The sequence below is a fragment of the Echeneis naucrates genome, chromosome 14 (assembly GCF_900963305.1).
Source record: "Echeneis naucrates chromosome 14, fEcheNa1.1, whole genome shotgun sequence".
NCBI lineage: Eukaryota > Metazoa > Chordata > Actinopteri > Carangiformes > Echeneidae > Echeneis > Echeneis naucrates.
The window spans coordinates 1506807-1650985 of NC_042524.1; the positions used below are offsets into that span (position 1 = coordinate 1506807).

At 43.5% G+C, this 144179-nt stretch overlaps 1 protein-coding gene, 2 long non-coding RNA genes and 1 other non-coding gene across 4 annotated transcripts; 2 read left to right on the top strand and 2 right to left on the bottom strand.

Moving 5' to 3' along the window:
• Positions 1-25570: 25570 nt before the first annotated feature.
• Positions 25571-90487, top strand: LOC115054358 (polypeptide N-acetylgalactosaminyltransferase 10-like). Its single transcript, XM_029519548.1, has 12 exons — positions 25571-25729; positions 46947-47049; positions 47672-47810; positions 52226-52392; positions 69881-70066; positions 70154-70337; positions 74903-75020; positions 80101-80208; positions 83644-83865; positions 83976-84092; positions 85645-85794; positions 86230-90487. The coding sequence occupies exons 1-12, from the start codon at positions 25571-25573 to the stop codon at positions 86392-86394; spliced, it is 1818 nt and encodes a 605-aa protein (XP_029375408.1). The 3' UTR covers positions 86395-90487.
• On the bottom strand, positions 30400-30472 carry trnak-uuu (transfer RNA lysine (anticodon UUU)). The gene has a single exon. It is a non-coding gene; the product is annotated as a tRNA-Lys (tRNA).
• Positions 90488-106918: 16431 nt separating the features above from the next.
• Positions 106919-107638, top strand: LOC115054500 (uncharacterized). The gene is made up of 3 exons (XR_003841601.1): positions 106919-107053; positions 107131-107236; positions 107499-107638. It is a non-coding gene; the product is annotated as an uncharacterized LOC115054500 (long non-coding RNA).
• Positions 107148-111346, bottom strand: LOC115054499 (uncharacterized). The gene is made up of 4 exons (XR_003841600.1): positions 111208-111346; positions 109936-110053; positions 109550-109623; positions 107148-109315 (listed from the first exon to the last, which is right to left on the bottom strand). It is a non-coding gene; the product is annotated as an uncharacterized LOC115054499 (long non-coding RNA).
• Positions 111347-144179: the final 32833 nt, after the last annotated feature.

Sequence of the window (144179 nt, forward strand, 5' to 3'; positions counted from 1 at the left end):
CCTACAATTAGGGGTCGTTAATATCAAACTAACAGATGAACTACAGGCTTCTTAACCCATAATGTCGGCCACAAAGCTCCACACACAGGTCCTCTGTTAACAATAATAAACAGACACCCTTAAGTCAAAAAGCTGACTCATGTAGTGAGTTCATGACTCTTGTTTACAAATACAGTCAGTCAGAAAATGCCGGCATTCTGCGACACCTGATAGGCAATTATTGTGTGAAATCAAATTATCTTGTTTTTTTTTTTTTTTAAATAATGGAGTCTGTGCAAAAGCCACTAATGGAAGCTGCACCGCCCACGCTGACTATTTGAAAACAGCTGCTGTGACACTCATTAGCATTCATTTCATGCAGGAAGCAGAGTGAGATAAAGAGGCAGAGGGAGATTCAGGTTCAGACAAGTTTATTGATCCCAGCAAGGGCAATTCATTTGCACCTTCCTCTGTTCAGACACTCAGAGGCAACAGATCAGCATATTTATTGGTCAGTATGAAGGAACAATCAGGAGGAAACATTTAGCTTTGGTTCACAAATAAATAAGCAATACAAGGAAATTAACAGCAGAGGGAATCATTTAAAAGGAAAACCATCAGCCTGATCGCAGAGGGAGCAGTCGTTGGTTTGTTTTGGGCCTGAGGGGCATTAAATTTGAATTCACTGGTCAGACTCGCTGAGAGTTTTTATGGCTGGTTCTCCCAAAGGAAGCACAAGTCTCTCTGCTGGACTCCAATTAAACCGGAGCAAACTTTCACAGCATCATTTAGGCTCTTTGGGCTCATCGCAGATCCATTTATCTCATTAAAAGCAGAAGGAGCCGGAGAAAAGCCTGCCGCCATCAGACAGCGAGGACACCGTGCTACTGGCCTTCAAGACCCTGGATCTGGACATTTTGTCTAGAACCTGCTAGATTCTGTCCTCCAGAAACGAAGCTGGCAAGGTTATTTAGCATGAAGCAAGTTGTTCCATCAAAATATGTTGATATCTCATTTAAAGAGAGGCTGACAGCCTCCTCTTCTTCCTGTTTCTGGGCCAGGTACTAAAAACCAAAGACATAAGACCAAGTCTGCGGACTTACTTAAGGACAAAATTGGCTTTATTTGTGCTTTTCCTGAAGTTTGCAGTTTTTCTGCCAAGTTTTTCTTCAGTTCCCACAAGATGGATTCAGCCGGAGACATAAAAGTTGGCTTCCTGTGGAATATGAACCCAGTGATGGTGGCTCTGCAGGAGGACAGGGCACGGGTTTCACTGGTTTCACTGGTTTACACTCTTGATCACAGGCCAGGATCTTTATTAAATGCTGAAGAAGGACTGCACACTGACAATGACCCGCGCATCGTTTTGTTTCATATCTAAGTAAAATAATTAGAAAAATGCAAAAGCCTTGGTCAAATGACTGTGAAGTAAAAGGCAGACGTTTCCGTGCTCAGTCCATTATTATAATTATTCCTCTCAGACCTTATTCATGCATTTAACTCTCTGCATTTTCCCAAACTGTGACCATAAAGCATAATGTGGTAGCTCGGCCTAGAGAGAAAGAAAATTGTCATTAAATGTTCAGAGTTAGTTTGCAGAATTTGTGTAATATCTGCACAACACAGTGTGTAGACACACAAGGACACAACCAACCACACGTGTGTGTTAGATAAGGCGCTCGAAGTGAAGGGCTGGTCATAATTTTGCTGGAGCCGGCGGAGCTTCTTCTGAGGTTAAAATGTCGACTACTCTGGGTGACTTCAATCTGCCGCGGTGCCGCTGGAGCTCAGGAAGCCTCGCCTCGACCCAATCTAATCTTCACTGTAATCCACAGCCCAACTGCTCTCCCAGCACCACCATCTGCACCCACCACTCCAAACGTTTGGCAGCAGAGGGGAGAGAGAGAGGAAAAAAACAGCACAGAAGTGGTCAAAGAAGCCAGATCTTGTCACTTAGTGCCCAGCGGAGCAGGCGGTCTGGAACTTTAATGGATTCGTCTCCCTTAGCACCAAATCTCAAGGTCGAGGGGCGGCAGCATGGTGGGGTTAAGACACTCAGATGGGGGTTTGTGGAGGGAGCTGAGATGGGCGCTGAAAAGTCTAACACTAATGCAACAATTAACTGGCGCACGTCTTGTCAGAGAAAATGGTGGTGGACACATTCTGACAAAATTACGGCCAGTTTGAATATATTTAACTTAATGCTATGTAGGACACACACACACAGATCAGTCAGTTGGTGGACAATGAATCTTAAGAGGAGATTGACCATCTGCCTGAAACACAACTCCTAAGTTTGTATTTGCTGGTCAATTGAATCAGTAACCTCTGCAAACGTTCCCTAAAATGTACCTAAATTCAGATTAGCCAACCACACGAACGGTGCACAGTCTCGACTTTGAGAAATATTTAACCAAAAGCGCCGACCTCTGACTTTCTCATTAGACAGAAGATAACATTTCTCTCTGCACTGCTGCCTTTAAACTACCAACTATTCAACAAGGCCCGGCCAAAAAAAGGAAATATTATGGCTTTAACCTCTAAAGTCTGCTTCACCTTCAGGGCTGTGGTCAAAGTAAGGCTCACAGATCAGGTGAACTATTAACACCAAACTCAGTCATAAAGGTTCAGAGGTCCTGTGTGAGATCGGTCCTCTCTTTGGAGGGAGCTTACAGTGACCTGAACACAGTGATATTTATGTTTGGAAAACAGCACACAGCCTTTTAAACTGATACACCTTGAAAATGTAATGGATCAGTCTCACTCATTACACCGTCTGCCGGCTCTAACTTACCAAGATACATGTTTATCTTTCAGAGGGAGAGAAGGTTATCAAGCTCGGGCTAAATTATTTTACCTGTTGCTCTGGAGCTTTATGGCGATATTCAAGGTGAGGGAAAATAGAAATTTTAATGAATAAATTCTGCACGCTGCATTATGGCAGTTTATGCACACAGATGGGTGAGGCGGGGGGTCACGGAGATAAGGATAAATCACATGGTAAGAAGACACTCAAGGTGAGGGCTGCTACTGGCCTCGTCTGAGAGGAAGTGCCCCGGCTGAAATACAGCAACACCTGAGTGAATAGATGAAACGGAGAGGGAGAGAAGGCGGTGCAGGTTGAGAATTTGGTGCCGGCGAGGCCGCAGAAATCTCCGAGGCGGGAGCAACAAATGTAATCTGGGGGAAGATGAGAGGACTGCAAAATCCCAACACAGTCGCACAACGCGACACAATGCAGCCCAGAAAGACGACAGCAAGCTCCTCGGGGACGGTCGCTGTCAGGCAGCTGAAGGTCAGCTGTACTTCAACACCCAGTTTTACACTTCGGTTAACTTCAGAGAGGAAATACTGTGCAGTCGATTCTCTGAGCCACTGACTTGAATCTTCATTTCGTTATGACAGAGAGATCTGAACATTTTAAAACTGTGACCGTAATGCACAGGAGCTGCAGTAAACTGATCAAATTTGGCCACGAGTTCTTAAACGTCGAGGCAGGACTGAGTACAATACCATAAATCTACGGCTTCAAGGGTGACTGCAGATAAACAGTTGACTTTGTAAGTAGGAACATTTATTTTTGTAGCGCCTTACAGACTTCATGCTTCACATCATCTGAAGAAATCTCAGACCTATAACAAATAAAAGACAGCAGGCATCCAGACGGACAAGCAGCTTCGAGAGCAGAGAATAGGACGGTTTGAAAAGCACCTCTGCTTTTTATAGCAGGTTGGAGTGACGGTCAGTAACTTTTGATCAGCAGACCTGAGAGCCCGATCGGTCATATAAGGGAGGAGGAGGTCAGCAATATCTTGGGGTGTCCGACCATGCAAAGGACGGATCCAGAATTTGATTAGGAGCCAGTGGAGTGAGGATAAAATTGGTGTTATGTGTGATATCTTCTTAATTCAACTTTCTCTTTGACTTCTGTGAAAGTTAAAAAGTCATAAAGAGTGTGCAGAATCCTTTTTCATCTCAGCGTTGGCCCCAGCAGACGGACCGAGGCGGCTGGAGATCTGCACTTTTAAGGTTGTGGGCAACAAATCTTTACGCTGCTCAATACTCAGGATTAATTCATTTCAGGAGCGTCTGTCTTCTTTGCATTTAACTGAAGGAAGTTCTCATCCATCTAATTATCAGCTAGTTTAAAACAATCATTTAAAAACAACAATTTAAAAGAGAACGACTAAATATCACCCACATAAAAATGAAGATAAATAGCTAAATCAGGTAATAATCTCTCAAAGGACAGCTGCTCTCTGAGCTCCGGTTTGGCCTCCACCATGTTCCCTGGCCCCTTCCTAACTTGAAACGCTCATCAGATAAGACAGAGCACCGCAGCAAACGTGTCGTTATTCCAAAACCGCAAACTAAAAGAGCAGAAAAATATCCCAAACGCTGTGACGGTGATGGCAACTCTCAGATTTCTGCTAAAGGAACAACTCCACCTGCAGAACTGATACCAAGAATTTACTTTTGTGGTTACTGAGGAATAAAATGACCCAGATTCTGCAGAACTGAATCACTGTAGATAATCTTTTTTTGTCCATATTCGGGGACACTGTGACAAAGAAACCTGTTTAGATTCTCTGAGATACCAAGAAAAAGGAATCGTATGGCGAAGACATTAAAAATAGATGCATGACTGTGGGAAGTTCAACAGGGGATATTATTGTCAGCGGTAGTACTGCAGGTTAGACAGACAATAAAAGCACCAGAGCATGAAAATGTGATATCAACAAAAGCTGCTGCCACTGTATACACACACAGACTCACAAAAAGATTGAGCATCAGGACAGTGACAGAAAAAGGCTTTGGGAATGAAGCGCCGCAGCAGAGCACTTCAGGCTGCGCAGGCAAAATGGAAATTATGCATGACAATCAGATAATGTCATAAAAAAAAAAAAATCATCTGTAGATGAAAGTTATTATATTTTACATAACCTGCACAGCGGCTCTTCACTGTCCAGACAACTGTCAGCAGCTCTTTAGTCATAATTGGTGCACAGCCGTCACATCCGTCCCCACAGATGAGATTTTTATTTTTTCTATCAAATTAAACTGAACTAGAATTCACTTCGCTTGTCTTCATCTGATCTTGATTTTTATTGTTGCTTCAGTTATAATTTTCTTCTTCTCTGTTGCTATTGATTGTTTATTTATTTATTTATTTTTTATTTGTTTTCTTTCTCCGTTGGGTTTAAAAATAAAATCAGGTGCGGCAGCACAATCGTCTTCTCGACAGCGCCGATAATGAGCTCATATATGAAACACTGCAGCTTATTCCGAAACAATTATGGTTATGTTGTCTTATGTGAGTTCAGAAGACTGTTTCAAAAACAGCAGAAACTTTTTGTTCCTCAACATTCAGAGGCGGTTAATCCCTGGAGATCTGAGCAGCTCTTCTTTTTCTTTCTACACCGTCTCTCTCGGTTCGGGTCGTGACCCTCCTGGTCTCTCAGAGACTCTCCGGCTTCCAGTTATCGCTCATGCGCTCGCTAATCTCTCCATCCAGGAGCAGCCTCTGTCCAGCTCCGTGTGGCCGGGCGTTATCAGAGCACCGACCCCGAACAGGTTCCACTCCAACTTAAATTCAGTGACAAATCAGCATGAAGGAGGGCGAGAAAACCAAACCAGAAAGATCCAGCAGGTCAGTGTGGAAAATCTGGAGAGGCTCACGTCGTCAGGGCCAATCTGGATTAACTGTGAGGGCAAACGGGCAACTGTCCAGGCAGGACTGGGCTGGTTCAGGTCTCCACGTCTTTATATAACATCAGCTAATGTGGAGCTAATCTCCCCCGCCCCGCCCCCCTTTTGTCCAAGGTGCCACTGCTCCAGGTTGTATAAACATGAAGCGTGACGTGAAGGAAAGATAGAAATGAATCGGAGAAAGAATTCTCTCACTGTAAGCTTTTAGCCTTTTCTGTCTCCGACTGTGAGACTGACAGAGTGTTTTTCCATTAAAAACAAAAAAAAAAAGGACTGATAGCCAAAATGTCAACTTTACTTTATCTTTCTTGTTTCTTTTCTCCCAAAAACTCTCATTATTTACGACAAAACGATATTTACTTGGTAGGTGTATATCTTCCTTGTCTCCTCTCTGCTCGTCCTGTGGGGGCTCTTTAGAAACGAAAGCAGCCGTTAATGACAGGAAGTCAATATTAAGACAGCTCAACAACACACGGATATGTTACAGGAGAACAGCGTTCGATTCCCAAGTGAAAGTTTGTGTTCATTGATGTTTGTCTTTTTTTATCTGTTGAGTAAGCACTTACAACCCCGTACAAGATTTTCCATAGTGTGAGCGCCTAATGCTTCCTAAGTTATGTTTGTTATAATAGCAGCCATGATGAAAAAAGTAGATGTCTGCCTCTCTAATGACAACGTGTATCCAGACGCTCCCTTGGGTCACATCACAGGGCTGTGTGGTTGTTGAGGTTGGAGTTGTGAAACTTCAACTGATCAAACTCGTCGTCTCGTCTCCTGCGACGTTCGTCTCTGCTGCATCCTGCTGAGTCTGGACAACTTCAGAAACGTATGGAGGGAAAAAGATAAACTTCCAAACCTGAGCCTCGCCATCACCGCGCTAATGGCTGCAAGCCGTCAAATCAGTTCGGTAACCGGTGCACAAAAACTCTGAGGTTAAGCTTTTATATATATTCTTCTTTAATGTCAAAGAAGAATTTGTTCTTTCTTGCACTTGAGGTTGTCTGCAGTGTGAAAATTGTCATTTTGAAACATGACATCTGTGCAAGGATGAAAAATCTGGTTTGGTTTTAATGAAGCTGCTGCTCCTGTTGACAACTTCTGAGAAAGGAAACTACTGGAATGCAATATGAAGTGAGATTTGTGTTTTTTTTGTCAGAAGTTGGGTTGAAAGTTTGGGAAGTTTCTCATTTCCTCACATTTCACAGTATTTATATAGAACCTACAGCTGCTTAACATTCAAAAACAGCATGGAAATCTCACTTAAAAGGAAATTTGAAGGAAGTTTGATCTAAATAGTGGAGATGATGCCGCCGTCGTTGGAGAAAGAATAACTGTATGTAACTTTAAAGTGCTGCAGCTGAGTGAACCGATAACTTTACACACTCCGTAAATCACTCTGAATTTTTTCCAGCGTGTCTCCAACTTGCAATGAGCTTTGACTTCGACTCCTCTCATGAATAATCTGCACTTCTGCCCTCATAAGACCTCTTACACTCAGTAGGCGTGTGCGAGACGTGGTGACAAAATCTCAATTCGTGGCGCTCTTCGAGAGAAGATCAGCATTCTGTCAGCGAGGATAAACGCAGCCGCCGAAAATGATTTTATTGCTTTAGATTTTGAAAACACTCAGGAGAAAATTACAGGTTTGTCACAGACACAACACTGCGAGCTGTTTGGAATCAATACGGTCGCACGCATTTGTGCGTTCGCACACACACATATGCACGCCTTCTCCAGACAACCCACCAGCCTCCATTCTGTAGTCAAATCCCTTCTAGTCAAGCGTCACCAGCCATTGTGTTTGAGTCCCATTGTCGCAGTTGACGAGTGATTAAACGAGTATTACAGCAGTGAAAGGGAGAGGACCCTGGTGGTGCTATTATCACACACTGCTGTGTGATAATAATGGAGGGAAATGGACAGTGTGGCTCATCCAGCCCGCTGCGTTCAGTCCTGATCAACCGCAGAGAGGGACAAAGACCAAAAAAATCTGCATTGGGACACCAAAGAGTCCCTGTTAACTGATCATGTTTGTTAGGGCTCCGGAAAGCACATAAAAATGGGCCCCGGCAGTTTTTTCTGTGAGGCTTGTTTGTGCGAGTGATTCGCCAAACTCTCCTAACTGCACACACTTCCTGGACGCGCCTTGCTTCAGCTTTATCGCCGCCATCTGCGAGCGAGCAGCCCGTGTGGTTTGATCCAAATGGCGAAATCTCATAATGTCACCCGCTGGTTTGTGAACTGCCATTTTGAAGGCTCTGGTTTGTAAGATTTCATTATTATTTTTATTATTTGGGCCTTTGCTGTCTGGATAGAGACAGTGGATGATTGTCTGCTTCATTGTGTATTTTGTGCAAAATGGGGCATCATTAAAAAAAATGTGATCACAAACTCATTTGGGAAATCATTACTGTGGTGATAAATAAACAGGAGAAGTAGGGTCATTTTCCCATACACTTTAGTATTATCTGATTCTTGCACAACCAATGAAACGGCTCGTTCATGGTCATTAAATTAAATGCCATTGGCTTTCCAGCTCTGGAGTCGGCGTAATTTTTAATCTATTCGGTTTGATCATTAAGGTCATCAACACTCCTGTTGTAAGTGAAGCGAAGCCTCGATTGGCTGCAGTTATGGGTCACCTCCTGTCCCAAAAGTTAAAGTCGAGAGCAATAAAGAGCAGTTTCACACTGCGGAGCTCCGTGTCCTTCAATGACGGACCGTGTCGAACCGGAGCGGGAAAGGTGTCGCCGCGGCGATGGACCTGCAGAGAATCATCACCTGAATCTGCAGCCGCCCTCAACTTTATGGAGCGGTTTAAAAAGGGGCCCCTCTGATCGTCTGTGCAAGTAGTTTATTATGACCCGTGGTTACTTTTTATTGGTGAGGACAGTTCCTCCCACAACCTCAACTCCATGTTTACGTCTAAAACCACTCCAGGAGGAACCACAATTTTCCTCTCAGGAGATGGTGGAGAACAAAAACCAAGCTAAAAAAAAGGGTGGGGTGGTTATAGACTTGTTATTGTTGGAAGGAAAGGAAAAATACACACAGAATATGAATTTATTCTGTGGACACAGGCTGAATAAGACCACTCTAAGGGTTTTTTTACCTGATGAACAACTTAACATTGAATATGTAAGTGCTCCTAACAGATCATTTATTACTGTGGTGATTGTTGTGTTTTTTAAATAAGAGCTGATAATATTTCTTTTCGATTATTAAAGATGTGCATTCACTGTAAAGTTGAATATGTAGCGATAGTAAAAACTCACACAACTCCCTCCAACAGTTGTCAAATTGAACTTCTGTCTGCGTTGGTTCTTCCAGTTTTCTGAGGAAGTTGCCTCTCAGGCAGCTGGATTTATTTGTAGATTCTTGAAGATGTTTCACGCCATCGAAGAAGCTTCGTCGGTGCTGACTGATTCTTCAGATCGTTTTTAAATGACTAAACCAAACAGAGCTTAGTGAAAACATTTCTATGAAATAAAAGGCAGACAAATTCACTTAAAGACAAACAAGCTTGTGTTTTGTCTTGTTTTTTTCGACATTTGAGCGTTATGACAAACGTGATCTCATATTGAGGCCGCGGCTCGGGGGCTCCAGAAAAAACCGAGGCCTTCAACACCAAAAGCTGCACTTCAATTTAGCACAGCAGAGGTTTGCATCTTTGAATGGTAATACTTTATGACTAAAGCATCCCACTTTGAAAATCTCTTCAATCCTCCTGCCTTGGCGAGTTCCATTTTCATGCCAACAATCATTTTTTGTTGTAGTGCAGGCGTCCCATTTTCAAACGGCGAGCATCTCGCTGTGAAATGAAGCTTTTCAGGGGGAGAACTCACTGTTTGCTGTGATTACTCTTGAATGCTGCTGCAGCTACTGTGTGATTAGTGCCTCCCCATCGGCAGTCTGGAGGCCGAGCTTCTCTCACCTGGGCGCCAAAATAAAGTCAAAGAGAGAGACAAGAAGAAGTGTCCTAAGCTCATTTTGTTTGTGTCAAACATTCCTGTTCCAGTTTAATATGTTTTCATGCAAATGAGAGTCATGACTGAAGATCTAAAGCAGTAAAAAAGCCGACACAGTTAGACTTTGATAGCTCGAAGAGAAACAGCAGAACTTTCACCAGGAGTCATTTCCACTTCAACACTGGTAGAAATGAGGTTATTTATTATTTTGTCTTTTAAAAGTTTTCTGTCTCTCTCTCGCTCCCTCACCTCTTTGAAGTTGAAGATCATGTATACTTTATATGCATTAATGGACAAAAGAGAAAAAGATGGAAAAAGGCCGTATTTAAAGTGAATCAGCATGAAAAGTCGGGCAGAAACTCGTGTTGACTCCTTTTATATGAGAACAACTTAAAGACGCTGCTGCAGACTCATGAACAACATCCACGCCAACACAGCGCTCAATTGGACTGGAGTACAAATGCAGCTCATAGAAGTCGTCAACATATTCAACTGTCTTCTTTGTCGGCTGCCACTTTGAAACGGGAAGCAGGAAAAGCCAGACAGTGATGTTTTTAAGGGAACCATTTGTGGTCTCTTGGCGGATGGAGGTTGTTGCTGCTTCATCCATTGTTGTGTTTATATTACAAGAGTATAAAGTATAAGTGAATAATACACACTTGTCGACCACGAAGGCTGAACCAAACTGAAACAAGGATTTTTTTTTTTTTTTTTTTGTGTTATCGCTTTGCAGGTTTATCAGTGTGGCTCCTGTTACGTAGCAACTCTGACAACACGTACGATAGTTTGTTGGAGCGTTTGAGCTGGGAAACAAATATACGAAGTTTGATAACGCTAATGTTCACTGTGTAGCAATCAGAATTATTAACAGTAAAGTGTAAACCAGCAGAATTTCATTTTTACCGTCTTGGTCGCTGACGAGGCCCGAATAAAACGGGACGTCTGCCATCATCGGCTCAAAATGAGCTCGTGACCTTCACGTCAATCTGGTCGAACCTCCAGATTGACTCTTCGATTCCAGATTAAATTTAACATTTTCCAGTGGATTTGAGTGTTTATCTCAAAATGTTTGCACCAGTTTGCAGCAGGAGCGACGTGCTCATCCCCTCCTCTTCATCTGTGCTTTCTTCGTATCCAGCCGAACTCCCCTCTCCATCTTTTTGCCCCCCACCCCCCTTTTTTTTTCTCCCATCACATCTTCCTGTCTGCGTCTGCAGCAGGCATAATTAATCGCCCACAGACTGCTGTTTACACAGCCTGATGGTTTGAACAGAAGGAAGTGTCTCTGAGGCAAAAATCGAACTGCCTGCCTCAGCAGAATCAGCAGAGACTGATAGAAGATGAGAGGGAAGAGTTTAACTCTCGGCGCGTCCTGCAGGGAGGAGGTTTTGTCGCACAATTTTTCCAATTGCAACAGACTTTTAATGTGCGTGATTCTCCATGAAAAGTGTGTGATTCATTAACCTGTTTTCATGGGAAAATATCAAATCATGTAAAGCTTGTGGAGTTTTTGGTTTTCCTACATTTTTTGGATTAATTAGGTCACTGAGCAGAAGAGGAGGAAGAGGAGGAGAGTTAGGTACAGTAGGAGGAGGAAGATGCCCACACTGGCTGGCGGGGGCTGTGGACCTGGAACCGCCCCCACATCAGATCAGAAATACCATGACAGCCACTTTAGACCTTTTGGTGTTTGTATAACAGTTTATTATTATTATTATTCAAAATGTAATTTTAAATTAAGCTGTCAGCTCAAATCCTGGACGAACCAGGATCTGTCTCCTGGGGACGAGGTTTGGACTGGAGCAGCTGGTTCGAGTTAACATTTATATTCACATTAGCTGTGAGACAACTTTGGTACAGAAAATATGCAGATATATACACACACACACGCACAAATATACAGAAACTAAATGTAAGCTGGAAGCAGATGACTCTGTGTGTGTGAGAGAAACTTCGGCTGCTCTCTGAACTCTACAGGAAGCGGAGTTCATTGTGATTTCCCTCCAGCTTTTGTTTCTCTCCCTCTCATCTTCCCATGTTCGGTACATGAAGTCGATCATGACGCCTCTGGATGTGCAGGAAGTCAGTTTGTTCGGCTCGGGGGAGAATTCAGTTCCCATGGTGTCAAAATTCTTCCATTTTTTTATTCAGTTTATGGCATCATCTTTGTATTATGACTGCAAGTTCAGTGAAAACGCTTCCATTTATATCTCAGGAGAATTGAATGCTTTGTTTAATAGTGTTACACTTAAATACAAACACACTCAAACTTCCTGACATTGACTTCTATATTGTAGCAGTAATAATTTATTACTTCATGGAATGAAGCAAATTAAAGAATTTGGCAGATTGTTGTGAGTCCATATTTTTAGTGCCTGACTCGCACGCTTTGATTTGTGGAATGCAATCTTTTTCTGATTTATGATAACTACCATTGAATTTGTGTTTTCTGCAATGTGAGTTTTCCCACATGAAGGTCTGGGTGTTTCCAAATGAATAAAGTGCTTAGAGTGAAGTTAATCTTTTATTTATACTTATTTTATTTGTATTTTTGTGTGATTAGTCCAAAAAAATTCAATGAATCATTGAACGCCTCCCAACATGAAATAATAAAAAAAATGCCATAGTTAATGAATTCAATCCTACGAGCCCTGCAGATGTTTTGCAGCTCAAAAAAAAAAAACTGAAGCAAGTGTACTCCCAAAGTTCTACATTTTATACATCGAACAATTACGACTGAATATTCGATCTGGAAATTAAAACGAGTAAAACATTCTCTTCATTACAAATATTTCTCTCCCGGGGATGTTATGATGCCAAATCAACAGCTTTGTTGAAGATTCAAGGCATTTAAACAACAACAGAAACTCGACCTCTGATCTCACTTTGGGGATTCTAATGCAGTGATTATTCATGCATGATTCTGCTCCTGCAGTTTTCTTGCCAGTCTCAATCACGGCCGGGGAATGAATGTGCGTTTATGTTCGTCCTCTCTCGCTGAATCGTCACCTCCGTGTTTTTCTGCTCCAGAAAAAAACATACTGAAGGAGGAGGTGGAAGAAACAACAGTTTGATGCAGGTTTATTGAATCTGTTGCTCTTGCTGATTGTAATTTTTTTATCAAGGAAACAACTTAAATAATGTTATCATGTCGTTTGTGACCCTCCGTGTACTATTTTAAAGAAGATGATGAAGCCGGGAAAAGAAGTGTTGGGTTAGGGTAAGTCAGGGTGTGTTCGACCTCCACGAACTTCAACTTCATGTTTGGTTTGATCAGAGAGAGTTCAGGCTGGACTCTTCAAAGCTTCCCTCGTCAGCTAAGGGAATCAAACAGGACAATAAAATCAATACATTGAGACCACGACGGCTCGCACTAATCCAGAGACTTCAGTTAAATTGTCCACTTATTGAGGAGATGATGATAATGACGAGGAAGAGGCGGCTGAGGGCTTTAACATTCTGATTATTGCAACGGTCTGCTGTCAGCCTTTCTTTTTCCTCCTGCATCAGCAGCTTCGTAGCATCTGACAAAGCCCCGGCTTTAAAGTCTGGAGTCAACCATTTGTCTCCATCGACGTGAGACTCATTGATTGTGGATCGGAGCAGCTTCGCTCCAGTGGATCCGCTTCGGCGATTCTCACGTAGGAACATCAACGTCCTGCGCTGCTTTTAGCAGCAAAGTCGATTCCTCGTCTTGTGAAGTCATCTGTTCCTGTTTACATCGTCCCTTTTTGCTCCTGCAGAAATTCAAATACTGCCGCTTCATTTAAAACAAAGAAATTTCATTAAAAACTAATTATCTCTCCAGGATCTTTGTTGATATTTTTGTTCTTATTTGAGCCTGAAGCAGTCTAGGCTCAAATTTTCCTTCAGGTGTGATAAACTGCTGTTTTACTCACAACTTCAGCTGAACCCTCCTGATTTTGTGCGTGTAAAATCATCACAGTAACAACATACAGATTTCCATCCATCTGTTATTTATATTCAACATGAAGACTGACTCACTTTCGTATTTTATTTCTTAAAAATAAGGAAACCACTGAACTAAACAAAAGGTCCACCAAAGAGTCCAGTCCTCCATGTTCCCCTTTACGGTGCCAACATGTTGGACCACCCTCGGCAACAAATACACACTGTCCCTCCACACACAGACGCACACCTCATCCTGCAGTCCTGCTCTGTCTTTACAAAAAGCAGCAACATGATGAATGTTGTTGTCACTCCTCCACAGACCTGCAGTTCTGGCAGGTGGGGAATCAATGTGGACCCCCCCAGAGACCGGCACTGCTCTTTATACGGCTGCCACAGTGCACACACAATGAGCGCCGCATGAGAATCCCAGCGACGCCTCATTCATCATTCAGTCTTTCCGTGTAAAGACTCTGAAAGGTGCTGAAGGATTTTATTTTTTTTACGAAGTGAGTTGAAGGCATCAAAGAGTTTTTACACTGATCTCATGTTACCTGATTTTTTTTCTAATGCAGTTATTGTTAAGGGTTTAGACCGAACGCATCAAAATCATTTCACACAGCCAGTTTTTATCCAACATAGGGGAAGAAAAGGCTAAATTCCCAAAATGTCAGTTTTCTCTGCTCGAACCAGGCGGTGAACTTTCAGGGAAAAGGAAGTCGTGGACTGCAGTTCCGCGAATCGCCACTTGGGGTTGGTTCCTACAAACACAGTCGATCTTCAACATGTTACCAAAAACAGACATTATCGCAGGAAGCGTCACCGCAGCACATTTTCACTCTCGTTTCTGTGGTGTTGGAGTCTTTTTCATTCAAATATCGGACGTTAATCTGCTTTTCCCTTCAGATGTTAACGCCACTCAGCAGCTTAGATCTCTGCGCTGACAACCAGCCTAACAGATCTTTGCATCACATGAGAATGTATGTTTGCCTTATTGAAGAAAAATACAAGTGCATCCTTTGAAATGTATCTTTTGTGAATGTACTATTTAATCATAGCATGGACTCTGAACTGTTCCTTTACAGTCCTTGTGTAGCGGTGAATGTTTGCACAATGCCTTTTCCCCGGCAGTCTGGTCACTTCTTTGAAGAGTTTGACTTCATTAAGGAGGATCGTAGTCCACGTCTCTGTCTGCACGTCTTCAAACGAAACAATGATTATCTCAACAGTAATGGTCTATCATATGTGATACCTGCAGTTTAGTCCCTTCTTTTCTCAATAAAAGATGGTTCTCGTTTGATGGTGCTGTTTTTATTTTCCTGCTGATTAGTGACGTGCAGTCTGGGAGTAGGCGGCAATTCTTCACTGACCAAAGACGAAGACCCAGAAGTCATCAGCATGGCAACTAGAACACACACAAATACAGGAACACAACACACTCCAGCTGAAGTCTCTTCCTTAAAGTTGCTTCACAAATTTGCACTTCTGAACGGCAAAGAGATTTAAATTTTTTTTTACTTTGAAAATCTCTAACCTCAATGCCCAGATATCCTGCAGAATCTCATCAGTAGGCTGCACACTGCACACTCGTGTTTACCAACCGATCTGCCCTGTGCTGCTGCTGCTTCTTTTTCCTTTTTTTCTTTTAACTGAGGAGACGAGGAAGGGGAAAGATCTAAAAAAAGATCTGAGATGTTCTGATAAAAGATGTTTTCTGCAGCGGGGAGCTCGCCGGCTGCTCCTGATTGTGAGGCAGTTTGGATTTTGCTGCTGTCAGTGGGCAGAGAGGCGTCGGGAACAAACACCGCAGTTACTGGTGAATTCAAACGTTTTGTCATGGGAGGCCGACTACATGATGCTTCAGTTGTTGAACACTTCTGCCGGGATGCACCAAGCTCGCCTGCAGTACGAGTATCAGAGCTCCAGTTTGGGTTTGATGAAGCTTTATCTGTATATCATCATTTGTTTATTGTTCAGAGTTAACAACTATTTTAATCACTTGAATGTTTCTTCGGGTCAATAAGACACATTGATCAACAATAAATCAAAATCATCACCTTGGGCTCTGGAAAACTGCGACAGACTTTTTTTCCTCCAATATTTTCTGACAGCTTATAGAGGAATTGATTAACTGGAAAGGAAAATTGAGAGACTAAGCAATAACGATGGAGCGATCTACAGAACGCAAACAGGAACATTTATTATTTTCAGGCATCTTGGGATCAGTTGAGCTCAATATTAAATGAAATCTTTAGTTTCCTGGAAAAACATCAAAGAATTGTCGACACCTTTGATATAAAGGAACGCTGTGTGTGTTTAGTGTGGATGGTTGACCTTTCATTGGACGGATGACAAAGACAGTTAACACAAACTGAAGAAACTTCATCTGTGAAGTAAACACATCCATATTTGCAGGGAAGGAAGAAGTGACCTATATGATCTCTAAAGTTGGAGGACTAGTTGTCAAAACTGTTCTGAATAAGTATCTGACCGGAGGTAGTTGAAAGGAACAGAGCACATCGTGAGCAGAAAGCGTAAAAGCGCCCTGAAGGAATAAAACTTTAACTTAAAGAACGTGTTCTGGTTCTTTAACTGCCTGAAAACTGAACAAAATACATAAATCTATACCCCGCTTGCTCTGTTTGCAGTTTAAATCCCAGAGGACGCACGTCCAGACGGTCCCTTAATAGGAACACGGTCCTTCTCCCGCTCTCAGATCTGGTGTGACAAGTTGAGCATTACATGACATCCCATGAGTTTCTGGGAAATGGGCCACGCTGCAGGAGCAATATCACTCCTGCTATGAAGCACATGCGGAACACTGAGGGGAAATTATGATTGGAACAACATTTAGAGAAAGTGTCTTTTAGCAACGGCAGTGTGGTAGACGATTAAAGCAATATAAAATCCACAACAAGGAGTGACAAGGGAGCGAAATTCGAAAGCTGTGGGCAGCAGAACATTCCCAGAGAAATTATTTAAAGACAATGAGTGTGTGTGGAGTGATGGAAGGGAGTGGGAGGAGGGAACAAAGGCCTTTGATCAAATGAAACAAATTAAAAAAGCACAACAGGAGACTAAGGCACAGCATAACAAAATCTACTTTACCACATTAGCACTATTTATTAGCATTAGTTTACATGTTAAATGTCTCAGAAAGTTAATTTATATCCGTTAAAATGCTGTAAATGAAATAAATTTTTCAGTATATGGACATAAATGGCTTAATTAAACTTTCACAGAACAAATACGTTCTGCTTTTTCAAATATATCAAGAAATAAATCACTGTTTTACTATTTACATTTTCCCAAACTGAATAACATCAGCCTTCACACACACTCCAGTGTCCTTTCCTTCTTTCGCTCTTTTGAGGTTTCAGACACCTGTGAGATAAAAAATACTCCACCTGTGAATTCTGCGTCCTGATCTAAAGTGAGAACAAAAGAAAAGAGCACGGTGCTAATTGACTCTCAGAGGTCGCGACCCCGACGGGATTCTATCGATCACCATGACAACTTCACAGACGACGAAGATAAGGAGTTGCCACTCCGCCCACTCGGCTCCGCTCTCTGCCGGCATGCCGAGCGGGCGTCCTTGATGTGTTTGTGTCGTTTGCATTCAGCAGGAGGGGCAAAAGGAAACATTGGCTTTAGCGCTCGCTCCGTTCCGTCGGGATACAAACATAAAATTTCATCATAATAACTGACAGTTCTTCTTTGCTCCAAAAAACTGGAAAACTTGACCTCTCCTAAGTTTTATCTGAAGTGTTGACATCTCATCTCTCAGGAACAGACTGATGATTGATCTTTCTTAAACTAAAGGTCCCATGTTATAGAAAGTCATATTTCTTTATTAACAATCTGAAAGAATGAAAGTCAGTCAGCCTTAGATACTGACCCTTAGAGTCCAGGACTTCTATTACTTTGTGATGTCACAATGACATTGTCACTTTTTCAGGCCGAGCCCTCCTGGATCATCTAATCTAACATCAATCAGAAGAGAGGCTCCGAGCTGGAACCCTCCAGTGATTCTGTGAGAGGAGAATGAAACGCTAACTCTACGAATGAAAGGAAAAGATACACTCTGTTTACTTAATTACTTTAATTTCTATCAGTTTTAATGACACTGAACTCACCAAAGTAGTTTCTGCTAACCGCCACAGTGAAGCTGGATCAGTCATGAAACACGATGTGTAGGAAATAAGAAAACCTCAGGTCCGGTTCTCTGACTGTCAGCTCCACGTGGTTTCATCCCTCAAGTGGAGACATCAGCGTTGTGTTTCTAAAAACAGACCCATGGAGACGGACCAGAGGGCATCAATAATATGTCTAGAAACTGCCTGGACGCACACGCAGCTCCAAATGATGTGCATTAAAATGTCACCGGGGAGCCGACGGGCGGACGGCTCTCACAGTGTTAAATCAGAAACAGCTCAGTCACTGACGCGGAAAAAGAACGTTGCTGCATTTGCATTCCATGTAAAGCTGTGGTGGACTGGCGACCTCTCACCCAAAGACAGCTGCGATTGGCTCCAGCATCCCCTGCGACCTGGAAAGGAATCAGCCGTAGAAGGTGAATGAATGTAAAATTAATTCGTGTTTCAGTGTTTGTTTAAGTGTTCTGTCATCCGACCTCCATACGTTCGCTGATGATGTAACATTTCTCTGTCTGGCTCCGGGGAAATCATTTCCTGTTTTGAAGCTTTGCCCTCTGGTTTCCTTTTCCATTAGGAAGCCAGCTGAAAGCCAATGCTGTTGATCATGTGTGCTGATAATGATGCACAATAGAACAGAACATTTCTGCTCACTCAGTGTCTGTTCACAGTAGTTTTTCTTTTAGCTGTCTTTCTGCCGATGATGATGATAACGTCAACAAGGACACTTTGTCACAAATGAACTAACCTCTTTTAGCTCCTCCAGTGTTTTCATCAACAGCATCACCAACTGCAGGCAGCTGCTTCCAACATGCAGACCGTCAGCTCCCCATCAGGGGCCACTGCCCGTTTCAATGACAGGTCAGTCAATTTCTTTTAATTTGACGTTTGCAGTCTGTGAAGTCTACAAAGGCCTCAGAAGGCTCCTGATTAACTTTAGAGAAAAACAGAGTGGTGATCTGAAAGCTGCTGAACGCACAACTGTTATTGAGACAATAATACAACCAGGGTTGTGCCTCTGAAGTTATTCTGATGTTCTCCTGCTATCATTTTTACAAAATAAATTTTTTGATCAATATCAGTTCAAGCTCAGGAAACAGGAAGAGCAAAATTTTCATCTTCTGACTCCAAATGTTCACCTGTTCCTTTAAACAGCCAAAGTCCTGCTTGATTCAAATTCTTCCCCTCATCTCAATAAATCAATGAAATGAGACTTTGGATGGATTCATTCTTGCGGTGATGTCGATACTGATTCCGCTAAAATCACACTCCACAAGTTTGCCAGTCTGTGAAACCCGCAGCACAATTTACGCTGAATCAAGCCGTCAACTAACAGGTAGCACAGATGCCACCGGTAAATCTGAGTTGCCACCTTGAGCAGTGACTGCTGCGCTACGTGCCAAGTCGGCCGTATGGAGCAGATGTTGCGATCTAATCAGGCGTCTTTACTGGGGCCTTTTTTATTGCATCAATATCCAGCAGATTATATGGGCTTAATGGACAGGTGGGGGGTCGAAGACACCTGAGCGAGGGCTGCAGGCGCCATTCACAAGTGTGTTTGTGTGTCTGAACTGTTGTCAGGTGTGACTTAATACTGTTGTCGTTCTTTTGAACTTTGGGATTCTTTCTTATATTTTTTATTTCTTTTGTTTTTCACGCAAACTTCTATTTTCAGTTCAGTTCGTTTTCTTCCGGGTTGTTTGTTGAGTATAATTCATCTTCAGGTGTGTGAACGGAGGCTGATAAGCAGCTGTAGGAGTCGTGAGACTGTCCTGAGCCCAAAGGTCATCACTGTAACCATGACAGCCGAGGTTCAGGTCGCTCCCGTGGGACTGAAAAGGAACGAATGAAATCTTCTTTAGCCGTTCAGGTTGGTGTCAGTTTAAGAGGCAACAGCGTGGCAATAGTCTGAATCCAAACCTAAAAACTGATTCTGTCAGACCTTCCTGACCTTTTCCTCTCTGTCACCACCTTCAGACCTTAACTGTACTGTGTTTACTGTTACTGGGATCTTCATTTCAATTTAAAAAAATGACACGAGAAATACATTTTTAAAAAGACTTGTGATTCAGCCGATGTCAATGATCTGGTGTGACAAAAATGATCTAGTTTAGGTATGAAAGTGTCTCATGGTGGAGCTCCAGATCTTCGGGCTGAAGTCAAATGTAGGTGTTTTAGAAGTTAAATAAATAGATGTTGACTATATTTTGGTCGTTGATTTTCAGTCTTTGTGTTTCTGGAGTTGTTGCTGCCTTACATCCAGGAACGTAGTTGACATGCTCGGTCCGTAGCACACTTCACATCTTACTGCGGTGCAGCTGTCGATCACGGGGCGCCCATCGATCGGTCTCACGGCGAGAGTCCTTCGCTCCTCGCCAGGGATCAAAACGAGACATATAGCACATGTTCAGTCGCTCACACCGGGCTAAACTTCCATCGGTGAGACTGACGTTTCACATGCATCAGGGTTTATAGGATCATATGGCCTTAATGGGAAGGTGAACACTGGGGGCAGCATCTGGGACACACACACTGCCGCCTTCACAGACACTGAGTACGAGCCTTCGGGGATAGCTGTGGGACCGTAATGGGATTATGAGCAGCTGCTGAGGCCTGTTAATGTCAAATGAAAACTGGAAAGCTGATTGAAGGTCGAGAACTTAATTAATTCACATTTTCAGAAAATTAATTTTTCATTTAGCTTATTTTAGAGAGCGTAAAATAATACATTGGTGGTGGTGGCGGGGTGGTTCCTTTTTAACCATTCCCATTTATATGTTTCTCCTTCTGCCAACAGGAGAATTATCTGAGCTGCCACGACACAAGCTGTGGCAGACTTCGTCCCCCAACGCACGGCGCCAACATCTGGCTGCTGCTCTTTGGAGTTTCAAACATTTGGGAAAATTTTTTTAACGAACAACAATTTATAGATTTTCCAAGCTAACAAAGTTATATGACTGTTTCTGTTTACAGTTTTCCAGAATAGAATCTAGAATCTAGAACAGGAAAAGCCTTCAGCAGCTCGTCGGGTCGTCTGGACCTGAACTGGGAAAATAATTCAGCTTCAGATTTACCTGAATTAGCAGTTAAAAACTTTGGTTTTGTCTGAGACCTTTTTAGATGAAAATGGTTTGGGTTCTCTTTTTCAGTCAAGGTCCCATTTCACTGAGAGCCACTTATGGTACTTATTGTACTGCACCGTCTAATGTCCTTACAAATGTGGGGGGTCGAAGGGTTAAACAGCAGGGACTCATGTGCTCCAATGCACAACCAAACCAGTTACCAAGACAAATACAGAGAAACTCACAGCGCGGGGGTGTTTTCCACCCTGGACGCCATTTGTCAGCTAGATCTTTACATGGAAAATTGTTCATTACTGATGTATTATGTGACTTTAAATCACTACCTCATTGCGTTCTCCTCCTCAACTCCCACTCTTGGTGTCAAATCAAACAGTGTTTTGTTGCTCTTTGACGACACTGACGCTTGTGTTCAACATGCAGACACAAAAGATCGATGCGGTGTCGAGACGTTTAGCATTAACCGAAGTCTGTTCTTTCTATCCCGGCTCAGGATGTTTAGATGGAGAAAGAGAGAGAGGAACTTCTTCCTCCCTCGTTCTCCCCGATTTTACCAGCATTAGTTGTGACAATTCAATCTGTTCGGCTTCGTCTTCCAACATGAATTATGGATGAACCTTGCAACCTCTGAATATGGTGGGGATTTACGTTGGTGGAGCAACCTCCTTTGCTTTATAACTCCTCCTGCTCGTGTCACAGGTTCAGGGTGGATTTGAAAAACATAAATAAATCAAACTAATTTGCAGAGCATCAAACCAAAGCGTCCAGTTAGCATGTCCTTGTTTCCCTCCTGGCACACTGAATTGAATGTTGTGTGCTGAAACCCATTAATGGCCTTTCTGATCAACGATTAGTCAGCAGCAGTGCACTTCAGCAGACAATGCACCGAAGGCTCGGCTCCGGTCAGGTAAATTAAGCCATTGACTTGAGGAAAGATTTTTCTTTTATAAATCCATACACCAGTTGAATGCAATTCCTAAACATTTCCAGGTGGAGACTGGGGGCGTACAGTGTCACAAAGTCACTGTTTTTAGCCCTGCCAGCTGTTGGTTTGTCTGTTTCAGTCTGGAAGCTCCAACAAGTGACAGGTAATAGACACGAAACATAGGAATCGAACGCCACTCTCCTGTGTTGTGTTGACCCATCCATCCATCCCAGCTTCCTCTAACTTTATCCTGTCATCTATAATTACACCCACCAGGTGTCGCCTAGCAACAAAACCCTTGGATTAGTTGAAAATCAAAAGGTTCATGGAGGATCGAAGAAAGCCTGTGATAAAAAGGAGACGAGGCCCATTTCGGGCTTTAAAAATGGACAAATCAATATTATCAGATCCAGGTAGATGGTGTTGTTTAGCACAGGAGTTCTGAGTTCTCTCATTTCAATTCTTGCTATGCACCTCGGTTCGTTTTGTCATTAAGCTCGAACTTTTGTTTTTCTTAAAGATGGAGCTTTGACATGAGAGCTGCAGCCATTCACCTTTTAAATATAATAAATGTTTTTTTTCAGCAGCTGCAACCAAGAAAATACGGAAAACATTTTCTTTTTTTTCAGCTGGAGAATCCTGTTCACGCCCCAAATATCTGGTGAGTACAAAGAAGCTTTTGAGTTTATTTATTGAGCTCTGCCCAAAGAAAGTGAACCAACATCGCCTGAATTGTCCAGTTCGTATCACCGTCACACAATCCCACATCACACCACACACGCCCACAAAGTGAATCTGTGTCTTAGATTTTGTGCTCCGGTTTGCCCCTCGCCACGGTCTCTGATTCTGTGATTTTCTAAAAAATGCTCCCAGACATTTTCATCCCTGCTCGATGCATTTGAAGCCTTCTATTGTGTCAGCCATGCTCCCCCTCTGTCTCGACTCACATCGATTTTTGTCAAGCACTCTTAAATCCATAACTCTGCAGGCTTCATGCAGAGACGTACTACGGAGGCAGCGGCGGTGTGGCGCTCACAGGCAGCCTTTATAATACTGATGAAACAGACGCAAGTAAAGAAAGTCAGCAGGTAGAGGCATCACTATTTAAAAATAAAAAATTAAAAGCTTCTTTTCCCTTCCTTTAAAATTTCTGTTCTTTTTCTTCGACACACCAACATTAAAATGATCCAACATGTCCCGGATGTCAATAGAAATATTGACATATTTGTCCCGTATTTTGAACTTTTCAGGTGTTTTAGTTGAAGTGTTAATATCAATAAGAAGATATATTTGGGTTTTACAGAACCAAAATCATGTCACAACTCGTCTCAGGTAACAAAAGGTCAGTGATCCAATCAGAAGAGAGAAACTCTGCCTCTTTTCTGTGACTGCTTTGTTGTGACATCACAAAGTAACTTCAGTCCTGACGGCTGGTTTTAAGGCTCAGAGTCTGAATTCAGGCTCAGTATTTCAGTATTTCTATGTAGCCTGAGACCTTTGATACTTTCACTGTATTAAAGGGAATCTATGATTTAAATTCAAGGCAAATATGGGCCCTTTAAGAGAAGATATACTTGTTTGGTATCTATATTTTTACTTTTGTTCAATGTTTCATAAACTCAGTCACTGTAATATTTTCTGCCTTGAAATTTCTTTCAGGGAGGAAGTATCAGCATGTCATGATTTTGTGAAAGAACTGTGAAACTTCAGTGTTTTTATTTTTGTTTTTGTGGTTTAAAGCTTCGAGAATGAAATCCAGCTGAACCCAAACAGAGGATCAGGGTGTAAATAGGACAGAGAGGCGGGCAGAGCGTTTATGAAACAGACAACAGCTGAGCTTCTTTTTTATTGTTTGGCCGACTCTTCAATCAATGTTCATTATCTGCAGCTGAGTAAACCTGCAGGTGATGGTTGTCATCACAATTTCCCCTTCGGCAGCTTCTTAATAAACTGTTCCCTGTTAAAAACAACAGTTGAAGGAATAAAACATGCATATATGTATTTCTTACCTGTCAAAGTAATTATGATATAGTTTTCTAAAAGAACATTGTTATACAGTCGCTCTTGTTGCTAACGATGTAGCTTTTTCATCACACTTTGTTTTCTGACCTTCAGAATTAAACTATATTTAAAAAGGAATCATAATGTTAGCAGGTTTGTTACTTCAGCCTTAAGCTAACTAATATCGGACAGCAGGCAGCGACCTGCTTATAATGGAGATGTGGCAGCTGCTTGGATTTCCATGACTTCCATCAGAAACACAAATAAGCTTTGCTTCCTCCTCCGCTGACGCCGCCTGAGCAGAGAAACCGATGAAACAGGTGAAGTCAAATTTCTATGGCTCGCGTCACCATCATTGTTCTTTTCCACAACATTGCTGACGTGGGTTTATTGTGCTGGTACGGCTTTATTCTCGGGTATGTTAAAAGAAGGTACATTCCTACTAAATATAACAAGATAACATTCATTTAGAGGTTTCCCTGCTGCATGTTTTGCATAGCACGAGCCAAGAGCAGCCTGATAAGGTGTCTAAAAGCAGAAAATGAGCTCAACGGTCTCAGCGCTGGACTGTTAAACACGTTTAACGGCGACTTTTCCACGTGACACAACTGAAAGCAGACAGGGACCACACTTACTCCCCGCTGAGTGTCAGACAGAAAACAGCCGCCGTCTGCTGTTGTGTATCGAGTGCTGCTAAAATGGTGCCGACCAATTGTTCAATAGACTCCACAAACAGATTCAGAAAGGACTCAGGCTGCAAGAGACTGAAGACAATTCACAACATGTAATGAATTCAATTCAGCTAATCCACTAATCCTTCAATTAGGAGGGTGTGTTCAAGCAAATGGGCCTTTTTAGTGCATCACCACATTCCCCAAACTGACAAATTCAAAATAAGTACCATCATATAGTGATATCAGAAGCCCTCCCAATCCCCATCTCTTGGATATTTCACCATTTATTGTGTCAGTATATATTCAGTTAATGGACACTACATGGATAAAAAGTATTACTTAAAAAGCTGAACAATGACAGCGAGGTCCCTTCAGTAAAATCAGAATTATTTTTATTGGCCAAGTATGCAAACGCAAAGGAGGAAGTAAACATGGAAAAATAAAAGTATAACATCTTATATGATAATGTTAATGTCAGCCTGCATTTATAAGACAGTGTGACTCAAAATAAAAACCGTCTTTATTATTATTTAAGATGGGCTTACTAAATGAACGGGTTGTTTTGGCCCAAGACAAAACAAAAAGAAAAAACAGAAATCAACACTAAACAATAAGAAGTGTGCGACATGCTTTGGCACTTTATTGTTATATTGAACAATGTTGTATTTATTCTACAGTTTGTCTATTCAGTAATGTATTTTTGTTGTGTGTGTGTGTGTCCTGCTGAGGTTGTAACAAGAATTTCCCAGTTTGAGACCAAAACAGTAAATCCATCTCCATCTGAACAGCGTGTGTGTTGTTTCCGAGCTGCACCTGAAGGCAGCACGAGACGTTTGCTGAACTTATTGGACATTTTATTCCTCTTTTTGTTTATTTTTTAACTAATAAATCTTTCACGCTGTTACAGCCCGGATGAAGTCCTAATAGTGATAATAATAAAAATATCATTTTAAAGTATTTAGACATAAATAACCCCCCCCTCCCTTCCAGCCCCCCCTAGCGGCGGAGGTCTCCGCGGCGGAGCCGAGCGGAGCGTCACAGCCCCGGTCACACCGAAAGTTGTCTCCGCTCTGGAGGAGCCGGCTCCAGGGCTCGTCCTCGTCCTCGTCCCCCACCAGCCGCCGTCTCCCCCCGGTGTCGTTGTCCTCCTGTCCCCCCAGCTCCAGGAGAGATGAGGCGGAAGGAGAAGAGGCTGCTGCAGGTCGCCGGGCTGCTCGTAGCGGCTCTGCTGTTCCTGCCGAACGTCGGGCTGTGGTCTCTGTACCGGGACCGGGTCTTCGACAACTCGCCCGACGAGGTGGACGCTCCGGGCGGCTTTCCTCCGGCGCAGGTGAGGCGGAGCCGGCTGTGTGTGCTTTGTGTTTATTTTCTGCGGTGTGTGTGTGACTGCTGGTCCAGAAACACTTAAATGTTGAGTTCGCTGTCTGCGCACTTCCCGGAGGTTCCGTCCAGCCTCCACGTTCCCACCGTCATGTGCGCGTGTGCACGTGCGTGTGATTTACAAGATGGACCCCGTTTTCTCCGGCAGCCTGTCGGCCGGCAGGTCGTCACCGACACGGCGGCCACGTAGGAACCAAACCGGAGCTGGGCGGCACTCCCACGCCACAATAACAGGGAGTTCAGGAAGTTGGAGGATCTGCTGCAGGGTCAAAGGTCAACCCGCCCCACCACCATCATCTTCATCAAATCCTCCCCTCTGACTCTGATTGTAGAAGTATTCAGTCCCTGAAGTGACAGAACAGAAAAAACAAAGACGCTCAGATTAAGCCTGCTGAGAAATTGGACTTGTTCACTGTTTATAAAAAGCTTTTATTTCATTTATTTTATGCTCATAAATGAACTCGTCATAACTGAACAAGCCGGATTTTTCAATGGGCTGTCAGACTGTTCTGAGCCTTTTTACATCCGGAGGTGGCGGGCCTCGACAACGAGACCATCGTCATCCTCCAGTAATAATCATCAATAGTACACGTGGACATACAGAATGAAGCTGTCTGGCTGGTGGAGGAGGAGGGGCAGCCTGTCTGACAAGTCAAGGCGCTCCCACAACTATTTTCACCGCCTGTGAAGATCCTGGAAACCTTTTCTTGTGTGTCGGTTCATACTGAGAACTGATCCAGTAGTGAAACAACAGCAACAGTGTACCACCAGATAACATTCTCTATAAAACAAGTCACCTGATTCTTGAATATCAGAAACGCTCATTAGATTTTGGATGCTGTTTGTTTCAAAGTTGTTGCCACGCCTGTTGAAGTTGCAGCCTTTTTCACGTGTTGATGGAATGAGTGCAACAGGTTGCAGCGCAGCTTCTCCTTTGGAGTTTAATTTGGAAACGGCTGCGTTTGATTTAAAGCATAAGGCGAATTTAGGATTCCTTCAACATGACAGAAGTTTATTTCTCATCTAGAGGCAACAGTTTATTTAGTCATTTATTATTGTCGACGTTTTTTTGCTTTATTATTCTCATATCTGACGTTGTATTCATATTTCCCTTGTTTCATACAAGACCAGGAAGGCGACAGCCAGTTTCTAGATGAAAAGCATATCGCATATTGTGATAAAAGGCACTCAGATAAAAATGACTTGAATTTCTGATATTGGGATAATCGTTAACTGGAACACCAAGGTTTGTCTTATCTCACACTGTATATCAGCAGACTGCAGGGCTGTTTAATGTCCAAACTTTGACTCCATGTCAGATTAAGAGTTTAGGATTATTCTTGTAAATGAATTATAATGTGAGAGTGCAGTCTATTTTTAAAGAGCGACTGTTTGCTTCTCACCAAGAGTCTGTTTATCTGTTTATTTGTCGGGGAAAACAGGAGCCTGTTTATGTGGCTTGCTTTGAGTTGTTATTGTAGAAGGTAAAAGAAAGGGGGGCGGGGGGGGATGTACAAACTGAATCAGGGTGTGCAGCTCTGTTAATGCACATGGAAATTCAGCAGGACCTCAGCAGCGCCGCAGACAATAGTAGCCCTGCTTATTCAAATGAGACAGGAGCTGCTGAATGGGGGCTTTCATGGGAAGTGTGTGTGTTTGTGTGCGCTCTGGGTGGTTGTGGTGTTTGTCCAGCACCACCAGCGAACTTTCCTAACTGGGCCAGTTGTAGGTATTCAATGAGAGGACAGTTCTGAATGCCGAATTAGACCAGAATGATACATCACTCAGATCTGGAAACAATTCGTTTCACAACCACCTCGTTGTTTGGCCCACAAATGCAGATAAATCCACATCAGAAGTCCAGGATGTTGCCCCCCCCCCTTGTCTCACCGTTATTGGCAGCTGAAGCTAATTTGCAGGGCGGATGGCGGGGCGTTGATAAAGCCGGCTTGTTCTGCTCAGATCTTCTCCCAGGATTTCTCTGTCTCTCTGCTCAAGTTTGGATTTGATATTTTCAAGTGACAAGAAATGTTACGAATGGGATTAAGGGACGTCTACAAGACTGGGAAAAATCCTGTGGCAATTTAGCAGACTGTGTGATAACAGCTGTCAACCAACCCGGAGTGGATTGATCACAGATGGGCTGATCTGGGGGAGAAAAGAAAAAAAAAAAAAAGTGGCGACAGCATTCCCTGATAATGAAGGAGCCTTTAAAGACGAACAAACAAAAGCAAAACGCCCTTTTGTGAGTCATTAACAGCCTTCAGATTGTTTTTCTAGTTGAAAAGCAGTGATGATGCAGATGAATCATTGCTAACTATTTTCTCTGCTGTCATCTCCTGAGTTGAATGGCACGAGCTGATGTTTCCCATCTGCTCTTGAACGCAGCTTGCTGAGGGTATGAGGGCTTCTCCCTGGCTGGGGGGGGGGCAGAATTTTCAGACTGGACAGTTATAAACATTTTCTTGACCCCTGTCTGCTTCTCCTGCAGTTTAATAACCGGCAGAAGAAGACAAAGTTCACAGCTGCTTCTGATACGAGTCAAATATTTGTCCAATACCAGTGAAAGTTGCTTCAGTTGAATTAGAGTTCTGAAGAACGTGTTTCTGGAAACACAGAAGTATTCAAAAGTACATTTTAACGTCAAAAGTATATTTGTGTTGCACAACCTACTGAGTGAACTCACTCGCCCGTTGAATTAAGATCCAAAGCCAGCAAATCACCATTGAATCCTAAAAAAATGCCAGTTTCATTGAGACATTTTTATTTTTTAGAAACTAAAAACTAAATAAATCTCTTTATTGGTAAAACAAAGAGTGGTTGGTCCTGATAAGTTCAGGTCTGACACCAGCGTCTTCCTCTGAGGCGTTGACCTTTGAACTAACACGACTGTACCAACGAGCGATCCTGCAGCTCTAACAAACTCCCCGCCGCGACAGTAACAGAAAGGTAATTTGCACTTCTCCCCGTCTCTTATTAAGGATGCCCGTTGAAGTGGAGGCCGCTCAGCTTCCTCCCATCTGCCCCGACAGCTCAGGTTAAGTGGAGATTAGAGGAGATGAGAGTGGCGGGTAAAAAGATATATATATATATAAAACAAAAAGCTGCAGTTTAACCTGCTGTGCTGACTGACTGACTGAACGACAGTTTTGACTGGAAGGAATCCATTTCCACACAAAAGCCTGGCAGGTTTGCACAAAAGTGTTAACACTAACTTGCGAGAACCTTCGATTTCCAATCCGGTCTCAGTCGGGCAGGCGAGTCTGGGATGACTGAGTCTGTGTCTGGGCTTTGTTTTGTCTTTGAACGTGGATGGAAGGAGCCTGGAATTTTAATTTAGCAAACGGTCAGCAGGCTTTTGTAGCTGTTGAACCTTTGCAGATAAATTTGCAACTTTTCTTTCACCTCTGAGTTTCCTTCTTCTTCTTCCTGATAAGGCCGTTCAGTGTGCTTAACGGAGAGAGAATAACAGAAATAGAAGTGAAAATAAAACAGATAAGAGCAAGATTAAAAGGTTAAGTGAAGTTTTGAGGCCAGAACGGTGCTGACAGACACATTCAACTAACACCTGAGATCCATCGGCCTCGTTTACATCGAACAGCTCACAAAAATATTTAACTGGGAGTCGTTGGCGCCTTTTAAAAGTTAGGTGGTTGCTGCGTTTTGAATAATATGTAGCTGTTAAATGGTTTTATTTGGTCGATATTATCGAGGATATGAAGGCTGTGTTGGTCTCTGACCTGTGCCGTGTTCGTCGTACAGCTGCCTGCAACCTGCGTCGTTTTCAACGTTAGCAGCCGAGATGCTTTGTCTTCTTTTCTTTTTTTTTTACAGCTACATACATTTTTTCCGTCTGCAGCTTCAGAGCTCAGTTATTTCTGCCTGACATTGTGGCCTATAAAACCTCCCTGCCAGACAGCGTGTCGTTCTGCCGCTGTAACAATCGTCTCGAGCTCACCTGCAGCAGAGCCGCCACGTTTAACAGGATTTCGAAGCAGAGCTTAACAATTCCTCAAAATGTTGTTGAAATCAAATTTTCGGCCCAGTGCGATATCTGAATTGCAATTTTCAGGATAAGTAAAGAAGAATAAACAAAGGGGTGTGGTGTCACGGAGACGCCCCAACCGAAAGATCAAAAAATACAGAATGTGCTGAAATAATCACAGCGTGGGAATCTAGACCTGACTGGTCCAGGACCTGATGAGTTTAAACCCGACCAAGGCCGACAGATGTTACATCCTGCATCCGTACTGAGGGACTTTTCCTTTAGGAGTAAACTTATATTTACTGCCAATGAATCTGAGGTTGGCTGAATTTATTTCTGAACATCAAACTGGATAGTTTAAAACTCCTGATCTGCTGTCAAAGGCAGTTGATTCTGTTTGATACGAAGCAGTTTCAGGTGGAAACCTCATGAAATATTGATCAGTATTAAGTCGCAGCATCTCAGATGTGAGGAGTTGCTGCCAGTCTGCATCCAGTAAGCCAAAAAAACTTAAATGGCACACTCGGTTTTCAGAACTTGACATAGATACTGATTTCTCCTGAAGGAAAGCTGATCTAGCAGAGGATGGTCTCGATCCATCAACCTCTGGGTTATGGGCCCAGCACGCTTCTGCTCACGCTAGACGGGATTTGAACCCACAATCCCTGGCTTAAAAGGCCAGCACCTTATCCATTAGGCCACTGGGGCACTGGAACTCAAACGCTGAATTAGTCTGTTCAATGTCTTTGTGTAGCCCTGCTGAAATCTAGAATCTAGGGCGAAAGCTGGAGAGTCATACGGGTGTCTCTTCACCGGAGGCTGCATTTATGAGCCACACACTGCAGGCCGGATAGCTGTTCATTCGTCACTGCAGGACCTTGGGCACTTTGCCTCTGACACATGTACAACACACACCCTGTGACACACTGTATGTGTCTGTAGACTGATTTTAGAGGCAGCGGAAGGTCAGCCGGCGAACGTTTCTGCTCTTATTAATGAGCCGAGCTTCGGAGTAAACAAGGACGTGTATGTGGAACATCTCAGGACAAGGAGACGTGTCTGCTGGAAAAAAAAAACAAACTACAGTGAGAAGCTGTTTTAATTAAACTTCTCTGCTTCTGAAGCTGCAGATTGAACAAACCACAGCTTGTCGCGCCGAGTGCAACTCAAGAACAAACCGGTTTTCTGAATAAATACCCCAAGTGCTGGCGTCTGATTTTGAATTCCCTGGCTGTCTGTTTGTGATGTATTCCCAACCCACAGTCACGATGCAAATCAGATATTTGTTTGACCCCTCTGCCCTCCAGGCCTCCCACAGGCTTCAAAAATGAAAACACAGAATGTTTTGTCATTTTTTTTGGAGGAAAGAATAAACATATCCTTGATGTTTTATTGTTTTACCTACTAAAAAACTTTTCTGAAGAGCACATATCAGCTGTAATTATGCTGTGGGCGTTCAGGACCCATGATTGGACCCCATGAAATCATTTAATGGAGTCATTTGGCTTGTAAATTGTTGAAAAGCTAATATTTTCTGAGCAGCATATTGTGGAGGGAAAAGGAAAAAACTGAGAATCCCTTTGCACACCAACATAATGGTGTTTATTATGCAGCCACTTCAATGTGTCATATTTTTCACTCCTACAGTGTGTTGACAGCCAAAAGACGTAATTATGGCTCTAAGAACTAAAAAAAAAAAAAAAAAAACAAACCATCTCCTCTCTCATGCTTCTCGCTGGAGCTCTGACAACAACAGGTCAGTCGGACAATCAGAGGAGAGACACCTTTAAGGTCAAAACCAGAACCTCTGACACGTTCACTGTGTTAATGTAGAATCATAAAAACACTCAGGATCTTTTACTGCGTCCTCCTTTTAGACCCAAATGGGACCAGAACGAGTCGGGTTTGACAAACAATGGTCAAAAGCAGAGTGCCTCCTCAGTCATATGGACGAAGTGTATCATCCTTGAATAAATGTTGGATGATGTATCCAGGTCGGCTGGCCTTGGTGGACCTGCTCAGTTTATGAGTCCAGACTGAGGCCTTTGACACTCTAAAAGGAACCCAGACCTTCTTTAGGGTCAAAGAAAACACCGACATAAACCTCAATACAATAAGGGAGCTTGAATTAATCAGATGACCCTTTGAATGAACAGATCAGAGTGAGCAGATGGATTCGACTTGCTGGAACAAAATTCCAGGAAATGGGCCAAACAAGACGTAGTTTTGTCGTCACCTAAGTGTCCTGGTTTTCCGATGCCTGGAGGTCCGGTCCCTGCTGGTCCTGAGCTCCCCGTCTGTTTCCTCTCTGCTGCTATTCCTGAAAGCATTAAAGTTGAATAAGAGTTTAGCCGGTGGATCTGTGAAAAATCTCTCCTTTCTGCTCTATTGACATCATGTGGGAGAGAGATGGAGTGATGTTTTAACACTAATACCAGGCGAGGGATTTAAAAAAAAAAAAAAGGTTTTTTGTGTGTTTGTGTAGAGTGCTCAGGAAACCTCGAGGCAGCACCTACAGGAAGCGCACAAACACAAAATTGAAAGTGAATGTGTTTTGGCTGTCCTCACAAAAAAATCACCTCACATTCACACACAAGGAATCTACGGCACATTTCATTATCGGGGACTCATTTCAGGCTGTGCTGAATTTCTCCATGACTGTGAACAAGCGCGGGAAATGGAGGGCCCCTCTTGCAATTAAGGAAATCACGCCAAGTCTTTGAATCCTGTGAGGTTAAGAGCAATTACAGAGGCTGAGAGAGCGGGATTAACACAGTTTAACACAGTGCATGGTAACAGGACAGTCTATTACAGCACAAACGTCTGTATTTTGTTATTTCTTCATTTTTGTGGAAGCCTCAGAGAAGGTGAACGTCGAGCCAGAAGTCTGCAGGTAACGGTTCACCTTTGGCAGACATTGAATGTTGCAGTCACGCATGACTGTTTTCTGTTTCTGTGCATTTAGAGAATGTCACTGAAGTTTCCGGCAGAGCCGCAACCATTCTCCGGCTCCGTTTTTGCTTGGTCAGTTTCAGAAATCATATACTGGTTTGCAAATTGAAGGGTCGTAACCTGAAAACAGTTTTGTTTTCCAGTCATTCAGAGATTTTGTGGAGATGGAAAGGAAGACTGCTGCTGTCTTATCGCCCACATCCATAATGTCTCAGTCTGTGGCCGAACACGCTCCTCTGTCCTCAACACTCTGCACTCCAGCAGCAGAGCTGGACGCAGCGATGTTGGGCCCCGATCTCTGCAATGCTGGCAGATGATCCAGGAGTTAGCATCAGGACAACGACCAAGGCTGGCCGGTGCATTTTAGTCTGTTCGGCTCATATGAGCACCGACTGCTGGGCTTTACAAAGCTGTGAGCTGTGGCTAGACCGGACCTGCACCTGAAAGACCTGTTGGTACCAGAGGAACACCAGAGAGGGGAGACATTAAACTACATCTGGATGGTTTCGGGTTATTAAAAGCACAAATAAATCCTCCAGGAATCAACATGCCTCATAAAAGATATTATCTTAAAGACAAATCATCCTTAGCTTTGCTTTAAAATAACTAAAGCTTAAACAATTATATGATTAATCCGTTATTCACTTGACTTGAAATTAATTGGCAATTACTTGATAATGGGTTAATCTTTCTGCCATGTTTCAGCTTCTCAGTTCGGGGGGTTGCTCTTTATTGCTCGGCCTAAACGGCATTTCAAGCATTTATCTTCGTCTCTTGAATTGTTTTCATACAATTAATAGACAAAACAATCCGTTAAGGAAGCTGATTGATTGATAACGATTCTGATTGTTGTTGTTTGTGATGCTTCCGTCCCATCCATAAACATAATAGTGAGGATGAAATATCAACATGAGAGTATTTAGAGAGAAATAAATCGGCCGGCTGCAGGAGGAAAGCTGTTAGCGTCAATACCTGATGCAGCGTCTCTGAGTTGTGGGCTAACTACTCTTCTGGACTGGGAAATAAGATTGTATCTTTAATGTGTTAAGCCTCTGGAAACGAGGGAGACGGAGGGGGTGAAAGTCATTTGCAAAGACAAGTGGAGTTACTCGCTGCAGACTTAAGTCGTTGCACTTTATCACTCAGAGCTGGGGTTGGGGGGGGGACACCTCAGGAGACAAAGCGGGGGGGGGGGTAAAAAAAAAAAAAAGATGTTTGTTCACAGGCTGACTTTGTTGGACAGCGTTTCCTCCCCAGGACGTTGACTCGCTGCTGGCTGTGCATGCAGGAGTCGCTCTGCATGCCTGTCAGGGATCTGCTGGCCCAGATCGGAGCGAGGAGCCAAATGAGGGACAGGTGCAGCCGACAGCCTGTGGATACGGAGCGAGGAGTCGGGCTTTTAATTACAACCACGTGGGTTATGGAGCCGCGTCTTCTTTCTTTTTTTGCTTTTTTATAATGTTCATATGATTAAACTAATCCCTAGACACTAATTTAAGGCCAGCACTTTGCTTACTGGTGCTGAATCTCACAAAGACTCTAAAGGTTTTATGTTCGGTATATTTAGTGTTTTTCTTCCACTGACCTTGGGTCAGATATGAACATTTCTGTTCTCTGGACTAAATCTGTGTGTGCAGTCTTTGCACTGCTTGAATAAAGGTTCTGCTTATGCATTATTCAGCATCGTACACTTCAGGCTTAATGGAGCTGGGATGCTTCCTCAGTATTAATCTGCACAGGTGTAATGATTGTGTAGGTTAATGTTACAGGCTTCAGTTTAAAAAGGGCCAAAGTCCTAATTTAACACGACATTATCTTGACACAGTGAAACTGCACTTAGGGAGTTTAGGAAGCAGCTTGTCTGGAGCTTGACCCAAAACTTGGGGATTATTATATCTCCAATTCTGCTGCTAAGATTTTGACTGTTCTTGTTCTTGTTCTGGTGCCATGCTGGTCCAGATGAGAGGACTGGTGATCTCTTTATAAGGTCCGATAAAGAAGGTGGAGGTTCTACATCCAGTCCACAGAGGAATGCTCAGGGCCGTCTTCAGGGAAAGTGTTTTAAATTGCAGCACCACATCTGGGGCAGCTGGATTGTAATTACTGATATTATTGTTGGCTGGGAAACTGCTTCCTTTTTGTTGTTGTTGTTGTTGTTGTCAGAAAGCCTGACCTGTGATGAGTTTACATTTATTAAAGGAACTGCAGCAGAGATAATTTTTCTCCTTCCAGCGCAGCACTCTGATGCCTCAGTTGTGTTTCTTTATTGTTGCCTGTACTCTCCGAGTCCGTGGCATTTAAAGTCAGTCTGCTGTGGGCTTTGTGCACACAAGATAAAAGATTTGGGTGTGTGAGTGTATGTGTGTGCATTCAAAAGATAAAGCTGTATTTTTTTCCACCTGCCATTGTCTGCCTGGCTGCGTGGCAGTAAAGATCATTGTGATAAGGCACACTGCAGTCATTTCGCCGACGTGGCACTTAAATCAGCTGAGCATCATGGGAAAAAGACTATTTGAGCTTATGAACCAGTTAACCTGAGGCGCTGCTGCTGTATGTCCTCCTCTGCCAACCGTGTCCAGTAATGATGGAGCTGCAGCTCGCCGACCTGCGGTGCGTTCACACGCTCCTCAGAAATGTCAGTGGGGGAAAAAAAAGAGAGACCTGGCTCAAGCACAAAGTCGCACACAATTACCTGACTTATCATGTTGTTGTTCTGTGTTTGGTGTAAATATCACTGATATCACAGCATCAGTCTCTGAGGAAATAAATCAAAGACGATAAAAAAAATGTTTTTTTCATGCAAATTAGCCCATCAATGTTCAGTTTGAGTTGAAGACTGACTGATTTTTATGGTTAAAAGTCAAATTGAACTCACTGTAACTTCCCTTTGTCTGCACTGCCATCAGTCTGGAACAGTCAAATTATGGCAGAAAGGCCTTACAGGTGAAATACATCCAAAAAGGTCAAAGTTCAATGCAAAGCTGTATTTGTAGTTCCTTCATCAGAGGCTGTGAGGAGAAATTCATTTTTGTGCTCAGGCATTTTACAATTAGCTATATATCATTTTAATTAGAAACCAGAGCTCGAGCTTCTGCTCTCCGTGAAAATCACTGAAAGGTGAAGTTGAGCCAGAACCCCCAGCCGGGTTGATCAATAAAGGAGATTAGTTAATGTCCAGAAACAGAGAAGCAGAGTCTGTTGGACCACTTTGAGCTGTCTATGTGAAAACATTATGATTATTGAATCAATTTTAGGTTAGGATAGATTGGGGGCAGTAAAAAAAAAACAAAAAAACAAACACATTAATGAAGCAGGATTATAGACATCGATTTCTCCATCTACTGTCAACAACAAAACAAAAGCTGAGTGCCGGAGAAGAAGCTGTGCAGTGTTCAGTATTCTTCTTCTGTTTGTGGGTTTGGTAGTTTGGGATTTTTAAAGAGAGAGAGAGGACCTGCAGCAGAGGTCTGTCGGTGGCAGCACGCTAACCACTCCTCCACCTGCGCTGCCGGGAAATGTGGATTTTCAGGGGTTGGGTTCTCATTGTGTGAGCTTCATATTCTCACAGCTGAGCTTCAGAGTTTCCTTCTTCTCTTCCCCTGTTAGCCAACTTCGGTCGAGGCGCTGCGTGAGCTTCAGAGTAAGAAGTCGGACCTGGTTCTCTTTTTTTTGCCTAAGCATCACTTCATAACAGCTGTTTGAAGACTGCTGCGCTGTCTCCGGAAGAAATTGCTGCATTTTTTGCTCTGCTAGACCGTGGCATTCCTCACTGAGCTGCAGGCAGCAACAGCAGGTGATGTCACTGTTAGCATTTATGATGCTTTGATCGTTACAAACAGACACACACACACACACACACACACACACACCCCACCCCCACAACCTATCTTCGCCTCGGATCACAGTTGAAGGAAATTTCCTCTTTTTCTCCTCGTCTTGTAAGATATTTTCATTGGAGCTGATTAGAGATGTGAAACAATCTGTGGGGGAGTGGAGAGGGAGAATGAAATCAGCTATGAATGCTGGGAGTTTCTCTGAGCTCAGTGAGCGGCTGATGTAATGTTAGTATCAGTCCACTTTAAATGTCATCGTTCCCGCTGCCGCACAGCCGCAGTCGTCTTTCAGTCTTCTGACTTTCTCTATCGTGGAAGTCCTTAAACATCCATCGGGGCATTAAATGAACTGATGAAAAACCTCTCGGATCTGCTCAGACTGGCGCCCAGATTGGCCCTCTGCTTCGGTTTCATCGTGAGCTGAAAATACTTAGCTAAATCAGACCAGAGATCTGGAGACATTTTCAGATGTGAACCTGACGAACTGGAGTGACTCGTGTTAATAGTCTGAACTGGGCCGAGATGTCGCCATCAACCAGTTCCTGATGGCACTGACAACAGTTCAAACTCATAAAACAGTCACAGCAAAAGGGAAAAATGGAAAATAAAAAAATCAAGCGATCACATTTCCATGGAGAGCAGGAAGCCCTTTTCACGTCTGGAGTCAAAGAGGCTCGTTCAGCGTTTTCAGACCTCTCCACTGCACGCAGGTCTCTGGATGTTGGAGAAGGCGGAGAAGAGCTCTCTGAATTTTGAGGTTGTGCACACAATTTTATCAATTGGTTCTTTTTCGGAGCTGTTGAACTGTTTTATTACACCGTTCCGAAGAGGCCAAGTACACACTCTGCTCTGTAAAAATGTCCTGCCCTTATTGGACAACAGAAAGTGCCACTTCAAGCTGTTCAACATTGTCTGTCCCTGAAATAAGAAAGAAGGATTAACGCTCTTTGGGAAACCTGGACCAGACTCAGTTTAGTCTGTCGTCCACGGCTGGTGACGAGCAGACGTATCAAAACAAGTCGCATTGGCTGCATATGTTGTTCAGTAGCTTGTAACAGGCAGTGGCTGATAGTTAGCACCCAACGTTAACCACGTTTTACTGCGTGGAGAGACTCCATCCAGACTCCAGTTTGGCTGCAGAAAGCAGCACTAGTTGCAGAACTTACCAAAGACATTCAAAGCATTTCACTGCAGAATTTAACCCCATAACAAGTTAAAATCTTCAGTTTCTCTTTTCATTTCTTTTTTTGCGTTGCTTTTGTCACTGGTTGTTGGTTTACATCATTATGCAGCCGTTCACTTGTACAAAATCAGGACCAGCGGCGTTTCTAACAGTCTAAACTAAACTGCAGTAGCTTGAATGGAGCCCAATTGTTTGTAATCTTTTTGTTCATTGTCTGGTTCCTTCGGACAGCAGCAGACTCCACAACAGAGTTAGAAGCCAAGGGAGGCCGCGGAGGAAATATGAATGGACGTTTTAATAGATGTGGCCTCTTTTTGTATCTTGATTTCAAATCTGATGAGTCATTCCTGCTCCCATTGTGGACTCTGTTACGGCAGTGGTGAACCGGAGCTCGCTGCCTGAAACAAGTCGATTGATTTACAACCTGTTATTCCATTATGAGGCGGCGGTTGAATGGGGGTCTCTCTAACGGTCCTCTGCCCACTTTGTCTGACATCATGCTCTCGTATTGGACTGTTGTCTTTTGAACTCCAAGCTGTCATCCTGGGGCCCTGATTGTCCCCCGACTGACAAATGTTGATAATTGCCTTCCAGTGGAGCTGTAAAAGCTCTCCCCAGCCAAGCCCATTGATTCGGTCTCCCCAACCGGCGGTGGGAAGGAGCAGCGCGCCTCGGGCTTCTCTGATTTGGCACGGAACAGCACGGCTCGGCATAGCAGGCCGAGCCAGTCGCAGGGAGCTATGTGCAGGGAAGCTAGCGGGATTAGAACCACTGAGATAACTGATTTGCGGATCATTATGTAAGCCACATCTGTCCTCCGTCCCCTCGGTGGCAGCCCAGCCTCCCACGCTAAGCTCCGCCAAACCCGGCAGCATCGTAATGAGATGAAGTCCTGAGTTCTGCTCACTGAGAGGAAGCCAGGGCCAAGGGGTGAGGAGGAGGGGGGGGGGGGGATAAACACACAACGCAGAGCTGCTAGTCGTTAGAAAATGGTGTTCGTGTAATAAAAGAAAGATCGACCAGGCAAGTGCTTTCAATCCTGCAGAGGTCTCGCAGTGAGACAAATTTCCCTCGGACTCAGAGCTGCAAGAGAAATAATTTCCTGTTCTGATCTGTCTTTTTTTTTTGGACAATTTGATCAGCCTGTCAGGAATTGGTAGAAAAGGAGTTTCATTTGTGTGACAGTTAAAAGACGAATCGATCGTTTTCTGGATTGTGTAACTGACAAATGAACATTAGTTCATCTTTTTTCTCTCTTTGGATGTGTCAGGGTTGAAAAACATTCCTGAAAAAAATCATTTTGCACTTATTATGACAGACAAGTCAGAATGACTTCATTTTTTTTCCCACTTTCACTGATGAATAGAGGATTTGTGGTCTGAAACAAACACAGCAAATATGATCAGTGTGACATTTGAATGGAAATGAGGATGAAGCTAAGTGTTGAACCTGCCCTCGGATTCTGCTGCATTTTGTGTACGTGATACGAGGTCTGTTTTAGGGGTCATGTGATGTTTGGTCTGAAAGTCTGCCATTGAACCAACGACTGCTTTACAATCTGAACTAACCAAAGAAGACACTGTTTACTGTTTGGGGACCTTTAAATGGACTCAACTTCATTTCAGTCACAATCAAATCTTTGCACTTCAAATTTTAATTATTATTATGATTTTTGCAATATTAATCAAATGTAATTGCCTTAATGGATATTTAATGCTGTACTATCCCTGTGAAGAGGACATAAAGTAACCATCTTTGCTTGTAATTAAAAAGGTATTAAATTTAATCTGGTAAATACCCTGCAGCACAAATGTGGCTCTTGACCTCTCTACAAGAGGAGAAACTTGTATTGTTACAAAACAATCTAGCTGGAAGGATTAATAGCCTCGACTCCAGGATGCTGCAGCAGGACAGATGGTTTCTATCATTCAGTCTTGACCCTGCAGACCCGGGCCTGAAGGACATTCCCCGTCCCCTATGTTATTCCAAGGACCGAGGGCGTGGACGGGATGGGAGGCTGCTCCTTCAGCGGGCAGCGTAAGTGCTCAGTGTTTAATGGCCAAAGCGCCGTATTTCCCTGCTGCCTCTCCCTCAGACATGATAAGGAGCTTATTTGAACAGCACTTTGCTCAGATGGGTTTGGAGGTGAGCCAGCTTAGGCTGTGATCATGGCAGAGGCAACACAGCTGTAAATTACCACCAGAGCCCGTTACACATCCATCACACCGTGTCTCTGGTTAAAATTCAATTTTTAACTTAAATGCCATGGAGCAGTCTCTTTTGCATAATGTCAGCTGAGATGCCTCCAGCAGCTTCACATATGCTCCGTTCCACACATCTGTCCCAGTTTCAGTTTTTGGTGCCATTACAAAAAACAAAACAACCTTTAAAGTCTCTAAATGTTAGAAATCGTCGTTTCTCCTCTTATGCCAGATGAATTGTTTGCTCTGTGTACTTAAGTCTCATATGTTGTGAGGAACTAGATTAAAATAAATGTCATGCTGCTAAACAAAGCCTCATAAATCCTGCAGAAATATTTAATGGCGCGCTCGGCTTTTGTTTGGCGGCAGATCGGCGTAGGTTTGGCAGCGTCTCGTTGTTGGTACTGATGGCAGTTGATATAAACACTGACTCACTGTTTTCCTGCAGAACAAACATCCTGCAAGGGGTGAAACTGTCCACGCAACACGAAAGTCACGAAAAATTGCATTGTTGTTTTTGTTTTAATGCGTCTGTGTGCAGCCAAGAAGTGCCTCGGAAGGCAGAGAAGCTGCCATCTGTCGTGGCCTTTGTCCAGTCCTCTGCCTGGTATCTCTGGTCGCAGGAGAGCTGTGGATAATGACTACTTTTGGGAAATGAGAGGTTTGTGTGGCAGCCCCGCCGTGCTCCTCTTCCAGGGAGGTCGCCTCAATCTCCATCCGCAAGATCCTTGACTTTGGCGGGGGGGAAAGAAGAGCGGTGGAACCGGAGCCCCAGGAAGAAGAGATTTGGGGCGGATTGAGAGTTGAATCTCCCAACTTCCTTTTCTGTAACTCGGTATATCTCCAAGGATTAAGGCAAATACGAGAGAAAACAACAGAATGAGTGCAACAATGCAGCCGCTGCCTGTAGCTCTTTTCTTGGTGTCAAATGAAGTTTTTTTTATTTCATTTTATTTTTTGCCCTTTGCCCGAGATTTTGCAGCTTCTGTTGTTTTTTGGTCTTCACATCCCCTCCGGAGCTCCGTTGTCTGAATCATCGTACCTCAGGTTGATGTTTATCTGAGAGCAAATGATGACAGTATCAGAGAAAAGGGAAGACTTGGGCAAATTACAGCTACCGCTGCTGTCAAGCATTTTCAAAACTTTGACACTAGAGATAACCATTTTCTAGTAACACGCTTTGCAAGAGGTGGTATGATTCACCTTCAGTCTCAGTCAGCAGCTTGTTGGAGCTGTAGCTGGTGGAGGTGGAGGTTGGTGGAGGTTGGCGGTGGGTACAGTGGTACACTGTGCTATTTATAGCGAGTGAGCTCCGGTAGCCCGTGTTTGTGCTGATAAGCTGGGACAGCCGGGTCAAATTGACTTGTGAATGAAGTGGCTGAGGAGAGGAGGAGGAGCAGAGGTTGAGGTAGAACAGGAAAGGTAATTGTGTCTTCGGGGGCTGAGGTAGCTCTGCCTCTGATCTTGACAGATCACGAAAGAGGAAAGGGGAAAAAAAAACAAAACGATTTCTCTCCTCACTCCGAACTCCTGTCGACTCTCAGAAGGAGAGGAAACAGAAAAGGAAAGTATTGACCTCAGGTGGTCTGATTCCTCCTCCCCCTCCCCCTCCTCCGAGAACGGATGGGACTCTGTTCTTATCAGACTTTCTGCTCTACTGGTAATATCAGCTCTTCTGCTACTTCAGCAGCGAACCCAATGAAATCGGTTGTGTATCGCAGAGTGTCAAACGGGGCTGTTTTCTAAACAGTTTTGGATCCGGAGCTGTTACTTCTGTACAGCAGTGTGAAGGCTTCATGCTGTCTCAGAATATTTCCTCCCTGCAGTGGCGAACATCACAGCTGTGAAACAGTGAATTGTGAGCTGCGTCTGGACTTCATGGGCAGGTTTTATGTTTTTGATGTGACTGACTGGACTTACTGCTCCTCTTTCTGTGCACAAGTATTTTCCAAAGATTAACCAAAGCTAATATGAGGATTCTGACTTTGACAAATCCAGCAGGCAGCTTCTGGATTTACTGTCCACCCACATCAACTCCGCAAGAAAACAGGAAAACACTGCCTGTGGAAACACAAAGAGGAACTCTATACTGAGGAAGTTCCTTTCTAACTGCAAATAAACTTGGCTGTGTTGAGCCCCCCCCATCACAGTTCCAGGAACATGGACATTAGGTTAATATGTGACTGTAAATGTTCTTTGTTGGCCCTGCGATAGACTGCTGACCCATCCAGAGTCCAGCAGATGAAGGGAAGTCTTAATAGCAAGTGAGGGAGAAAATGTCTTATTTAAATTCTTCCAATAAAAAGTTGTGCTACTTTCACCTTAGAAGCTTTTCAGTACAATGAAAGATATATAAATAAATTGGAGAGTGGATAAATGGAAATCTGTCATGGGGGGAGGTTGACCAGAGAGTGTGGGCTCCAGGTATTCATCCCTCAGGCTGCGGTCATGTGATGCATTCATCATCCTACCTGTGCAGGCGAAATAACGCCACATGCAAAAAAATAATCTCAACTTTGACAACAAGGCCTTAACAAATAAGGATCAGGGGAAGGCTGGATGTCGGATGTCAAAGAACGTCTCCCGTCTGGTAGAGAAAGCAGCATCTTCCGTGTCCGCGTTGGTGTTGCACAATGTCCGACAACAGCTGTTTAGAGCTTAAATCCGCAGCAGCACCAATCCCAGCAAACATAATCTGCTGTTGGGCAGATCAGCAGAAGACCACAGCAGCGTGGAAACGAGGCTAGGCGGCCAGTGTCCTAATCCCCACCACTGAGGTCATCAGGAGGAGAGACTGACGATGACCGGCGTCCGTAACTGTCCTCAGTGTTGAATAGTTTCTGATTGGAGCAGATTAGATCACGTAACAGTCAACAATCCCTACAGCTCGTTGTTGATTGTGAAGGGGATTTCAAACTTCTGCTTTGGGGTCAAACTTCAGCCAAATTTGATGCAACCACATAATTCCCACTTCTCCATTAAATACACTAAATCATCCATGAGCAGTTCTTATATTTAATTGCACCGGTGACACACAGATGGCTGTTAATGGACGACTTCAACACTGAAGGAATCAGGAAAATACTGCAGTTAGAATGAAGTCTCTGTCTGATGATGATGATGATGTTCTGAGGAAGTGCAGGTCACATTGAATCTACTGCCTTTCACGTCACAGTTCTCAAACCTCTGGATTGGTGTATTAAAATAAACAGCTTCTGTTTTCCCCTGCGGTCATATGAGCCTGACAGCACATTCAGGAGCCGGATGATACCGAAAGATAAAGAGAAGGCAGCTCTGTTTCCTAAAGCAGCAACATTCCTCCAATATCACACATTCAGATCCAAATTAAGAACTTCAGATGCTGTAGTTGTCTGTCGTTGAAAGCTTTGCTGAAAAGTAAACCTGCCTGCTTTGGAGTCGCTGAGTTGAGCGCAGCTTTGGAGGAGGAGCGGTCGCCTGTGACGCCGCAGAGCCGCCTCCTTCGGCGTCCTGTTTCAGGTAGATTAGGAAGACGGGAAGGTCCATGTCCTCTACAAATACACATTTGTTAACTGACACTCTCCAGTCTGTCTTTTGTGAGTCTGTGTTCACACACTGACTGACATGTGGCCTTTTGTCATCACTTAAATAGACCACTAAAAGGGCTCCATTAAATTTAATGAGGGATCAGGCTGCCAGGTGACACCAGTCACATCGCCGTTCGCTCCGCCAGCCTCCAGATTCAGAGGCCTATTTCTGTCGTTCTGGGGTCTGTCACGTAACTGAGACATATTAGCATGTCTGGATTTTGGTGTCAGCCCTCCGATGTCCTGTCACAGCGTTTGTGTGGATTGATCCCGTGGCAGCATGGCGCCTGAGCTTTGTGACGACGGAAAACATCTTCAATACAATAAATGCATTGAAAGCTTCTTTTTTATTTGAGAGAATTTTGTTACGTTCAACATATGTATCCTTAAAACAAAGGACATCTTTCAGTAAATTGGACTGAAAACGAGGAGATTTAAGACGCTGATGGACATTCAAGTCCATCTCCTCCTTCTGGCTATTTTCAAGCAAGCACAATAACAACAACGACAAAAGTTGAACAAGCAGAATGTATCGGTGGACGCACAAACAAATTACACACTGAAGGGAGCAACACCTGCAGTTTCTATAAAAGATTTATCGACCATTTATTCCTGAGTTAATAACAGCTCATAACAGCAATAATAACAATAACAACAACAAATTAAAGTGAAATTTAAATCGAAGTAAAATTAAATAAAAAGCTTTTTCTTTTTTTTGTACAAAACTGCATTAAGAAATCACATGAAATACTAAAGTTATTCTGAGAGTCACACGTTGTCCCCTTTGGTTTATTCGGGCAGAGTCCCCAGAGGATGAATCCTTAACATCATCCAAGCGGCCAGATTCAGAGTGAAATATCTCGACATTAATCAGGCGTATTGGTACAGAAATATTCAGATTTGATGGATTTCAAACGACTTTTAGCGCAGACATTCATCTCTTCACCTCATTCAGAGATCTGACCTTTCATCCGCCATTAAAATGTGTTCTCAGACTTTTCAGCTGAGTCTCAGATGGAGGACAGAACTCCAGTTAAGTGGTTATTTGGGGAGACTGTGTTTTCAGAGTGTTTTTACTCGTCTTACGCCGCTTTGAGCGCGAACACGTGATCTCGCCCTCCATCTGCTCATCAACGCTGTTCCTTCTTCCTCAGACTCATCCTCTTTTGCTGTCAGTCTCAATTACCTTCTCTCTTCTCGGCACCCGCCCACGTTCTGCTTCCACAAAACTGAACATGTGCACACATTAGCTGAAAAGTTTTCCTCTCTCCTTGTCTTGTTTTTCAAGGTCTTGTTGAGCAGCGAGGAAAGCCCCAGAGGAATATCATGGCGACGTGTGCTGAAATTTTAATCAGGAGGAAATGGGGCGGCACAATCTCGCCTCTTTTTTAGTATAAATTTGCACAGATGGACTCTTGCTGCTTGTCAGGTCGTTGTGTGACACACTGAGGGCGTCTGCCCGCGACAGGGAAACGGAAAGGAGAGAGCCGAGGAGGAAAATGAAAATACGAGCGCGGCCGAACAGTTTTTCATATCGCTGCTTTGCTGTGTCTAGGCAGAGGCCAGGAATAATAGGTTTCATATTCATCACACAAACACTCGGAGCATTCAAGGTTTTCTTTTTGTCAGGCTGATCTACAAAGTCGAGCTTCGCGTGGAGGAATTAAAGAAATGCAGAGAAACACACCGAGAATCTCAAGCAAAATCCAGCACTAGATATCTTCAATCCAGGGCCGGAAAATAACCTCCAGACTTCCATTTGACATCGACGCCATGAGGCTGAGAGTCACTGCAGGAAACCAGCGACTGTCCAAAAGGCCAAACGCTCAATCAGACAGTCGGAGATTCAAACATCACAACATTCAGCTTGTCTCAGATTCTGTCATCTGAGCCTGATCCCGATTTCTCGATGTGGGAGTGAGACTACCTCGGCTTCGAGCCCCAGTTTTTATTCATTTAGTTATGAATGCAGCTTTGATTGGGAAGTTACGACAACACAGTTGTTAAGAGGTGAAATTTAAGGCGTCATCAAATTCAGATTGATTTTAACATATTGGAGCCAATTTCATGCTCCATGTAAACTGCCACGTATGTGTTGTAATTTTTTTTTCTCCAGCTGGTGCTGTTCAGATTTGTTGTTTTTAAAGACTTTTAAAAACAGATCAGTTAAAACTGAAGAAAGCTATCAGTTTCTCAGCAGATGTTTCAGTGCTGATGTCTTTAAATATTATGTTAGCGGCGCCTCATAAATTTACAGTCAACAACACGAAGCCTTTTTTGAATTTTATTTTGTTGCTCCTGTTTTTGACATTCTGTCGCTCTCATCGTATCTACCCAACCCAAAATCTAATCCTGAAACAAATCCTCTATCTTAAAGGAACATTTTGCTCCACAATGCTTTTATTTGTCGTCATAGCTAAGAAACCTGATTTTAACTCTGAACATCTCAAATCTTAAACCTCAGCTTCAAGAATTTCCAACAACAGTATACACCTCGAGTCTGAAAAGCCAAATGTGTGTGTTTGTGTACGTACTGTACGCTGGTTTGTTATTCAGTGTCATGTTTGACTGAGGCTGAGGTCTGATTAATAATTCACAGTGTTTTATGCAGTCAGTGGCGCCGCTTGTATTTAAAGTGTTTCGCTAATTGCCTCCTCCCATCGAGCTAATTATTTCTCCATTGTGCTGTGATCCTGTAATTCACGACGCCGAGTCACTGGAAGTCGCTCGGTGTGCAGAATGACTAAGTGGGTGGGTGGAGGGGAGGGGGGAGGTCCTGCCTTTTGTATGCTGAGCTGCAGCGTTTGTGTGTGTATTAGGCCTCTGAGGGGGCTGCGCGTGGCGCCATTGATATTCTCCTCACAGGGTCGTCAAGCATGAAATAGAAGAGTACACTTTGTGTGGAAAGACTCTCACCAGAGCTCTGCTGTTGGGGGGGGGGCTGATGCTGTCTGATACTGGCAGACGTGTGTGTAGTGTTGCACACACTGGCTGAATGAGTTCTGATAATTCTGATCATTCGAAATAGTCTCTTATTAACTTTCTTATTATTGGTATTAATTGCAATCACCGGCCCGTCACATTTGATCTGTTACTGTTTGATTTTAAATGACAAACATGGACTTGTGCCGCCTTTAAAGTCGTTCTGACATTTGAAGGTTCATATTCCGTTTAATCCACCGAACTAAAACTTGTTTCTTCTTCTTCTTAGTCGTGTTTCTTACAGATCTCGTGAACTTGATCATTTTTTTTTTAATAAAAATGGCCCGTAATCTTGCAGGTTTGGCATTTATGTAAGAAAAAAGATAATGGAGTAAAGTTACAGCAAGATCAATAAATAAATAAATAAATAAATGAATGAATGAATGAATGAATGAATGAATGAATAAAGATGCAGGCAAGGCAGGAATGTGATGCAACACTGAATGTGCTGATCTGTGTCTGCAGGGAGTGAACCGGATTGGGAAGGACCCTCAGCTGGGACGAGACGGCGTTCGGAGGAAAGACTGGCACGACTATGAAGCAATCAAAAGAGACGCCTCTCGATCCGGTGGGTCCTCCGAGTCCTTTCACATGAATTCTGTGTATGCTGAAGAAAGATTTCTACGCTTATATGCACATATCCAGACACACACACACACACACAGACCATCCCGCCTCCCCTCTGGGTCTTATAGCTTGGCAGCACTGATATCATCCACAGTAATCACAGACCTATAACAGGTTTATCCCTGAAATGAGCCGATGAAGTTTTAGTTAGTTTAAGGATGGATGGCATCATAATGATGATGGAGTGTATCCACTTTTTAATAAGCCTGAATAATTTGAAGCTGGCAAAAACTTGACTCTGCATTTAGCATTTCAATCAGTTTAGGTCTGATCACTTTGTCTAAAGTTTGAATCCACTTCATTTTAAACACAAATCCAAAGTTGTGGAAAGTATTTCTATGTTCCAGGAGAAAACTTGACTTCAGTCAGTCTGATGTGATTTCTGTATTTAAGGGCTTAAATGCTTTTGTCAGTGTTGAAATTGGCCCTTAGTCTGACAGCAAAGCCCTCCTCACCAGGTCCTGGTCTGAGGACTCTTCTGAATTTTTTAATACCAAGCCAGATTATCTAATTGAGAAGGTTTTTCTGCTGTGTGTATTTGATGTTGTACACCTGTCTTCCAGGTAACGGTGAACAGGGGAAGCCGTTCCCGCTAACAGACGCTGACCGGGTGGACCAGGCCTACAGGGAGAACGGGTTCAACATCTATGTCAGCGACCGGATCTCCCTCAACCGGTCTGTCCCCGACATCCGGCATCCAAAGTGAGTGCCCTGTTTGATATTCCTCTAAGGAGGCAGAGCTGGTGTGGAGACGGCCCCGCCGGGTAATAAACCCGATTCACAGATGTCACCTTTCCCTTCACGTTTAACGTTATCAGATTTCTGTGTTGTGTTGCCAAGGAAACTTTTCTGACGCCAACATTTGTGTGTTTATAGTTTTAAATTGGACCTTTGGTGCTGGAACTTTCCTCCCCGTGCAGAATCAAAGCTCGGCTCATTTATGTGGGTGTGATCTCACTTTCACCTGACCTTTTACAGATCTCATGATCCAACCTCATTGATAAATGATAAAATAGAAACATTACACTTTTTTTTTTCTTTATTGTGTCCTTTGTCGATGCGTTTCCCAAGTCGACCGTGTTGCGATCCCCCACATCGGTCATCTTTATGTGGAGCGAAGACCGGACCAAAAACACTTTGTTGTTTGACCTCGGCCAGCTCTACCGTTTTCCAGCAAAAATCATAAATCAGCTTTGTCCGTACGGCTGTTTTTGCTTGAACGGGAGCAGGAATGGGCCACAGACAGACGATGAGTCTGCTGGTTTTCATTCCAACCAAAGGCCTCAGTGAGCTATTTTTCCCAGACTGGCACTCCATCAACCGCAGAGGAAGAATGGATCACCTGGTGAGGTCTTCTGTTGGATCGAAAATCTGCAGACTCTGCTCCTCACAGCAGATGGTTGTTTACTGGAGGAGGTCTGACCTGGGAAGTGTTTTTGTAAGACTAGTTGATGTGATATTTTCTGCTCAGCTCATCAAGAAAATTAGAATTCTGAGAACTTTCACAGCACATACATGTATGCTGTTCGCCTGCGGCGTAAATTATAGCTTGAGAGAGAGAGAGAGAGAGAGAGAGAGACAGATGTTGGATCAGAAAAAGCGCAGAATTACTTGAAGTTGAACTGGAAGTTTGTCTTAAGTGTGTGAAACTGTGAACTTGGACGTGACATGTGCACTTGACACTTTTCGTATTTCCAGTTCATGCCTGGTGAAATCCCCAGAGCAATCAAGTCAGTACACAGCAGCACAGTGTGGGCGTTTAATTAGACAACGTGTGCATTAAAGGGGCTTCACCGCCGAGATGTCAAATCATTTTAATTGCGACTATTTAAAGATCAGAAGGACTCGGGACTTGAACTTCAATTAAAAACATTGAAAAGCTCGAAATGTGGTGGTATTAGTGCTCCTCCCCCTCCCTGTGCGATGGAGGTGACAGTGGCCGGTCGGAACATCCTGCCCCAGCACCAAACCCTATTTTCAGCTTTGTTTACACTGTTATTTTCCCACGCTGGATCTGTCCCAACTCATTACAACGAGCAGCGTTTGGAACAAATGTTCCAGTTATGAACCTGCCCAGTCGATTCACAGGAGAGATGTAGCTTTACACAGACACAAGCTGATTACACACCACACAGCACCTATGTATTTATAAACCATGTTCTCAACAGCAATTATCAGTGTCATTGATGTCCCACCCTATCCCCCCGGTCTGTGCACAAGGTGTGAACAACTGATGATAGACGTGTTGCGCTGGGAGCAGCTTTTACTCGGGCAGCAACGGCACCGGGGTTATTTTCGGGGTGGGGGAGTTTCCTCACGAAGAAAGAGGAAGTGGAGAGTCTTAATTCTGCCACGCTGGTTCGTCCCGTTTGAAACACTTTCTTCGTGTATGAAACTGAAAACACAGCGAGGATTCCTGACAGCGTGCCTCTTTGACTCAGCTGTCTGTGGTAATGTTAGGGTTAGCTCACTGAGGGGTTCATCCTGTTGTGAGCGTGAATGTGCTCAGTAAGTCTGTAGTAATCTGCTCATTGGAGTTGTCTTTATTTGATGAAAGCATCGAGCAGAAGGCGAGATCAGGACGGTGACTCAGATACAACCATGGGATGAGTTACTGCTCAGTTTGTCTCAAAACCTCATTATCCTCAGAGGATAGACCGTGAATTTCAGGCCCATTCCTTTTTCTTTTTTGTTTTTTTTTTGCTTGTAGCGTGCTGAGCCTCAGGCGCTGCTCCGACTTGTTTAGAGGAGTCATTTGAGACGGTCCAGGCATGTAATCAGGATCCCTCCTGGATATCTCCCTGCAGGCACATCCAGAGAGGAGGAGGCCTCTTGGTGGAGCCGTCGAGGAACTAAAGCTGGAGGGATTACACGTCCCCTCCAGGCTGCCAGTACCTGGGGAAGGTGACAGAGAAGCTGCAAGATGTGGATGAGGGGGCGGGTATCTGACCTGTTGTTAGAAAGGAGATATAAAGATGGTCATTCGGTCCTTAAAACTACAAATGCATCTCCTCCCTGATATCATCACTTTAAAGAGCAGATGTCGTGGAGAGGATGAGGCACAGATATGCTGTTTTTTGCTGCTGTTGTTGTCTCAACTCTGCTCCGACTCATTAAAGAAGAAAATACTGAAAATAAACACTAAAACACAACAAATGCCATCTGCCGAGCAGCTCGAGACCCGCTGACCTGAATCAGCCTTCAGCACTTTTCCTCCACCTGGAAACAGCCTTTTCCTGACCTTTTCACTTTGAAAGCAGTTTAAAACGTGTTCTCTCTCCAAGACACAGTTTGTGTTTTACTTCATATTTTAAAATCTCCTGGGTCACGTGAGCTTATCGAGCATTAGTCATCCCACATTAAACCGACATGTCAATCTATCAAATTAATACGTTACGGAAGTTCTCATTGCTGTTTAATGAATAAAATAAAATGAAGAGCGGTGGACTGTGAGGTCGAGCAGAATTGGGAATAAGATGGAAGACTTCCTGATCTCCAAACCTCCAAAGTGGGGCCGTTGGTCTGCTCATTTTCTCTGAGCGCAGCAGTAAATCAGCTAGTCCACAAGCAAAACGCATCACACACGAAGGCTCGGATTAGCCCGCGCTGTTACTGACCTGGGGAAGTTCGATGGAGAGCGACAGCGTACTTTGAACATCTCAGGAGAAATTGATTTTTGTTATTCACTTGCGCAACGTTTGAGCAGCATTTTGAGCCTGACTGCAACACCAACAAAATGATCTGGAAAACGTGTCGCACTTCTGCGGCTCCAGAATTAGCAAGTCAATGACAACGAAGAAAAGTATTTTGGTTGGAAATGTGTGCAGCCATCGGCAGCCATTTTGGAGCTGTGTTTCACAGTACTGTTCTCCACAGTCTTTGACATTGGCTGAGTCGGAGGTAAACACTTCATCAGGTATGCATCTTCTCTCCTCTGTGTTTGAGCCAAGGACTCAGTGGTGACGACCCCACGCCCTGACGATGACCCCGGCGCCCTCTCCGGTTTGCCTCGCCGCTCGTCGGCCTCTCACAGGGAAGAAAATCGTTTGCTCCTAATTTTTCTGGCCTCTGGTGACAGCTTTGAATTGAAAAGCAGCTCTGTGTTCAGTCATGCACAGACCGAAAATGAGATGCGGTCAAAGGCCGACTCGACTGATGAGCCATCAGGGCTGACGTTGAAATCCTCATTCTGGTTCTCCGGGCCGCCGCCATAAGCACCCAAACGGGCAGACTGAAGACCGATCTGTTTGATCGGTGGAAGTGACAGCAAAGTGGCAGGTGTCACCACGCCGGTCCTCGGCAGGTTTCAAACCCCTCCGGCAGCGCTTGCTCCGTCATTTTGCTCTCATTCACCGGCCGAACGACGTGATAGAGAGACACACAGCGACACAGCAAAAAAAAAAGAGAGAGAGCGAGAGAGTGAATTTCAGGCCTCCTGACAGACTCAGAGATAATTACTGTCTCTGCAGATTCTCCCCTGACATCTCGGAGAGGGAGAGAAAAGAGGGAGAAGGGCAAGCCGGCGGGAGGTATGCTTCATCACATTAAGATTAAAAGAGCAACACATTGTCCAGGTTGGACCGAAGACAAGAGCAGCTTTTCTTCGCTGCTGTTCGTTAAGAAACGACGATTTAGACGATGGCCTCGTCACAGAAACTTTTCCTGAATGACCTTTTTATTTCTAACCAGCTCTCCATTTTGATATGTTATTTCCTCCTTTTATCTATTGGCGTTCCTTTTGCATAATGAGTGGTGTTTATGTCATAAGCACATAAATTTGCTTGTAAAGCACGTTATGACACTGTTTAGAAAAAGCACAGTGTAAATATAATCATTGTTATTATATAATTGCTGTGACCATTAATGAGTGAGACTTTGTTGTGTCAGCTTGTTACCATGTACCGTTCATAATTAGCATGAAATCTTTAGCTTAGCATCATTTTCAAGTTACAGCTGAAGCTCAGTGGAAGCTAGTTCATGGGAGCGGAGTTTTCTGTTAGATAATCAGAGCATTTGGAGCGTTGCTCTGAGTTTCTCTGTGCCGCAGTCCGAACATGGCTGAGTATATGGTTGGTCACTTTCCTCCCTCAACTCTTCCTTTGGTTGTGTGTTTGTAGCTGCAAACAGAAGCTGTATGGAGAGAAGCTGCCCAACACCAGCATCATCATCCCGTTCCACAACGAAGGCTGGTCGTCGCTGCTGAGGACCGTTCACAGCGTCCTCAACCGCTCGCCACCCCAGCTCATCGCAGAGGTCATCCTCGTCGACGACTTCAGCGACAAAGGTGCACATCGCACACACAAACGCACTGCTTATTACTGACTTGAACACAAACCTGCAGCACAAGCACAGCTGGGTTATTGTTATAATTGAGACTTTAAGAGGTCTGTGGCATTTTCCTCTTCTCTCTCTCGCACACACAGAAACACACACACACAAACCACTGAGTCATTTCTTTGCCAGCGTTGCTGACTGTTATACAAATAATGAGCCGTTCAGTAACAAAAGCATTTGCTTCCATAGAAGCTCATTGTGATCTGACGACACTTTGGCTTTTGTATGCCGCGCACACTGCTGAGTTAGTGTATATCTCACCATCCCAGACCACAAAGCTCAGAGTTGTGTGTTTGTCGCCTGAAGGTAGACGACCATGTGGCGTTTGATGACAAATCAGTCCACACGGAGATCACAGCCTGTACTCAGAAACTGCTGTCAGGAGCTTTGTGGCTTTGTGACATCACAACTACACTGTCCCCGCCCACTTGGGCCATGTTTCCTTCGGGATGTCGTCGCTTGTGAAGTAAAACGTGGGGCCTTTAAGTCGGCTTGTTTGTGTTTTTATCACAAAACTGAGACAACAGACTAGCTTTGTTTTGTTTAGTTTTTTTTTAAGCACAGACAGCACTTCCTCACAGGCCACATGTAGGATCACATCATTACGACAGTGTTTGGAGTGAGAGGCGGCAGCAGACGTGATGACGACGGCCTGCGACCTCCTCCGGAGCGTCAACAATTATCCGGTTTTCTGTTGAGGCCTCATCGGCCTGAACTCTGGAGTGAAATTACAGCTTTGAACCTTTTACATAATCAAATTGCAGGGACAAGTGCAATATTATCACCGCGGTAGAAGATATTCATCACCGCGCTGCCTCCCTCATGGCCGCCGTGCGACACATAATTTCCTGTTCACTACCATTTCCTTAGACTTTCAATAATGCAGTAAAAGTACACGGAGAGAGGAAGGAAAAGACGTTCAGAGATGAGGTGATGTCACTGATAATCACCCCCCTCCCCCCGCCGACCTGCAGTCACACTGATGCCCAGCGACATAAATTGATGCCGTTTTGTTTTGGCACCTCACTGGTGACGAAGATAAACAATTGATGAGCACTTTTTCAGGCTACCGTTATATTTTTTCTGAGGTGCTAATTGGAACCTGGTCTGTAATTATAACCTCGCTGCCAGCGCCTCGTCAGAATTATTACAACTCTTCATATTTGACACAAATGACACCAAAGTTTTTTTCTGTTTGTTTGTCTGCATTCTTGTGTGTTACCTTGACGCCTTTCGAGCTGTTCCGGCTTCATGCGTGAAGTTGTGCGAGCCGTCAGGTGCTCTGATGGTGCGTTGAGGATCATCAGATTCAAGGCGGGGGTCAGATAGCTTTTATTGGAAGGATCTATATGTATTTATTCCCCCGCTTCTTCTGTGCTGCAGATTGTTTTTAAAAGCCTTCTGGCTGCAGCTGCTTGGTCTGAAAGTCTGAAGTAAAAACACCAAACAATGAAATCAGCTTCTGCCTCTCATGGAGCTGAACGTGGTCTTGGACTCTGGTGGCTCTTGAGTAAAATGCCGGCTCACATCTGGATTCTGTGTACACCATCGCCTGCGTTTGTTGTTTCATGCCTGATGGTGTTTCACAGTTTGAGCTGAGATAGAAAATCCAATAACTGTGTTAAACACTGAAGTCACAATAATTTATCAGAGCAGCTTTGAACCAGCTTCGTCCAAAACACAACTATCCTTCCACAAAATCAGCATGATTTTTCAAATCATCAGTAATAATCTGCAGATTTCAACATTCAGAAATTATTTATTTTCCTTTTTGTGAAATATTCAATTTTGCAAAAAGAAGAGATTCATTCCTCTGTTTTTTAAAGATTTGAGTCCGTGTTGGCTGAAATGTTGAAGATCAGTCGTTGTTTAGTAGCTGAACTGAGCTTTGTGTGTTTCACATCACTGTTGTTGATCCAGTCCTGAAGTTTTAATGTTTAACTACAGACTTTAAATGGCGAACTCTTCCTTCCTCTGCTCCTTCTTCTTCCATTTCTTTCCTCTTCCTCTTGTATCTTCTCCTCTCACCTCCAGCTCAGTAGCATTAATGATTGTAACACAGTACAGGCAGAGTCTATACTTTGGCTGCACTCGTCACCGTATGTATGAACCAGCGAGTCTTTCACTTCTTATTATCTGAACAAGCCGGCTGCTTTCTACATGACTGAACACAACCTGCTCGTCTCTTCAGTCTCCACACAGTTTTTTGTTTTTTTATATCTCCCATCAAAATAAAGGCACATAAAAAATGTTCTTGATCAGTCCCAGCGGGAGTTTTCTTCCTTTTCTTGTGTTGTTTAGTTTGAAACGTTACGACCGTGCAGAGTTGCAGCTATAAGCGGGAATGAGGTTTTAATGGAGCACAAAAATGAGGTTGGTGTGTATTAAACACGTGAGCTCGGCACGACGGAGGTCAGCTTATGTCGTTTTTACTTCACTGATTTTTCACTGATGCAGTTTCCACAAATGAAAAGGAAAATGGATGGCATAGTAGTTAAGTAAATTAAACGCAGCTCACTGGGGCCATACACTGTCATTATGGGGGGGCTCAGGCAAAATTAAGGCTGACTTTTTCAGGAATTATTTGTGAGAATATGAATTTGCGTTACACAAATTCATGATGTGCATATTAATTCATTTCAAGACCACAAATCTCTGCAAACATTAAATACTTCACTGCATCATTTCCACAAAATGATGACTTATCATCTACACTTATTAAGACCAAGCAACAAGCATTTTCCATGTGCAATATATACAATAACAATAACGCATACTGAGCTAAACAGAATCGTCAGAAATATTCCAACAGTAGGACAACGTGCCCGAAGTCTTCTGAAGCTGGAAGGAGAAAACGGTTTGCACAAAGGGCGCTGGCGCTGTTAAAGGCTAAAGGGGCAGGTACTCGAACGCCACCTGAGGTCCTGAGTATTTCAGTGCGTTCCCTCGTTTCAGCAGAGACGGAGTCGTATGCATGCACTGAAGAAAGCAGATACCCAGAATGCTCGGTTTTATGCTCCGTATTAACCAGCCGCTGTGGAGTCAGTAAAGCTGCAGCAGATTATTAAGACTGGACAGGCCTCGCTTAAAGCTGCAGTGCTGCACTAAAACCCGCTGAAGTGGATTATAAAATAAGAACTGCTCTGTCCCGCCGAGCTGCAGTTTGTCACTTCATGGCTGTTTTATTTTTTTACCGGTTGCACACGATCAGAAGTCTTTTATTATTTCATCAAAATCATCTTTTAGAAGTAGTCCTTCAATCATAATTTAGTTTCAATTAGTCAACCTCATTTTCCTTTTATTCCATTTATTGTTTAAATGTGTATTTTTTAATCATATTTGATTTACTGTGCGGTTCTTAAATTAAATATTTAAATATTGACATTTAATATGAGACGAGCAAACTTTCCTCTCCAGAAAGTCGCTGACTCCAGATTTACTTCTCTTAACAGTTACTTCTGTTTTAAATGGCACGATATTTGTAGTTGGCTGTTGGAAGGAAACGGCTTCACACTGTTTAGTTTCTTTTTTTCTGTACAAGCTGTTTTGTTGCAGAAAATGTCACCTGTGTTCTCACAGCGGCGCAGATAATTTCCTGTTCCACCCACGACTGTGAAAAAAAGAAGTTATGAAATTACAACCAGCCAATATTTACATCCATATTCATCTGTTTTTCAATACTGGCCAACGTAAAATGATCCATCCCGCCTCGCTCTCCGTCTTCACACGCTTCCTCGCTCTGCCAGCCTCGCTCTCTCTCACCTGCTCACCTCTGTGTTGCCGTAGCTGTTTATTGAGGCAGAACGCTGACTCACACATAACGCACAAACACTGAAACCTGCTGGTTTTATCTCGTCTCTCCACCTCTCCTTTCTCCTCCATCGTGTTTCTGATTTCATCTTTGTCTTCTTCGTTTCTTTTTGACGTGTCTTGATGCTGACCCTGTTTCAGCTCTTCGTCTTTCCTCTCGTCTGTGCTTTTCTTGTGTTGTTGTGTTCCTGCTGTGAGATTTTTGCAAAATTTACTTTCCTTCTCTTAACGTTTCTTTATCTTCTAGCTGCTTGTTGGTTTCACATATGTAATGATCTTTTCCTCACTTCTTCACGCTGTTTGCTATAGTCTCATTTTTATCATTCAAAACTTTCCATCTTATTAAAAGTTCAACCTCATATCAATTTTCCAAATAAATATCTTGTAGGTTTGGCTAGACAGTGCAAACTATGTAAAAAAAAACAAAAAACAAAACATAGATTCAGTCTTGTTATTCAGTTATGTTTGGCTCTCTTGTCCCTCCTCTCAGAGAAAATCTCATTAATGAAGCCTTGTTAAACAAAACAAAATGCAAATCAAACTTCTTTTTTTTGACAAAAGTGAAAAACATGTCTAAATATATTCTGGAGCAGGAAGTGAAACCGCTGCAGCAGCTTTACACATCAACATAAACTCACTGCAGCAGATTTGTGGAACAGAGCTGAAAAACTGTAATTAATGGGCATCAGGTCGGCCGGCGCGGCCAGCAGAGAGTCAGCTGGGCTGATTTATGTGCTGTGCTCTGTGGAGCTGCAGCGCTAGAATCAAACTAAAAGTGTTCACCGACAGTGAAAGCAAGAGACCTTTGGGTTGATTGCAGTCGGCATTTTGCTCTCCTGACAGATAAAATTAGCAGAATGAGTGCAAATGTAGAAAATTCACAATCCAAAGTCAACAGAGATTCATGCAAAAGAATTATATAAGTGGAAGCTTCCAAAAGTTAACATCATGACGTATCAAAGACTGAGACCATAAACTTTTATTGAGCAGATAAATCCAGTGGTCATTAGACTGCATGAAGCTTTAAGACTCGTTCTCAGCCCAGGAGTCTGCAAAGTTGATCAAATGATCTTCTATCAAACTGATTTCATGACTTCCTGTTTGAGCCATGCAGGCGTCCATACATGTGGCTGCAAGATCAATTTCTTTCTGTTATCAGATATCAACAAAATCTGGCTCGTGGAGATCTTCCACCTTCGGTGCATGCTGGGAATTGTTGCCATGGAGTTACAGAGCTCTCCTTCCTGCTAATCTCTGCTGCTGATGATTTTGGAAAACTTTACTCTGCCGAAGATTGTTGGCAACACTGAATGTCAGGTTTATGTGTCAGTCCTTCAGTCTGAGAGCAAATGCTGTTTTCGTTTTCCTTCCATCTCTCTCTTTCTATTCCTGCTGACATTCAACAATCATAAAGGAAGAAATCCATCACAGAGAAAGCAGAGGGACCGATTTTTCTTCACAGTGTAGCTTCAATGGAAAATAATATAATTCACCTGCTGGGTTTTGAGTACGGGCCAAGACTGAAGAAAAAGTAAAAACATCCCCTGCTGCTGCTGCTGCTGCGATTCTTAATGCTCAGATATGGAGTTTCTGGCTTAAAAATGAAACCTTTATTTTTCTGATGGTCTGCCATCGTGTAGCTCAGGGCTGATTAACACAAAAAAAATGAAGCATTATGCAAACAGAACGATAGTAAAAATCCAAATTATTAATTGAAGTTACACCTCTCGGAGACAGTCGAAGTCCAATCTGATCCGATAACGTGAAGAATAAAATGTTGATGAAGGTTTAAAAAAAAAAAAAAAAAAAAAAAAACTTACTGACGATGTGACTCCTGTTTGAAGGACACTTTTAGAAACATGGCTGTCATCTGCATATAAAGATTTATGACCATCTACACCCACAAAGAAGCCCGGACTGCACCGATATTTTCCTCTCAGATCGACGCGTTCCCGGGGACAGTGGCATTGAACGAGCCAGGGATCGAACAGCCGACCTTCTGATTAGTAGATGACCTCCTGAGCCACAGCTGCCCAAACATTTGATTAACTCAGCTGCACATGTTGTTGTAACTTTTCAAATGAAGATACATCTTCAATTATCGTCAAAGGTGCTCCCAGAAACTGCTGCGGCACAGTTTTCTCTTGGTTTGTTGTCCGTCCATTTATTGATTACGGCGAAACAAAGGGTCAGACCGTTGGCGGTGAAATATTCATCATTTGTTGTGTTCTGTATCACATTAGCATGGGCTGACCTTGGCTCTTATCGAAGTGACAATGAGGCAGGAAAACTTAGTTTGCATGGAGACACATTGGTAATCTATTATCTCCTGATTGTGTGGCAGAGTCTGTCAGTCGCACATAAGCCCCGCCCCCCGATCCAGCCCCTCCATTGTGGTCTGTTTTCATTTTAAAAAATCATTGTCGGGTTCTATTGAAGAAGACTTGAAACTTCAACTTTTCACAGTTTACGTTCTTGACATTGAACATATTGATCTCAGATTGATCTTTTTCACGTTTTTGGCTCGTGGCATTCAAACATGTCAGCTGTAAGCCGTGTTTGGAGTTTTCCCGTTAGTGATCCAGTGAGGATGACCTCGCTGCATTCACACGACGGTCACGTCTCTGCTTGGACTTTCTGTTCAAGGTTGGATTATAAAAGTCATCCTCATCAGCCCTTTAGCTGGTAATAAAACATTCCTCACATACCGAAGAACTCTGATATCTCATCTCTGACGTCTTCACTGCAGCGTTTCATTAAACTGGGGACAGTGCGAGTCCAGATGTGTCCGTCAAGGTTAACTGTGGCCTGCGACAGAGACAATCCCTCTCATCGGCATCAGTGAGCCTCACCGCTGTGACACCTGCCGGCAACTCCAGATCGATTGGAAGAAGTGAAGATATTTCACTTGGTGGAGCGCCGAATCTCAACGTGAGAGAGCATCCCGACAAGATACCGAGTCAGCGCTCAACTGCTTGTGTTTCATAAATGGATTAAAACTCAAATTAGTTCCGTGTATTTGGTCGTCAATTTAAACGTAAAAGTGTTCTTAATGGCTGGTGTGCTTGCGTATGTTGGCAGGAAAAACGAAAGCGCAGTGCTGTGTGGAGCCAGGTGATAAATTTGGACGAGAAATGAATTTACACAGGCTGAGAAATAGAACAATCACGACAAATGACACAACAATCAGGCAAAAGACAGCGAGAGAGCAATTTGGGAATCGTGATGGTGGCCTGAAACATCAGAGCAGAGATCATCACATTTTCCACACTGACTCAACTTTAAACTTTACATTTACTTAAATCACAACAGAAGTTAATTTTTTAGAAAAGGTTTATGACTTTTATTTGACTTTGTTTTGATAGATATAAATACATGTGAAGTCTGTATCTGTATATTTAATGCAAATGTGAAATTTAATATGCACAATCAGTATTTAAATATAAAGATGGATGTTTGAAATGTTTCAGTTCACATCTTTCACTATTTTCATGATTTTTTACCCATATTTGAAGAACTGGTATGAAATTTCGGATCACGTGTGAACAGTGAATTTTCATATGTGTCTCTTTCATTTTCATTTGTCACCACACATGACGCAGGTTGCTTTTGTTTCTTGGCTTTGGATGGAAAAGCTGAGACCTCATTTTCAGGAGCACCCTCTTTGTTTAATAGGCTGAAATGAAGTTTGTGCTGCTGAAAGTTAACAATTTGTCACTGGAGGCAAACTAAGCTATCTCACTCAACGGCACAGTCTGAGTAAGCATAAGTGCTGGTTTGCCAACGTCGTGGCTGCCAGATAAGTGAAAAATTAAGATTTGGCTAAATGATGACAAAGCAAACGCTGTACCTTTCCCTCTAAAGTTCCCGTTGTGTCTTCCTCTTCTCTCACACCCTTTGGTTGAAAAGCTCGGGGATAAAAAAGCTGACTGGAGAAATCAGGTGATAAATCAAGCTGGTGCCTCTGTCAGACAACATATTGAGTTTTTGGCACTAATGTCACCATGAAATCATCAAGTATTAAACCCTGCAGGTCTGAAGGTCGGCTCTGAAGCCATTCAACACTGACCCAGTTTCCCCCTCAATGAAACGGCGGCGAAACCCCCCAAACCGGGATAATCCTCTTCTCCTAATGGTTGTTTGTTGTCTGCAGCAAAGTCCTTGCTCTGTTGTGAAGGAAGCAGCTGCAGAGCCTGCAGGCAGTGACTGATACCGGAGAACACGCAGGTGCATCGTAAATATCCTGTTAAATGGGAGATTCTTGCTTGTAGCTGTCGCTCAAAACATTGCACTCACTTGTGTTACTGCATTTGGACCGTGCGTATGTTAAGCTCTCTGTCGAGGATTCTCGAGCGGCGTCTTTATTACTTCCGCTCACCAACTTGTTTCGTGGCTTTTCTCGTGAGGAAGCTGAGCTGCTCTCACTGTTTTATTCATATCGGACATTTTTCAGACGTAATACAGAGAGAAGTGAAGGACAGAAATTCAGTTTTGTAACGAGCAGGTCTCCGGGAGACCAGTTAAACCTGCTAACCTGCCCAGCTACAGTCCATGATGAGCTTCAGCTGGCTGAGAGGGGGGAGGGAGGGAGGATGGCGATGGTGGCGAGTGGAGGTCAGCTCACTCTTCATTAGTCTGTAATTGAATTTCCGCAGCTCATGCAGGGAGGATGTTCGGCCCTCGCTCTCCCTGCAGGGGAGTGTTGGCTCTCGCCAGCCTCCCAACCTCCGCAGCACTTTCAAGGTTAGCTCAGCTAATGGGCTACTTTCTCCACGGATTCCTCCGCTCGCCATCTGTCATCTACACGTCCGACAATGTACGCGTGGCAGGCACAGTAGACCACCTCTGGCCCAATAAGAGCCGACGCGTGGCACCGACTCGACAGGGGACCCGGGGCGGCCTTGTGTTTAACTTGATGTCATCAATAAGAATCTCTGCGGAGCAACTCAGCAGACATGCTTACCTTTTTTAACAAGACAACAAAAGACACAAGTTGAAACACAAGTTTCTTTGTGCACGACGCAGGAGCCTGCTCTGCTAATGTTTTAGAAGCTGATGACATTTAATATCTCAACAGGATTGTTGCAACGCAATAAAATATCACAACAATTAAACTTTTTTTTTCTCTATCCTTCTGAATGTAATGAAAAATGTGACATTGGCAGGAAATATTTGAAATTGTTGCGTGGTGTGCCAGCTTGTTGTGTCCTGCCACTTTTGTGTTGTTGTTGTCTTGGTAACGGTGGATTAGTGATTAGAAAGCTGCACATTAATCAACCAACATCTGCAACAGCAGGTTCAATCAAGGCTTATGGATAATCTTCACCAGGCGTCTCTTCTTAATATTCAAAGGAAAATCACTCAACCAGTTCTCTGTTTCCAGCTTTTCAAATGTGAGCAGTTGCTTATTTCTTTGTTTTTTTTTTTTTTGGTTTTTTTTTTTAATCATCAAAGTGCCAAAATGTTGGAAAGTTTGATCTAATTGGACTAGGATTAGTGGAGAAAAAAGAAAAAAGAAATTCATTCATGTCAGGAAACTGATGAGTTTCTGATTATGATTAATAATTTGATCTTTAAAATGGAGTACATGTATTCCTCATAGTTTCAAAAATGCACAAATTCAACTTTTTTGGCTGAAGAAATTACCCAAAAGACAAATTGTTTATTATTTCTGCGGCTCCATTAATCACGAAATCATTTAAACTCCAGATTAATTGATGTGAATCAATAGGCTCCTCATTGTACATCAGAAAACATTGGCAGTGACGCCTCTTTCAGTCTCTCTTAAATAACGTTTAAGACCATTGAATAGGAGTTCGCTGAGTGTGTTGAATGAAGCAGGGAGCCTCATTTAATCCCTGCATGACTTTTTTTTTTTTTCCTCTTTGCTGCTTCACTCTTGTGGTAAATTTTTTTGTTAGATAATTTAGTTTTTTCTTGATAAAGCCGTGTGTGCAGGGCCGGAGCTGGGAGGTTGGGGGGTGGTGGGGGGGGGGTGTAAAGGTGATGTTTTAACACGAGAGGCAGCACAAAGCAGCGGAGTACGTTATCTTGTTGTAGCCGTTTTGTTTTCCCCCACCCCCTTTTTAATTGGAGTGTAATTTGGAGATGAGAGCTGTTCTCCGGAGAGCTCGACTGCATCAGCACCTGGAAATGTCCAGGCGCAGGGAAAGAGGTTGAATGCTCCGCAATAAACACGTGTCGGGGAATGTTAAAAGTTGTCTAATGCCCCCGCCGTCCCCGAACAAAAGGCACAGTGCCCTGCGGTGGTAGTTTAAAAGCGTAGCACATAAAAACAGCTTCACAGAGTCAACCATATCCTTTGTCTTGTTTCCATTATCATTTTTTATAATTATTATTATTATTATTATTTCTGAGTAATTGAAGTTTAAATTGAGAACTGGAGCTGCTCCCCGAGGACTGTCATTAGCATCTGTAATAGCGGAAATAACTGCCATCCTCCTCCTCCAGCTTAATGGGGCCAATCTCAGCACTAAAACAACCATAAACACAATTTAACCATAAACCGCAAGGCAAAAGAGGAGGGGGGGGGGGCAACCTGAGACAAAATGGTATCTGAGCTAAGACTTATAGCTGATCCACTCTATTGTAACATCACAAAGCTGAAGAAGTCCCGAAGTCCCGGCTCGTTTTGGGGCCCAGCTGCTGTATGTAGACTGGACTGGGACCTGCTGTCCAATCAAAGAGGGCATTTACCTTTAAAACCCTCAATAAGCCATTTTCGCTGCCGATCAGACTGAAAGAAGCCGGATGGGAAAAATCCCTAAACGTTAGCTGAGTGTTCTAATGGAGACTCCGGACGTATTAATCAGGACACATGTTTGTGCCGTGCTCGCTGTCTGGAGTGTTTATCATCTCTGCACAAAAATGAGCTGCAGCTAATTATGCTTGATGGCTGTAAAACTGAGCTTTAATGCCCCCCCATGCCTCCATGCCTCCCTCCTCTGAGCTCCTCATTCAGCCGATTTATTCTGATCCTTATTTATCTCTTGTGTCAGTTGCTTTATTCTTTTCTTCTAATGAGTTCTTTTGTTTTGGCCTTTGCATCTTCTGTAATAACATTTACAGAGATGTGCAGATATGATGCAGTGTCTCCACTTTGTGGTTTCTCTTCATTATGAATTTCCCTGCTGATTAAGAAAGAAAAGGAAAGATGCTCGAAGGGGGCCTGAACTGCACGGATACAATCCTTCAAAAATTTTTCTGCATCAACTGGAGAAATGAGCTGCGGTTAAATGAAACTGCTAAATGCTAATTATTTCAGCGCTGCATATTTACAAGACTAAGAGTCATTAAACACAACAGCCATGTAGACAAAATCTATTTCAAGGAAGACAGTGACTCTCTCAAGGACTCACAATCCCCACAGGGATCTGTTTACAACAGCCGACAGCAGCAGCACGAGCGCCGCTTGACAGGCTGAGGTTTGGAGATTTAGAGTGAACACAACATCAGTGCTGGCTTGTTAACGGTGACTAACAGCGACTCCATCTCTGTAGCTACGACTGCTCTGTCTCCGTCGGTTCGGCCTCCCCGTCACTCTGTCACATTGATGCTTCCATTTTGTTGCTTTCTCTCCTTCTGCAAACTCAGCGTAAACTGTCTGCCCAGAAGTAACAGCTTAACGTCTGAGGCTACGTGATGCTTTCTCCTCCTGAGGCTGCAACCAAACTGCTTGTGCGATGTGTGATTGGCAACAAGTCTTCATCGACCTCACAGAGCCTTTAACTGCTGCTCCAAAGTTTTAAAGAGGCAGAGTCGCCCTTGTGGTTCAAATGCACGGAGCAGATTTCCTGAAATAAACGCTGTAACACGAGCCACTGTTTGTCCAGAATGAATCGCCTAATCATTCGTGATTATTCAATTCAGCTTTCAGTTGTTTATATTGTTGTGACATCGACCTCAGGTAACGATTTTGAAGCCTCCAGTTTGTAATTTAGACTTCAGCCATCTTGTGTTTTTGAGGCCAGTAGAAACCACATTTGGAGGAGAGGGTGGATCTGACCTGCCGTGAACATCATGTTGTAGTGAAGACTTGAAACGAGAGACATTTTCCCATAGGCTTCAGTACTGTCTGACTTCTCCTTCCTGCACTGTTGAACTCAGATGTTTGAGGGATGAAATCCAAATAAATAGTGGAAGACTTTGAATAGAGAGAAGACTTCGGGCAGAAATGCAGCAGCAGCAGCGCTAATAGAGACGTTTGTGTGTCTCTGAGCAGCGGTAGTTTGTGTGTGTGTGTTGTAATTGTGCGACGGCGCTTGAAGGCAGAGATGTGAAATCGTCCATATTCTTCCTCTTGCTTATCAAAGCTTCACTTTCATCGTTTCTCGACACAACGGCAAAGTGCACGTCTGTAATCCATCTTTTATTGTCGCCTCAGTGGTTATTTAAGCTGTGTGTGTTTTTGTGCGAAGGGGGAGGAGGGAGAGTGCGTTCATTTAAACTCCCCCCACCCACAACACTGGCTCCCCCAGCATCCTTTCCTGTGTGTTCGTTTTTTCTAATGACAGTTGCAGAAATGCGACTTCAAACGGCCGGCGAGCAGCGAAGAGGGAGGACGCACGTTCGGCTTCACACGAGCTGATGAATATTTTGGAGGAATAAATTAGCAGCTCGGTTCTTTGACGTCGTGCCAGGGCTGCTGGGAAGTAATCCAGCACCTTGGAAAGACCAGATTTCTGAATTCATATTGGATCCACCATAATGTCAGGTTAATTGGATTGAAACCCCCTCTGCTGCCTCAGCCGTCAGGGATGAGGAGATGTCTGCCTAAAATCTGATGGAGGGAAAAGACGCCGACCACGTAGTTCCCGATTCAACCTCTCGTCTGAACACCGGAGACAGAAGGGATGTGTCCATGCAATGAGATGTGTTGTGGCTGCGTCACATGATCTGGAGATTATCTATCTCGCCTAACTGGACGAGCCCTGTCACGCAAAAAAATAAATAAATAAATAATAGGCGTGTTGAAAATCGCCAGCAACCCGACTTAAAACAGACTTTCCGAGATATTCTCTGTCTAAACGTGACATAAGACAGCTGAATGTAGACGCATCGTCACATTTTCTACTAAAAAAATCCATCAGAAATCATTTGAAATGAAGAGAACGTCGGCGCTGTTTCAGCAGGGTTGTTCAGGTTCGCCGCGGCGTCGTCGCCGGCGAATGAGCGGCTCAGCAGAAGTGACGTCTGAGTCCCCCGCCATCATGTTGTTGACTAATGTGTTTGCCGCTCTCATTAGTGTGATTTATTGTCTCGCCAATTTTCAGTAAACCAGAGGAGGCGCATTCCAATTTATTTGCGTGAAATTAACCATTCATAATTAGACGCCGTAACCTTTCCTGATCTTTTCCCCTCCGCCGAATGTGCTGTTCATGCAATGCAAATGGCAGTCATAAGGAAGGTTATGTAAGAATCGCCACATGCCTGAATCAATCTCATAATGGTTAATAGCTAATGGGCTGATTAATTGTCGTGTTGTGAAGGTGAAGACTTGCCCTTTTCCTCTGGTGGGGGCCCCGACGTCGGGGGGGCCTCTCAGCCTTTGTTTTGCGGGGTCAAAACTCTGCGGTATTTAGCAATGCTGTGTGGATTCATTGGAATAAAATCAAGACTAATTAGAAATGAGCCGTTTCTATGTGTTTTTGCTCTTTATTGTAATGTCAGGGATGACTCTGTATAATTATTTGGCAAATGCACAGACAGAAGAGATAGAGTACAAACTCCTCACTGTATAGAAATCTAATGATCGTCCCCTCAATAAACAGAATTCAGCAGTCAAATCAAATTAATGTGATTCGCAACATAAACAGCCGCTCATGAATAAGAAGGAAATCCATCTCTGCGCCCCGGCAGCTCCGAGCTGAAGTGAAAAGGATGCTGGTTTTATTTTTTATTTTTTTTTAGCTCTAAGGATGTTTCAGGACTCTGTACTCCATATGGGGTTACACTTTTGTCCCACAAAGTTTGGACAATACGACAAAAAAATCCCATCTGTCATAGTTGGATCGGAATCTGACACCAAATTAGTGTTTGTAAGGGAATGATAGTTAGAGATGATTAGTGTTTGTTTCACACTTAAGTTTCCAACTGTATCACTTCTCAAAGATAAATGTTATGTCAAACACACGAGCAGGAAGTGTTTTACTGCTTTTTACTGAATGTTTGCGGCAAAGTAGTGAAGTGCGTTTCTCATTGTGTTGTTTATTTACTGTAATGGATCAGCCAAATGCAAACATTCCCATCTGGTTATTGTATCACGACTTTTAAAGTGACAGTATAAATTTACATGTTCTTCGATGGAGGATTTCATCCAAATGGAACACTAAATGAAGAGCCAAAGCTGTTCGTCCGGAAGTAAATGCCCCGTAAAATGCTTCATCTTGGATGTTTTACTGTGTCGCTGTAATGGAATTAGTGTTCACACAAACAACTTTTATCATCACTTTGGCGAATACGGCATCACTTGGCTTTAAAGCAAATCTTTTGGCAGCGTCTCTAACACATGTAACGGGGGCTAATTTGAGCCAGACCACTTCGGGGAGCCTGCCTCCCAAAGAACCGGCAGAGGCCCTGCATGGCGGCGTGATGGACGCCGGCCCTCGCTTTGCTCTGGGTTGCTGCTCCGTTCTAATTTGGTTTGCTCTGCTTTAGTAATGTCCAGTCAGATCTGGTCTCATCCAAACATGCTGATCTGGACTGGCATGCCGTGGGATGCGCCACGAGGTTTGATGCTGTTTGACTTGAAGGGGTGAGCTGTCATTTCCTGAATAAAAATAAGTAGCAGGAGGGAGAAACCAGAGGGCCCGCTGTCCCGGAGGCTTGGCTGCTCTTGGCTGGGCCTGCTGGCTCCAGAATCTGGGCTGTCTGTCGGGATCGGGAGCGCCTCCCTGAGAGGGAACCTGCTGCCAAACGGAACCGAAACAGGCCGACAAGCTGAATGACAAGAACGAAGAACAAAAGGGAATTAAGAATTAAGCAGCAAAGGAACAACAGAGTTCAGAGATTTAAAAAAAAAAAAAAAGTCTGTCATTTTATCCTGTGAAGGTTGGAAAGGAGTCTTGCCTCTCCTCCATCTCTTCCTGTAATATTCAGAATCCAATTAGTGGCTGTGGATGTGAGGGAGGGTTCCTCCATGGCAGCAGCCCATTCGTAAGAACTGTTATCAATGAGGAACACCGACAGAGGTAATATTTTATTAATGTCTGGGCTGACTGCCTGTGCTCGGCAAATAATGGCCCCTTTTTTCTGTCCTTAATAACTTTTCCTCTGTTGAAGTTTGAAGACAGGTACAGAGAGGATGAGGAAACAAAATACAGTTTTTAGGGAGACTGTCAGTGTTAAAGTGATGTGAGGCTTATCATAAAGTCGTAATATAAATCAGATTTATGGGATATTATGGCTTCCAACGCGTTACTCAGTCGGGCCGCCTTTAGAGGCAAATGTATGTGTGCAGTCATGCACTTTGGTGGAAGAAGAATAATTTACTAGCATGAGTCAGCGAAATAAAAAATGGCCCGAGAGGCATCAAAACATCTCGGTGCTACACCGCAGAGAGGTTTATGTGTGACATCATCTCCAGACTCTGTTCACGCTGGACTGGAAAATGATGACCGTGATGAAACGCCTCCATCTCATCAAGTTCGGGGGCCATTTTGTGACTTTATTGGAATACACAGCAGTGAGAGTCTTATTCAGGTCTTATTTCCTTGGACGCTGGTGAAGTTGCACCGACCACAGCTCTTGAAGAACAACACACCAACATCGTCCCATCACATCCAAGGAGGATGACTCTGAAGAAGGAGAAAAGCCAAAACACATCAGTCTAATGAAGGTGTTCTGACCTCTCTGGGCTCCATCCTTTCTCCATTATCATTGAAAGCCTGTATGGCTCGGAAACCACCACCATTATCCAGTGTGACATCCAAGCAGGAGAAGCTGATGGAGACCGCAAGCTAAAACACGTGAAGTCTAATAAGGTTCCTCTTTTCACCGTGATGACGGCTGGAGCTTTGACCTCGTTAGAGAATGGGCCCGTATGTCGAACACAGATATTGTAAGAATAAATATCAGCCAATACCAATATTGGACTCATTTTTTGAGCAGTGATGGAGCTGAAGTGTTGACATAAACAGACAGTATATAAAATAAAAAGCTGCTGACTCATGTCTGTCTCTTCTGGTGTCTCATTTTTCACATGCATCTGTTGTTGTGCAGTCAAGGTGGAAAACATCGTATCTGGAAGCGTTCTCGGCCAGCTGGTTGGCCCCATGTGGTATTTTATCAAGACTCCTTCCAATCAAGATGCTATTTAATGCAAATGAATTTCAGCAAGATGTTTGGATGACTGAAAGGGTGAATGAAAACACAGAGAGGCGATGGAGACAGACAGACCTTTTTAACATTTTCACTTACTCTGACTGACATCATTATGTAACGCTAAAAAATCTACACAAAGTCAGTAAGTCTGGATGTTTGTGTGTTTGTGTTTATCTGAGGTGACACCAAAACGTGACCTTCAGTCTGGCTCCATTTTTATTTTATTGTTTTTAGTTTTTAATGTTTTTTTTTTCTGTTTTATTATTATTATTGAGCTGTCAGAACCAAGTTGACATTTTTGAGCAGAAAGATTTACTGCCCCCATTTAGGACTGGATTGATTTCTGTCCTCGGCAGCTCGAAGGAACAGATCGGTGAAAAATGTGCATGTGCAGTCCCTTTCTTTGATTGATTGATCCTTTCTTTCAAATTTTAAGCTCACCCTTTCTCTTAGTGTCTCTGTATTGTTTCACCTTCCAGTTTATTTGCCATTGTAGCACATGAAACTGGCCATTTTGCTGACACCTTCCTCTAGCAGCAGATTTATTGGGTCACTGCGGTTTGAGGAAAAACTCAAAACTTCAGTTTCTGACCGGCCAACAACAAAAACTCTGTGCAGGAATTGTTTCTTTAAAAATTAGCTTTGTGTAATTCTATCGCTGATGGTAAACTGAACAGATTATTGGATGAAGCAATATCTCTAATTCCCTTGTAGGGCATTATGAATTTTGTCTAGTGGAACACTGGGCTTAATTGCAACTTTAGAGGAGCTGCTGTTTTTGCCAAAAGGTTTTATAAGCACACATTGGTGGGGAGGAGGGGCTGATTCCCTCCTTTTTCATTCCTCACAGTTGAAGTCTTTGTCTTTGGGGTACCATTCTGTCTAATGACTGCTGTAAAGATTAAAAAAAAAAAAAAGGCAGTAAATGCAGAAAAGTAAGTGAAAATGTAAAGTTTTTATCCCCAGCATGTTATGACGTAGACTCCTTCAGGGAAACATTTCAGCGTGGAGCATGTGGCACCGGCAGATGTCGTGTTTGATGGTGATGGCTAATGGTTTAGTTTCCTTTTGATCTTTTTTTGTAAGAGAGCATGTTAGTGAGGTTCCGCCATTCACGGGCAACTTTCTGAAGCGGCGCTCTTTCATGCCAGAGGAATCTAATTTAGCCCATGTGTGCCCCTAATGATCAAGGGGTTTGAACCTGCCGTGTTCTTTTGATGGCAGTGATATCCTCACGTCCGCACCCATCTGAACTCTGCTCTGTCTTTCTCTCGTTCTCCCCGCAGAGCACCTAAAGGTGGCACTGGAGGAGTACATGGTGCGGCTGCCGAAGGTTCGCATACTGAGGACCAAGAAGAGGGAAGGTCTGATCAGGACTCGCCTGCTGGGAGCCGCCGCCGCTAAAGGAGAAGTCATCACCTTCCTGGACTCCCACTGCGAGGCCAACGTCAACTGGCTGCCTCCACTCCTCGGTGAGTCCAGCCGCTTGACGTCACCTGACATCACCGTGCCGTCTGTCGTGTCTGTTTACCGATCGATCTCCTCTCTGCACCCGTCAGACCGGATCGCCCAGAACAGGAAGACCATCGTGTGTCCCATGATCGATGTCATCGACCACGACAACTTCGGCTACGAGACGCAGGCGGGAGACGCCATGCGAGGAGCGTTCGACTGGGAAATGTACTACAAACGGATCCCCATCCCCACAGAGCTGCAGAAGGACGACCCCAGTGAACCTTTTGAGTGAGTTTAATTGTGGACACGTGTGACATCTGTTGTGCGGTTGTATCCTCCTAATCTTACTGTGCCACAAGTGCACATATCAGTGAAAACAACCTCACACATAGAGGAGGTGTACACCAAACTCTTTATGGTGTTTAAGAGACCCAACATAGACGGTGGCCCTCCTTCATTTCCCCACATTATATTCCAAATACGCACCTCTAATTGGCTGTCGGCACGGAACTATGCGAACATTTATTTTATTTATACAGACGGACTTTATCATTTGTAATCACTAATGTCTGAGATGCAACCAAAAAAATTTCTGGCCAAAATAAATAAAGTAAGCAATATCCGTAGGTATTAAGAGTTCTCCCTGTGCCGAAGATTTTAAAGTCCTAAAACTGACTGTAGACCAAAATCTCCAGGAGAAATAAAAGCCTTTTTATATCGCAGTGTGACTTTGACACATTTGTGTTGCTCAGCTCGCTGTGGCTCGTTCCTGCTGCCGAAACAACGACCCGGTCTGCACATTCAAAGAAAGTTATAATCGAGTTATTCATCCAACAGAACTTCAGACATTTGTTGGTTTCAGCTTTTGCACGTCTTCAAATGTGAAAATGATTTTGTGTTTTGTGTCTTTGTGCGTGGTTTGCATAGTTGCACAGTTGGTTTGGCAGAATGAGCTCTTTGAAATTGTCACCTTGAGCTCTGGGAAGTTCTGGATGTTTTTTTTTTATTCATTTGTACCCAGATTCTTTGACATCAAGTGAATAATGTTCATGTTGGAGCAGCTGGATGTATTTCAAAAACAGACAGGCCATGATGCAGGGCTGAATACAGGGCTGAATCACTGTGCCATATTAGATCCTCTGGTAATATCACTCCAGTGCGAAAAGAACTGATAGCTTTTGACCTCCCTGACCTTCCCGGATACTCAGCAGCAGATAGGTAACCTTTAAGTAATGGAAGGCAGAATAAATAAGCGATTCCCACAGACAGACTTCACCATTAGAGCCAAATAACTCCGCATGTGGTGCCAGACACTCCATCTGTGAGGCCCGGGGGATTAGTCCGACAGCATTTCTCTATGTCCGGATGCCAAAGACAATCACGGTGTCCTGGGAGATGCAGGAGGTACCATCGGGCTGCGGCACAGCAAGATAAGAGACTAAAGAAGAAGGAACGAGCTAGAAAACAATCAGAATTAATCCTTATTCGGTGAATTAGTCTGCTCATCAGCGCAAATCTAATTTGAGTCGCAAAGATTTTCATTTTCATTCTGATTGACATTACCGCAGCGCAGAATGAGGCACGGTGTGACAGCGAAATCCATCTCGGAGGTGTGTGTGTGTGTGGGAGTATGATTTTATCCCAGTTCTCATGCCTCAGTCATTCTCTTCTGTCAATGCCATCACCTCTCTCTCTCTCTCTCATCCGTCCTGTGGGCTTCAGTGTTTCATTTAGCATTTAGCGCTGAGCTCAGGCCATAACTCCGCCTCAGCTCAAGGTCGGTAGACTGAAATTGAGAATATCAACTTGAGAATTTCTAATTAAATCTGAGATGGAAAACTCACGGACCATTGAGTTAAACCTTTTTTTGGGGGGGGGTTGGTCTTTTACTGGCACGTGCAGAAGAAGAAGTGAAGAAAATGAGCCCCGCCTGACAACATGTGATGCTTTCTCAGCAGTTAAAATGAATTCATGAGCCAAAAGTGGGCAGATCTAACAGAGCACAGTGTAAAAGGAGATGTTAAAAAAAAACACGATCTAAAAGTGGAACACCATGAGGTCTGCGTTCTGTATTAATCCAGTTAAAGTCCACTGAGAAATGCTCACAGCCTGGTTTTCAGAAACGGAGCCTGAAAACCAGCCGTCAGGACTTCTGGGAATTTGTGATGTCACAACAAAGCAGGCACAGCCCTCTGCCACGCCCACACCCTTAGACCCGCCATCCAGCCTAAAATGTGTTATATTTTATATTTATACTTTTTTTCAGATAATTCAGAAAGCAAATGAACGAATCAGAGGAGAGACTCAGAGCCTCCTTTCTTCTGATTGGCTCACCAGCTTGTTGTCACCAGAGCTTCTGAGAGCGAAGAAGTCAAACTACACTGAGGTGGATTTGGTGCTTTAAACTGCAAATATATCTTTTCATGGGTATAAACACTGTAAATTGTTAGACCTTTATATCTGAACAGAGGCAAAGTATGAAGTATAAAAGAAGAGCTGCGGCAAACGTTTGAACAAAGAGTCTGACCAAGCATCCGTGTCAGTCAGTAATCAAAAAGTAAAGTGAGGCTGACTAAAATCTAAGTATCTCGATTCAGTCGGTGCGACTCAATATGAGTTCAGTTGTATTGTGCAGACCCAATTTGCCATTATGTTTGCAGTGTGATTTCCTTTTTCTCTTTTTTTTTTTTTTTTTAGTTTGTGGAAAGTATAAAATGAAGCATGAAAATGGTGGAGAAGGTAATTACAGCTATTCAGAGCGGCACAGTCTCTCTACTGTGACACACTACAGGAACAAACGTCTGAATTTCAGCTCCGAGTGTTTGTGGTCAAGCCGATTCTGAGCTTGTATCTCACTGTGCGTTTAAACTGCTAATCAAAAGCAGCCTGCACATTTTTATTGTTCTGGTGTGTGTGTGTGCAGTTTGCACCCCTGGATGAGTGAAAGCAGCAGTTTACTCTTCTAATCAAATCAAATCAGATTTATTTTTTATAGCACCAAATCATAACAAAGTTACATCAAGGCACTTTACATACAGAGCAGGTCCAGACCAAAGTTATTTATTTAAAGAGACCCAACAGAAGAGGCAGAAACGTCGGGCAGAGCCAGGCTGGGGGGGGGCGGCCACACGGAGAGAGAGAGAGTACAGATCTACATACACAACAACTCCCAGCAGGTCACAGATGTGAGGCATTGTTATATGTGATAAAACACACACGTGTCGTGGACCGAAGTGAGCTGCTGATTTTATAAGATGGTTCCAAACTGAGGCGACATCTTTTACATCTTTTAATAAGAACACTGTCTAAACCTTCCAAAATAAGTTGTTCTGTAACAAATACATGGACTGACCAAAATCAGAGTGATCTGTTAAATTCTTCCAGTGATATAAAAAAAAAAAAAAGAATAGTTTATGTGATATGAATGAGCAAACATAACAAACAAATATGAAGAAATCTTATTGAATATGCCAATATTTTGTTAACTGTCTTTTTTTTTTTTTTTTGTCTATCGTAGCTATATGTGTAATTATGTGCATTATTTGAAGTCACTTCAGCTAAAATTCTATCATTTTCTGAATGTTGGAGTTAGATTTGAAGTCAGAAGGACTCGCATTGTGACAGGACAGCCATTCAAATCCATTGGCTACTCACTTCGTCACAACATGGCCTCTCAGATTTAAGACCAGATCTGGTGTAAATTCGTTCCTGTGGTTTTGAGGGGCCAATTCCATTTCAGCGTTTTTAGCTGAACCGCTCCAGACTCGACTCTGTGAGACTTCAGCGTGTTCCAGCAGCCCGGCTCTCCGGCCCCTCGGTGTCAGCTCCTGCTGTGGCAGTAATTAATGTCCACGCTCCCACCGAAGCCTTGAAACACAGAAACTGAATGAGAAGTCTTTGCATTTGAATTACACGTGTTCCTAAAGTAACTGCACTCGCTCCCAAATCTCACATAATCTTAAATATGTTGCTGAAAGTGAAAGTTCTCTTTGGCAGACAGCTGCGTTAATTAAACTCAAACCTGCTGCCGTTAAACGATCTTCCGTGTCGGCGTCGTCTCTCCTGAAGCCAAAAGATTTTATTTGGCCCGGCTCCGGAGAAGTGAGATGTGTTTGTGTTTCCCCCCGATGAACAAGAACTAACAATCTCCACCCCGCAAATCAGTTCCCGCACAGCGTCCATGCTCTTTGCTGAGCTCTCACACACTCCACTGGCCATACAGCAGTTGGCAATCAGTGCACTTGTTGTCAAGCGCGCACACATACAAACATGACACACAAGCCTTCTGTTGTTTTCCTTTGTCTCCTGATGAAGGTCTGTCCACTGTATCTCTCTGGGTGTCTGTGTGCCAATGTGTGTGTGTCAGTTTGCGTTTGCTTCCTCCAGCATACAACAGATACCCGTCGTGGACAATGAACTGCTGAAACACACTGTGACTCAGCCGGGCGAGTCGAGTCAGTCAGTGTGGAGAACATATTTAAAGAGCTTTGGTCGGGGGGGGGTTGAGCCTCCTGGGCCTCCATTCAAGCCTGAAGCCACCGATTTGAAAACTGAGACGGACAGGACGCACAAACACACGCAGAGCAGCCGGAGGAGATTCTTTTTTCCTGTTATCTTGACTTCACGGTCCGATTTTTTTTTTTTTTTTTTTTTTTTTTCCAAACTCTGGATTACATAAGCAGAAGAACTTGGATGGACCCATTAAATTGCTTCATCCTTATCGATTTTTTTTATCTTTGCTCTTCTGCTTGTGTTTGGTTTTTTGACATCCAGCCTTTTATCTCACAGACACAGTTGAGACAATGTCCTTTTACACATCCGGATTGTAACCGTGAATCTTTTGTGTCCTGCAGGTCTCCGGTCATGGCGGGCGGACTGTTCGCTGTGGACAGGAAGTGGTTCTGGGAGCTGGGAGGATATGACACTGGACTGGAGATCTGGGGAGGAGAGCAGTACGAGATCTCCTTCAAGGTAAAAGACGTGATTAGATTTTCCTCCCTCTCACGTTCTCTGCTTCTGTTCACCGTCGTCTCCTTTGGCCAGCAGGTTGTTTTTTCTCTGACTGACATGTCCACGCTGTTTTCAGCTGCTAAATTGAACACTCATTTGTCACGTTGAAGAATTAAGCCAATAAAGTCAGCAGCATCAACGATGTTTCGTTCTTGCTAACACATTTTGGGTACATTTCCTGCAGTTCTTCTTCATGGGGTCCAATTTCTTAAAGCTCTTAAATCTCCGAGCGCTCGATCTCCGGTAGAATACGGTTCTTAAATGTGACTGAACATGGCACTCGGAGCTGATTGACCCCATTTCCACCGCCAGTCCAGTCTGTTGTTCCGACACACACACTTCACTCTGACTGTCCAGCTGCTGTACACACTGTTCAATTTGTCATGTCTCATCCCGAGTTGTTGCTGCTATCAGTGTCGGAGCCTCCGTGTGAGATGCTTCAATCCCTGATTGTGTATTTTTGAGAAGATACTTTGAGGCTTTTTCATCCCCGATCACAGTTTAGCTGCAGTGTGACGGTGTTACAGCAGCACAATGTTGAAGCCAGAGCCGATAAAATACTCGCAACGCCAGCAGTCTGACTCCAGATTGCGCTCTTTGTCATCGGGGGTAGCAGCCAGATGTTAGCGTGTTGCAGCAGGTTTTGGTTTTTTTTTTTTTTTGCCTGGTGGAAAAGTGGCTGTGGTTGAAGAAACATCTCCGGGCCTGTTGACTGTTGTTATTTTTGTTGTTCACTTTTACTACGTTGTCATCCTTTCAATGTTCTCTGTCTGTATCTGTCTCTCTCAACACAACCGGTCATGGCAGATGGCAGCACTTTATTTATTTTTTTATTTTTTTTGTGCTTTGTGTTCTGCCTGTTAAAAACGTCACTGTGGCCAAATGCTCCTCTTGGTGCAGATTTTTAGATCGCTAAATACTTCTTGACCTGCCTTTTGAGGTAACGTCTGCTGTAAATTGGTACCACATGAATAAAAAGCTTTTCATCCATAATTTCATGGCTTTGGCTCAGATTAAATCAGTTCATTGGTTAAGTTGTTTGTCATAGAGACATGCTTTGGTGTCGCCAGTTGTTGCGTCTTTGTGAACATTTTTGACTGAACATCGTTCAGTTTTTGTTTACAGGCTATTTCTAAATTTGAAAAGAGAAGAACATTAATTTGCTGACGATGATGTCCAATATGCTTCTCCTAACATTTTGTTTATCCGCTGCTCTTTAGGTAAACGGGTGACAGACTTGTTGAGCAAAACAAGACAATCCTCATTATAGTTTCAACCCTTGTTTCTGCGATTTAGGCCGAACATCCTCCGCTGCATTAAAGTCTCTCCACATTAATCATTCTCAGAATTCCTTATTCGATTGTGCCTTTGTCTGGTGGCTCAGCATGAATTATTCTACAGTGAAGCCATAACTGCTTCTGACCTGACCGGCATGTAAAGCACTGGTCTCCTCCATCTTCCTCCCCTCCCTCCTCCTCTTCCTCCTCTGCGCCGCCTCCGTCACAGAGCTCCGGACAGACGGAGCAACCCGTCACAATAATTGAATTCTGCTTTGAATGAGTAAGGACTTTTGTCGTCTCCCTCAATTAAGCACAAAGGCCACTGCTGGGAAGCCTGATGTGTTTGGACGCGTGCTGGACTGTGATACGGCTGCTGTTGTTGCACAGGGTGAATTTCCAGCACAGCATCTTCAGTTGTTAATGAAGCTCCAACACCACAATCAAATCCACTCTCCAGATTTGTTTTACTTTCTCCGTATTAATGCAGGCTCTTTATTTTTTTTATTATTATTATCCCATTTTAAGTGACACTGAATCACAGCAGTTTAATGTGTATGTCATGCACACATGCTTCAAGGCTTTTACTGTAAATCCTTCAGCTTCCAGCCGAGAAGGCAGTTTGAGAATCGACTGAGCTGCACGAATGTCCTCTGAGGACTTTTATTAAAATAACAATTTTTTCTTTGACCTGCAGAGCTGACTGAAAATATGTTGTATAGATAAAGAAAATACTGAGAATGCTTCAAACATTCAGTAAGTTTAGTCCAGTTTGGAGTTCATGTTTTCTGAAATTGTGGGATTGGCAACAATGGTCATTTAGACCATAATAAAAAATAATAAAGCCTCACAAAAGGAATATTTCCACTGAGGCAAAGAAGGAATCCTGATACTGGATGGAATTCTGACTGTTACTGCAAAGATGGATGGTGGATCCAGATGGGCTGGGCGTGGCCAAGGGAAGTGACATCATAAAGTCCTGACGGCTCATTTGAAGGCTCAGTGACTGAATACAGGCGGTGAGCATTTATCACTGAACTGAAGGCTTTGATCCTCTGAGAATATTAAAAAGAACCCGGACCTGATTTAGTGGTGAACGTTTTCAGTTTATAGCTCATCCAGGTTTTAAGAGTTCAGCTGTTTTGGATTTACAAAGTTTTTCCTTTCATCTTACTGCCTGAGCGCTACTCTGCATTGTCCTTCAAATCCAAAGACTTCAAAGTTCATAATGAAACATTTGCAATCCCAACTTTGTTGGCGTACTTCGAAACCGGTGATGTTTCCCTCCACGTTTCCCGCCTTTCGCTGTCCTTCCCTGCCTTTGTTGGCGCGTTAGCTTCATTTTTAAGCACGTTATCACCGCCAACTGTTGCTTCCTGGAAAAGGGCCCAAAACCATCCGCAGGAATGTGCGTCGCTTCGCCAGCATGAATCCATACCTCACCCTTGTGTGCGTTCAAGCGATGCACACGAGGGTGCAATGTGCCCCTAAAAACACACTCCGCAGCATTACCTGCGCTCCAAACCTCCACAGGGGACCTTTCAGTGTGCAGAGCCAGAAATGTGCAGCTAACACAGAGCTGCACATTCAGCAGGATGAGGTCGAAGTGGGAAGTCATCTGAATGATCAAATATCAGCTGGTATAACAAGTCTTCATCGCCCATTTTGTTGCTGAACGTGCCGGAATGCCTGGGAAAGGTTAAGATGTCAAACTATGAATCTTTATGAAAATATTTAATTGCATAACGCCATCAATTCCACATTTACAAAAACTGAAGAAAACTTTGTTTCACGCTGAATTCATTTAAATAACACAATGAAAATGATGAATAAATGAAACTGAAGCCTGATTGTGAAGGTGGAGGATTCCCCTGATACGACCTTTCTTAGTTTCACCTCCCTTTAACTCATATCTCCATTTCTCTCAACTTTTTCTGATCTCCATCTGCAGGATGGATAGAGGAGCGTTTTTCATTAGTGTTCTTTAGTGTCATCACACATTGCAGCAATCAGTTCAAAGACCACATGAAAGTTAAACTTCTATCCGTTTCTATTCCACCACATTTTTGGTTTTTTTTTTTACTACTCATGGCATTCAGGGGGTTAAAATTGAAATGACAAACGGGGGGACATGCAGGAGGGAAAGAGCTGTAGAGATGCCCACTGCAGCCGGAGTGTTCAGGTATGGAGGTGAGCAGACTGCAGGAGTCGGGTGTTCGAGGTGAGTGATAAGACTTTCAATTTAATCTGACTGCTGCTGAACTCGAGCTCTTGATCCCTCCTGCAGCTCAGCGACCTCCGTTATTAAGCTCGAGTGTTTCAGTGCAGGGATGAAGAGGATGGAAGGGATTGGCGAAGCAAGTCGCACCTTCCCGACAGAGGGTGAAGAGGGTGGATTCAGTCCCAACGCCCCCCCACCTTCCTGCCTCCTCAGTTTTGTTTGTCCAGGCTCAAGTGCTGCAACCAAACTTGATAAGGAGTAATTGAATCGAGAGAGCAGCCACCTGATGTCCACTCTGTAGAATCAGGACGGGAGGCCTCACTGGAAATGATCAAACCCGCCATCAAACAAAAAACAATGGATGTGATTTCAGAGTGCACCTTTGAAAAATAAAAATGGCTGTATGAAAGAAGTTTTTCTAAGACAAAGGGAGGTGCAGGACGTCCGAGGTGGGAGGACAGGTCACAGACGGCATGAATAAAATAACCCAGATCACAAATGTTTCCAGCATTTCTGATTTCTTTTAGGTTTAAAGAATAATCAAATATCACCAAACAAACCATGAAAATGGTGATTTGCCAGATTGGTGTCCGTTTATTTCAGTTTGAGATGATCAGACAAGAAACGGGCGCGTCGTCGTTACAGATGCCACAAATTCAACTTCTCAAATGTGAGGGTTGAATATTTTGCTCTGTTTTTTGTTGGAAATTGAGTATATTTTCCTTTTGGGAAAGGTCAGTGAGTATTTCATTTCATAATAATAATAAATAATAATAGCAGCTTGGATGAAAACATGTTGAAGCTAATTAAAGGCAAACAAGGATTTAAAAGTGTTTTTCTAACAATTTTAATTAATTGGAAAATAACCAAGAAATTTAGCATCAATGAGACCAAATGGAAAGGATTAAATATCAGATTTAAGCACATAAGCTCGAGCAGGCGTCCTTCAGTTCGAATCCCGGATTGCTCGCAGCGTCAGTTCATTGTTGTTTTTAAGGAGTCCTCAAAGTGCATCTCTAAAATACTTTTACTGTTCCCCGACTAGCATGACAAATCCAATTTCAATCTTTGTCATTCTGCCCGGCATGATTGTCTGACGCATTCTGTGTGATGTCATAAACTCACTTTGTGATCTTTAAAAAAAAAAAAAAAAAAAAACACAAACTTTGGAGTCATTTCAAATCGACCCTTCGCTCCATCTGGATCGTTACCTTCGTCTTTTTACGCTTCTGATGATGTTTAACTGTCTGGCTGTAAACGTGAGTCAGACTTCAGCTCTTTCTTTCCCTCCTCAGATTCCAACCGTGAACATACAGTAGATAACACCCCTCCCCCCCTTAACAATCATCCTCCCACTCCTCTGCCTCGTGTCCTCACCTCATCTGCCCTCCGCTGCTTTGTCTTCATCGTGTCTTCCCACGCTTTGTCTTTCTCTCAGCGTTTGTTCCAGCTCTCTGATTTGTTGACCTTGTCAGCTCATCTGATATTCACAATGTTCAGTTACACAAACACAGAATCTCTCTCTCTCTCTCTCTCTCTGCAGGTGTGGATGTGCGGTGGACGGATGGAGGACATTCCTTGCTCCAGGGTAGGACACATCTACAGGAAGTACGTCCCCTACAAAGTCCCCGGTGGGGTCAGCCTGGCTCGGGTGAGTCTCAGCGTATTGATCTGAATCATCTTCTGTTGTTTAGTTCTTTTTATTGCTGGTGTGTCGCTTCCATTCTCTCTGCTGTGCTAAGACGTCACGTTCATCTACTGAACGTCTCGCACTGGTTTCAAATTATTACTTGATAAACGAAAAAACAGCAGCTCCTTAAATAACCACAACAGATGCCCCGCCTCTATGCACATTTTTGGGCGGAGTCAGGTAACACAAAAGAGCAGTAAGACGCTGCGTCCATCTTTGTTTTCCACCCTGAATATATCGACAGAGAATTGAACATCTCTTTATTTTGTAAATTGGTTGAGCTGACCCTTCAAATTCCCATTTAAATAAACTTCACACAACAACACGGACATTTGTCGCCTTCTACAAAATACAGCTTGTGGTTTTCTAATAAGACCTTCGAGCTTCTTTATTCAGTGCAAACTTTTCAACATGTTTGTGCGAGACGCTTAAAGAATGTTAATCCGGCCGGCAGCAGAACACACCTCATTATTTGTGACACCTGGCTGTGTTTGGCTGCGCTGAATGTGTAATTAAACCTCTTGGCCCCGGGTTTTGTCTCGTCAGTCTGACCGTTAGCCTCGCCGAGGCGGCGGCGAATGCTAATATCAAACAAGATGATTGAAGTATTACTGTCACTCCGACAGCGATGGATTCTGTTCTGTCAAAGAAGAACCAAATGCATAAACAGTTTGGGTGATTACGGAGCTGTTAAATGTGTTTTCATGAAACACAGAAAACTATATGTGAAAATGTTTCACAAGGAATTGGCTCTGCAGGAGAAGGAATATTTCGATGTTTCAACATTTTAATGTGATTCTCATCTTGTTCATATGGAAGAAAAAAATCGACATGAAATGCTGACATTGGCACGAGTTTACAAATAAACCACTTTGAGATTTCTCTCCACATCGTTTCATCCGTTAAAAGGAGATTTATTCGTCCTTGATCCAAAGTAAAAATATGCATTTACACCAATTTATCCTCCATTTATCTGCCACCTGGGTCTGTTTGTTGTTGTTTGTTTAGTCATCAGCGCCTTTAACAAAAAAGCACCGGGCTGATTTGGATCAAACGTGATGGAAGGATCAGGAATGAACTCATTAAACTTCATCACCAATCCGAGTTTGAGTCACTTTCTCAGGGAATTAACCTGAAAAAGCTGCCTGATATGAGACGTGTGTGTCCAACGATCCGCTCCACTTTACCTTTTCCAGCGACCCTGACGTCTTGTTGCATCGTGGCGTGGATTAAATTGTGGGATTGATTGGACCTAAAAGAAGGCTGCAGCTCTTTGGACGGTCTCAGATGTGAGCTGGGTTTTTTGCCTCGGCAGAGGAATGTCACTCTAGTTCCACTGTGTCTTTTGGCAGTTCTGTAATGTTATGGGCATGCTAGATGTGGCGGGGGGGGGCTGACAGAGAGTTTAGTTAGTGTCAGGCTTTAGTCACGGTTCACCAAGAGAAGCTTTAGTCATGGTCTGAAAATCCTTCGCCTGAGGTGAGAATTACGCCAAAGTCTTCATTTGCCTCCCCGCCGCTTCAGCATCAAACTGTTTCTCGGTCATGTAATCGCGTCATGGTGAGAGAGAAACGTGTGCGCGGGGGTCACATTGTCTGCGCTTTAAGACACCATAAACGATTTTTACAGAAACACCACGAGACGAGGCGAGTCCCTGCAGCAGGTACAGATAAAAGAGGGAGAACAAAAGGGCCTGCAGAAACATCCACACACAGTCCAGTGTGTGTGTCGGCGGATCCCCCCGGAGTCCAGTCAACATGGAAGGAGACAGAACCACTGAACTCCACTTCACCTGGAGTCTGAGTTTAGCTGCAGGCGGTGAGCTATGCTGCAGGGAGTCAGAGTGTGTGTGTGTGTGTGTGTGGCTGGAGGGTTTTTTTTTTTCCAATATATCCGTACCTCCAAAGGCTGGAGAATTTGTATTTATTCTTTCCTGGGAGGCTCACTGAACCTCATCCATCCCCACCAGCCTGCTGCTATCGGTATTCCCAGACATGCGTCCGGCCCCCGAGGCTGACGGGATCTGAGTTTTTCTTTTTTAGCCCTTTACACCTCAGACAGGTGGATGGACCTCCCATTGTTCAGGTGTAAATCTTTCATGTTTGCAGCTGCCTCAGCTTAAAGGAGCTGCAGCTGTTGTTGCACTCAGTTTGTATGGCCTGTCAGTCATCTGCTTGGGTTTTTACTCCACAAAGTTAGATGCTTTTTTTTTTTTTTTAGAAATCGATGCAGCATGATGAAAGAGAATGGACGATACTTTGCTTGTGGATTAAAGCAATTAAAGGCAGCATCATTTGAGATGTTGACATCAGGTTGAAACGAGAGAATGAGACCATAAATTCATCAGGTGAGCCGTGAAGTTGCATCAAACGAGCCAACAAATCGTATGTGAAACGGGAACATTTGTAACTGTAATGTTAAAATGAAGTTAAAGCTTCTGTCACTGCTCACAACAGGAAGAATCAAGTTCAAGACACAAGAAGATCTGTCTGTCAGATCAGTCCTCAGTGTTTAATCTTTGACATTCAAATGAAAAGCTCTCCTTTCATTCGCCCTCTGCGTTGCCGATGTTTTTTGTGAAGTGAGTTTGACATATTGGAGATGTTGAGAATTGCTGTGATGGATTTGTGGTTTTGAGAACATTCGCAGTTAACCTCCAACACAATATTTCATGTATTTTAGTCATTCAGCTGATGCTCAAAGCTGGTGAGCCTTTGAGTTTTTGTCCCGACAGGATCAAACACATCTTCTTTCATCGCTGAGGAAAATCAACAGTGTTTTTATGGCCCTGCATCAAATGAGGGGGTTTGATGTTGTGTTGTGGGACAGCCTGCAGTGCGAGTTGTGAGTGCGCTCACCTTCCCGGCCCGGGGAACCAGGGACCGGTCTGTGAGTTGAGTCAGGTTCAGCTTGATCACAGATCCTCTTATGAAAGGAAACAGAAAAACATCTGTCTTCCATGAAACTGCTCTATAAATTATCAGAACTAGAGTTCAGCGTTGGATTGGCTTTCATGCCGACCGACGAGCTGCCTCTGTTTTTTTTTTTGTTGTTGTTGTTGTTGTTGTTTTCCCCCATCGCTCACCTCCTGGGCTGTGATGACAGGTCACGTACGACTGCTGGCTTCTTTTCGCCCTTTCTGCCGAACGGTTTTGATGACTTTGTCAAGTCACATCAATCAAAACATCAAGCACGTCAGGAAGCGCAGATGAAGGCTCAGTCTGGTCCAAAGACACAAACCTGCTAACAAAGCCAGTTGATTTCAGGACTCGTCTGAGCCGGATCTTTTTATCAGACACTGACAGTTGCTGAAAAATAAAAAGCCACTTTGGTTTTTGCTGATATTGTTGCTTGAAAAGGGTCAGTGGTCATTTGTGGTTTCCCTTCTGATTCCAGAACCTGAAGCGCGTCGCAGAGGTGTGGATGGACGAGTACGCCGAGTACATCTACCAGCGGCGGCCCGAGTACCGCCACCTGTCGGCCGGAGACATGGCGGCGCAGAAGGAGCTGAGGAACCGGCTCAACTGCAAGAACTTCAAGTGGTTCATGAGCGAAGTGGCCTGGGATCTGCCCAAACACTACCCGCCGGTGGAGCCTCCCGCCGCGGCCTGGGGGGAGGTACATATCATGGGAATGGAAAGTGGTTTGAACCCAGGACATATTTGCTGATTAAACCTTAACCATTGTGTCCCTGTGATCGTTGTGTGTTTTATTTTGTCTTGTGTTAGATCCGTAACGTTGGCAGCGGCATGTGCATGGAGAGCAAACACTTTGTGTCGGGAAGCCCCATCCGAGTGGAGAGCTGCGTGAAGGGACGGGGCGAGGTGGGCTGGAACCACGGACAGGTGAGCCGCAGACTCGGATCTGTCCGAGACCTCTGAAATTCACTTTCACAATGAAGAAATGACATTTCAGATCCAGAAGATGAAGGTTCGACTTCTCTCTGACACAATAACGTTCTCATTATAACTCAGGAAGGACTGTGGGTTTATTTGGGTCACGTGTCCTGACAGGAATCAGGATGATTTAAGAGATTGTCTCCTTAGTAACGTTACATCTGCTTCTAAACTCATATTAATGTCTTCACACACACATGCAGCCGTGCGGCCTCTCAGGAGTCTGTTTATTCTCACACTTCACACTTGAGGATCTTTAAGCCGAGCTTGTGATGGAGCCTCGGTGGACTGAACGTCCCCTTTTGTTTTTAGCACCTTGGCGCTCCGACAGTTTAATTGCTTTAATCTGAAGATGCATTGTAGTATAAATCTGTGCCACAGTTGCAATCTGTGTTCAAGTACTGCCGAGGAATAGATTTGCTGTAAATCACAGGCGGCCCCTCCGCCCACCGGCCCGCCCCATCAGGGCGTTTTTGATTTGGTGCAAGAGGAACAGAAGCGACGGACATCACCGACCATCAACACTCACTTCTTCTCGTTTCGGTTTTTTGGCAGCAGTAAGATCCCTCAAAAGTGAGACTGATCTATCGTCTGCAGAAAATGATGAGGGAATTATTAATTTTTTCATCCAAAGAATCTGGACTTGTGAAATGTAATAGAGGAACAGAGCAGATGTGAAGCTCAGGAGCTGGTGAGACTCTCAGACTTTACTTTAAGCGATCCATCGTGCCAGATTACGGCTCCAGAATCACATCACATCGGCCGGACTCCTCCTCTTGATTTAGGATAAGCAGATAAGGACACTGACAAACAATCAGATAAATGGACGACCATTAACGACGTCATCAATCACCAAGTCGTGAATGTTTGTCTCTCTCATGTGGAGCAAGTCGTCATGATCTTGGCTGCAGATGAACTCCGCAGCACTGACATCTGGTAAAACACTTAGAAAATAAAAAATCAGCTGATAAAAGACTGAAACTAACCAAGAATTTTATCGAACTTTGATAAAAAAAAAATACAGGCTGCACTAATTTGTCATCTCAGGATGAACTCGGAGAGTCAAACATCCACTCATAATGTTCAGTTGGTTCATTTTAAGAAGGCAGCACAGCAGTCAGACGTTAACAGGTAAAAAAAACCGCAGTGCTCATTAACCGTGTTCCAAGTAGGGAACCTTGACATTTTTTTAATTTTACATGAAGAAAACATTATGAAAGAGCTTTAACTATGTTCTGCCAGTGAAACTGTGACCTTACGGCTGAAAAGCAAACGAATAAAAGAAATATTAAGGTTTAAATGTAAAAGGTAAAAGGATGGGACGAAGCTTTTCTTCCCCTTCTTGCTCTTTATTAACACCCACTGCTGAAGAGCTCAGCAGTTAGACGTCAGACTTTTAAAGGTAAACATCTCAGTTAGTTCGTCGCCTGCTGGTTTGTTTTGATTAAACCTGATTGTTTCTTCTCCAGAAAGCCGACCTCTTTTGCTTCTCTCCCCTCAGGTGTTTACGTTCGGCTGGCGGGAGGACATCCGGGTGGGCGACCCCATGCACACCAAAAAGGTCTGCTTTGACGCCATCTCCCACAAAAGCCCCGTCACGCTGTACGACTGTCACAGCATGAAGGGGAACCAGCTGTGGCGCTACAGGAAGGTACGTGGAACGGATCACACCACAGCAGATGACATCATTTAAGACATTACATTAGACATTTAAATATATCTTCCTTAAAGATTTCTCTATTAACTCATCTAATTAGATAAATTCATTTTACGAGCAAATATATAATTTTATCAGACTTTCACTATCTGTTAAGCTTCACAGAAGGAAAAGTGACCCAGCAGCCAAAGGGGCAGCTCCCTGTGGCACTCCTTTTCTCTCTGTCCCCACGTCTCCTGCTTTTATCTCCATCATGACTGAATGCTAAAAATTGTGACGGTCAAATGCCATTGAATGCGTCAGCAGAACTGCTGGCGATTGTTCTTCTCTGGTGGCAGAAAAAACTGTAATTTGTAGAAAATTGACAATTCCCAAACTTTAATTTTCTCCTTGTTGTCCTTCCTGATTCTCCTCATCTTCGTCCTCCAGGACAAGAGCCTGTATCACCCCGTCAGCAACAGCTGCATCGACTGCAACCCGAGTGAGCGGCGGGTCTTCATGAACACGTGCGACCCGTCCTCGCCCACCCAGCAGTGGCAGTTTGAGAGAACCAACGCCACCGTGCTGGAGCAGTTCAACGGGGCCGCCAACTGAGACGGCGGCGAGAGAGAGAGAAAAAAAAAAAAAAAACGGGACCAGAGACGCACACAGATCTGGATCTGCTGCTGCGACAAAGGGTTTATTGGGGACCGAGGTGGCAGCTGTTTCTCTTTGGGGTCCTCAGAGTGAGGCAGGATGGGATACCATCGGTGGGGGGGGGTTGATGGTCAGACTGATCAGTCGGAGGGAAGGACTGCGTTGAGCTCTGATTGATGTGTTTGTGTTTGCTCTGTCGCAGCCGTGCTGTGGCGGCGGAGCTGTCAACTTCCTGATTTTGCTGTTGATTGGTTATCGGACATTCCTCTCTTCTCTTTTAGCTATTTCAGATTCTCTCTGCCTTTCTCTGTTGCCTTTCTTTCCCTCATCGTTCATGTTTTTGCCCCCCCCCCCGCCTCCCGTCTGACTCTGTCTGCATGTCCATCTCTATCTGCCTGCACGACTGCACCTTTGCCCACCTTCTGCATTCTCCCTCCCAAATCCCCTTATGTGTCTCTGGTTCTGACAGCCTCCCTGGGGGGTGGTGGTGGTGGTGGTGGTGGTGGGGGAGGGGGGGTGCTCATGTTGAGCCAAAGTCATCCTGACACCTTAGTGAAGTCAGGCAGAACCGTTCTGAAAATCACCTGGTGAATTGATTCTCCTTTACAACCCTGATCCACCTTCTGTTCCCTCCCCCGTCCTTCCCTGGTGCCCCCCCCCCATCCTCGGCCTGTGGTTTCCCTGCTGCATTTGTAGATGAGTCATTTTGCTAGTTTGTCGCTGTGCCACGTTTCTTTTACTCCTCAGAGATGAGCTCGAGCTAATGTCAAGTCAACTGTTATTGGCTCAGGGCTTGTTGTTGATGCTGTTGTTGTTGTTGTTGTTGCTGTTGTTGTTGTTGTTGTTGTTGTTATGGTGGTGGTGGGGGGGGGGGGTAGCTGGAGCCCGCACCACTTCATTTCTCCCTCCCAGTCATCTGCTGGAGCGACCTTGTCATCGATGCAAACCGGTGCGATGACCAGCTACATGACCAGCCGCACAGGCTGAGTCACAGCAGGGGGGCCACCTGATTGGCCGGTTGCTGAGCTGACGCATCACTTCAGCGTGCAGCACGAGCGGGAGGAGATGAATTACTGTGGACAGCCTCGCCAAGGGAGCTCCGCGTGAGGGGTTTAAATGCATAAAGCACTTGTGTAACGATAAACTTGAATGAAATCTCAGTGCCTTGTTGGAAAAGGACTAGATGTTTCTGTGTGTGTGTCTGTGTGTGTCTGTGTGTGTCTGTGTGTGGTTCAAAAACAGCCAGAGGAAATGTAGAGAACAGGAAGTGACTCTTCTTAAAACCTGGCATCTTGAAGGTTCGTCCTGAGTCTGGTTTGGAAGGGACCATGAACTGGGGTGGACTCTGGGGTGGGACCTTGAAGGCACCGCCGGCTTTGTGACTCCCGTCTGGCTTTCTAAACGAACACACACGTTAGCTGCCGGCTGTGAATCGAGCTGAAGACCACTTTTGTTTTCCTCCACATCCTCTCCTGCCTTGAAAACGGAACTACAGCCCTGAGACCTTTCTTCTGTTTCAGTCGCCACGTTGTCGTCGTCGTTATTTCTTTCGTCTCGCCGCTTCGATCCAAAGTCTCTCTACAGAAAGAGGAATTATTGACGTAGTTTTTCTTTCTCTTTTAATGAAATGTTCTTTCATCTTTTCTTTTGACGCTGTGATTCAGCTGATGGATGATTTTCTTTCAGCACCCTGATCCAGACTTTTTGGGTCCAGCTGTCGAGCTGTGCTAAAATCAGTATAGGCCGGCCCGTTCAGACGGGGAGTTATTGTCTGCCCCATCGTAGGTGGACAGCTCTGAGTTCAGGGGCGTGGAGAAAAATCCAAATCATCAGGAGAGTAAAGTTTCAGCCGTCAGCATGTAGTCAGCAACAGAAGCCTTTTCCGCCATATGTGGGCGGAGCCACAAAGACTCAAATTAAGACTCCTGTGTAACACAAAAACAAAAGAAGTAAATTATAAATAACTTAAAGATCTTTTCACTTGATTATGTCTTGAATGAATTAAACCCGTCCTTTCCAGGTTCCCATGACTCTGACCAGGCTGCTCAGATATGATGATTTGGATGATATTCCCCCCGACTGTGCAGATCTGACCGCCGCTGATGGACCAGCAGAGTGTGAACGGGGCCGCTGAGATCCTGCAGCTGAGCAGATCGAAACGTTTTCCAAAAAGCAGGAGAAACAGATGCGGTGTCGCAGTTTATTGTTGTCAATTCAAACTTTTCAGCTCAACGATAATTCCAATCACGTGTGATATTTTCCATAATCTAAAAGTAAATCAGTTTCCTTTCCCTCCTCCTGTAATTACATCGTGGTGTTTGTTTTATCGCCTGATTCAGACATTGTGGAAAATTCATGCAAAAAGCCTGTGAGTACATAGATGGAGCTGTAGCTGCAATCGTGTTTATGTTATCGTTCTATTTCTTTACTGAGCTCGACATAGTTAATTCACGATTTAACTCAAGACTAAAATTCAGTTATTCAGTTATTCAGCAGCGGGAAACGGATCAGTTCGTCGTAAGATAAAAATGTGCACAGTTTCTTCATAAGGAAGAGTCAGCACAGCCCAGCTGAGTGTTTATGGATGGTGGACGTCAGGTCAAAGGCTAAAAAAACGTCATGACGTCCTGTAGATGCGTCTGCCTCAGAGGTTTAAACCATCCAAAGTCACACGGCGGAACAAAATTCGCCTTTTGTCTTTAACACAGTCCAGTCCGGGAGTTTCTCCGTGTCTCCGTCTGCCTGACCTTCAAGCTTCACGCCTGGGCGGCTCGTACATCGTCACATTGTTAAGGGGTGACTGGGAATTGGCGCGTCGCACCACTGAGCCACCGCTGCAGCCGGGTTTGCACTACAGCACCGAACAGGACCGCACGTCTGACCTTTACATTTCCCACATCGTGCACGTTGGACTGTTGGAGCTCTGTAGTCGTGCAGTCGTGAGCGCTTCATGCTGAAATGAGACTGCTTCAGATGTTCGAATGCAACTTCGCCAACTTCACAGATGGACAGCCTGTCGACTACAAACGTGATTTCAGTTCATTAAAACTCAAAAGAGGATTTTCAGTTAATGACATTTTTAAAAAAAAAAGAGCTTTTAAGGGAAAAGACTGAAAAAATGAAAACGTATTTACACATGTAGACAAGCTTTAGTTGACCCCATTAGAATTAGTCTTTCTGATGATATGGCTGGTTGGTTGAGTCACTGCAGCTCTGCCGGTGAACAGGACCGGGGGGATTGGAGCTAACTAGGTCCAAATGTTGAGCAACAGTCCCACGACGCAGAATCCGTCCTCCGAACAATTATTTACAGCAGCGTCTATTTGAGTCTTTCAAAAGGAAAAAATCAATCAGGTTTCACTGCAGAAAACAGAATTTAGACGAGCTCTCCGGGGAAATTACCCAAAATGTTGTTGACTGGCTTCCTTTCCAGTGAAGTTTGAAGTGAATTCGAAGTTTGTGAAAGCATTTTTGTTTTCTTTTTCCCTCTTTTCCATCGCACACATTAAAATATGTTTTTGTCATCAAAATTTTAACTCTTTACAGTTGCCTTTTCCCAGATTTTACTTTGTTAAAACGTGTATTAAAAAACACATAATTACTGAGAACATAAGTGTCCAACGAAATGCAATTTAAATGTAGAAACAGCTGACACTTTTTGTTTCCACAGTAAATGTCGTCGTTAGCTGAATCATTTTGTTTTCCACGGTGATATGTTGTTGTTGTTTTTTTTTTTTTTCTCCCCAGGCTAAAACTTTCCGAGCAATGTAAAAAAAATAATTTTATAAGAGTTAAAAAAAAAAACATTTTTAATGTGCACGGCCAGCGTCGGTCAGTCACACAATGTTGTGTACGTGTGTGAGTTTTGATGTGTAGGAAAGTGTACATTTTGTATCTCAAGCAAAGAAAAAAAAAATATACAATATTTTTTTCTACTGACATTGCAGCTGTAAAGGTGTATTTAGATATTTAACAAACTGTACAATTAAACTGGAATTGTATGATATTTTTGCTGAAAATTGTAAAATAAAATAAGGTTTCTATATTTGGAGGAAAATGTGTGTCTGCGGTGATGAGTTGTTTCCTGTTGGAGGTAAAATTACAGTCCTGGTTTGTTTGTCATTCGTGTCATTTATAAGAACCCGTCAGGAGCCTGACTGCCCTCCGATGGCTTCATTCTTTCTTCAGTCTGTGCTCAGGCTGAGAAATCTGAACTGTCCAGAGAAAATATAAATCTCACAGAAACTGTTTGAATAGAAAATGTCAGGAGAAGTTTGAGCGTTTGCTGTTTTGGTTGAAATCAAATATTGCAGATTTCAGATTTTGGAGAAACCAAAAAGCCCCAGAAGTTCTGACGGCTGGTTTTCTGGACTGAGACTTTGGATGCTTTCACATTATTGGTATAGAGTCACATTGCAACCAGCTTCACTCTGCGTGGGACCTTTAAAGTCCTTAGTTTGTTTCTTTTTTGTGTTTTTATACGCTTTAAATTAAATAAGATTTTAGATTTGAAACCCAACCTCAGACTCTACGAAGAAAGCAAACAGTTTTAAAGAAAAAGTCCCTTTTGGGGTGAGATACAGCTGGAAGTTGAGAAAAAACCTCATAAATCTCATTATTTTTCGCAGGTTGTTTCGTCTGACCTTCACCAACACAATGTGCTCGTGAGCTTTTTCCAACCTGTGCGACTCGGCGGCGACGTCTGAGCAGCAGCTGGACGGAGAGGTTCCTCATTCCTGCCACGATTGTCTCCCCTAAATAACTTGGACGTCTGCTGCCCGCAGCTTTCTAATTTCCTCCTCTTGTCACTTCTTGTTGTAGGTTTTATATTACTTTAATCGCCTCTGTGACTGATGGCCCAAAAACACCCAGCTCCGCCGACCCCCCCTCTACCTCAACCCCAGACATTAATCCCGTAATCATTCCCCCTGGCAAACTGCTAATGCTGATAGCTTTCAGGTTCCGGTGATTTATCTGTGGCTGGAGTGATATTGCTTTTGCAAGTCGGCCCATTCCTCTGAGTTTGGAGTTTTGGTCGGCTGCACGGTTCTCCACTGTGTTGTTGGAGCTTTTACTTTATTACACAATCACAGGAAACTGACGCCGGTTCGGATATAAAGCGAAGATTAATTGGTGTTTCTTGGCTTTTTTTATGTAGTCTGTTATTACTGAAACCTGACATTTCCACTGTGCTGAAGCTAAACTGATGTAATCATCAAAGAATATATATATTTTTTTCTTTTTGCTTAATAGTCTTAACCATTCATATTTATTTCCAGTTAATTAGCAAATAATCAGCATTCCCTCCGAGTCATGAGCTGTAACTGGGGCAGAGATCAGGCTGTTACATTAGCATCGTGTTCCATTGAAGATATCCATTAAGTTTCTTTATTGAGCTCAGAGCCATTATAAAAAGAGAGAAGGCAATCAATTGTCTCCCATAGTTCACTAATACTCTCTCTCTCTCTCTCTCTCTCTCACCCTCTCTCTTTCTCTCTCACTCTCTCCCTCGCCGTCTCTCTCTCTCTCACCCTCTCTCTCTCTCTCTCTCTCTCTCTCTCTCTCTCTCTCTCTCTCTCTCTCTTTCTCGTCCTCTCTCACCCCCCCCCCCCCCCCCCCCCCCCTCTCTCTCGGCCTACAGGCTCCTCCAGTGACACGGCAAAGTGGGAAGACGTTTTACTGACGGCATGTCACACTTTTGGTTGCACATGTTTTTCTGACGGGCAGGCTGGATGTGACAGATTCAACAGCAGGGCTGTGAGGGTGGAAAATGACTTTTTCAAGATTATTTTTGGCTCAGCTGCCGTCACAGGAGAAGGCCGAATGGTGAGTGTGCTCGACGTTCCTGTCGGATATGATTTTACTTCCACTCTCCTCTTTTGTGATTTAGATTTCAGACAAATATTCAGACTGAAGGTCGTATATATTCAGAGAGATTCAATCAACACAAAATATGCTCAAATAAAAAGCTGGACTCACTTGTTGCCCCGTTGTTGTTGAAAGTTTTGGGGCCCTGATCAGCTATTGAATAAAAGAAAAGCCTTTTTTTGTTTTGCTTTTTGAAAAGCCAACTATTATTGTAGCTCTGTCAAAGCGTTTATGAAGTTTTCTGAAATAAAATTCCCTTGAAGCTAATTTAAGAGAAGACAAACAACGAGCTGCCGTTGTACCTCCACCTGGAGCCAGTGACGCAGAGTCGCTCACACGCTGAACAACCTCTCACAATATATAATCAGCAGTCCAGAGAGGAGCTTCTTTGGAGCGTCCGCATTTTTTTGTATTCAGCAGCAGACAAAAAACAGACAAAAAAGACAAACAGGTTGGTCCATGAAATTTAAAGAGGCTGAAACCTCAGCTCACTCTTCAGGAAAATACAACACACTTTCTTCTTCTTTCTTTTATTTTCCGTCCCTGCTGTGGATTTAAAAGCCCTCAGCAGCAGCTCGCTGAACCTCAACAGTTATATTTGTATTTTCCAGCAGGTCATGTGACCACCGGTGATGTCACCACAGAAGCAAACAAAGAAAACGAGCTGCTTTTAAAATAATTTACATTTCCAAACAGAAACTCAGTGGCTTTTCTGGAAAAAAGGCGTCTCAGTTTTTTTATTGAACTGCTCCACAAAACATCAGAGCTGTGAAGCAGCATGAGCGCTCACAGAAATATTGAACATTTTTTTTGCTCCCGTCTGAACTTTATAGAGTTCATTTCAAGTTTTCCAAAACACAGTGAGTCGTGTTATCATCTAAACTGAACAGGCACACACAGATGTGGCTGAGCCGAATCAATACTCTGTAGATCTTTTCCCAGGGTCAACCTTTTCACGTGGAGTCTGTGGCTCGACAGCTGCGTTGGAAGAAGGCAGCATTTTCTCAAAGTTAACACCAAAGAAAACGGAAGAAAAAAACACTTTTCCGGGACAGCTGGCTGAATATCTGCGTGAGCTCGTTGTATTATCAATTTTTTGCTTCTATTGGACTCCCCGTCTGAAGACAGCCGTTCAGGAGGCTGTTGGTGACCTCAGACAAAGCCGATGATTTCACCACCACCTAAAGAAACTACCTTCAGCGCCAAACGTACAAATAGCACATCGATTGTTAGTTCATTCCATGTAAATAATTTTAAAGGACATATTTCCAGCTTGTCCTGTCACACTTGAAAGTTCAGGACTGTGCTGGTTCCAAGTTGATGAAATAAGAAGGTCAGGAGATGTATTTTTAGATCCGTTACACGCTGAAACACTGAATCGGTTTTCTCTTTCCGGTTGGTTGATGAATGAGGCCTCACTGCGATTGTTGGCGGCTGCAGTTCCATCTGCTCCACGGCGGGGACACAAAGAGTCTCAGGTGATTTTGCATCGATTCTTCTGCAGCTACGTGGAGAGATGACAACGGCATTCATCATTGTCCTCGCTGTTTAAAAGCAGCAGCATTTAGATAAAGTTTTTGTTGGCAGTGTGAGCCCATTATTGTGTCAGAGTCTGGATGCGTTCACTGAGCGGTGTCAGGTGAAATGTTGTGAAACAAGCATGAAGACAAGCATATGCTCACAACTTAGAGTAGTGAGTAATCCCTTTTCCCAGCATGAAAGGATTACCAGGAGACACGACTAGAAACAGGAAGTAGTTTGACATTTAAAGTGCCTGAAAAGTAAGAGGATGCAGATTTTACTCCGCTCCGCCGCTGAGCTTCCCTCAAGCAGCACAAAAATTGGAATTCAAATTCAAAGTTTATTTGTTCCAGACTGGGGAAACTTCTGTTGAAGCATTAAAAAAAAAAAAAACACTTCACTTTCCTCAACCGTCTATTCACTGCTAATCTACTTTTGGGTCTCCAAATTCACAAGAAATTATTTTTAGTTGCTAAACTTACAAAAGTGTTACATTTAGAAATGTGAGTGAGGGAAACAGGTCAGATTAATAATTCATTGATATAATCGGGGAAAGAAATGTTTTTCTGTGTGCTGGCTGAGTGGACGAGGTCGGAGCCGCTGTGGTCTGAAGGATCAGGCAGATCTTTGGTCTTGATAATTGGTGGCAGCTGTGATTTGGCCCTCAGCTGGGGCTGATCGTCCTGATCAGAGGGTTTTTACGGAGGCTGTTGGGTTTGTTGACGCTGTGTTCTGTTTGTTTCAGGGATTTTTGTGTGTTTTGTGAAGGCTCTGAGTGCGTAAAGGTGCCCTTAACTTCATTTCTTTATTTCTTCTCCTCACAGAATGAAATGCTTGTTCAAAATCCTGAACATTTTTGGAGCGCTGATAATGGAATGGCTGTTTACTGATACGCTGGCCAGTTGTGTCACCAAAACAAAAAAATGCGCCACTGAAAGAAAAACACGAGCAGATTCCGGCGGATAAAAGATGAAATGGATAAAAACGTTGTCAGAATAAAGAGTTTCATTTCCAGGCAGGCCGTCACGCTCGGTTCAGAGTCACCACTCGGCTCTAATTTGTTCACAGGCCTCCTGACGTCTGCATCAGGACGGCGGCCGTCTGCAGCGGCGATACGAGCTGACAGCGACACGTGTGGGCTGAGCAACAGGAACAGAAGATGTCACATCCGCTTTTGTACCTTCACTTCCCCCACACGCTCCAGTTCTGGTGTCTGCCTCCAGTTCGTGACCGGATCAGGGGCATCTCCTCGGCTACCAATGAAGCCGACTGCCCCGTTCCCCTCCGGTGATTTTGGTATTTAGGTCCAGACTGAAAGATTGTCGTGAAATTCAGTGTGAGACGCTTTAACGCTGATTGGACAGTCACCTCATGTTCCAAACGAAGACTTGGCGTTTATTGGCCAGTTTAAGAGAGCCATGATGTTTGGAGGAGGGGAAATAGAAGATTGGATATGAAAGGGGATGTAATCCATTTTTATTGAAGTCTATAGGAAAATGTCCCTAATTCTCCCTTCATTTATTAGCGCAGTAACGCGTTTATGGTCTGTCTGTAGTTTCAAGTCTTCAATACAACATGATGATAATTTTTAAATGGCTCCATTTAGAGGGAAATAAACCATAAAGAGGGCGTGGCTGCCATTTTGATTGACCGACTGGCTCTTCTAATATCTTTGGCATTATTAAAAACATTTTCTTCACTTCCTTCAGCCGAGTCAGCGTCCGTCAGAGAAACTCCAGTTTAAGACACTTCGACATCGACTCATTCATCCGGTTTCAGCTCAATCTTTGCCTGATCACGGAGGGGGGGGGGCAGCATGGGGAGTCTGCGGGACTGAAATGGCTCCGTCTGATTGCTTCTGTGGAGGGATCCTGTCAGATGATTACAGACACAGTGTGGGGCTGCCCACTCTCTGACGGCAGCAACGAGCAACTTTTAGGTGGCTGTCACCCTTTGACAACCTTTTGTTTATTGGACTGTCAGGCTGAACACATTTCAAAAAGAAAAAAAAAAAAAAAAATATATATATATATATATATATATATATGTGTATATATATATATATATATGTATATACTCATCAGTCTAAATCACAAGCTGGGGCTCCAGTGAGAAGCAACGTCAAATCACTAATTGGGACACAGAGCAGAAAATGAAATCCTCGTGTTGGCTGAACGCTGACAGGAAAATTGTCTGCCAAAAGGAAACCACAGATCAAAATTTAGAAGCAAATACAAAGTGGCAGACGGCAACAAGCAGCCGCTTTGTTTTCAGGGCCTGAATTTTTTTTATCTAAGATTTATTTATTACCTCACATAAACCTGCTCTTTCACTGATGCTGCATTACAGTGTGTACGTCACGCAGTGCTTTTGTCAGCGGTAGCATCAGTTTATCAAACTGAAAAGAGTCTCCATTCATTCCACATGTGGACATGTGGAATAATTTTTCCTGCTTAACATTTGCATGTTTGTAATAACTAAACCAAAACTGCTGTGATCATTTTTGCAAACCGCTCCTTCTATTTTATACTTTTCCAGTGTTTTTCTTTAAAGCTTTGACATCCAAAAGATATCAAGGACAGAAAATCACCTCAGTAGTTTTTCACTCTGGTATCAAAATTTAACAGAATGGTCATTTAATTTTCTATCTTCTGTTTTTGTAATGTGACCAGCAGCATACAGAGTTCATATTCATAAAGTTCATCTGTCTGGTCTCCTTCAGCCGAGTCCCCACCCTGAGGTGAACTATCTGCTGAGTCCCTGATCTGCAAACATCGAGTCCCCAGCCAGCAGTTTATGAAGAACCCATCCCATCACCTCCTGCTAAATGGACCGAACTTATCCAGGCCGATCAACCACTCAAAGCTTTTCAGAGGAATCAGCAAGGACGAGTACTCAGGTGGCATTTCTGTTATAAACTGATGGAACAGCCATCGGAACCAGAGTCAGATGTTATTTCTATACGTGTAAACAAACTAGGAATTTGATTCTGGTGTTTCAATCTTGGCTCATGAGGAGATCTGGGAGGAAGAAAGGTTCAGTTTGAGGTTCAGTTCTTCGCCCACGGACATGCAGACTGGAGGAGTCGGGTATTGAACCAAGGAGAGAGTCTGATCCACCACTTCTACCTTTTCTGGCCAGCTGCAGCCCCAAACATCATTAGGACGCAGCATCTGTAGTGTGTTTTTATGCTGTTTGTCTGACAAACAGACAGCAGTTAACACATCTCCACCCTGAGACCGTTACCACAGAGCAGATTCGGCATCCAGTTAGTTTTGTTTACAGCTAAATGTGTGAGGCTTTTATTTTGAAGTTATTATTTTACTCTTACTCTTGTCTTCCTGTTGCTCTTTCCTTCCTTCCTTCTGGAGGCCACATCAAGTCCTGATTCATCCTGCCAGTCTGGGAAGTGAACCAGCCAGCACTCACCTCTTGACCCTTTTAGGCAAGTCATTCCGTCAGCAGTTGTTGTGTTGCAGGACTTAATCCACAAACCTCACCGTGCTTGGAGGAGTAATTTAGCAGGAAGTGGGCGAGGGGAGATCGGTGGCAGTAACTGCTGTTGTTGAATAATAAACAGCAGCTGAGTGGAGGATAATGGACAGTCTGGCTCATCCAGCCTGCTGTGTTCAGGCCTGAACCAGCAGCTGCGAGGGACAAAGACAAAAATAAATAAATAAAATCACAATGGAGAAACGTAGAATCCTAAATAATGACCGTCCCCATTCTGGACAGCAGCTGATGCACCTATTTGGCCGGCTGACCCGAGCCATACTAACGGCTTCGACTCCGCAGAGCTTAAATGATGCTGCTGCTCCACCACCGCTGAGGCCAAGCGGGCTAAAAATAGAGTTTTGACTGTACGAGTCTGCAGGAGTCGTCGTACAATCGTGTACAACTAAACTGATTCTGTTCTGCACATATATGTTCTATAGGGGAACAAATGTTTGTGCAGATGACACACTGGAGGTTAATATACTGTCATATTTCAAATTAAAAGGTGAAATAATGATACTTTTCAGACTTAAAATTCTCCCCAATTTGAACCCTTGATAACACAATTTATAAGCAGGATCCTTCTCAGGATTTATTTATGGGGACAAAAATACAGATAAAACATTCAAACGTTGCTATTGAACGTTCAAAAGAGACGAAGCTGGATGTAACATGTCTCTGACACACACACACACACTCTAAATGTGAAATTCCTTGATGTGGCTGACAGTGATGATGGGATGTTTTGAAACATCTGTCAGTTTTTCCTTTTTAATCTCTGCTCTCCGTTTATGAGGCGGTGACATTTGGAGGAAAAACCCATCATGGTATCATTTGGAGACATCTGTTAGTATTCATCTTTGATTTTCTCTCTCTCTCTCTCTCTCTCTCACACACACACACACACACACACACACACACACACGCAGGCTACCATTGTGAATCCAGAGCACAGCATGGCAATCTGTTAATTACACAGCTCCCCAAAGTTCAATATTTCTGAGGCCATAACTACAAAGGAAAGAATGAAATGTATAAATAATGAATGCGGCATTCTCTGTGATTAAAGCCGAATATCAAACCAATCAGACAGTCATTGCAGCAGCTATCTGATTATCATTCTCAGACTTTTTTTTTTTTTTTTGCTTTCCCCCGGTGGGAGCCATTCTCACTTTCCTCAGCTTTCATGCTTAAAACACCAGAGGGGGGAAAAAAAAGAATAAGCATGAAATATTTGTTATGAGTTGGTTTTATTCCGATTTCCCTCCTAATATGGTTTCATGGAGACAAATGTCTCCACAGTTGGTTTTTTCTGCGAGGGGAGACAAATATGATTTTGAATTGTTTGGACAGAAAGTACAAAAAAAAAAAAAAGTCTTCCTTTTCACACTTGTGCGGACTCACAAGGTCACGCTCACGCACACTCAGGAGAGTCAGGTTGACTTGGATCATTAATCGATAGCAGCTCAGTTGAAACACTCGTACGCCTCCATACCTTGCCGCTCTCTCAGAGCTTCCCCATTTTTGTTTGGACCCGAAATATATTTCAAGTCAATAAAAAGACTTCAGGCGCCGGCGTTTCCCTCCTCTTCCTCTCCCACCTTATTCCACCACCCCCTCTGCATGAATCACAGGCTGTCGTGGTGGATTCATCCGTTTGTTTATTTTGACCACAAATCGTGATTCAAATCATTTCAGCTACAGCTTTTTTCACAACTGAAAACTGAAAACATTGATATTTTTTGCTTGATTGGTCATTTTGTCTGTTGAAGATTGTCTCAAAGTTTTAGGGGAAGTTTGGAATCACGGTGAAAACATGGAAAATAAATGCTGTCAATTCTGCAAGTGATGTTTTTAACATTAACAGAGCAGAATAAACAGAAACTTTCTATCTAAAGATATAATGAATTTCTGATTGTTCTGGTCTTTGATTCGGTGCCTGGGATGGCAGTATTTGTATTGTGAGTCCTTCTTTATGACCGTAGATAGATGACACTGAAGCACAGCTGAGAGTTTCCTGTTTCTTCAACAAAGAGATCAGACCGGATTGGCCACTCTTATTAATCCAGATCGGTCAGTGGGTGCAAAAAAAAAAAAAAAAAAAAACAGCTCTGTCAGTCTCAGATAAATAGCCTGCTCCTTTATAACTTCACTCAGTTGTGCGTCTTTTTGTGTGTTGTTGCTTTTGGCTTTGCATCATCTTCCTGACTGAAGGAGAAGGTGAGGCTGCTGCCTCGGGGGGTTTTAGCTGACATGTTTGTTGTCCGGTGATCATCTCAGAACATTAAAGTTCATGACTACAATATAAATCCTGAAAACAAACTAAGTGAAGAAACTGTAAAACAGCTTGCATGTGGACTGCAGATATTTTATAAGTGAACGTGCAAAACTCACTCAACACGATATTGTTGGCTTCTTACTGGAAGAGACACAGACATGTTTGAGCAAAGACGTGCTGTCAGTAATTGCATAATTTTCTTGTTTAGCGTTTTCTCACACTCTGATCTGTAGAATCACAAACAAACCGCACTGCAATTCCTCCTTGGGCCCACTAACAGCGGCAGCTTGAACCGGTGACACTTACTTCCTTTCCTGCCACAGCGTCGGTGTATGATCCTATTACCTCGCCTCACCCTCCTCCCCATCACATCAAGATGCTGATGTGCAAAATCGGCGACTGCAACATAAATATTTTTGGGTATAAGTGAATAACAACACAGGAAGGAAGCAGCTTTTTCATATTTAAGGAGGCTCGAGCTGATTTTATATATTTTATAACCAGTCACATTAAGAAAAAGATCTCTGCGGGGGAGGGAAGTCTTCTAGTCCATGTTAGTCATCGACCTGCAAATTAGGAAGTTGCCAACAAAAGCACTCATTAGTGTCTTAAAGTTGTAATTAGATTTCTAACTTGCCAAATGAAAGCAGTTTTAATAAAGTAATCTGACGGTGCAGCTGCGCTGTCAGCTTTCAGGGAACGGTTCCTGCTTTGCTCTTCATTCAGACCCCTGTGATCTTCTCCTGAAGCACCTGCTGATTTTCGTGCACATAAACAAAAACAAACTGGAAGCAGATTGCATCGTATCAGTCTCAACCTAAAGCGTCAGATAACAGACTCATGAGCTTTAAACGGTTTAAGACTCTAAAGTCCGGGTCGTCAGTGTTACTACAGTCACCATAACTTAGTAAAATATGACGTTTTTGGGGAACGTCTTGAACTTGAGGATTGTTGTTGTTATGGTTAGAATGAGAACAACAGCAACATGATTAACTTCGTGAAGAGTTATGAATAATGGAAACAACAGACTGGGAATCCAGCGCCTCTATTCCTGTTTCATCGTGTCTGTCACAACGTTGTACACAGACAGGCTGTTTTTATTTTAAACTGGTTTAGTTTTGTGATCTTGAGGATTTTTTTCATGCCTTGCACGTCCCTGGTCGTGAAAGAGCGAGTCAACATTTTCTGAAGACTGCCTCATAATGAAATAGATTACAGTTTTAAAATGTTTTAAACATTTGAGCTGTGCACTTTTGAATCAAACGCTGCTGCTGAATGAAGAACCTTAAAACTGGTTTCTATCTAATGACCAACAAAGGAGCCAACAAAAGAAGTCTGATTGTATACTGTAGGCCTCACGTGATTCATTAGCTCAGTAAACGTCTTCTGCTTTCAGAAAACCAGCATGGCGACCTGAGGCTTGGCGAACCAACAGCTGGCGTTTGGTTAAAACGCACTAATGCTCTCCTGGAAGAATCAGCCACGGGCGCCAACTGGTGGGCGGATCTATTCGACTGCACTTTGAAGCGTCAACAGGAAGGTTTCCTGTCAGTTTGTGGAGCATTCAGGTAGAAATGAATCTTCAACACCTCCCTGCGCGTTTTCTACAAAAGGAAATGGGAGGGAAAAAGTGTGTTCTGTCACATTAATTGATTGAATACAGTCTCCACTGTGCACACAAAACTCAGCGATTCAAGTAATTGTTCTCTGCAGTGCATATCCAATTTAGGCCCTAATTCCTCTTCTTGGTGTGATATTGTGATTTTTAGCATCTCTTCTGGTGCTTTCTCCTGCCGGGGGAATAATGAGAGGCACCTTGAAACAGAAGTGTAATGAAGGAAACGTGAGTTGTGTTTTCTACTCACATAATCCGCCGCAGAGCAGAGCGAGTGGCACGCTGCCATTTCTAAAAACACCCGCATGTGTGTGAGTCGCTCCCAGAAGAAGCCATAGCTCGAATACAAATGTCGGGTTCAAAGGAAAGTGCGAGGTCCTATGACAGAAACGTTCCTAAAAACTAATTTCTCAGGCCTTTAGGTTTGCAACCAAACACGATAACCCGAGTTGATTGTAATAGCTTTGGCAGACTGAGCCATGACGTTTACATACAACAGTTTCTCTTTCATTTGTCTCAAATCTGACAGAACGAGGATTGGGAGGAAAAAAATGAGCTCTCTGAGGACGCTGTTGAATGCTGTGATGTCGATGAAACAGACAAACAGACACATGAAACAGTGTCTTATTAAGGACACAGCTCACGGGGGAGTCGACACCATAATTGCAGAATCAGATGGATTCAAAAACATTAAAGTTTGTCTCGGGTGGCAGTTTCAGAACCTGCAAAATAAACCGAAGCTATCAGTTGATTTGTTTCAGAAAAAGTCACCTTGACTTTTTTTTTTTTATTATAAATGGCAATTCCTTTAGTGGTGATGAACCAATTAGTGGATTTTTTTCTGAATTAATTTGACAAATAAAATACCAGAAAGGTTGATGCTCTAATATCTTGTGAAGATTTTATTTTCTGTTCTATTTTCCATTTACTTATAGTACCTGAATCCCTTCAGGTTTAGGAAATATAATTTTCATACAATTTTTAAAAAGTCGTAGACCAAACAATTAAAAGAAGTAATAAGATCCAGAGGAGATATGCCGTTTTTTCAGGCGATGAGGGGAAGTAACATCAATCAAAAGAAAGTAGAACAACAGAAACTTAAGACACGAACGATAAATACACCAAACAGCTTCCTGAACAGTAGAAAGTATCTCCCCTTGAACACCCATGGGTTGTAAAAAAAATGTATTTATTCTTTCTTTAGAATTTCAACATGAGGAAAGCTTCACGTAAAATAAAGTCAAACAAGAGCAAAGCCCTGAACTTTCATCAAATGTTTTCAGCATAAGAAAAAACATATTTTGCAGCAAACTGTGAGCGGCTGAAGCACTTGAAACACTCTTGGTGGGGAAATGTTCTCATCTGACTGGAAATTCAGCCTTCAGAGCTGCGTCTTTGTGACCCTGGTGAAGAGCAGTGGGTTCGATGTGGCCTTACTTCGTGTTAGTAATTGTTTATGCGCTTTGTCGCTGGAAGTGTGATTCTGGGCTTTGCGTTTTGCATTAAATTGCTTGTATTTGGTTTGTGAGGAAGCGTTGGCAGGGATAGAGGGCCAGATTTGGTCCGGCTCCACGAGGCAGAGCCGGACCAAATCTGGTCCTGGACGGAGGGACCAGAGAATAAATGAGTGATAACTGGGAACCAGAAACACAACAACAAAAATGTGAAAGTGCCATTTCATTTCCTTCATTACTTCCTGTCTGCTTCCCCACATGCTAAAAAATCAAGATGAAAAAAGACGAATGTCCTCCCAGAGAACCTGAATCCTAACTGACAGCAACACGCTGGAGAGAAAAGATGTTTTCAGGTTTTTGTTTTTGTTATTCAAGATCGTCTCCCGTTGAAATATAAGCATGTAATCACAGCTGTTCATGATTTCTCAAATGTATTTTTTTACTTTCGTCCCACCGCTCGTCCTATTTTCCCCCCCAAACACACAAAGCTATCATCTTCTTCTGCCGCTATAATTATTTTTGATAAATACTTACCACCTGAATCAATAAGAAGGAAAATGAGATTGGAAACAGCACAGATAAAAAACAACAAAAACAATCCTCGGGCCGTTTCAATGAGCAGACGGCTTCTTTTTGTGTGACTTTTCTAATCTGTTTCACTGGAGAATGAAGGTGTTTTCATACCTGCTGGGTTTGGAGCCGTTCAATGGGAATTTCAAGCCATCTGGACTAAATTTAAAGAAATTTGCTTCAATTGGGAAAGGGCAAAAAAAAAAAAACTGCTCATCCATCAGAGTGTCAAACAGCCTGCACAATCACATTATCGTGATCGAGTGAATTAAAAACTGTGCAACCACCAGCTACTGAAAAATTTAAACTTTGCATTTCTAAAAAATAAAAATTTATAGTGTGTATAGAATTTTATTTAAGACAGTGAGAGAACAATTTACCATGTGGGCATGGCTCCGCCCCCAAAAAGAGGCGGGGCTTGTGGAGATTTCAGGGAATGCTGGTTTGTTGAAAGCAGCTGTTGCAGTTGAACTCGATTCTTTTTGGGGATAAATTTTTCATCCGTTTGGTTGAAAAATCACAACAAAACACAACTCGTTCCTGTGAATGTGATGAATCTTGGTTTCCTTCATTTCTACTCAGAGCAATCCATAAGTTTAAATGAGGGACTGCTTTCATTAACTGTGGTTTGTTGGGAAAATATGGATTCAATTTTTGAAGTGAAACTTGGTTTGGCTCTGGATTTATAGCTGGCCATGTGTTAAACAGAAAACTGGTGTAAAAGCTATTTGTCTGTCTGATAGACACATAAAGGCAAGAGTGCTGCTGACCGTTGTTTTCCAGACAGCTACGATGCACAGCTGTTTACTTCCTGTCTGCAACTCCCCGAGAAGTTGTCTCACCTATTGTGTCTGTCTGTGTGTCTTTCTGTAACAAAAAAGTGTTATTGGATTTTCGAAGTGAAATCTCATCTTCCCCCAGATTACATTTTTTCCACTCTGTCCTCACTTTGTAGAGCTTTCTGCTTACGAGCAGCTTCACCAGTGTCAAACAGCTTTTCCAGAAAGGTGGTCTGTCTCTTCCTCTTTGTTGCTTCATCCATTTATTCACTCACTTTGTGTCTCCAAGTCTCAGAGGCAGCAAAAGGTGTGAGTCCGCTGTCTGGGTTGCATGTTTCACCAGGAGCGTGTGTGTGTGTGTGCGAGTATGTGTGAAGTTTGAAAAGCAAAGTTTCCATCTTTTAACTTCTCCCAAGTTCTTTCCTCACCTTGAATAGCTCAGTGATTTATTTTCCACCTGATAACACTGTTGCTCAGTGTTGCATGTTATGCCAAATATTAAAATTTCAGGCTTCAATTTCTCACAAATTCCATTTTTTTTTTTCTGTCGGGAAAGCAAAAAATATTTCAAATCAAGATCCAGATTTCAACTCTAGTGTTATGTAGTCACTCCTCTTTTAAAACGTTTCTATATTTGAGAGCTTATTTAGAAATCCAAGTCAGGTAAGTATATCCTTTTATCGCCGTCATCGCGCAGGCAGCTGTCAACCTGAATAAAATAAAAAAGGGACTATTTCACTGAACAATATAAATATATACTTGGAAAATAACAGCCAATTTATTTCACTTGGTTAATTTGACTTTTTGCTTTCTGACCCTGAGCGCACAGCGTCTGCACGTCGGGGCTTTATGACGTCACACCATCGCGACATTTTACTTTTTTGTTGTTGGCCGGTTTCTCACCACATATGAAGCATGCTGGTAAACCAAACGGAAGAAAACGAATCTTCCTCCGCAGCGTTAAATGTTCTGTTTTCTTCAGCAACGTTTCTCTTCTTGAATTCATCAATGTTTGACCTACCTGGAGCTGAACAAGTTAAATCGCACATAGGCGGCTGTGACGCATATTCTGAGCGACAAATATAACAAAAAAGAATTTTTTTATAATAACTATCACCAAAATGTAGAGTATGTAGAGTAATAGTTAAAAGACGAATATGATAAAATAAAAATTAATTAATTAATTAAATATTCATTATTTATTTTCCACCACACCTGTCCAAGGTAAATTAATGAATTTAATGTCAGATGAGTGTGCTGATAGTCGGTGACTCTGGATCAGATTAAATAAAAATCTGGATTGAAAATGTGCTTTATCTGCGGGAGGTTCATCACGTTGAGTGTGTAATGTGTTCACTGTTACCGGTGGGAGCTAAAGCTAGCTCGCTAATCGGCAAACTAGAGTTAGCTGACAGCAACATCACAAGATGGTGGCTGAGGCTGTTTCAGCTGAAAGGTGACCGTCGAGCTGGTACGTTTTCTGTGTTGTGTCACTGTGATGATTCACAGTTGTTTGTTTGTGTTTGTTTGTTTGTTTGTGTGTGTTTAATATTTAAAACACTCTACCCGCACTGTGTAGTCACTAATTAGATGCTAACCGCGAGCTAATTGCTAATTCATAGCTGAGAGCTAACAGCTTGTAAACAAGTCACAGTGATGATTCAGAGTTATTTAATTCCATGTTGAATATTTGAAACACTTAACACCCTTCCCATGCTGTATTTTATTTTATTTTATTTTATTATATTATATACCTTTTTGCACTTGAATAAAAGACAGCCGAAACCTAGCCAGTCTGTGTGAGCCGTCTTTCACATCAAGTCGCTTCTCATCCTGTTCTCCTGCTTGGTGAACACATATACTGACTTTTGTGTGATTATATTTGTGTTGTAAAAAAATGGGGGTTTCTGGTGTATGTGTAAAATTTGCATGTTTCAGTGTAAAATGCTAGTTAGATGCTAATCGCGAGCTAATTGCTAATTCACAACAAACAGACTTGTAAACGAGTCGCTGATGACTTTAGAGTTGTTTATTTGTGGGTTTAGTATTTTAATATATTTAATTATAATAGTTCTCCAGGACGTGTAGTCTATTTTAGTATCAAAACTTTTCTAAAGAGCTTGATAGTATTGTTTTGTTTGGGGGAGAAGACTGACTTCATTATTCAAGAACAGATGGACCGATTTACTTTTAATTTAAAAACAAAAAGAAAGACATCTAATAAGATTTTGAGTTGATATTTCAATTGTATTGTTGGCAGCTATTTGTGTTGCTGAATAAAAGGCAGCTCATTTATATTGAAACTGAAGAGAATTTTTCTCTATTTTATTATTTGTTATTTTTAGAGCTTATGTCACTCCAATGAAAGAACATATATTGAGTTGAACACACACATTTAATAGGAAGGTACGCTCCAGTCCATAAAATCTTTAGTTTCACTTCATTGGAATTTGGTAGCCATCTACTGCCAGACCCAGAATAAATTCCTGCTGAGTATATTTGCATCTGGTCTTATCTTTATTTGTTATTTAAAGAGGGACAGACAGCACAGGTTACTCGAAGCCACACACACACACTCGTTGTTGTTTGGATGAACACCGGCCGATAAAGTTCCAAGCGTGCTGCTTTAAACAGACCTGCTTACTGCAGGACTTGCAGAGCAAAGTGACATTTTCAGGTCAGTATGAAACTAGGAATGTACCAAAACCACAAAGCTGTTCTGTGGCTCATCGCAATAATTTGCTTTTTTATTCTGCATTTCTTTTTATAGTCGTAACTATTTCCATGTGTTCATCTTTGACTCTTGATTGGTTCTCAGTGTGAATAATAGTTAACACAGGCTTAGTTTTAGATGAGTGTCATATGACTTGTATCTTCTTCTTCTTCTTTTTTTTTTTTTTTTTTAAGGCCCTACAGGCGAAATCTTGCATTGCTTCAGTGTCCCAGGACTGGATGCACCCCTGCCTATCTGAAAGATCCATCGACAATGATTGGACAGGCTACATCTCCACTCCAACGGGATCTACCCTCAGATTGGGTAAAGGAAGTTAGACTCAATTTAATACAGCTCACTGGTGACCTTTAATCATTTATTAATCTATTTGTTGTTATTAGGAGAGCCTGTCATCCCTCTGGTCCAGCCATTCGCTGCATCACCTGTCAGAAGGACGTTCCCTCTTCACAGATGGAGCTGTGATGGGTATGAGAGAATCAGACAATGGTTTGTGCCATCACAGGTTGCTATAAGATTACGTATAACTTAAAAGTCAGTCAATTGAAAAATAACACCGGTAACATTATTAGATTCGAATTACAATTACTAACATGCAACTGGGTTAGATATTCTGTTAAATATTTAGCTACATATAGTGATATCTTCTGTACTAGAGTTTGAATGGATTTTATAAAACATTTTACTGTCCTTTCATGAACATCAAAGTGGTTGAGGATCAGGTCTGTAATGAGTCCTGTCTGTCTCTTAGGTCATGAGGGGGCAATGCACCCAATTAAACAGTTGAGAAAGGGACTGAAAGATGTGATGGTCTGAGGCCTGCTGATATTTAGGCCAGATGCTGTCACACTTCTTCGCCCCAAAATGGCTGAAATGCAGTTCACAACTCAGGTAAGTAAGTAATTAAGTTATATTTGTGGCTTTACTAGATAATTTTTTATGTATTTTAATTGAATGAAGTAGTTATTTTTCCATTTACCGAGAATGTAATCTGCATCTGAGTTGAACAGGAACTGAACGCAGACATTGGCTGGATGCCTGCGCCCTCAGCAGGGGTCCCCGGTGACGTCACACGGCGACCCTCCACTGACGCTTTTTCCCAGTGCACCAGCTGCAGTAGAGAGCTGTCCCAGCTGTCTTCTCAACCGGCTCGCAGAAGGGAGCAACCTCAAACATTTCAACCCTCACGTCACCGTTGTCTGAGGAGCAACACGGACTGCTCGACCGAGCCGAAGAACGCACTGCGGACACAAAGCGGATCTCTCTCTCCCTTTTTCTCCCTCACTCTGGAGGAACGGAGCAACAAAAGTAAGAGGCTTGTGTCTGGGCAGAGACAATTAGGATTGTGTATTTTGTCCTGCTGTATTTCCTTTATGTCCCATAAGTTGGAAACTTGATTGGTTCTTGGTTACATGTAGTTAGTAGTTGATGTGTGTCATTGGATAATCAAACTATAACAGCTGTTTATCCTGAGTGATGTTATTTTGAATAATTACTACTATGAATAAATTCTGTTATAATTGAATCTGTTGTTTGTGATTATTGTGGCTATAATTGTTGCTGGATTCTCCACAGTCTGTGCTCAAATTCACTCCTTTTTGTTAACATTCTGAGACTGTATATTGATTTTGATAATTTGGACATTGGTCCCTGGTAACAGGACAGTGCCCTGAAATTTACTAATTATCATAAACATTCTTAGATATCAATCATTGATTAATTGCCAATCTTCAAATTGCCCATACTTGTGCACAACAATAGATATGATCAATTTAATTAGGAAGAAATAAATAAATAAAAAGTCTTGAATCAATTTTGACTTGTAGCTTCATCAGGGAACCTTCCTATGTCCTCTACATGCTTTGAAATAATAAAACTGCCAGCACATTTCAAAATCTACATGGACTTTAAGGAAGCCGTTGTCTCTGCCATAAATAGTGCACACCCTGGATTCAGACTTGTTTGACATGTGTTTTCAGTTCAGGAACTTGTGGAGCTGTGCATAAAGCTCATTTACCAGCTCATAACAGTGAAAACTGCTGGACTGACGCAGTTTCTCCGTGAAGATGGAGGTCGATTCCATATTCTTCATAAACCTGAACGGAGGACAAGCATGATCTGGTACTTAAATATCTTGTGTCTGACACGTCAGACTAGTTTTAAGATTGTTATGCACAGTATGCACCATAGAAAGAACAACTCAGGTCGATCTTTGAAAGCCCGGGACTATATCCGATGTTTCACTTAAAGTAGGAAATTGTTTTCTCCCATAATTCCTTTGGGGAGACAGACCATTTTAAAAAGTGTTGCGTTGATCAAACCTCAGTTGGATCCTCCACAGGCACTTGCTCTCTGTATCTTCTCCAGAGTTGCTGTGATCACTGATTCGTTTCAAAAACACGAAATTTCCAAGCATTTCTGAAAGAGCTGAGGCTTAGCTGAATTAGTGGAAGGAAGATCTGATGTGGTTTGAAAAAAATGGACTTCACTGTCTGGATTCAGTGTTCCCTGATCTGAAAGAAGAGGTCCAGGGCATGTTCACAGACATCTCTCCACATCTTCTGTCTTCTGTGGGATAAAACCGACAAGGTTTTAATTTGTGTTTATTGTGTGAGCCTAGCTGCCCCCCCCCCCTCTATTACTGCCAGCCTCAGTCAGGTAGGTCACTAAACAACTGATGCCACCAATTCTGCCACGGACAACAAATCTCCACCTGTCAGGCAGTTGTGAACACACAAAAAGCACAACAATTCATAAGACGTCCATATAAACATGCATTGTTTATCTGCAAATATCACTGACCTTATGAGCTTATGGCTGCCATCTATATGCCATAAAGAGTTTGGGCCAGGAACAGAATACCGCGTAGACTCCCTCTGCATCATGGAACAAAAATACTCACAGAGTCACTTATTTTGAGGAAATAGTGGCATCATAATAACAGTGATGTGTGTAAAACAGTCAGCTGTTACAACACTAAACCATCACAGCTGTACCAAACTTCAGGAGGTTTCAGTGGATTGTTATTGGTTTGGCTTCAGGTACACAGCAAATGAAATGGCTGATGCATTACAAATGGAGAAACATACATGGAGGTTATTTTAATAATAGCTCGTCTTTATAAGTTCATATTTACAAAATGAATAGATTAAAGTACATTTAAAAAATGCTCACGCTATTATACTCACTTGGACCATTTTGTAAGTGACATCCAAACACCGGCTACAAGCTGATGCATGGACTTCTGAATGCAAGAGGTGTGTGTGTTCCAACTCATCACTCACAGCTGGACGGAGGTCGGTCTGTCTGCACAAACAAAACATCGACTAATGAGTCCTTCTTCTGAATCTCTCACTGTTGCACAATCACATTAGCTCAGAGTTGTACCAATAAGAAACTGGACCAGGTAGTTGGCTAGCACATGAGCCACGCAGTCTCTCTACAGCAGAGATCCCTGACCTGGGCTTTGGTGAAAGGCAAAAATCTACCTATTGAACAGCTATCACTGTTCTCCCAACTTCAGGCCGTTTATTTGTGCACTTCGGTGCAACATTCAAATTGATGCAGCAGAGAAAAGACCGTAATTAACTGAAAAAAGTTAAACTGAAAAATAAAAAGTCATTAGTACATAAAGTCAAAGATTTACAGAAAAGGTTTAAGAAGGATCCAAAGCCCTTTTCTGACGTTTCACTGCTGTAGTGCCATCTAGTGTTGAATGTTGAAGTAACATTTTATATTTCACATTTTATATTCTATAAGTTCTTCCCATTCTGGGTGGAAATTATCTTTTTTCCTTCTTACTCGAACCCTCTGCCATGCTAGCTAGCGTCTTTTTGATCATTTCCACAAATTTTTGGAAGCTAACTGAAAATGTTGTGTGAGGAGTTTGTGAACACTGAATACCTCATAACACAACAACACAACTTCAGCTTTTAAACACAAAAAACTATTTTCTATTTTCATTTGTTCTTGACATATCAACATTTAAATATTGGTCGTTTTCATTCACTTTCCAGATAAATCCAATGTGTTATTTAGATTTTAACCCTAACCCTACAATAGAAAGATAAAACAATCATAATAAGTTTGAACCTTTCCCTTCCTAATAAAACAACCACGGTAGATTAAATTGTCTAATGTTTCTAAAATTGGGACGTTTCCTCCTGCTGCGGGATAAAAGTTATTTGTAGTCAAACTATTTTGTAGTTTTGAGCTTCTTCTTCGTTGGTTTTTGGACTCCGGAGTAACCGCAGTAATTCACATCATCCTCAACAGCGCCCCCTGAATTATGACCCCGGAAACACGGATTGTTGGATAATCTGGGTCGGATTTATTTCTGTGATCTCGGAGAGCTGCAGGTAAAGTCTCAAACACTGACACTATCTTAGCAGGTTTATTATTCAGTCTTCGACGGGTGTCCGATGATTTCCTTCAAAATACGATCATCCTAAATTTCCCACCTGGAGACGCTCCATGTGATCTGGACCAGCAGGTCCTGGCTCCGGTCCTGGCTCCGGTTCTGGCTCCTGTCCTGGTTCCAGGTTCTGGATAGGTTCTAAATAGGTTCTAAAGTATCTCACCAACTCGCTGTGAAGTTCTTGGAGGTTCTTCTGCTTCCGGAGCCGCCATCTTACGAAAGACTCCAGACCAAAGCAATGGATTTGATTAGATCGGCGTTAGCCCCGCCCACCGGCTTTGATGGGTGAGGTTGACAGGTTAAATTAGGACAATGAAATAACAAAATACAGCGAAATATTTTTTTTTTACATTAAACGAATATTTTTTCAGTAATTAGTGCCACATTTATGGATTAATTCAAATTAATGACATAATGGAGTATTTAATTGTGGCACTTTCCATTCTACATAAGTACAGACATAAAAACACAAGGAAAACAATTTGTAAGAACAGAAATTAGTGCAAAAAATGCCTAAATGATTTACAATTCATTGGGCCTTGGTGCAAACAGTTCAGTCACAGCGCTGAAGGGGCGCTTGGATTTTGCAGCCTTTGCAGAGTAAAGCTTGATTACTTTGCAGCAAAAGTTGAGGCTGGATGAAACTTTTCTTTCTTTTTTGTCAACATATCTGAAAAACTGGTGAAAAAGCAGAGACGTGGGAAGTGAGTTCGCAGTTCAGTTTTTTTGTTTTTTGGGGTTTTTGTTTTTGCAGCTTTTAAGAATTTTGAAGTAAACACGACTGTTTACCAGCCGCCAGCCAAATTCTGCAAATATTCAAGCGTCCCCTCGTCTCTCTGTGTATTAATTATTTAGACCACTTAAGCATCGACTGTTTTACTTTTACAAGTTATCACCTTCCATCTTGAGTCTCACCTCTCCGCGCCACTCTGTCTAAAAATGGAACAGCAGCATATTGGCGAGAGTGGGCGAGAGCGGGCAGCGTTCCTGCTCCTGCTGGCCTCGGCATCAGCCACATCACGCTGCATTTAAAAAAAACAAACAACTTTTGTAATTGAAACTAATTGGATCTCTATTGGATTTGGGATTTGGCGCTTTTCTCGGGTGAATTTGACAATTTGAGGTGGGCGGCGGCACCTCCTGTGAAGCTCCCTGAATTTACCGTCGCTCTGTGAGAACTGAGGCCGAGGCATGAGCCATGAAAATCAATAAAGAGCTCCTGCTGAGGACGCAGACGAGTTTTTGTCTTTTTTGTTTTCTTTCTGTGTTTAATTCAGCGAAAACTCTGACTGCTTTGATCAGCGCTTTTAAAAACCTCAATGCCGTCAGAAAGAATCTCACTTGTTTTGAAACGCACACTGTTGATTTCTGGTGAGCAGCTGTAAAATAGGAGACAATGAGAACAACAGCAACACCATATCTCTAAGTTATCACCTTCGGACAAACATAATTCAGCTGGAAGCAACATGAAATGCTATTTTGATGTTGTCCCGCTTCCTCAGTAAAGTGTAATGAACTGGAAGTGAATTGTGCAGCTTGGCAGTGAGCTCGGATTAATCACATTATGGGGACAGTCACACGTCCCCGAGTTGGATATAGAATGAAGTCATTCATCCGGCGTTATGACTTTGTTTGTAGTCAATCTTCGAGCGGCGGATGGCCGATCGTTGTCATCATTCATCGAAGGGAAGAGACTGCCCTTCTGCGAGGAAACAAGCCTGGCAACAGGTTACTTTGACCTCGCCGTTGGGTTTCGTTGCTAGACGACACCTGGTGGTTGAGACTGGTGCTCCAGTCCCACATTGCAAAGAAGCAGGTAGAGCTGGTGGCTCGAAGTGAAAGTTTTTAGGTCTACTCTTCCGACAGAACGGCTCGTAACAACTGCACGTCTGTGATGGCACGAGAATGAACTCCAGAAGGAGTCCGTGATATCGTTCACGGGTTTCTGTAGGGACATCTTTTTATTTACTGGAAAATTGTGTTTGGTTTGCAGAGGAGGAAGCCTGAGTGAAGCTGGCGAGCAAATCTCAGCCACCCTGACGGACTGTGACACCTGAAAAGCTTTATTTTTTTATTTTTCAATCAGCAGTAACTCAAAAATCAACAATAAATATGTAGGTTATGAGCGATGCCTTGTGGGAAGAACATTCAGTTCTCAACATTCCCTTTTTGAACCATTTCTCCTGGATGAATCCAGTCAGACCTTTTCTCCCTGCAGAGCAGATATAAAGAGGACAGAGTCTGTTCACCGACGGAGCTCTGAAGTCTTTAGCTCGGTGACCTAGTTGTGTAAAGCACCAGGAGGGTAAACGCTCCCAAACCACATCCAGACTTGCCTCAGTCTGCTTGTTAAGCCGCGGTGGCCGGCGGGAAAGACGAGTCAGCGGGGACACGCTGTGACTGCTCCTTCTGACTCAGGAGGACACTTACTGCTCAAAAAGAGGACGCGTTGGACAGATCAGCGTGTCGCCGTGACAGCTTGACGGCGGCCATGTGCGATGTGTGATTGGGCGTGTGTGGGGGGGGGGCAAAGTGAGTGGCTGCCTGCAGGGCGGCTGATTTATTCAGATACCTTTGCATCGCCTGAGTGAGTCTGAAGGGCCACAGAACACTGAAACAAAGACTCTGGTTGTCATTTTTTGGGATTTCTGCCACTCTCGTGTCTGGGGAAATAAAAGCCTAAATTGTGGCGGTGGATTCTGAAACAGTCCTCACGCATACAAATACTCTTCCCTGCATGGCAGCAGCACAGTTCATGTTCTCTCTGATGAAACCCAGAGAGACGTCGCCCCCTGATCCTGTCAACCATGTCCAGCAGCAGCAGCAGAGGATGATGATGATGACGGGGAGGAGGATGGAGGAGGATGGAGGCTGCTCCCCGCTCATGCAGCTCTGAGCTGATCTGCTAGCTGTGCGTTTGAAGGAGTGCCATGTCCTCCGCTGGGGAACCTCGAGCTTCTCATAAAACTCACTGCAGAGAAAGAACGACTAAAAGAGGAGAGAGATTTAGCTTAGGTTACAGTCCTGCTACCACATAATCCTCTTTGTTTTCTTCTTTCCCTTCCCAGTATACTTATTATAGGCTTCGTTCACACAGGGCCAATTTAGTAAGTCTGGGATTTTAAGGGTTCTTTTAGATTCTCATCCAATCTGAAGGAAAGACAAGGATGAAAGGAGAGAAATGGGAAACAAAAGAAGCAGAGCCGCACGGTGTGTTCTATTCAGCCAGAGATCTGCTGCAGATTGGGCTCGGTCAGGTGACCAGAGTGAATCTTAATGAAGAAACTGTGTCCGCTGGTGTAGAAATCTGATTAGATTAGAGGAGCAAAAAAAAAAAAAAAAGAAAACAGCCCTCGGCGCAGGATGAAGAGACAAATAAATCGAATGTGGTGGTTTGTTTCCTTCTCTCTGGGTGAAAAAATCAGAGGTTAATCATTTGTGCTGCTGGAAAAATAAAATAAAACGTATTTCAGACACGGCGAAGTGTGCGAGGACGATGAGCGCTGTTGTCATGTAGGATGCATCCTGCAGACACCCGAGCACAAGTCAAGGGTGAGACACGACACGGAGCTTTGATCTGAACGTGAGATGCTGCTTCTCAAAGTCGAACATCAAAGCTGCAAAGTGAACAATCTTTCAATCTGCACTTCATTTCAGTAAAACAGCAGAGTGAGAGATTCATCTCAAACTGGCGAACTTCAGCTGAGCAGATGCTCTTCACCCAAAATGAAATAATTCAGGCTGAAATCTGAGGAGAGTTTCTAACACAAGTTCATCTGTTTGCATTTTCAGGCAGAGTTTTTCTGCCGAGAGCAGATGGAGATTGGTGGAGGTAACGACATGAGCAGCACGTTAGCACGCCACCTCCCGAAGAAGAAAAGACGTGATGGGACGACAAACCTAAAGCCGAACCTGAAACCTTTCCAGCAATACTCATTTTGGCTATTCATATCTTAAACTGATAATATCAGCCTAAATTAGATTCTTGATTTTTAAAATGTAATCATATTTTAACTACTGATTTTATCTTATCTATTGTTCTTATTTCTTTCTTCTTTGTTCAACCTTTAATCATGCTACGTAAAGCACTTTGAATCACCTTGTTGTCGAATTGTGCTTTACAAATAAATTTGCCTTGCCTAAATTTGTTTAATTCTCGTCTCATTATTTTATTTATTCCAGCAATGATCTTCTGTCTTCACGAGTCTTTAGGTGAAAATGGCACTGACATTCAGAACAGACAAAACTGACGATGGAAACGGTTCGTCCTCTGCGGTCGTTGTGGCAAAGTCTGCTTTCCTAAATAAGGTGAAAAAAATTGAAATGAGTAATATATTCTGGCGGTGCGATGGCCCTGCACCGGCATTGTAATGACTGCAAAGATTGGCAGGTGCAGGCGCTCAGCGCATGAATAATCTGTGGAAAGCAGGTTTGAGCGAGGCCGCTCCTCCACAGGAACACCAAACCTGGACCGCCTGGGACGGGAGTCGGGCCGCTGCTGAGATGCTAATTGGACTTTGTCTACTGTCCAGTCGTCGTCTTATGTGGGAGGATCAAGGCCTCAATCACAGCAGATTGGTGGCATGTGGGAGAGGTGGGGCTGATAATGATGCAGTTTTTTTTTGTTTGTTTGTTTTTTTTAAAGGGAGGAAGACGATGGGAAACCAAAGTGCCGAGTGACAGACAAACAATAAAAGTGCAGTGAATCCAGAACAATGAAAGCCATTTGTCAGAATAAAAATATATATCTAATTCAAAAACAAAAAGCTAAATCAGAATGGAATCCAACCAAATATCTGTTTTCAACAGTTGGGATTTCTGCCTTCCTGGACAATGTGAATATTTCAAACATCCAGCCATCGGACCATTAAAGTTCAAATCTCCTTTTAAACTCGACCAATTGTTTGTTTATGTGATTTATTTTATGTGTGTTCGGAGGCAGATAACCATCGAGGCGGATAAACAGCACCTGTCTGATTCAATCCACGCTGGACAGACCGCAGACTCATCCCAATAATCACCATAAGCCCAAACACACATTTCTGCTCTGGTAGTCCACGTGAACGCCATTAAAGGTACGACACACTCGCACACACATGCTGCACAAACGTTACTCTCACGCCCGTTGAATACAAAACACACCTCTATGGTTCTATTATTTCTGCAGTGAAGGGAGACTTCTAATCATCTCTTGGGATCACAGTGAAGCCGCCGTCGACTGCTGAGGCCTCTTCACGTCAGAAAAGCAACACACCCCCCTGAGGCACGAGCCTCCCAGCGACAGGCGGGCTGGCGGGAAAATGCCTCTGATTAAGACACTGATTTCCTCTTTTCCTTGCAGCTTAAACATCGCAGGTATAAAACGGAGGTTTGCATGTTGTCCTCGTGCCCGTGTTGCTTCGTCCAAACACACGGTCCAAAGACTGGAACGCTGATTCAAATTTCCCTGAAGATGGAGCTGACATATGGAGACAGAGACATTTCCATCCTGGAAGTACCCAGTTCCCTCCTGACGTCCGCTGGGATAAACATTTTCTTTCCCGGGAATCTGACATCGACACGACTCTGACCGGCTGAAAAACGAGCTTTAGCACCTTCCTCCGCAGAACCAAGTTCAAGCACTTTTCTAACACAGCCATCTGTCCCGATTATCTCTGCTGGTCCCTAAAGGCCCGCAGCTGATCCCAAATAGTCAGTTCAGAATAATAGAAAAGATTGCGATCGTGGTTTAAGGATGAATAAAAACTCTTCGTCCACCTCGACACCCTCCCAGAGCGCTTCATTTACAGGACTTGCTAAACTAGCCGGTGGTCTCACAGAACCAACTCACGGGTCATTCCAAAGTTATTTGTAAAAGCCGGCGAACTTCCTTGTCTTGTGTCCGATAAATGTCCAGCGTCGGCTTCCTTTGGGGCAAAAAACTGCCGAGAAAGGTGACGGCTGAGCACCAAGGAGGAGGGAAAGTTGGAAAGGAGGAAGTAAAGGTCGGGGAGGGAAGTATGGACGCATCGCGAGCAGACCGGCAGCTCAGCAGAACAGAACTGCAGTAGCCGTTTGAACCGGCGACCCAGAATAATCCATTTAACCGCATGACTGGGTGAAGATGGATCCTGCTTTCCTTCCCCTTTCCTCCTTAATGCAGATCTCATATCAGTGTGCATATCAGTAGTTAGTGTTATCATAAAGTGCAGCTCGACTTCAGGGCTCAACGCTCATCAATTTTCATGGATTTTTAAAGCGACAGCGCTGCAAAACTGATGCTTTTTCATGGGTCTCCGGAGGTTTTGTGTGATTAGAAGAGCTCCAGCTTTCGACTCACTGATCACAGAAGAGGCTTTTTTCTTCTTCTATTCGGGGGGGGGGGGGGGGGGGGGGGGGGGGTTGCAGGTTTGAATCTGTGAGCTGCAGGAATTTCAGGAACAAGCGACAACTCGCTCTCCCGGTAATTATTCCATCCAAAGCTTCATTTAATTTCAGCACACGTTAGTGAACGCAGAATAAAATGAGAAGGAGTGCTGCGGCTTCACATAATCAAATCACGATACATTTATTCAGGTGTGTCTTGTTCATTAGCGCCTTGGAGGATGATGGCGGTTCCTGTTGAATCCCCCGTCGTTAGTGCTGCATTATCACTGAGGTGTGTAAATATATGTAAGGTGGAGTTGTGGGTCAAGACACTTGTATGCATATTTATTCATGCGGTGAAATTCTTCCTCCACAAAAACTGAAGCAGAGAATGTGACCAGAAGAAACAATGTTTGGAGGAGTGGAAGCCGGATCTGACCTGTTCTGGAGTCTGCTGACCCTGAAGAGCAGCTGAATGTTTCCGCCATCATTTGTTGCCCAGCAGCGGGAGGACATTTCCTTTACGTGGAAAAGAAAGATGAAATTTGGACTGAATTCATTCATTCATCTTCGCTGGGAGACCGGAGCCAATCCCAGCTCGCTCTGGGTGAGGGGCGGGGTCACCCTGGACAGGTCTCCAGGCCGGGATCAGCGCTAACCACCCTGCCACGTGCTGCCCAGAACTGAACTGAAGTCAGTAATTTACTATCAAGTTCATTATCAACAAACTTGATCCGATGTCGAGAAATTAGTCGAATACAGATTCTAATTTCGTCAGAGAAAGTACAACAGGGAAATGAACGCAAAGAGCAGAAACTGTTGAGAGATGATTTCCCTAATTGAACTTTTTGCTTTATTGAATAATTTAACCGCTTTGATGACTGAGTGAAATCAAATTAAAGACCCTCCCCTTTGATGAAAATCACCATCTGGAGGGGGCTTTAGTCCGCAAAAGCCAACCGCTGAACTTCTGCTCGCAAACCCGGAGAGCCTGCACCTCCTCTGCTCCGGGGCAGCTGGTTCTGGATCCGATAAGCTCAAACAGCTGCGTCTGTATTTCAAATACCAACAACGCCGAATTCACCTCTAAAACTATCAATGATGATGTCGGTTGGAGATGTAAAACCCCAGCAGCTCCGTCCTCCACACTTCAGAGCAGACTGGATTAAAACGAGACGTACTTCATCCTGCTGTAATTTCTGAAATGAATTCAAACTTATATTTATGGCCGAGTGAGCAAAGTGAGCCGACTGAATTGAAATCATTCAATAGAAAATGTAACGAATCATTAAAATCTGCAGAGGAAGGAAGAAAAGCTGGCTCAGATACAACTACACACGTGAAGTACGCAGTGACAACAATTAGACAAAGACGTGAATGCTGAAGGCTGAAGGTTTGAATCAGCCCACTGAATTTGGTCCAAAAGCATGTACTATCATTTTCTGTCGGGTGTGTTACTCTCATAACTCGTCACACAACTGCAGCTGCTGCCAGACTACACAAAGTTGGTGTACGAAAAGTTTTGTGCAAAATAACCCACCTAAAAATTGGCTTTCACAATGTTAGAGCAACCGTGTCAGAATGAATAAATGACGTGGCACGAAAATGGAAAAAACAGTGTCCGTCATCGTTTTCCATGTGGGCAGAATGATAATAAGCATGACAAAATGATTTCAGACCCGTTGTCGGAGCACTTCGGGGGTCTCTCCCGGGATTTGTTTACCTCGAGTAGCTCTGAAACTACAAAGCAGCAGGCAGGTCAGATCAGGCAGGTAATAATTTGAGCGGTCGGCGCCTAAAGCAGCTGTTCTACATGATGGCTTTCCCCCGGTGGCGAAAAAGCAGCTCCTTCCTAATATCAGCGTGGAGGATTTCACAAAGCACATCAAAGCAGCACAACAGACTGCGTGTCTCCGGGAGTCGGGGCTTCCTGAGTGTGTTTGTGGTTTGAGTCCATCTATCGTTCAGCTCCAGCTGCGTCGGCTATAATCAGGAGTGTTTGGATTAAATTGGATCTCAGCCGTAACATTATGACCACTGACAGCTGAAGACGCTGTAGTTATGGCATATGTTTTCCTCTTTCACGGGATCCAACCTTTTCCAGGACTTCCAGGATCATCTGGATTGGACCTTCCAGGTGGTTTGAAGTCTCATCCTGGACTAGAGACACATTTGGCGTTCATGACAACATTGACGCCTGTTTCACTCCTCGTCGGTCGCACAACAACAACAACAACCACAAATATTTGCTGACTCATTTGGAGCACAGATCAGGAAACTGATTCCGTCTGAACACTTCATCCTGAAAGCCAGGACACGCCGACAACAAGAATTACAGCTTCATTTCAAGGCTGGTTTGTATTTTTAAAGATTTTTTAGGACTCCTACCTTTTGTTGTTTTTTTTTGCCGGTCTGTGCACCCTTTCACGTCCCTGATTTAGCAGCAGATGCGCAGTTTGGAAACGCTGAGCAGAATTACAGGAGGAGGCTCTTCAGGCACAGACTCCCTTTGGAGGACGCTCACGGCCTGCAGGAATGAATCAGTGTTCACACATCAGTGGAACAAAGCTTTTAGCGTGGAGTGTCTGAGGTAAAGCCGGCACGCTGTTACATTTTCTTGGGCCAAGCTTGATTTTACTTTTTGAATTATACTTTCCTTCCACTCTTTCTCTGCAGAGTGATGTTTGAGCATCACATATTGGTCAAGCTTTATGAAGTACGATGGAGCACAAAGCCAAATCCGTGATGACCTCGCCGATTCTCTCGGGGAGGAACGGGATCGAATTCCCTGCAGCGGCTTCCAGAGCGTTTTGAAAAGCCACCGTGGAACAGCAGAGTGTGATACTATCACAGTAAAATGGCACATTTCGAGAACTTCTTTGGCTTCCACTGCCAGATGAAGATTCACAGCTGAGCTGCTGTGTTTCCAGTCCAGACCGGAGTCTCCTGATCAGGTTTTAATCAGTTTCAGGAAGAATCAGGAAGACAAAACCTGAGAGAGAGGCTCAGACTCCTGGAGCTTCGGTCTGAGGGACTGGTCCCGACGCCCCACACAGTTTCCAGGTCTCAGGATTTGAGGCACCGACTCCTCAGACTGTAAATGAACGTCACCTTCGGATCTATTTTAGTTTTGTGCTGCTGCCAACCAAACTTTTCAAAGTTAATTCACATTTGCCAAAACAAGTTTCTTTTCCCGTCTTAACTGTATCTGACAGCTCAGCTGGTTGGTTAACGGACAGAGAAGCCCGATGGAGTTCTTTTTTAGCTGGTGAGGCTGCAGAAACCTTGTTGTGTAGAAGCACAGCTTTTATTTTACACCTTGTGCGTTCATAAAAACACAATCTCTGTCTGTTTTTGTGGAACAGGATGTACATTTGTTCTGTGAACACCATCCGTCCTGTTCAATCTCCGACTGTGACGGATCACGAACGTTGATGTAAATTCACCCAGTTTGGGTCTTTTTGTCCAACTTGCTTCACGGCGACATTGTTGTGTTTATTTTTAGCAGTCAAAGCGGCAGCAGCTTGAGATTCAGGCGGCGTCTGAGCAGCTCATTTTTTTCGCGTTTAGGATTTGTCTGGAAAGCTAAATTTGCTGTGTGCTGGTGTGTTGACTCTTCCCCACATTACACACCGATAACAGCTCGCTGTGTGTTCATTCTAACTGGAGACAGAAAAACGTTTCATATTTTCTGGAGGAATCACAATTTTTCTGATACTTTTTGCGCTTTGCTGCAACACTTTATTCGCTCTTCTTCATGGAATCCAACATTTTTCCATTTCGTTGTGGGGCTAATAAGCCGCCTCAAAGAGCAGGAGGTGGGGAGAGGGGGGGTCGATAACTTGACAGAAGGTGGAGAAGAAAAGCGAGGTGTCCTCCAGCTGAGGTGATTGAATCTGACTTATTTTATTACGAGTCCTGGCATCTTGTTCCGAGGCGCCGCAGGCCCTTTCACCTCAACTCCTGCAAGACAAACAACATCTACCTGCGCGCGCTGATAAGCTGCTCTAACCTAAACCTTCAATCACCCCACCCTTTCCTCAAGTTTGAGTCAAATCAAATGTTCTCTCCTGCTGCTGCAAGACTGCTGTAAACTGTTCAGTTTGATTGAAGTTATTTTTTTAACGGAGCAAAGTGTTTGTCGGAATGAGAAGAATCGTTCGATTGACTCGATGCAAACAGCGATCTGGCTCAAAGGTTTTCATGTCTGAGATGTGTAGTTTAAAAATAACAGGCAGGAAGTAACTGGGTTAAACTGAAAGGCTTCTGTAGGATGAGACACAAAGGTGGAGCACGACACATGTAAGCAGGCGGTTCTGTCATTAAAAGTCAAACTTCTCAGCCTGATATCTTTTCACGTTTCCTTGGAGGTGGAGGACTCTCGCCGACTGAATGTGCTGTTCTTCCAGCGATGGGACATCATCATGTATCGCTCCAACACAAGAAAAGCATGTAGGAGGAAAATTTAACTGATTGTATCTAAAGTCAACACAGGGCCACATTCTGCCTTCGAAAAAATAAACTACAGGTGCTAATAAAATACATGAAACACAACTGCAGCCTCTGATCATATAAGTCATCTGGTTTGGAGAGAGCTAACTCTAATCTGACTGATGAAACACGCTGCTGTCTTTAAATTACTAAACACAAACTTTTTTCTGAAACTAAAGAAAATTTTTGCTTCTGTTTTAGCAGCGGGACCAAAAACTGTATTGACATCTGGATCAAAACGTCTGAAATGAGCCTCCGTGTTTTCCCTGATTGCAAGTAACTTCACTTTTGCGACGATGGAAAAGTAAATTTCTGCCAATTGTGTAAACACTGATTCTGCTGCTCTTTGTGAAACTTGGCAGGAACGCTCAACTCCTTTGGCGATAAATCCATCCACATAACGCCGTCTTGTTGTCGTGGATGTTGTTGTTTTTTTAATGAGCTCGGACGTTATGAATCACGCCATCGGCTTTATTTATGAAATGCCAGTTGCACTCACGCAGATGGATGGATAGGTTTAATTTTTAGGCCTTGGCAGCAGGATGTAGGCCTGAACCTGAACCTTCTGGGTAATAATTCAGTCTGGCTGCTGACAGCCGCAGACAGATCCTTTGATTTTCACCTGGTTTCATTTCCCCCTGTTCATTTTCCAATTAGCCAAGCTGAGGTCCACCTGCACTGTGACAATGGCCGTAAATTATTTCTGCTTTCCATCCAATATATCACAGCAAATGAACAGTTGGAGCAGAGACCGATAATTCACCGAGCGGTTCCAACAAGCAGAATCAGTACGAAACGGAAAATAACAAAACACAACCGTCCTTTAGTTTCTGATCAACATAAATACAGGAGCCAGTAAAATAATAAGCAGCAACTCATCGCAGCGTTTCTGTGAGTGAATGAATGATGAATGGATGAGGCACATAAAGAGAAGACAGTCAAAGGCAGGAAGTAATGAAATGATTCTGCATTTCGAAAAGAAGAATTTATCTGCAGGATTTTTACTCTTCAGTGCATTTTTGCTTTTATTTCTTGTCAGGGCAATTCAGAGAAAAAGGAAATGGGACAGAAGGGGTCGGATCCAGGACCCGTCAGAGTGATCCTGAAGTCACGGCTGTCAGGTCGCCCCCTTTGAAACACTTTAGGGGGTTTACGTTTCAGGACATCTGATGTTGAAACACCCGAAACACAATCAAATAGTCCCGGAAATGATCTCCAGAATAAGATGCATTTGAGCCCAAATGAGCTGTGAATGTCGTTACTCATACAGGTGGAACTGTCGCTGATCGGCACCATCGCTTCATCTGCAACTTTTCCAGCCGCCTGCTGAAATAAGACGGACGTGATTGATCTGTGCTGCAGATATCGCAGTTGCAGCGGCGACCATCTGTCTGACGGCGGAGGACGAGCAGGAGAGGAGCTTCTAATGAGGCAGAAAAACAGTGACGGAGCGCAGGTCGTGTGGACTGACCCCAGGAAGGACGCATGGAGCAACCTCCATCTGGACTCCATCCCTCCGCCCGGCAGCTGCTCACCTGGAAATCTCCATCTGCTGGTGGAGACTTGCATTCAGAGCTTTTATGGCAGGAATCCACCTTCGTTCACCTTCGGCAGCTACAGCGCGGCCCTCTGGGTCATCTCAGGTCAAAGAGCATTCAGCATTATTCTCATTCCTTCATCTTCTTCCTCTGATCTGTTTCCAGGTCACAGGGGGCGCTGCAGCCAATCCCAGCTCACTCTGGTGGAGGGGGCGGGGTCACCCTGGACAGGCCACCTGTCCATCACAGAGACAGAGACCAACAAACACTCACACAAAGCATTAGTGTGTATTAGTGTGTAGTCCTTTGTCTTTCTAATTGCATTTGTGGGTGAAGATGTTGAGACCCTGCTCACTCCTGTTGTGTTGTTTTATTGTGCGACATCCAAACAGCAGGAGTTGCACACCATCGAAGCACCGCAGCCTAAATAATGGAAGACATAATAAGTCTCAACCAAAGCTCCACTGGCATTTTTATATTTAGTTGGGGAAAATAAAATCTGCAATATAATTTTTTTTCTTTACACAACATTCAGCCCTCGTGGGTGAATGGATGATGATAAATTTCATTGCTCCGAGACACAAGTTCTGGCTGTCTTCCATTCTCCAGAGTTAGTTAGTGTGGCCGAAAATAAATAAGACAAACACGCGGATGAAAATCTAATTTCTGAATTACTATTTGTGAAACCATCATAAATATTAAATTAGTCTGAAAGACACGGACGCATAATCCAACTGTTTACTCCCATTATTCTTATTCAATCTGCGTTCAGTTAAAGGCACTTTGGTGGATTATTCTGCAAGAGATCATCCGTCCCCTTAAAAACTACACAAACAGAAGCAGGAGACGCAAAGAAACACTTTGTGTGCAAGAGCAGGAAGTTTATAAATGTGTTTACAAGTCAAATGAGGACCCTCGCTCGCCGTCCTGCAGCAGATAAGAGGGTACATCAGCTCAGTGACACTTTAAGGTGGAAATGTTTGGAGGGATTCCAAACCCAGTGTGACATGAAATGAGAGACATTTTTAAAATGAGTCGACCAAACACGGCTGTTTGCGTTACACTTTCTTTTTCGTTATCTCTGCCGGATTGTTGGACAAAAAAAAAAAAAAAAAATCCCAGAAATGAAACAGGTGATAAATTATTCACGTCCTCCTTTAATGAGACACATTACTGATATGTTGTTTACAGTGGCGGTTCTGGCATGTTTTAGAGGAGATTGTGTCCGTGTGCGGTTTTCTTGTGGATGTTTGCACGAGTCAAGAAAGCAAACATGTCTGGAAGTAGATATTCCAAACAGTGTGTGCAGAGGTGATTTACCGCTCTGCAGACTGAGGGGGGTAAACACTTGGTGCTTTTAATAACACAGTTAGACGCCGTGTGTTTGTTTCACTCGTTTCAAGTCTTCCTCAATATAACATGAAGATGTGGCTCCAAATCTGACCAGTAATGTGAACCATAATATGCTAAACCGATTTTTCATTTTCTCAACTTCATGAACCTCCTGCCTTCACACACACGAGACAAAAACGTCACGCAGGTTTGTGTTGTTGTTTCTTTTATTTGAATATCTTGCTGCTTAAAGCTTCAGGAAATAAAGGAAGCAGCTGCAGCGCTGAGCTCAGAAGATATCCAAGATGAGAAAAAGGAAAAAAACTTGGCGAGCTCTGATAATCTGCCGAGAGGGAAGATGAACAATTATTGTTTAAGCTCTCAATCGAAAGTGCATGAAAAAGAGACGAAGGTAAAGGAACACCCAGAGGAGACTTTTATTTTACCCAAAACTTAACCAAGTAGCTTCAGTTCCTGAACCTAAAGCATGAGTTCGAGGTTATGTCGCTCTCTGGCAGGATGAAATTAAACAACGCGTGTTGTGACTCAGCTGGATTTTGCTGACTTTCGCGATGCAAATGTTAAAAAAAAAAAAAAAAAAACAACCATTTCACATCATTATACAATATAATATGAGTGATTCAGCCTCCCTGGAGCGGCAGTATTACCGTACCCGGTGTGGTAATTGTTCCGTCACAGCTGCTGAAAAGTTCTCGCACTCACAGGCAATTTATTTTTCCTCTGTTAAGTGACTGAGGTTTTTGTTTTTTTTGTTTTTTTTTTCCCTCAGACATGACGAGAAGAAGAGAATAAATATTTTTGAAAATAGCCAGAATTATCCTGCAAATCAGCAGAAGTCAGAGACCTTCAAGCAATGATATCTATTACAACACGACACAAGCACAAACTGTTCTCAGCTATTGTTGGCTGTAGTCGAGAAGGCGTTGCTTCGCGGCGAAATACATTCTGAGGCATCATGTGGCCATGAATTCTGTTTCTCTCATTTATTTCCAGCCTAAACAAAAATGGTAACAGTCCAATGCTTGAGTTTGGCAGGAGGCCAGCAGCGTCCTGTAACTGTACGTCTGCCAGCGAGGTATCAAAGGGAATTTAGCTGGTGCGAGAGCTTTTTCGCTCGAATGGGCCCAAGTGTCAGAAACGCAATTTGTGACTTCAAAAGAAAATCTGAATTTGCGTCATTCTGGAGCACGAAGACATCTCCGACATCACCGCCCCATTACCGGGGATTCTGGGTATCTGACACAGATTTCAAAGAGCCAAACAACACTGACACGAGACGCGGTGACATCCTGCTGATGCATCACCTGATTTTCAACATCAGCATTTAGAGCTCCCCTTCTTCATGACGTCGCTGCTGCAGAACAAACTTCATCCGCCCGGATTATGTCGCCTGTTTGCTAACGGCAGCGGAGGATAAATAATCCGTTTGTATTAAATCAGAGCAGGACCAAACCTCCGAACCTCCTTCCTCTTTGAATTCATACTGAAGGCAAATCCAATATTCACTCTGCTGTTTTAGCTCTAGTCTGGTCTCTGGTGACTCCGGATGGAAATATCTGGATTTCTTTTGGCCGGAGGATGTTCCACTTTCCACACAAGCTAATCACCAACTGTGCTTTTGTCGGCTCTGAGCTGGTAGAGCGGCTTCACCAGAGCAGGCATCAAAACTTAAAACGTGTCTGATTTTCAGTGTTAACCTTCCTCTGCGGACACAAAAAATATGTTCACAGGTACACAGGTTCATGAAGTGGATGTTTAAATTCAGGAATCTCACTATTTGACATTCCTGAATGAAAATTGTGAGCCCATGAGCACAGAAACTCGGCTCACATCGATACTGTCTGCCGTTTCCTCATGATCAGTTCATACAAAAACTTGGCTGGCTGTGCAACAGACACATTTCTCCTCCGGTATAAACTTCCCTTCCCGGGAAAGTTTTTAGCTGTTGCCAATTCACACCTCATCTCTAGAAAAATCAATTTCGGGCCTATTACAGGAGGATCCGCGAGACAGAAAATTGCCCAATCTCTGCGAAGGCATTTGCGGTAAATGCAGTCATTGGTTTGATAGGGTCCCATGATTATTGTCAAGTGGAATTACTCTGTTCCAATACTGAAGGCAGCGTCAGCCATTAGGTCCTCTGTGCCGGACTGAACTGATGTAGCTGCAGATAAATGGTCAGATTTCACATTCAGCTCCGGCTCCATCGCCATAATGGATACATCCAATTTCTAGCAGCCTGGAATCCATTTGTTTGCAAGTTGAATGCATTCAAGGGTTTTAAATCTGAAGCTCACAGGCAGCTCTTCAGGCCACGACTGTGCCCATAATAACAAATTAAAATTTCATTAGGAGAAGCTAATTTCAAGTGGAGAAAATTTCTTTGACATGTCGGATGGTTTTCGGGACATGGGGTGCGTGAATTAAAGCGCCGGGGTGTTCGCACAAAAGCGACACTTTACATTTCACATGCAACAACTTTAAAACTGCAGAGACAAATGAGATCGTATTTCAGAGAAATTATAAAAAAAAAAGAAAATCAACCAGCCATCAAATTACAGTCCATCCGTCCAAGAGTTCTTGATTCACATCCATCAAGCTGAAAAAAGGATTAATGAAGTCAGATTACTGAGACGTTCGATCTAAAATCAATCTACTGATCGCAGAAACGATCCCTTACCTTCCCCGTCAGCTGGCGGCTTTTTCTTTTACTGGGGAATCCAGAACCAGCCGGAGGAGTCCGGGTCAGAAGGTCACAGACAGGAAGGGTTGAGAGGGAAAATGTTTCAGGAAGGAAGTTGATGATCAGGTGGTGATGAGGTGGGCGTGGCAGGCAGGTGAGTGGAAAAGTACTGAGAGGAGGGATGAAAACCAGGACTGGATTTGGGCTCCAGATCTGGTTTCAATGAGTCTTTGGAAATGTGACTCTGTTTATTTTTATTTTTTCGCTCTGGGCCGATGTGGGAATTCTTCTGTGACATTTTAACTGAACTTTTGTGGGCAGCAATGCTCCGCCAACAGCTGGAGAGTCAGAGTCCCCTTCACATCGGCAGTCTATGAATATAAAGGAAGCCCCATCTGCCTGTTTTGAAGACACTTCTAACATCAGGTTTCGTGTAAAACATTTAGGTGCAGACTCCGACGTTCTACGGATGCCTCAGTTGTTTGCAAAGCAGCATTAACTGAATGATTTCAGCCCATAAGAGAAAGTGGAGAGCCCTCTCATCACCTACTTGGTGACTGATTCCTGTCATCACATCCCAGATGCACTGGGGCTCACACTCTCCCATCAGCGTGGCGGTCGGCGTCGTGCTGAGATTCAGACCGCCTGCCAGATGACAGCGACATGATCCATGTGAAGATGAAGCTCCGTCTCAGTTCCCTGATGATCAAGAGGACACTTTTACAATCCAGCCATCATATCATCCTCCTCTTTTCCTGCTCTTCCCATCAGTCCTCCACAGCGGCGGTGAAGTGTGTGTGGTCCACTTCTGCACAAACTCATTGTGCGCTCTGATTAGAACACGCTGACACAAATGTCTAAAAATGAAACACTACATCTAGTTTGTCGTTGTTATCGTGTCGTTCAGATTCCTGATCAATATTAATGCCCTCCAGCAGCAGAAGTCAAACACAAAGAATTAAAATAGGCTCCAATAAAATACAAGATTAGAAATGGAGGGCAGGACTTCACCTTGGTCGCCCCTCCCACCTCACCTGGACTCCTCCCCTCACCCATCAGTCAGTATGTCAGCCTCTCCTGCTCACTCGTTTGTTTTCAGACCTGGCAGAAGACTTTCCAGCAGTCTCTACCGGGCCTGTCTCTGTTGTAACTCTCCGGACTGAAGGAATCAGAAGCCGGAGAATGGTTTGGATTTTAGTCTCCTCAGAGAGGGACAGAAGGACGAGTATGTCCTCTCTTAAGGCTTTTGACTCGGCTCCAGAGACGAAAGAGTTCAGACTTCATCTCTCGCTCAAAAAAAAAAAAAAAAAAAAAATTTTTTTTTTTTAGTTTCAGGTCACAATTGACTTTATTTGATTTCACTCATATCTGTAATTCCATTTCATTCTGATTTCCGTATCTCACGTTATCAAGAGGCTCTGCTTCACCTTCGACGGCTGATGATATCGTGCAGGTTAAGAGCTTTGTGATTTGAAAATGAAATGAATTGTCGGCTGAGGTGCTCGAGGCAGCAGCAAATGAATGGATCCCGTAATGAAAGTGAAATAAACAGAAGCACTATCTTTTAATAAACATACAGTGTAACAAGGACAGGAAATCGTCTTCGTAATGTCAGCATGAATGCAGCAGCCATCAGCCGGTGACGGCAGCAGAAGCTGGGCTGTTAGTGGCCTAACAGGAAAAGTCCGACATTTATTTAACTAATGATGGCGGCGCCGCACTGCCGCAGGCCAACATCAACCTTTTATTAATACAGGACGTTATTTCTTTATTGTATTCAGCTCAGGGCTGCTGCAAAGTGCAAAATTAAACAATCAAGGCGCCCCAAGGTCGGTTTGGTTATGTAAAAAAAAAAAAAGGTGGTTATTTAGGTTAGAATAAATAATTAAACAACACATCTGCAGTTTTTTTTCCACCTTCGTTGACATGACAACAATCTTAACCACAGATAATCAAAAAAACATACATTTCCTTCTGCTGACGTCGCCTAGCAACAAAACCTAAGGATGATGTCATAATAACCGGCTGACAGGGGGCGTGGCTTTTAGCCTTTGGCTGCAACTTCGGTCTGTTGCACAATAAATTCCCATGATGCATCAGTCAAGGCCTGGATAAATAATGCAGAGAGGCTGAGACTGTTTCAGATTTTCTGATTATTATGGATAATATTACTTGGAATGCAGGAGGTGAAAATCGGAGGGAAACTGTCCAGAATGTTTGAACAGAGAGAACAAACACTGACAGGCAGCGAAGTGAAAGAGTCTGTGTTTATAGTCTGTATGAGACCTGCGGCTGGTTCAGGACCTAAAGGAAATGTGCTGCACTTCACATTTTCCTTCAGTTCACTTCTTACTGGATGCAAACCTTTATGCATACTGCAGGAGATGTGAGACGTGAGAGTTGAAAGAAGAAGAAGAAGAAATGGACAAAAGCTAATAAATAATCCGATCAAATGATCCATGAGATCAAAACGCTGTACGGCGCGGAAGAAGTTTGGTTTATGTGATTTCAGACCAGGCAGCCATTAATCCTGTCATCGCATGATGCCACTGGGATGGACAGCGGCGGCGTTCCATCGGTTTGACGAAGCCCTCAACGCAAACAAAACAATACTGCATACTTTGGTACTTCTTTTTGGGAAGATTTTCTTTTTTTTTATTAGTATTTTTTACGTGCAGCCACGAGGATGTGTGGACAATATCCATTGGTTAGTGGCCTGTTGAATGAAAACAGCTGATGCGACCGATCTCTAGTAGTCTGACACCGCCAGGCTGTCGCCGCCAACCACTGCAGTGTAGACGGCTCCTTCAGCGAAGCCAATGGCTCCCTTAAGCACAGACAATTTCACACATGAAAGGTTTACACTTGAGCGAAGGGAAATCCATCCATCTGCAGCCTTTGAGGTGGAAAGAAGAAGGAAAAAAAAACCACCAAAAAGCCAACATGGAGCCTGTCAGTCTCTGAGGAGCCGACGAGTCTCTGGGAATACAGATGGAAGCAGCCTTGAAGGTATGGACGGTGAAATGAACGAGCCTCCCAGGAAGGAATAAAAACAAATCTTCCAGCTTTGGGAAGTACAGGTGTAGAAGGAAGATCCCCTCCGGCCGCACACAAACTATCAGTGAAATCTCACGCTGCTGGTGAGGGCTGAAAAGTAACAACGAAAGGCAATTAAAAATGGCAATTAAAACTCGCATTCATTGAGCCGTGCCTCGTTTTCTCATTCTGAGGTTCTGACGCTCACTTCATGTAACACGTGTGTAGTTTTTGTTGGGTTTTTTTTTTTTCCCAATTGCATTTCCAGCGAGCGACCTGGCGATGCTCGCGGCAGAAAATGTTTCAGCATTTAAAATCACTGCTGGCAGCCGGATCGAGGACGCTTCTGATTTTTTGCCTCTCCACGTTTGTCATGTAAAACATGCTTTGGCACAACCTCAGCCTGACAGCCCCCTCCAAAACTCCTTTCTCTTTATGCTCACCGTCAAAAAGCAATGGGCTCTGCGGCGGGTTAAGCAGCGTTCAGGAAAACCGCCTGTCTGATTTGCGTGCATGTGTGCGTTTGTCAGTGAGGTGTGCACCATAAGAGGTAAAGAACTGAAAAGAGATCCGCCTCATTTCGCACGTCTGTAAAACATTTAGTCCGGCTTTAAAAAGTGGATCCACCTGAACCTGAAGCCGCGGGATTGAATCTGCTGCTGTAGCGAGCTGCTCTGGTTTAAGGCTTTCAGCCATAATCTGGAACCGAGCTGCAGGGATTTGCTGCTCGTCGTCCACAAGATCTGACACTGATGTGTGGATCACAGTTCGCCGCAAAGCTTTTGTGCTGAAGTTGTTCCGTCTTTTCCCCCAGACAGCGGCCGCCGACTTGGAAAAGCATTTTTCAACAAATTCTAACACCACGCAAAGATTTCCTTTCATTTAAGTGGTGCTGCAAAAGGTTTTAATTCCCAGACACTCAATCTACGTTTTCAAAATCTCAATTTTCCCCCTTTTAAGCCTTTTAGTGGTGAGACTTTCGATCCATCAGTGACGGCGGGAAAATGAAGTGGCTTTCTGAAGAAATCCATTACCTGCCGTTGGTTTTCACAATCAGAACCGCTAAAGCAAAACTCTCTCACTGTAATTTCGCACCACACGTCGCTCATTTCAGCACAAATTTTGCAGCCTGGCCATTTGGGTCAGAGCATGAAGAACTCAGCACAGCTTTTAGTCCTCACTGCACGGAAAGACCACAGCAGGACGTTAAGTGGAGGAGAATCACATTTCTGCTGTCCTCCTGGACTTTTTCCTTATTTTAACCATAAACGGTCCACAAAACTTCAAACCTTCCATATCCGTCAGTTCACTGTGTTAACGAATTAATGTTTAACAGCAAAGGAGCGGATTCGCCGACTTCAGGATTGGAATGACTGCTAAGACTTGATATCAGCTGAAAAGGGCAACTTCTCAGCTTTCAGCAACCGCAAACTTACGGAAATTGGAAGCGAATGTGTCTCTGGCGGGCAAAGTTCAAAGAATCTGTGTAATTTTGAAGTGTTTTTAAAAAGGCAGCACTGATTCAGTTTCAATGCAGTCCAGCTGGTGTTAAATTAACTTCCAGCAAATTACACATTTTAGGTCAGGAAGTTGGAGAAGAGCTCACAATGAAGGGCGCTGAGTAAAATACATGCACGCACTCCAACTAGTCCTCCGCTGAATCCCGGAGGAGTCCTGATTCTTGGACATCAAACGTCTGTTCTTGCTAATTTACGCTGCGGCCTTCCAGAGAAAACAAACAAGGTCAAGCTGGTTTAATCTGATGTAACACCCGCAGTGGAGCAACAATCGTAGCACGCCGCCTTCCAGGCCCTCAGTCAGAGAGATCACAAAGGAAGATCAGAGATACAGAAGAGAGTTCAATCACTGCTGCTCTGATGCAGCACAAAGAAAAACGCAGTAGATTACAGCATCGATGTTTTTCCACCAACACGAGTTTCGTGATACCCCAGATCAGACGTGCAAGACGACCTTCCCATGAGGAACCTGATTAAATTGATCGCTTTCTCCGCATTTTAATTAGTTTAACAGTCAGGGCACCACGAGGTCAACTGTAAACAGGAGAAAGACTAAAGAGAGATGACAGACAGAGACAACGTCTCCGTCTTCCTCCTGATCCATCCACGTCAGTCCAAAGAACATAATTACAGAGTCTGTTCAGCAGGAAGCACCCTAATTGTTTCCAGCGGCGTTTCTTTAGAGTGAAAACGGAGAGCTTCACCCAGATTTGTCATCCAGACAGCACGACACATCGACAACAGCCGTCCTATTGACTCCTGATATATTTAGAGGCCTCTGACTTCATCTATGAAGCGTCATCTCACTTCAAACTCTTCACCTCGTCTGTGCATGAACAGTGATTATTGTGGGCTCACAATGTTGCATCAAACAGGGAGAGGAAGGAGCGAAGAGAGATATTTTCATCAGCTTGGTATGAAAATGGGGCCTGAAGTATGAATGTTTCATTCAGGCTTGGCTGGGGTAGACTGTGCAGAGGCAGCGCCAGCAGAGCATCAAATATACATCACAGTGTGTGTGTGTGTGTGTGTGTTCTCACCGACTTTCCATCCAACACGCGTAACCCTGAACAAGGTTATCGTCGGTGTGGCGGCTGCAGCGGTGTCCTTATAGAAGTGCACATTTCTTGATATTATGCAGATGAGAAAAGCTGCAAGACCTCAGATCCGAGTTCACAAAAGAAAAAAGTGTTGATGGAATCAGAGTTCACTACGACAGCAGGAGGGAAACACAAAGTGACAAACTTAAAGAGTCCATCCTGGACGGGTCCTGCTGATCCTGCTGCTGTTTGGGTATCGACTCCTTTTTAGAAAATCCCTCGTTAAAAGAACATGTTAACGTTTTCATATTTCAAATTTTTATTTTCATTTAATGCAGTTTTGCATTTTTTTTTAATAAGTGTAAAGTTTTTGTGCCCATTTTTAGAAAAAAATATTATTTAGAAAAATCACCTCTCAGTTTAAGAAGGTATGAGTAAAATTCAAATAATGTCGAATTTAAAAAGTCTGCTATCGTCCGTCGCTGTGAGAAATTTAGAGTCACCAGTGAACCGAAGTCTTCGGGGCTTTGGTTCAAAAAAACAAAGCAGCTTGAACAGCTTGTTGCTTGATAAACAACACTTCTCTCATTAGAGCTGATTAAAATCATTTTTTAATCTCACAAGTCGCTCCCTTCTTTCCAGACTGAAGCTTCATGGAGGCACAAACGAGGCCGTGAACATCTCAGAGCTGCAGTTTGGCTTTTATTTTGAAGGTTAAATAAATGGTTGTCATCTGTAATTAATGTGTGTGTGGGTGAACCAATAAGCAGGTGGATCGTCCTGTTCACAAAATATAAAGACGTGAGCAACATTAACACAACTAACAACTTGCTTTTAAGTCCAGTAGCAGGTGTTCAGTGCTACTAGAGGAGATAACAGTCATAAATGGATAAATAATGCAGAAGCCGCCGACTCTGCAGAGCTGTGAACGTTTGTTTTCGGCGGCGCTGCCCTCCCATTAGATCACCAATGACTGTAACCGACGTGGCGCATTTTCAAGTCAGTGAATAAGCTAATCAGTGTGTGAGAGCAGAGAGCTGTCTGTGGATTAGAAAACTGTAAAGTGCTGAAAGTTCCTTTAAGAGCATTTAGATTTTTGCCTTTCAGTTAATTAGCGCTGGGAGGGAATTGCTCTTATTTGACTTCTCCTGCTGAGATTTTACTCCAACAATGAGATTATTATGTTTTGCCCTGAGAGCTCGACGTTTGAGTGACACAAACAACGCATCCGGCTGTGCAAAGTTTCCGGCCTCAGGCGAGCAGCAGCTACCAATCTGCTCCGCCGTGTAATCTCTCCGCCGCCGTTCAGCAGCTAACAACCTGTGCTGCTCGCTTGACATCACACACACACACACACACACACACACACACGGTGTAGTTCAGCAGCAGTGCTGTGTGTCCTCAATGTCCTGTTGAGAAGCAGCTCAGCCTGTTACGTAGTCCAGCTCCGCCGAGCTCGTGTCACACCAGGCGGCACCGCCGAGGGGCCGCTGGGTTAATTTGTTCTGGGCCGTTTAGGGAGTCGGTGAGATAAAAAAGGTCAGAGCCAGCCCGGCTTCGTTCCACCAGTTGGTCGTTTTCACATTTGTTGATATTCAAATTAGCACTAAACTCAAACTGCAGACGAGGCCAGCGTCATTTATTCTGCAGGAAGACAAACAATCATTCATCTTCAACCACTTTATCCGTTTCTGGGTCGCGGGTCTGCTGGAGCCAATCCCAGCTCACATTGGGCGAGGGGGCGGGGCCAACACACAGAGACAGACAGAGACCGACAACCACTCACACTCAGACTCTGACACCTCTGTGTTCACCTGAACGTCGTCCTGTTTAAGATTTTTTAAATCTGTCTTTATTTAAGAATCTGGGCTATCCAAAAGTAGTTTGATCCAATTAAAACAAGACAGGAAGGAAGCAGGATGTGTTTTATCCAGATAGAAAAACACCGTGACATCATTTAACGAGTTAGCACCATCTTGTATTGGAAATATAAAAATTCTGACCGTTTTCCCATCGACTTCAACTCGACCATATATTTATATTTATTTATTTACCTTTAATTTGGTGGCTGTTTCTTTAGTTTCTATGTTTTTGTCGTTTTGTTTTTTTTTCTGTCTCCCCTCTCCGCCCCCCCTCGGGCACTTTGTCGTCTTTTTGCCTTCAGCTCTTCTTTTTCTGTGTCAAGTGTGCAATATCTATGTGCTTTGTTCAGCCTTGCATCTTCCCTTTTTAGGCTTTGAAGTGAAATCTTCTGAATCTTCAGAATCTTCAGAAAGCCCAAGCTATCCTTTACACATCGAGTGGCCAGAACGCTGGATGGTCGTTTCAGCAATGACTGCAAATCTCAAAATCATGGACACCGTGAACGCAGCGTTGGTTGTCGCACATCGGAGAAAGTTTTCAAAACTTCGGATGAGATATTCCGCTGGGAGGCAGCGGTCAGTAACGCAGACTGGAAAGGTTAAAACACACCCGACATGCCGATCTGCATGGAAATCTGTTTCCAAAGAGTCGGACATTCCTCCTGAGGATGGAGATGATAAACTTTTACCGTGTAATTCGAGGATTTCAGACTTGTCAGACTTCAGTAATATCGGAGCGTTGGCAGCGACACAAAAAGAGACTGATCGCTGCTGAATTCAGACAGAAGGTGTTATTCATTCGTTTTATCTGAACCATTTTCGTGTTTTCGTCTTGAAACCAGGAGAGTCTGACAAGCGAACACCCTGAAGTCTCGTTCAGGCCGCCGACACCCATTCTGAGGAGAAAAGGCCTCACAGATTGAGTTCCTCGCAGCTCCACGGACAGATGAGCACGCCGCTGTAAATCACAGCCGCTTTTCACTTTCCTCCATTAGCGAGATTTTGAACGAGCGCCTCTGGTCCACTCGTACCAAATCAAAAAGCCTCGACAAGGACAGCTGCCAGGGGGCCTGGTGTGATTTGCGATGATGCCATTTCACTTCTGCCAGCGAATACAAATGGCCAACCGTGACAGAGATTACACCACAATTCCTCTTTAGATTACAGTAATTAAAGTGCCGGAGTCGCAGTATTTCAGCGGCAGAAACATGGAATTCATCAGCGCTGCATTAACATCTTTGGGAGTGACTTCTGAAACAAACCAGGCTCCTTTTAAACCCAAATTTGATGAAGCGTGTCCGTTGTGTAGTGTGTTTTGGTTTCCTTTACAGGCGTGTGACCTTAAAGTGAACTGACGCGTGTTCGCTCATTCTACGTCCAACTCAGAGCGTCGGCCAACTGTTTGGAGTATAAATACCGTAATATCCTAATAAAGCCACAGCACGCCGGTGGAGCCGCCGCGGGGCAGCAGCCGGCACACATCTGCTGCTGGACCACTTTTAAATTCTGAAGCCAAACATCATTCAGCCAGATGTGGCTGCAGCTGGTGGGTCAACCGCTCAGGAGGGACATCCACCGCCCCGTCAGTACCGACGGGATCCTGTTTGTGTGTTTGGCCTTTTGTACATGCAGCAGCTTTGCAATTAATTATTAGATGCCGAGTGTGTATTTAGAATTATTTTTGCTTTGGACTGAGTCGATGCATTCGTCTGTGATTTCGCTGAAAAGTTTCTGGACTGTATTAACGTTGATTATCATCATGATTAATTGAAGCATTCGTGCCCTCCATATTTGCAAATGGAGGTGGTCAAAGTACGGCGTCCGGTCAGCACGCACACGACAGGCCTCATCCATCATGCTACAACAAACGTATTAGTCTGTGTTTTTGACTTGTGTCTCAGTATGAATTATTCACTAAGCTATTCATTATCCTGCCTGGACCTGCACAGAGAGGATGACTCCCATCCAGAACTCAACCTCCTCTTTCTCTGAGGAGTTGGGAAAGCTCTCAGAATAATTGAGTTGTGGTTTCAGAGAGTCCCCCCCCCCATGTCATTGTATTAAGCATGAAGACAACTGCCTTTGTCTGCGCTGATTGATTTCGACGCTGCGGCCAAAAAGCTGATCAGGAGCGTCGCAGAGCAGGAGGAGGACCCATTTAAGACATTTAACCGCGCCAGCGGCCCTTTTGATTTAAAACACAGTTTGGCAAAGAAGTTGTTTCCCATTTACTACAAAGGTCGAAGCTTCCTGCGTACAGATCACACCTGGATACGGTGGCCTTGAAGGATCAACATGTGCTACCAGAAAAAAACAAAACAACAAAACAAAATGCGGTCAGAACACAACAAAGGCACAAAAGTGCTGCAAATACAAACAGCAGCAGCAGAAAAGAATACAAGTGTTGAACATGGATGTAAAAGTGGACGTAGGCTCTCTGTGGCAGCCTGCCAGACAAACCTGAGGGCAAAAGAGTCGGCTCACAGCTTCCAACACACACTCAGCATTTACACAGTCTTGGTTTGTTGTTTATTTCTTTATATCTGTTTTAGGTGACAGAACTCCCAGTCGGTGTGATCATTAAATCCTTCCCCTGAACGCATCTGTCTGACTGTCAACGTCCTTAAAACCTGAATTATAACAAGAACAAAAGAAAACTCTTCCGAATCGTAAAGAACTCCTGTTTAAACTGAGTTCAGCATTCTTTGGATCGCTGAAATGAACTAACCTAAATAAAAGTTCATGGACTGCTGCTGCCAGCTGATAAGACTGCGTATGTTAAAAATATTTCTGAAGATAGTGGGATGGTTCGTTTTTTTTTTCCTTTAACACAACACTTTCCTGCGTGCATGCATCAGAGTTTGCTTTACATGTCAACACTCGCACAAAACGAAGCAGTTCTCTTTAGTCTCCTTCCTTTCCTACCTTTTCCTTCCCCCGCCGTTCTCCCCGCTGTATTTTTGCACTCTCTCTGACGCCCCTCCGTCCGTTCTGAAAAGCCAGACATCTGACGCTCGCTTTGCTGTGTTATTTGACAGTGTGGCTGTGAAGCCCGGGGCAGATGTGTAATATCTCTTCTTGCTGCCTCAGTAACTATTTACCCTGTAAGCTGTGTTCTCTGCCTTGTGTATTCAGCGCCGGCTCGGGTGAACTAAATCCCTGACGGAGAGGGAGAGAGAAGGGAAGGGAAGTGAGGCCTTTTTAAAATCCCTCCTCCAGACCAGCACGTCGGAAGCTTTTTTTTTTTTTTTTTTAAATGGCAGTTTAAATCATTGCAGGGTGACTGAAGGACAAAGTGAGAGGCTTTATTATGGAGTTCATGAGCGCAATATTTCACTCTCACTTGTTGGTGCCGAGATTAAAGTCCAGATTTAGAAGTTCTTTGTCAAAAAAAGTCAAAAGGTTGCAAATGTAACTTTATTCTTTATTCCAAAAGGACGCGTTTATTCATTCGTTGGTTGTTTTTTTTTTGTCTGCATTTGTCATCATACTTTAGCACCACAGGGTGTCAACAACAGCGTCATATGAGACTGATGCAGCTAAATATTTGATAATTTCAGAGCGTGTGTGTCAGCAGCACTGAGTGGGATGACCTTTGTGTGAGCGCTGCACCTCAGTGAATACAGGACGGACAGGGGAAGGAGCTGATTCTGATGGGAGCTGGTGGAGTGAAGCACTTTTCCTGTCACCTCACTCGGGATTTAGAGAGTCCGGAGGGTTTCTGTGTGGATCTCTGGAGAGACGGGAGTCGAAGAAAGGCGAAGGAGCCGAGTCAAAGATCGGATACGTAGTGATGGAATCAAAGAACAGCTCGACCCGTTTTAGGATTCAGGATTCATCAATTCTTCACAATGTGACCCAACTAGAGCTGGGAAGTGACACCACACGTGATCCTTCCTGAAATATGAGTGAGACCATCACCAGGGCCCAGAGTCGGGTCAGGAGTCGGCCCTGTGTGCGGGAGCGCCGTCAGGGTCGCAGGCGGAGGAGTTTAGTCGAAGTGATATTTATTTGTGTGAAGGAAATTCACAGGAGAAGGTCGTTCGCACTTCATTCACATTACAAATATAAGTGAGACTCTGAAAGTCAATTCATATTCCAGGCTACGTCACCTGCCCTTTAAGGGGTGTGGCCAATCTGAGAGAGGGCGGGGTCTACCTGTAAAGTGTGGCAGGTTCGATACCCAGAGATGGTGCCGCTAACCACTTTACCAGCTGTACATTATGAAGTCTGTGAGCTGAACAGAAAGTCAAAGAGGACACCACCATGATCGATGGTGATGATCAATGGATGAGGCGTCTCCACTTCCTCCCACAGTGAGCGGGGGGGCGGGGCCAGAATACAGAGAGCCCGCCCAGACACCCGCCCAAAGATAATCACAAATCAATAACAGCAGTCAGCTCCTCTTTAACAGCATCAAACCAGAAAATACATAAATACAACAACCTTAAAAAGAATTTATTTCCTTTCTAAATGCGTTCTGTGTCGGACTAAACAAAGATGAATTCCTTCCGTCAGCATCTTGGCAGCAACCAACTCTCCTGGCTAATCAAAAAAAAATGTCAAAGAAGAGAGCGTCCAGACTTCGCTGCAGCCCATTCCTCACTTATGAACCATAAACAGATGAGTTCTATAAAAAGTCAGCCTCCTTTCAGTCATCCTGAACTGCACAGACTGCAAACGTGTTCACTTCTGCTGTAAATGTTTTATCGGAGGAGTCCTGATTAAGATGGACGATGTTCAGCATCCACAGAAAAGTTCATATGAGCAGACTGAATGTTGTCTCCGTCACGTGAAACCACCGCACGCCCAGTTTAGGACCCTCGTGGTCAAATAGCAGCAGGAGCAGAAGAGGCTGAAGCTCGGGATCGATTCCCATTTGGTGAATAAGTCGACTCACTGCTGTGAGAGAAACGACCTTCATCGATGAAAATCCAATTTGGGCCCCAAAGATTTTCATTTTCATTCTGTCTGAAGCTGCTGTGGAGAAAACGACGGAAGGAACAGAACGCAGTCAGACCCAACGTTGTGTCGATTCCCATTTTATTTGTGCGTCCTGACACGCTGCTGCTGAACAACGCCGCTCTGTGTGTGTGTGTGTCTGTTGGTCTCTGCAGCCATTAAACGCAATCCAAACTCCCCCAGCTGAGCGAGTCAGGTTGAATTATGAGATGTCGTTGGTAAGTTGTTGTTGACTGAAGGGAGGACGGAGGAGGATTGACAGACACACAGTGTGTGTTGCAGCTCATCTACATGTTGTGTTACACAGATGACGGGAAGCAACAAGCTGAGCTTTGTGCACTTGTTGGCACCACAAAATACACAAACAAGCTGCAACTACTTACAACACAAACAAACAAATAAAACCAAGTGTCAGCCATCTTGTTTGTTTGTTGTTGTTTGTTTTTTTGTGTTGAACTCGATGGGAAAATGGCCCTACTTCTCTTTTATCCACATCTTAATTAGCTCCTGTAGTTCATCGTCTCATCTGTTGGTTTATTTTTGAAGAGCTGGTCCCATATAGACCGTATTATCGCCACAAATGTCATTTCTTCTGGTTTCAAAAAAGCGAGATGGAAAAATGACATTTACATTTACAAACCAACGTCCGTCTGAAGGTTTTGTTGAAGTGGATTTTACTCAAAGCACCAAACTGGGCTGATAAGTTGAAGGTGACGATGGATTCAATGAAGCATTTAGAAAAAGATAATGACAGTAAGCCCTGAAGTTTCCCCATTTTTCACCCTGTGGGATAAATGTGTGCTTCCATTTTATTATATATATTATTTATAAAGAAGGTCCAGTGAGTTAGATCAGTCCAACTACTTCACTGAATAAATCTGACCACAAAATAAACTAAAGCAAAATAACAAGTTTGACCGTGACCATCTCACTGAGGAACTAACATTGTTGATTGAGAAATATTTGATGTTTTAGTTCTTTTCTTATTAAAGTGGAAGGGTGGGAAAAAAAGCTGTAATATGAAATATTCTACCTGACGAGGTTCACGCTAACCAGCACGACGAGGCGGATGTCCGTGAAATAAAAAAGTAGGAAGAGGCAGACAAAGAGAGCAGAGAGCGAAACGCTGGAAGAGAAACAGACAGTTCGGCTGTTAAAGACTCTGAGTGAGTGATGATCTAATTTCACTGCAGATTAGTTCTCCCATTTCTTGTTCTTCCTTAAACTGCAGCAACCTCCCTCTTTAATCATATTCTCCTTCAGATATGAGATTTTTATTCAGTGTTAGACGGTGACGTCGTCCATCGGCCCCGAGTGAAGCAACAGGACGTCACCAGAAGCAGACAGGAAAACAAAACACCCAAAAACATTTCATAATCTCAGACAGCGGGGAGAAAAATGCTGTCCAGCAGCAGATCTCCTGTCAGTTTAATGCTACATTACAGCCCTCTGCTGTTCAAACCGCTCCGAGTCCAGCTCCACTTTCAGGAGGCCTCAGATTTCCTTTTGAGAATCTTAATATCGTATTTACACGCTCAGATGAAGAATGAAACGCCTGATATGGTTCCTCGTGTTAATACCAGAGACAGAAGGGAGAGAGATTCTCCTAAATCCACAAAGTAAAGCGCTCCAAACAATCTGCGTCAGCTTAATTAAGTGGGAATCTGCCAAAATGGGTCTTGTTAGAACAGATTCTCTCTCTTTTTCTGGGTTTCTGGTGTCAATGAGGTGTGGCTCAGGGTGTGTGCAGGGTCACCCACTAATTGCAGGGTTGGCGGTTTGATCCGGCGCCCCGTGACCTCCGGTCGAAATGTCCTTAGACAAGACAATCATTCGTTGCTGCTGATGGAGGCGCGAGTACCTCACACAGAAGTCCACCGCCATCTGCATGTGTGTTTGTGTGTGTGTGTGTGTGTGTGTGAGAAGGATAGTGGATACAAGGTGCTGTATAAAGAGTCCATTAACCACTTAGAGAATCACAACAAGCTTTCTCAAGTCCGACTTTACTGCAGAATAGAAGCCTGATAAAAATCATACAGACCTCTGGTTGTCTGAAGGAGTTTGTCAAATTTATGTTGTCATAACATTTATAGGCCTCTTTCCCAACACTTCCTGTTAATGCTCGTAACTCCACATTCGGGAAGTAACCTCGTACCAGCCGGTGACGACACGTGTAATCCTACGGATGCCTGAGGCTGAGTGCTACAGAGAGACATTTGGTCTCCAAGAGTCGCCTCAGATTTGATTTGGAGAACGTTAATATAAGACTGATACAGATGGAGAAGGAAGAGACGGATAGATCTCTGTAATCGATCCTCTCGTTCACAGCTGTCGCCTTCCTAACTCGACTCCACAACAAAATCCTGGAAGGATCATTCGCTTGACGGAAGCTTGACATCCGGCGACAGCACGAATATAAAGGCAGTGATTTGCTTTAAATGAGGTGAGTTTGGCGAAAGCAGAGGTCAGAGGTCACACCTGGGACAGCAGAAGCTGAACCGAAGTGACGACCTCCTCATCGTTCATTCAGCAGAGTGACTTCTCACCAACTCTGATTGTGTTTTGTTGTTTTTTTTTAACCTGAGAAGTAAAATGGAGCAACCTTTTCAAGCTGCTGAGACACGTTCAGTCTTCTGATGCAGCCAGCTCAGCTTTCTCAATCTGTGGTCCATTTCACTTAAAGTCCTGCAACGCAAAGATACGATAAACTGTAAAGTCTGACCGAGTTTAAGCCACTTCGGAAGCCCTCAACAGTTCACTTTCCTAAAAGTGTAACTCAAACTCAAGCGGTGGAAGGAAGCTGCTCAATCGGGAGCGTCCTTTTGGGCCTCGAACAAGTAAACCATCGCTGGGGCCCGAGTCTGACAGCAGCTGGAATTTCTGCTGAGAAATGAAATGTGTCAGCACCAGATCTGAGGACTCCCAACATATCCGTCACCACCTACAGAGCAGGCAGAGACAGCCGGGGGGGGGATGGGGGCGAGTCCAGCTGACGGCTAAGAGTGGAGGGAGAGTGATGGGTGTCTGACAGGCTGCTGTTAACTTTGTCACATCAGTCCTCGCTGGGCAGCAGTGATTCACCCTCTGTCATCCAAGGATGGAATAAAATGATGAGCAGAGTTTGTGTGTGCGCGACAACCAGAGAGAGAGGAAGAGATTTTCCTCCGAGGGGGGAGACGGACGTCAGCGGAAAGAGGAGGAGGGAATTTAAAAATGAGGGAAGGGAAGACTGGCGGACAGAGAGAATCGGTGTTAAGTGGCGAGGTGGTAGGTTTAATTACCGATTATTAAAAGAGCCACATATTATCCAGGTCAGGGCAGCAGAGAGCCCGACGCAGCCCGGCTGAGCGTCCTCTGGGCCTTTTTAAATTTATATGGGCCGGCCGCAGGTGGCAGGAGACGAAGAGAAAGAGGCATCAGAGGCGAGGAGGTAGAGGTCATACAAGACTCGGATAGCTGGTGTCAGGAAACGAGGGAGGAGGGGGGAAGATTGACAGCAGCTAATGCCGTCTGGGAAGCTGAGCGAGCCGCGGATGCCAGATTTGATCTACAAGCTTAACGTGCATAAATTACCCCGGTGTTATTTACTGATTGGCTTCGAAAGAATGCCAGAAGAAAAAAAAAGGGGGCTTTTGAAAGAACCCAATCAGTATTGATTGAAGTTTTCTCCTGATTTCATGCCAAAGGACAGCGCAGCATCATTTTTCACGGTGAGCCTGAGCTGATGTTAAGCCAGACATCAACATCTGCGATTATACAAAAGTTCTCTTTGATTAGAAAGCAGGTCTGCTGTGGTGGTTTGTTTAATCTTTATGATTCTTCACTTTATCTGAACCCATTTCCACATTTACATTTCCACCTCGAATGACTTTAGACAGTTTGACGTGTTGAGTTTGTTTTAGCAAGAGAAACATGCAGTCCATATTTCTGTAACTTTGTGATGTCATAACGAAACAGTCACAGCTCTCAGCCACGCCCACATCGACGATATTTTTATGATTATTCAGAAGAAATTTCTTTTTGGATCTTAAAACCACAAATTTATCTTCTACTGGATGTGTAAAATATAAAACTTCTTCGCTTACTAAACCAAAAATTATCCAACATATGCTGTTTGAAAAATATTGAATTGGATTGAGGAAAATTTCAAAATGATGTTATCATCCGTTTCTGCCAAAATGATCAACA

What these genes read in the sequence shown, in the direction of transcription:
- LOC115054358 (XM_029519548.1), top strand. Translation starts at nt 25,571, where the DNA reads ATGAGGCGGAAGGAGAAGAGGCTGCTGCAGGTCGCCGGGCTGCTCGTA. An exon ending in CCCGACATCCGGCATCCAAA is followed by an intron (nt 47,811 to 52,225) that starts GTGAGTGCCCTG and finishes GTGTGTTTGTAG; the next exon opens with CTGCAAACAGAAGCTGTATG. An exon ending in CTGGCTGCCTCCACTCCTCG is followed by an intron (nt 70,067 to 70,153) that starts GTGAGTCCAGCC and finishes TGCACCCGTCAG; the next exon opens with ACCGGATCGCCCAGAACAGG.